The 144,179-nt window shown below is 48.6% G+C and overlaps 1 protein-coding gene across 1 annotated transcript; it reads right to left on the bottom strand.

Moving 5' to 3' along the window:
- Positions 1-29,368: 29,368 nt before the first annotated feature.
- On the bottom strand, positions 29,369-89,626 carry LOC134927079 (cytochrome P450 11B, mitochondrial). Its single transcript, XM_063921077.1, has 8 exons — positions 89,475-89,626; positions 79,047-79,246; positions 64,088-64,291; positions 46,748-46,902; positions 43,581-43,747; positions 33,471-33,549; positions 32,657-32,848; positions 29,369-32,139 (listed from the first exon to the last, which is right to left on the bottom strand). Exons 1-8 carry the CDS (start codon positions 89,594-89,596, stop codon positions 32,029-32,031), a joined length of 1,230 nt encoding a protein of 409 aa, XP_063777147.1. The 5' UTR covers positions 89,597-89,626; the 3' UTR covers positions 29,369-32,028.
- Positions 89,627-144,179: the final 54,553 nt, after the last annotated feature.

Raw genomic sequence — 144,179 nt, 5'->3', positions numbered from 1 at the left:
CGGCGGTGGTGGCCATCTTCCGGCTCCCTCTCCTACTTCCCAGGTATGCTCTGTCTAGCTCATCCCAGCCTCTTCACCTGGTGACCCCTCTGGATACTCACTGCAGAGGCTCACAGCATAGTTCCTCTGCGCTCTCTGATCACTACTACCACCAGCATTTCCCCCATCCAGCAGTCATTATATACAGTGAGCCTCCTGCTTTACTCTATCCCTTACATCAGTTCAGACCTGGCTTACTCTGGAAAAGTGGGACTCAGTCCGGCACCACAATATCGTGAATTTGGGGGTCCAAGACTGGAACTGCTGAGTTGCATACTCCGCTAAATCCCCCATTTTCTCTCATTTAAGCAGCCCCTGTGCTGTGTATTTTGGCTTCTGCTATATGCTACATTGCTCATCATTTTAACTATATAAAGTGCTTGGAGCTCCCTGTAGTGTCCTCTTTGATATATTGCATTCTCCCTTCTAAGATTCTTTGCCCTCTCCATCCACCGATAATGTGTTTGTTCTGATGCCTTTCCCCCCCGCCTCAGTCCTAACCCAGGATATGTGTTAACTGGTATCCATTTTTTTTTTTGTGTGGAATCTTCGCTCTCGACTCCAAACGAGAACTTCTCCCTTGCATACTTCAAGTTCTGTTATGCCTCCTAAACGCCATAAATCCTCCAAGCCAGTATCCCAAATTTCCTTTTTTAAATCATCTCCTCAACCTTCCAAAAGAATGGGAGATGAGCCTCAAGCGCGGAACATTGACCTCCGCCCTAACATTTCTGCTTCTGACTCCACACCAAAAGGTAAGGGACAAGGGGAGGGGAAAACTTCTGCACTAGTCAAAAGGTCAATAAGTATTCATTCTGATATATTGTAAACCCCATTAATACATATACTGTAATGTTGATTCACATTCATATGTTGGGGGTGCCTCCATAGACAATAGGTTAAGGATACAGGACAAGATAGAGAAGATTGTCTCTTGGTTGGCGCACAAAAGGAAAAAGAAATTGATCGATCTAAAATATAACTTTTAATGATAATTAATTAAAACGATGTGAAATATATATGGAGAAAAAATATTTTTTCAATAAAAGATACCATACCTATTAAAATTATATTCACTGTGTATTATTTATTGTGTTCCCATTTGTGGTAGTGTTATTATTTATGAATCTGGACCACTCGTGATAATCTGAACATTTCCAATACAGTTATGTGGATAGGGGTCCAATAAATTGCTACAATTTTCAATAGTCCCAGGGTTCTCTAAGATATGAATCTGAATTGATACTTGATTAAGGTGAAAAATTCCCTGTATCTCTATCTGACCCTAATGTCTAACAACATAATGGGTTAATCCGTTCAAATTCCCTATCCACATTCTTATTGTTTACAGAGAGAGCACCCTGTGATATATTAAGCTGTGTGTTTGTACAGTTCTATTGTCCAATACCAGGGCCTCGTAATATTCCTTTCAAAATCACCTATCTACATTATCAGAGGGATTTGTTGGAAAAGGACAACTGTAACATGTTGGATCATACAAAGTTGCGGTTCTCTTTTTGCCTACCGCAACATTGTAACTGGTTCGGTGTAGCTAAACCTTATCTATTGCAGAGAAAATCATACACAAAATAGAATATGCTGGCATATGCAGTGTTCTCAATTTCCACTTCACAAGTGTGTCACCGATGTTATTACGGATAGAACACCCCGTGATATATTGAGCTGTGCACTGATGCAGCTCTATGGATCTAATATCACAGCCCCGTGTTTATTCACATGGAATTGAGTCCTTACGAGATCTCCTGTCAACGTCACCTAGAGTGATTTGTTCATTGTAATATGTTACACCTTAATGTGTTGTGGTTCTTTTTACTAGCCCCACAACTCTGTGACTTATATGATGTGATTATAACTCATCTGTTACAAGAAGATTCATAAGAAGATTGGGACAGGTTGACATGCGCAGTGCTCTAACATTCTTTTTTGTATAATCTGTTTTTATTTAGGACAATGTAAGGATTACATCACATTTTGACAGAAAAAGAATGAAATCATCAGGACATACAATGAAGGTCTATTACATCATAGCCTTAAAGAGTAGGGTAGCGTATCGCCCCCAGCGCTGGGGATTGGTACAGGTACTGGCATTAGTAGGTGATTCTATAATATCCATTTGGTGTCCGTTCGCTATCTATCCATACAATAATGTAATCGTGGTATCTTAAGTAACATTGTGGAGAAGTTATAGAAAAGAGAGAAGAATGAAGTGAAAGAAATAGGAGGGAAAGAACATAGTGTGACCAAACTGGGGGGGGTGGGGGGCTTTCGAATTGGGGAGGAGGTGCGGTGCAATCTCTCTTTTCGATAAGCTGCGTGGTTAAGTCATTTGGTAGCATAGACGTAGTCTTTGTAGTCTTTGGAGGACATGTAATCTATCCAGGGCATCCATGTGGTCATGAACTCCGAGAGTTTGTCCTTGGAGACCAGGAGGATGTTTTCCATATTCATATAATAACTAATTCTAGTAAACCATAGTTTCCTTGTGGGTGGGAGTTGAGATCTCCATAGTGTGGGGATGACTGCCCGCACAGCGTTAGACAGGTGGCGGAGTAGTGATGTTTTATGCTGAGCCAGTGAGATTGAGGAGTGGGAAACCAACCAAAAGGCTGGGTCTGTGGGGACGGGAGCATGAAGTATGTTTTGAGAGATGGATACAACATCAGCCCAGAATGGTTTTAGTAGGGGACAGTTCCACCAGATGTGCATTAGGGAGCCTGTAGCGTTAAGACATCTCCAACATCTGTCCGTCACTTCAGGATACATGAAGTGGAGGAGAGAGGGGTGTTTGTACCATCTCATTAAGAGTTTATATTGAGTTTCCCTAACTTGTATACATACTGAGCTTTTATGGGATTTGAGGAATATCATCCGCCAGTCTTTGTCTGTTAGGGGAATCCCGAGATCCCTTTCCCAGGCCAGCTGGAAGGGTGTGGGCTTCTGAGCGCCTGGAGTCTGCAATAGTCTGTAAAGTGAGGAGATGGTGTGTTGAGGGGGACATGTAGCGACGCACAGTCTCTTTAACTGTGTTAATTCTCGTGAGGCCCGGAGATATCTACGCTCAGAGTGTAGGAAGTGTCTAAGCTGTAAGTATTTCCAGAAGTCATGTTGTGGGATTTCCCATTTTGATCGTATTTCCGAGAATTGTTTAACTCCTGAGGAAACTGCCAGCTGGCCTACCCTAAAGAGACCCTCGAGGGCCCAGTCACGAAAATGGGAGGGTATTAAGCCGGGTTGGAAGTCGGGGTTAACCAGAAAAGAAGTCAGTGGGCCAAAATCGGAAGAGAGGAAGGGCCAGCGGCGTGCTTTTTTCCAAAAGGAAAGGGTCGTGGTGATAGTTGGGTGAGGTGAGGGGAGGGGGGCTTGGGTAAGGAGTGGAGCCAGAGAAAGATCTCTGGGAATTGTTGCATGTATAGCCCCTCTATAGCCACCCATTGCTTTGTGTCTCGACTCCTCGTCCAATCCAGAACCCTATTGAGCAATATTGCCCAATAGTAGCCTCTGATATCAGGTAACTGGAAACCACCGCTTCGGGTGGAGCGGACCATAATGGATCGGCTGATTCTTGGCCGTCTCCGAGACCAGATAAATTGTTGTATCAAGAGTTGGATGGACCTGAACCGGGAGTCTGGGATCCGTATGGGGAGGGCCTGTAGTTTGTAGAGTAGTTTGGGGAGAGGATTCATCTTTACAACATTCACCCTCCCCAGCCAAGAGAGTGGTTTGAGGTACCATCTGCTATAATCAGCCCTGAGTGTTCGAAGGAGGGGGGCGAAATTTAAAGTGTACAAACAAGAAAGGTCGTTTGGCAGCTGTATTCCCAAGTAGGACAAGTGGGAGGCATTCCAGGTAAAGGGGAAGGATCGCTTAAGTTTGGCTATTGTGTTGGGGGGGGGGGGGGGGGGGGAGATGTTCAGGGCGCATGATTTGGACATGTTGATCTTAAAGTTGGAGAGTGTTCCGAAATGGGAAAGCTCCTGCATAAGGTGAGGAAGGAAACCGGGTGTGTTATTGTGGCTAGTAGATCGTCAGCAAACAGGGAAAGTTTGTGCTCTGTATCACCAATCCTCAGGCCCGTAATGCTATCATTGGCCCTAATAGCTCTAGCAAGAGCTTCGATACAGAGGACAAAGAGTAGAGGGGATAGTGGGCAGCCCTGTCGTGTCCCGTTTTTTATGGGAAAGGTGTCGGATAAAGATCCGTTTACTCGGACCCGAGCTGTGGGTGATCCATAAAGTCCCATTATTCTATCAAGCGTCCGGGGACCCAGTCCAATATGCTCCAGCACAGACCTCATAAAACCCCAACCTACCCTATCAAAAGCCTTTTCGGCGTCGGTGGATAGCAGCACTGTGGGTGGACCACCCTGGGATGCGATATGAATCAGGCTCAGTACCTTGGTGGTATTGTCCTTTGCCTCGCGGTTCGGGACAAAACCCACCTGGTCGTTATGGATTAGGGAAGGCAGGAATACGTTCAGTCTATTTGCCATTAGTTTTGCGAAAAGCTTGACATCGACGTTTAGGAGAGATATGGGCCTATAGCTGGAACACACCGAGGGGTCCTTACCGGGCTTGGGCAAGACAGAAATGTGTGCCTCCAGGGACTGGCTGGAGAAGTGGGTTTCTGCGGAAATTGAATTAAAGGCTTGAAGAAGATAGGGGGATGTGAGGCCTTTGAATTGTTTATAGTAGGTGAGGGTGAAGCCGTCCGGCCCTGGGCTCTTACCAGATGGTGTCATGGTCAGGGCAGTCTCCAGTTCTTGTTGGGTAAAAGGTAGTTCCAGAGCTTCCCTATCTGAAGGTGATAGGACGGGGTAGGACACTTTTTCTAGATATGTCTTCGCCTGTAAAAAGTCGTAAGGGGAGGCGGTGCCATCAGGTCGGTTCTCTAAGTTATATAAAAGGGAGTAATACTGTTTGAAGCATGCCGCAATTTCTGGGGTTTTGAATCGGAGGGTATTCCCGAGATCTTTTACATTGTTAATATGCAAGGAGGAGCGTTGGGCCTTGAGAGCCTGGGCCAGGAGGCGACCAGGTTTATTACCCCACTGGTAATATTTGGAGTTGCATTTACGGACTGAAAGTTGGATATTATCAGTAAGGGCTTTCTTTAGTTGGGCCCGTGTATCTAGTAGTTCTAAGTAATCAGTCTCCGACAGAGTCACTTTGTGCAGGGACTCAAGATGGTGGAGTCGGTCTGATAGTTTGGTGATTAGTGCTGACCTCTGCTTCTTCATAAATGTCCCCAACTGTATGAGCTTACCTCGTATGGTGCATTTATGCGCTTCCCACAGGGTAATCTTTGAGACATCGTCGGTGTCGTTTATGGAGAAGAATTCAGCCAGAGCTTTTTCTATTTCACCCTTGCAGTATTGGTCTTGCAGCAATGACTCATTAAGACGCCAGGTCCATTGACCCGGGGTAGTCTGGGGGGTCGAAAGCGTCATATGTACTGGAGCATGGTCAGACCAGGTTATCGAACCTATGGAGGAGTCTATTAATAAGGGGAGATGCCTATGACTCAGAAATAAATAATCGAGGCGAGAGTAAGCATTGTGTGGGGGGGAATAGAAGGAGTAGTCTCTATCCGAGGGATGAAGAATCCGCCAGGAGTCAGCCAGCTGGAGGTCGTGAAACAGTCGTCTAACCTGTCGGTATTGACGTTGGGAAGTCCGGGGAGCGTTAGGAGATGAATCTAAGGATGGGTCCATTATCCAGTTCAGTTCGCCTCCTAGAACAGTCACTCCTGAAAGGAATGGTTCTATTTTGGAGAGTGTGGTGCGGAAAAATGGAACCTGGTCCTTGTTTGGGGCGTAAAGTGCGATAAATGTGTATGGGCAAGTGCATATTTTACAATGAACCATCAGGAGTCGACCCGGGATCAGCTTATGGACTGATATATGTCAGTCCTGGAGAACACTATCGCTACACCCTTTGATTTAGAGTCTGGGTTATTATTATAAAAGGCCTGGGGGTAACGGTAGTTAGTCAGGGGAGGGTTTTTAGCTGAAATTTTCAAATGCGTCTCCTGGACCATTGCAACATCTACTCTATCAGCCCAAAGGGACCTCAAAAGGGATGATCTTTTCTCCGGTACATTGAGACCTTTCGCGTTGATCGATGCGACTTTAATTTTGCCGGTAGACGTCATAGGAGATATGTGTTATAATGGAGGGCGATGAGTCCAGAATGGTCAGTGAAAGGAAAGAAGGAGAAGTAGGGAGGAAAAAGAGAGGGACAGAACATGGAGAAAAAACAATAATAACATTCAAAAAACCCGCAATGGAGTAACCGATCCAACTAAGGATCGGGAACCCAAGAGGCCAAACAGCCAGGGGCGGGTGAGTGAGCCACCGCCAAAGGCATAATGATAATGAGAAAAAAGTAATGCATTAAACAGTATAGATTTAACTAATTGTAAGCAATAAACTGTGAACCTTAAACCTCATCAACATAGAGAAATCTTCGAATAGTAGGATGCAAGAAATCTCATAATAATAGAACAGGAAATAGCAATAATCAACGGCCCAAGACATATTGGGGGGGTGAGGACGGAGCCTCAGTAACAACATGGGTTCACTTGGAGGTTCTTCAGAAGTGTGAAATGGTATCACGTTGTAACCTGAGAATGGTGTCACGCTGCAACCTATAGAAACTTTTTAAGTAAAGCTAAAACAAACAAGAAATCTCAGGTAATCGGTCAGGTAACCCTTGAATCCTTATTGGAGGGGGATCCATTGGTGCTCTTCCCCCCAGCCTTTCGCACCACTTGCCAAGGTGATCCTGTATTCAGGGGTTGGAGAGGTGGTAGCTCTGGGATAGGGAAGTCCCAATCGTGTAAGTCAGGTTTTGGTACGCCAAGTCCCATACAGAACTCTGAGAGATCCGAGTAGGAGTTGAGGGTGTGGTTTTCCCGGATAAGGAGACCTGGAGATTAAAGGGAAAGCCCCACCGGTATTTCAATTGGCGTTTGCGGAGTTCATCCGTTAGGGGCTTGAGGGCCTTCCGCTGTTGTAGTGTATGCCAGGACAAGTCTTGGTAGATTTGGATCGCGGAACCGTTGAAGTCCACTCCATCAAGTTGGCGGACTTTGCGCATGATATCCTCTTTTTGGGAGAAATAATGCAACCTGCATATGACATCACGTGGTCTGTCTGCGGAGAGACCTCTTGGTTTCAGGGCGCGATGAGCCCTATCGAAAGTGATGGTATCATTGGGGTCGTTGCCTAGGATCTCGTTGAAGATCTTTGTAAGAGCGTCGATCAGGCCTGTTTGAGGGACTTCCTCCGGTAGACCTCGCACACGGATATTGTTTCTCCTCCCCGTTATCCAAATCTGTTAACCGCGTTTGGAGGGAGCGGATCTCCGATGATTGGGTTTCGATGACAGTCGTTAATGATTTTAGCAAAGTGTCAGAGGAAGTTTGGTGGTCCTCCAAGCTCGACACCCGATCAGAGATGTGAGAAATATCCTGTCTCATAGCAGCCAGTTCACGTCTCACTGTGTCTTGCAGGTCTTGTTTAGTGGGAAGATTTTTCATATAGGCTAATATGTCTTGCAGATCCTTGCCTCCCGGGGAGCGAGCATGTGGTGTATCTGCGCTTGGGGAAGACGGGTGAGGGGCCTGCGGGAGAGTGGGGGAGGTTGCTGCAGGAGGGTTGTCTGTTGGAGCAGGCGAGGTAGGTTGTAAAAAGGGCCTCATTGCAGATTGCGACATGTTCCCCCGAGGAGTTGGTTTGCCGGTCTTCTGGGAAGATTTCTTGTTCTTGGGCATCACTCAATCAGCATCGAGAAGCTTAATTTCCTTGAGATCAAGTTGACGAGGTGGAGTACGGTTACATGATTTGCACAAGAGTGCCTTCAGCGGCGTGGCTCCCTATGGGTTGGCATCAGCAGCACATTACGGCATCGGTGGCCACGGCAGCCGGTTTAGGTGCATATCTTATAGCGTTATAGACTCTGAGAGACTGAGAAGCTGTTATATAATTTCTCTTGTGTAAGCAGAGGTATACTTCTCCAGTAAATTACCCCAAAGTAATCACTAGGGGGAGCCTTCTGAGTGAGCTATAGCTTGGGACCTGTGGTTTGGTGTGTCACAATGCCTGCCGGATGTTGTGTGGAAATGGTGTCCCCGGCTTCAAGGGGGGAACTAGGCCGCAACCTGCAGGGGGGTATTAAGGCCCCCTTCAGCTCTGTGGATCCAACTCTCATGGCAGAGAAGCAGCTGAGCCCCACTGGCATATATGTGTGAGCACTGTGGTGAGGAAGGAGTGCGCCTCTATGCAAGAGACGGTATGTCAGGTAAGGCAGTGATCCCTGGTCACCTCGTGGTCTTCCAGGGCTGCGCGTCCAAGGGTAGGGGGAGCCCTGGGGTCTGTAGAGCGTGGAAGGTGAGGGGTGAATGTGTCGCCTCCGAGGCGGCCGGGCGGTTCGGGCGGAGGGATTCACCGCGCCTCGGGGCTGCAGGAGAGAGGCGGCCGGCTCGTGGGCGTCCCAGCAGCTCCGTACGGGCAGCTGGCGCGGCGGTCGCGGGCTAAGCTCCGTCTATGGAGCAAACTCACCGCTGCATAGAGGTCCGTCCCTCCCCTTCTCTGGTGAGTCTCGTTGGGTGCAGGGAGAGCGGCAAGGTCTCACTAAAAAGCCCGTGTGCAGCGGGAGGTCATCTTCGGATGCTGCACCTACTCCAGGCCCCGGCTTCCATCTGGGGAGGAAGGCCGCAGTCTGCAGGAGCGCTTAAAAGCGCTCCCCGACTCCGCGGGTTCCTCAGGCACCTGTAGCAAGATAAGGGGGATCTCTGGGGTGCCTTCTGACCGTTTGAGGGTGCGGATAAAGAGGGTTAAGAGGCCTTATATGTGCCAGTTCAGGGAGAGCTGGGGAAAGGCACATCCACTTCACTTGCCAGCCAAGCCACGCCCCCCGTGCTCTCACATTCAACTGCACAAGTGTGTCACTGATGTAGTTAAATTCAACTTTTCACCATCGCATATTGTCTGTTATATTATGTGTTTATATGGCATGTCACTGCTGCGATTAACTCTATAGCCTAATCCTGCTATACCAGTTTTTGGGGAGAAACCACTAATACGTGTTGTAAGCTACAAACTGTTTGTCACAGCATTTTCATACGTGTTATGAGCCACAAGTCGATTATCACAGCATTTTCATGCCGAACATCTTATCATGTGCAGTTGAATGTGAGAGCACTGCGCATGTCAACCTGTCCCAATCTTCTTATGAATCTTCTTGTAACAGATGAGTTATAATCACATCATATAAGTCACAGAGCTGTGGGGCTAGTAAAAGAACCACAACACATTAAGGTGTAACATATTACAATGAACAAATCACTCTAGGTGACGTTGACAGTAGAGATGAGCGGGTTCGGTTCCTCGGAATCCGAACCCGCCCGAACTTCAGCTTTTTTTACACGGATCCGAGCGACTCGGATCTTCCCGCCTTGCTCGGTTAACCCGAGCGCGCCCAAACGTCATCATGACGCTGTCGGATTCTCGCGAGGCTCGGATTCTATCGCGAGACTCGGATTCTATATAAGGAGCCGCGCGTCGCCGCCATTTTACACGTGCATTGAGATTGATAGTGAGAGGACGTGGCTGGCGTCCTCTCCGTTTAGAGAAGAAATAGATAGGAGAGTGAGAGTGAGACAGTGACACTTCATTTACTGGAGCTTAGGAGGAGTACTCAGACAGAGAGTGCAGAATTTTGCTGATAGTATTAGTTATACTAGTGACAGAGTGAGACAGTGACACTTCATTTACTGGAGCTTAGGAGGAGTACTCAGACAGAGAGTGCAGAATTTTGCTGATAGTATTAGTTAGTTATACTAGTGACAGAGTGAGACAGTGACACTTCATTTACTGGAGCTTAGGAGGAGTACTCAGACAGAGAGTGCAGAATTTTGCTGATAGTATTAGTTAGTTATACTAGTGACTGACCAGTGACCACCAGTGCAGTTTTATATTATTTAATATAATCCGTTCTCTGCCTGAAAAAACGATACACAGTGACTCAGTCACATACCATATCTGTGCTCAGCCCAGTGTGCTGCTGCATCATCTATGTATAATATCTGACTGTGCTCACACAGCTTAATTGTGGGGGAGACTGGGGAGCAGTTAGGTTATAGCAGGAGCCAGGAGTACATATTAAAAAATTAAACAGTGCACACTTTTTTTCTGCAGGAGTGCCACTGCCAGTGTGACTGACCAGTGACCTGACCACCAGTATATAGTATACTATATTGTATTGTGAATGTCTGCCTGTAAAAGTTAAACACACGTCGTGTGACTTGTGTGGTGTTTTTTTATTCTATAAAATAAAAAACTCATTCTGCTGACAGACAGTGTCCAGCAGGTCCGTCATTATATAATATATACCTGTCCGGCTGCAGTAGTGATATATATATATTTTTTATATTTATTTATCATCCAGTCGCAGCAGACACAGTACGGTAGTTCACGGCTGTAGCTACCTCTGTGTCGGCACTCGGCAGTCCATCCATAATTGTATACCACCTACCCGTGTTTTTTCTTTTCTTTCTTCTTTATACATACTACATCTCATTATCATCCAGTCTATATTAGCAGCAGACACAGTACAGTACGGTAGTCCACGGCTGTAGCTACCTCTGTGTCGGCACTCGGCAGTCCGTCCATAATTGTATACCACCTACCCGTGGTTTTTTTTTCTTTCTTCTTTATACATACTACATCTCATTATCAACCAGTCTATATTAGCAGCAGACACAGTACGGTAGTCCACGGCTGTAGCTACCTCTGTGTCAGCACTCGGCAGTCCGTCCATAATTGTATACCACCTACCCGTGGTTTTTTTTTCTTTCTTCTTTATACATACTACATCTCATTATCATCCAGTCTATATTAGCAGCAGACACAGTACAGTACGGTAGTCCACGGCTGTAGCTACCTCTGTGTCGGCACTCGGCAGTCCGTCCATAATTGTATACCACCTACCCGTGGTTTTTTTTTTCTTTCTTCTTTATACATACTACATCTCATTATCAACCAGTCTATATTAGCAGCAGACACAGTACGGTAGTCCACGGCTGTAGCTACCTCTGTGTCGGCACTCGGCAGTCCATCCATAATTGTATACCACCTACCCGTGGTTTTTTTTCTTTCTTCTTTATACATACATACTACATCTCATTATCATCCAGTCTATATTAGCAGCAGACACAGTACAGTACAATAGTCCACGGCTGTAGCAACCTCTGTGTCGGCACTTGGCAGTCCATCCATAATTGTATACTAGTATCCATCCATCTCCATTGTTTACCTGAGGTGCCTTTTAGTTGTGCCTATTAAAATATGGAGAACAAAAATGTTGAGGTTCCAAAATTAGGGAAAGATCAAGATCCACTTCCACCTCGTGCTGAAGCTGCTGCCACTAGTCATGGCCGAGACGATGAAATGCCAGCAACGTCGTCTGCCAAGGCCGATGCCCAATGTCATAGTACAGAGCATGTCAAATCCAAAACACCAAATATCAGTAAAAAAAGGACTCCAAAACCTAAAATAAAATTGTCGGAGGAGAAGCGTAAACTTGCCAATATGCCATTTACCACACGGAGTGGCAAGGAACGGCTGAGGCCCTGGCCTATGTTCATGGCTAGTGGTTCAGCTTCACATGAGGATGGAAGCACTCAGCCTCTCGCTAGAAAACTGAAAAGACTCAAGCTGGCAAAAGCACCGCAAAGAACTGTGCGTTCTTCAAAATCCCAAATCCACAAGGAGAGTCCAATTGTGTCGGTTGCGATGCCTGACCTTCCCAACACTGGACGTGAAGAGCATGCGCCTTCCACCATTTGCACGCCCCCTGCAAGTGCTGGAAGGAGCACCCGCAGTCCAGTTCCTGATAGTCAGATTGAAGATGAAGATGTTGAAGTACACCAGGATGAGGAGGATATGGGTGTTGCTGGCGCTGGGGAGGAAATTGACCAGGAGGATTCTGATGGTGAGGTGGTTTGTTTAAGTCAGGCACCCGGGGAGACACCTGTTGTCCGTGGGAGGAATATGGCCGTTGACATGCCTGGTGAAAATACCAAAAAAATCAGCTCTTCAGTGTGGAGGTATTTCAACAGAAAAGCGGACAACAGGTGTCAAGCCGTGTGTTGCCTTTGTCAAGCTGTAATAAGTAGGGGTAAGGACGTTAACCACCTCGGAACATCCTCCCTTATACGTCACCTGCAGCGCATTCATAATAAGTCAGTGACAAGTTCAAAAACTTTGGGCGACAGCGGAAACAGTCCACTGACCAGTAAATCCCTTCCTCTTGTAACCAAGCTCCTGCAAACCACACCACCAACTCCCTCAGTGTCAATTTCCTCCTTACCCAGGAAAGCCAATAGTCCTGCAGGCCATGTCACTGGCAAGTCTGACGAGTCCTCTCCTGCCTGGGATTCCTCCGATGCATCCTTGCGTGTAACGCCTACTGCTGCTGGCGCTGCTGTTGTTGCTGCTGGGAGTCGATGGTCATCCCAGAGGGGAAGTCGTAAGACCACTTGTACTACTTCCAGTAAGCAATTGACTGTCCAGCAGTCCTTTGCGAGGAAGATGAAATATCACAGCAGTCATCCTGCTGCAAAGCGGATAACTGAGGCCTTGACAACTATGTTGGTGTTAGACGTGCGTCCGGTATCCGCCGTTAGTTCACAGGGAACTAGACAATTTATTGAGGCAGTGTGCCCCCGTTACCAAATACCATCTAGGTTCCACTTCTCTAGGCAGGCGATACCGAGAATGTACACGGACGTCAGAAAAAGACTCACCAGTGTCCTAAAAAATGCAGTTGTACCCAATGTCCACTTAACCACGGACATGTGGACAAGTGGAGCAGGGCAGGGTCAGGACTATATGACTGTGACAGCCCACTGGGTAGATGTATGGACTCCCGCCGCAAGAACAGCAGCGGCGGCACCAGTAGCAGCATCTCGCAAACGCCAACTCTTTCCTAGGCAGGCTACGCTTTGTATCACCGCTTTCCAGAATACGCACACAGCTGAAAACCTCTTACGGCAACTGAGGAAGATCATCGCGGAATGGCTTACCCCAATTGGACTCTCCTGTGGATTTGTGGCATCGGACAACGCCAGCAATATTGTGTGTGCATTAAATATGGGCAAATTCCAGCACGTCCCATGTTTTGCACATACCTTGAATTTGGTGGTGCAGAATTTTTTAAAAAACGACAGGGGCGTGCAAGAGATGCTGTCGGTGGCCAGAAGAATTGCGGGACACTTTCGGCGTACAGGCACCACGTACAGAAGACTGGAGCACCACCAAAAACTACTGAACCTGCCCTGCCATCATCTGAAGCAAGAAGTGGTAACGAGGTGGAATTCAACCCTCTATATGCTTCAGAGGTTGGAGGAGCAGCAAAAGGCCATTCAAGCCTATACAATTGAGCACGATATAGGAGGTGGAATGCACCTGTCTCAAGCGCAGTGGAGAATGATTTCAACGTTGTGCAAGGTTCTGATGCCCTTTGAACTTGCCACACGTGAAGTCAGTTCAGACACTGCCAGCCTGAGTCAGGTCATTCCCCTCATCAGGCTTTTGCAGAAGAAGCTGGAGACATTGAAGGAGGAGCTAACACGGAGCGATTCCGCTAGGCATGTGGGACTTGTGGATGGAGCCCTTAATTCGCTTAACAAGGATTCACGGGTGGTCAATCTGTTGAAATCAGAGCACTACATTTTGGCCACCGTGCTCGATCCTAGATTTAAAGCCTACCTTGGATCTCTCTTTCCGGCAGACACAAGTCTGCTGGGGTTGAAAGACCTGCTGGTGAGAAAATTGTCTAGTCAAGCGGAACGCGACCTGTCAACATCTCCTCCTTCACATTCTCCCGCAACTGGGGGTGCGAGGAAAAGGCTCAGAATTCCGAGCCCACCCACTGGCGGTGATGCAGGGCAGTCTGGAGCGACTGCTGATGCTGACATCTGGTCCGGACTGAAGGACCTGACAACGATTACGGACATGTCGTCTACTGTCACTGCATATGATTCTCTCACCATTGAAAGAATGGTGGAGGATTATATGAGTGACCGCATCCAAGTAGGCACGTCACACAGTCCGTACTTATACTGGCAGGAAAAAGAGGCAATTTGGAGGCCCTTGCACAAACTGGCTTTATTCTACCTAAGTTGCCCTCCCACAAGTGTGTACTCCGAAAGAGTGTTTAGTGCCGCCACTCACCTTGTCAGCAATCGGCGTACGAGGTTACATCCAGAAAATGTGGAGAAGATGATGTTCATTAAAATGAATTATAATCAATTCCTCCGTGGAGACATTGACCAGCAGCAATTGCCTCCACAAAGTACACAGGGAGCTGAGATGGTGGATTCCAGTGGGGACGAATTGATAATCTGTGAGGAGGGGGATGTACACGGTGATATATCGGAGGATGATGATGAGGTGGACATCTTGCCTCTGTAGAGCCAGTTTGTGCAAGGAGAGATTAATTGCTTCTTTTTTGGTGGGGGTCCAAACCAACCCGTCATTTCAGTCACAGTCGTGTGGCAGACCCTGTCACTGAAATGATGGGTTGGTTAAAGTGTGCATGTCCTGTTTATACAACATAAGGGTGGGTGGGAGGGCCCAAGGACAATTCCATCTTGCACCTCTTTTTTCTTTAATTTTTCTTTGCGTCATGTGCTGTTTGGGGAGGGTTTTTTGGAAGGGACATCCTGCGTGACACTGCAGTGCCACTCCTAGATGGGCCCGGTGTTTGTGTCGGCCACTAGGGTCGCTTATCTTACTCACACAGTCAGCTACCTCATTGCGCCTCTTTTTTTCTTTGCGTCATGTGCTGTTTGGGGAGGGTTTTTTGGAAGGGCCATCCTGCGTGACACTGCAGTGACACTCCTAGATGGGCCCGGTGTTTGTGTCGGCCACTAGGGTCGCTTATCTTACTCACACAGTCAGCTACCTCATTGCGCCTCTTTTTTTCTTTGCGTCATGTGCTGGTTGGGGAGGGTTTTTTGGAAGGGCCATCCTGCGTGACACTGCAGTGCCACTCCTAGATGGGCCCGGTGTTTGTGTCGGCCACTAGGGTCGCTTATCTTACTCACACAGTCAGCTACCTCATTGCGCCTCTTTTTTTCTTTGCGTCATGTGCTGTTTGGGGAGGGTTTTTTGGAAGGGCCATCCTGCGTGACACTGCAGTGACACTCCTAGATGGGCCCGGTGTTTGTGTCGGCCACTAGGGTCGCTTATCTTACTCACACAGCGACCTCGGTGCAAATTTTAGGACTAAAAATAATATTGTGAGGTGTGAGGTATTCAGAATAGACTGAAAATGAGTGTAAATTATGGTTTTTGAGGTTAATAATACTTTGGGATCAAAATGACCCCCAAATTCTATGATTTAAGCTGTTTTTTAGGGTTTTTTGAAAAAAACACCCGAATCCAAAACACACCCGAATCCGACAAAAAAAATTCGGTGAGGTTTTGCCAAAACGCGGTCGAACCCAAAACACGGCCGCGGAACCGAACCCAAAACCAAAACACAAAACCCGAAAAATTTCCGGCGCTCATCTCTAGTTGACAGGAGATCTCGTAAGGACTCAATTCCATGTGAATAAACACGGGGCTGTGATATTAGATCCATAGAGCTGCATCAGTGCACAGCTCAATATATCACGGGGTGTTCTATCCGTAATAACATCGGTGACACACTTGTGAAGTGGAAATTGAGAACACTGCATATGCCAGCATATTCTATTTTGTGTATGATTTTCTCTGCAATAGATAAGGTTTAGCTACACCGAACCAGTTACAATGTTGCGGTAGGCAAAAAGAGAACCGCAACTTTGTATGATCCAACATGTTACAGTTGTCCTTTTCCAACAAATCCCTCTGATAATGTAGATAGGTGATTTTGAAAGGAATATTACGAGGCCCTGGTATTGGACAATAGAACTGTACAAACACACAGCTTAATATATCACAGGGTGCTCTCTCTGTAAACAATAAGAATGTGGATAGGGAATTTGAACGGATTAACCCATTATGTTGTTAGACATTAGGGTCAGATAGAGATACAGGGAATTTTTCACCTTAATCAAGTATCAATTCAGATTCATATCTTAGAGAACCCTGGGACTATTGAAAATTGTAGCAATTTATTGGACCCCTATCCACATAACTGTATTGGAAATGTTCAGATTATCACGAGTGGTCCAGATTCATAAATAATAACACTACCACAAATGGGAACACAATAAATAATACACAGTGAATATAATTTTAATAGGTATGGTATCTTTTATTGAAAAAATATTTTTTCTCCATATATATTTCACATCATTTTAATTAATTATCATTAAAAGTTATATTTTAGATCGATCAATTTCTTTTTCCTTTTGTGCGCCAACCAAGAGACAATCTTCTCTATCTTGTCCTGTATCTGACTCCACACCTCAGGCACCGTCCTCTCCCTCCACAGACTTGGTCAGTGGCTCTGACGCATTAACTGTGGGTACGATGAAACTACTTATGTCTCAGTTCAAAACAGAAATAGCGGTGGAATTCCGCTCCGCTCTCCAGGCGTGCCAACAATCCATCGACAAGATTGGAGATCGTACCAAGCATTTGGAAACAAAAATGGAGGAAGTAGTGGGGTCTCATAACCAGTTAATTGACTCTCATGATGCTCTTGAGGCTGAAGTGCATAAACTCAGGGATAAGGTCACAGACCTAGAAGACAGATCTAGACGAAGTAACCTTAAATTGCGCGGAGTTCCAGAAGCTGTGTCGAACAGTAGCCTCCATGACTTCGCTATCAATTTGTTTAAAAAACTTTTGCCATGAGCATCCTCAGCGGATCTCCTTGTCGACAGAATTCACAGATCCCTAAAGTCAAGGCGGCTCCAGATAATGCCGCTAGGGATGTTCTTATGAAAATGCATTATTTTCATATTAAAGAAGCAATCCTGAAGGCGTCCCGACCCTCATCGGATACGTCAGCGGCTCTTGGGGATCTGCAGTTATTCGGAGATTTGTCCCAAGCTACCCTCTTCAAGAGACTCTCGTTTCAGACCATTACGTCAGCCTTGAGAAAGGCTAATATATCTTACCGCTGGGGATTCCCTACTAAGCTTCTCATTGCGCACGAAGGTTCCATGATCGTGATCAACAACGCTGAAGAAGGATCGAAGCTCCTAGATTCATGGAACATTGCAGGTTCATCTGGTGGCCCATCTCCTCTTCATCTCCTCCAGCAGGACTGGTCCACAGTAGAGTAGATGGCTGATTTAGGCTGTAACTGTGCCTTTTCGTTGATACCTATTGGTCTATCCAGGACCTTATCCTACTGCTATATTCATTATATTGTGTTCTGAGGTCCGTATTACTATGGTACCTCCATTTGTTTATTTCTAAAAAAAAAATCCATTTTTTTTTTAGAAAGCCCTGGAGGACAGTTGAAATTGTAAGCGGCTACATAGTTCTTTCATTGATGACCTGCCGCCTCAGTTATAAAATCCTTCTTTATTCTTATGTTTGCCAATATTGACGTTCTTATACGATGTTTATCTGATGCTGTTGTGTCGTTGCTCCGGCCTCTCTCCAGGTGAACTCCACTCCCACTTTGTTATAATATGCAGCTTGTTGGAAATAGGTGGTTGAGGGAGTATGCTGGGGAGCTGCTCGGGAGGCGACTGGACTGACGGACAATCTGTTTTGTCTCAGGGGCTGGGATGGTGGGTGGGAGAACAGCCACTACCCCCTCCCCCCCCCGCCCCGCCTGTTGCACACAGATGCAGAGACAAGGTGTCTGGATGTGGTCTCAAGGGAGACCAGTTAAGTGGTTTAATGTGTTTTGTTTTGTTTTCTTTTTTTCCTTATTCTGTGTTTTTACTTCCCCTTTTGTGAGCCTTATAATGCTTCCATTACTGACGGGTACACTGTTCCTAGGTCCCCAAACTCCTCCGCATCCAGCAGATTGCCTATTTGATCCATGGTGAATGTTATTTCAATTAATGCTAAGGGGATGAACTCCCCCCATAGGAGAAAAATAGCCCGTAACTACTTTTTTAAGCAGTGCAAGAAAAGCAGTTCCCGAATCAAAACCCCCCGAGTTTTACTAATGCTAAATATCCCCAGTGCTTTACGGCTGATGGCCCTGTTAAAAAGGCTGGAGTAGCCATACTTATCGCTCAGGCCTGCCCATCTGTATTGTCGTCCCAACATTCCAACCCTGAGGGTAGATATTAAATATTAATAGGTCATTTGGAAAACGTTGAGGTTACCGTTGCCTGCTGCTATGCGCCCAATACCAAGCAGGCCCCTTTCTGCAGAAAGTTCTTTCGTGTCCTTCAGGAACAGTCTAAAGGTGGTATTCTACTCCTAGGCGACTTTAATTTGGCTCCTGACCCTAGATAGGTAGGTCTAACCCGCCTATAATTCCCCATGCGGTAAAACTGCATATATCTTCAGGTCCTTTTAGAAACCTATTAGCTGAATATGGCTGGTATGATGCTTGGCGGGTCAAACGCCCATCAATGCGAGATTACACTTTGTACTCTCATGTGCATAGATCATACTCCCGGATAGATTTGGTCATTGTAGATAGATGGACTTTATAATACCAGGGGTAATCTGCGCACTGTGGTGATGAATCTGTACTGTTAGGGATGTGCTGCTTGGTAACGGGTGTCCTTACCCTCTTACTACTATACAAAGTGGCTGCTAAGCCTAACAGCGCTCAACCCCTACAGTGGTGTCTGCTTATGAAAATATTGTGCAACACGAATATTGATGAATAAAAAAGAGAATATTTATTGAATGGTAATAACCCTAAGCAAGTATTTTGATGCTACTGTGGGCAAAATAAGGAAATAAAGATCATTGATGTAGGGAAAATAGAAGAAATCTTTGAAAAACAAAACTTGAAAGGTGCAAGTCTGCACTATATCAATTAAACAGTGAAAATGAGGGAAAATGCAGATATGACCATGAGTTATAAGTCATAAATGTTGTCACTTTGATGGATTCTTCACAGGTGCTCTGTCTGTATACCACTACAGCTGGTAATGAGTCTTTAAGTCTTATCAACTGATGCTGACTCTAAAATGAGGCATAAATTGATGAATGGGTTAAAGAAAATTAAATCAAAAGGTCCTAGTCCTAACCGGACTGTGATTGTCCTTGTAAGTCTCTTCACAGATAGAGGACGGCGTCCCGTACCTCTTACGTTTGGGGGCAAGTGATGGTGCACTGTCGTTGCGGCCGTGAGATAAGGGGCACAGGTGCGGGTGGGCTGCGGGATCTCCGGGCTGCTCCGGACTGACTTACCCCTCTGCGTCCGTGCCTTCCCGCGGTTCATCCTTTTACGGATCTCCTTGTGAGTTGGCTCCGTGCGCCGGGTTAGTCGTTGTCGGGGGAGAGGGAGCTCTGCCTGCAGGGTCTGAACGGAACCTGCGGCTGGGACACACTTCTCCACTACGGAGACTCACCTGCGGGATCCTCTTTCTGCCAGTCCGTCTGTGCGGCTTACCGGTGACTTGTCAGCGCCGTTGCTCTCGATCTTTTCTTGCACTTTGCCGCTGTCTGTTGATGTGGATTGGGTGTCCTATATTCTCCAACGCGTTACAACCGATTTGGTCTTCCTCTGGGAGTCTTTGCAGTGATCGGGCTGTGTCTGGAGTTAAATAGCAGGATGGCGGGATTCTCTGCTATTCGTCCATTGTTCCAAGAATTCTATTGGATGATGGACTTTAGCCTCGTTAAGGAAGATTGATATCTTGCCAATGACGTGGTCAGATCATACCCCCCTATTTATTTGCTGGGATGTATCTTCTTATAAAGCCACCCCTGGGCCCTGGAGATTGGGCCCTCACCTTTTGAAAAATCCACAAGGCCTCCAGGCGTTGCAGAACTCTTTAGAGCTATATTTAGACACTAATCGACCATCGAATACCTCTACTTTCACCCATTGGTGCGCACTGAAAGCAGTTGTTCGAGGCTCAGCGAAACAAATCGCGGCCAAATTAAAACGTGATTTTGCACAACAACTTGCCTCCGCTGAGTGGGAAGTTGCTTTTTTGGAGAGGGCCCATAAAGTGAAATAAGGCTACTTTTACTAAACTCCTAGCAGCCCTAGACAAAGTTAACTCCTTTGCACTGGCTGAAGTTCACCGTAACATTCAGCGGCTTAATCAAAGTTATTATTCTTTAGGCAATAGGGCCGGTCGACTTTTGGCCCGTAAACTGTGTGGACGCAGGGCTAGGGAACGAATACAAGCAGTGTATAATTCCAAGGGAGCCAAAGTTATGGATCCTTCCGTCATAGCCAATGCATTCGCGGAATACTATTCCCAACTATACAATTTAAAAGACGACTCTAATACCCCCCCAACCTAATCCTCTGGAGATCTCTGAGTTTCTTCGAAATCTCCCCCTAAAAACACTATCGGCTCGAGACGCCAATCTTATTAACTCTTGAGGAGGTGGTAGCGGCCATTGGCTCTCTCCCTCTAGACAAAGCCCCTGGCCCTGACGGCTATTCTTCTAATTTTTATAAGCAATTTAAAAGTACACTAGCTCCCATTTTATTGAATGTTTTTCATGAAGCCTCTAATACTTCTTGTTTCCCTAAAGATATGCTGGAGTCCCAAATTATAACGATTCCGAAACCTGGTTAATCGCCTACATCGTTCCAAAATTATCGCCTTACTTAATGTTGACGTCAAATTGTTCGCGAAATTAATAGCAAACAGACTGGCCCCTCTTTTACCCACTCTATTTGACCCAGATCAGGTTGGCTTTGTAACAGGTAGGCCAGCTTCTGACAACACGAGGAGAGTGCTTGATATCATCGAACACTGCCAGCGGTCTGACCGGCCTTTGTTGCTTTTATCCCTCGATGCTGAGAAAGCATTCGACAGGCTTCATTAGAATTATATGCAGCAGACGCTGCAGAGGTTTGGTATTGATGGTAACTTCCTTAGCTCTATTTTAGCCTTGTACTCTTGTCCGTCGGCTAAGGTGTTCACTAATGGGTGCCTCTCTACAGGATTTGATGTGACCAATGGGACCCGACAGGGCTGTCCCTTATCCCCACTGATATTTGCACTAGCGATAGAGCCATTGGTGGAACGTATTAGGATACTACGATTGTGGGCCCCCTTAATGGTGGGAAAAAACATAAGAGATGCCTGTTTGCGGACGACATCTTATTGTGTCTTCTGCAACTAGAATCTTCCCTCCCCCACTTACATGACGTGCTTGATCTTTACTCCAAATTATCATACTATAAACGTAACACCACTAAAACTGAGGCTCTCCCCCTGAATATAAGCAACAGTGAGGTTCGTTTCTTGAAATCCTTATATAAATATGCCTGGCAGTCACAGTCTCTTAGATACCTAGGAGTTAACCTCTCCAGAGAAGCAGACCTTTTGTCTTGCAATTTTGTCCTACTTCTGAAAGCGTTTGGAATACTCACTAAGGACTGGATGTTGCAGGATGTTTCGTGGATTGGGCGCATAGCGGCAGCTAAAATGGTGCTTTTACTTAAATTAATGTTTCTCTTTAGAACTAAACCTCGCCCCTTCCCTAAGAAGACTTGTAATGACTTTAATAGGATCTTAGCAAACTACATTTGGGGAGGAAGGAAACCAAAAATCGCTAGATCTACTCTTACTGCTTCAAAAATTAGGGGAGGCGTAGATTACCCAGCTCTAGAAAAATATGACATGGCACGCATTCTAAGTCATATCAGAGATTGGGTCGACTTGGATTCAGTGAAGCCTTGGGTAGCTATAGAACAAAATGGAAAGAGAAAAGAAGACTCTTGTGTGGGCGCACTCGTTAGTATGAAGATAGTGAAAATGTATAATGACTGGTGATTAAAACCAAATTTTATTAAGTACATAAAATGATGCTTCCTTTTTTACAGCTTCCATTGAGGGCAATAGCTCTTCAGATCCCCACTCTAAACGTGAACACGTGGTATGAATGTGGTCTCCAGACCCTTCAAGACATCCATTTGCCGGATAAGTTAGTCTCGTTTACGCATCTACAAACGCACTTCCCCATACCAAAACAAGACTTTTATAAGTATCTCCAAATTAGGAACTGGCTTTTTAAGTACCGCCCCAATTCCTCAGTACCCACCTGCCTTCCTAAAATGCTCCCTCTCCTCATTCACTCTAAACATAGTCAGGGTGATATCTGGAGGTGGTACAGGTATCTACTTTCAGAGAAGATGAATTCTACCTTTGTCTCCCAGGATAGATGGGAAGAAGATTTGCCCAATTCATGTACTGAGGAGGTGTGGACAAGTATTTATCGCTCATGCTTTAAAATCTCACGGTGTGTTAGTCATTCGGAAATGTTTTTTAAATAGTTGTATAGGGCATATCTCACCCCAGATCGTCTTCATAAAATATGACCGAACGTCTCTCCCTATTGGAGAGGATGTGGACAGATAGGGAGCATTGTGCATGTTTTTTGGTCATGCCCGATCTTACAGCCCCTCTGGAGAGAGATCTTCGGTTTGATCTCTGTAGTATTGGATCCCCTCCCAGCTTTATTTCACTACTCCGGAGTACATGTGGTCGCCTCAGACAACTAATTGTTAGGACATATTCTGATAGCCTCGAAGGCGTCCACAGCCCAGCTCTGGAAGTCGGTGAAGATTCCAGACATTATATATAACCATTAAAACTAAAATCCACAAACATCATATCTTTGAGACGACTGGAAATGTATTTTCTCCGCCCGGCTCTCCTACGTCTTATAAATGGTCTGACTATGTAAAGAGGTGCGATTTGTCCGGGGCACATACACAGTGTGATATTGTTGGCGATCTTGCCTCACCTCCTTTAAGCTCCTAGCTTCTGGTTTTATAGCCAGTGATGGAGTTCCCCAACCTTGGCTTTTCTACTGGAAACCTTCACTTTGTCAATGTTCTATATGCGATATACATAACTTAGATTATACGTACTTATGCTGGAATGTTGTACCTGAATACGCTATGATATATGATGTACATGTCGACGTGTATGGCTCCCCCCCACCTTTTTATTTTTTTTGTGTTTGCACAATGCTACTGCAGATGTTATATCTACTGTATTGTTGTCTTTTTATGTTCTTTCGTTATAGATGTTCTTCATAAAATGTAATAAACATATTATTAAATAAACAGATCCCCTGCTACAGTAACTCCTTGTAATGACCCTTTACATATCTGAAGATATTAATAATGTCTCCTCTTAGTCTCCTCTTTTCTAGTGTATACATATGTAACCTAGTAAGCCTTTCCTCATACTCCAGTACCTCTAACCCTGTAATCAGTTTAGTAGCTCACCTATGAACTCTTTCTATTTCCCCGATATATTTTTTATAATATGGTGCCCAGAACTGAACGCAATATTCCAGGAGCGGACGTAGCAATGATTTGTACAGCGGCAGAATTACATCCTCGTCCCTGATCTCAATGCCCCGTTTTATGTACGCTAGCACTTTACTTGCCTTCTTTACTGCAATTTGACATTGTATATTGTTATTAAGCTTATTATCTATGAGCATTATCTATATACTATAACGTGTGTGTGTGTGTGTGTGTGTGTATAATATAACATACAGTATGTGTCTGTGTATAATATAAGGTGTGTGTGTGTGTATACTATACTATATACTATAACGTGTGTGTGTATAATATATACTATATGGTGTGTGTATAATATATATACTATACGGTGTGTGTATAATATATATACTATATGGTGTGTGTGTATAATATATACAATAACGTGTGTGTATAATATACTATATGGTGTGTGTATAGTATATACTATATGGTGTGTGTATAGTATATACTATATGGTGTGTGTAGAATATATACTACACGGTGTGCGTATAATATATACTATATGGTGTGTGTATAATATATACAATAACGTGTGTGTGTAATATACTATATGGTATGTGTATGGTATATACTATATGGTGTGTGTATAGTATATACTATATGGTGTGTGTAGAATATATACTATACGGTGTGCGTATAATATATACTATATGGTGTATGTGTATAATATATACTATAACGCGTGTGTGTATAATATATACTATAATGTGTGTGTATAATATATACTATATGGTGTGTGTACAATATATAATATAACGTGTGTATAATATATACTATAACGTGTCTGTATAACATATACTACTGTATAATGTGTGTATAATATATACTATATGGTATGTGTATAATATATACTATATGGTGTGTGTATAATATATACTATATGGTGTGTGTACAATATATAATATAACGTGTGTATAATATGTACTATAACGTGTGTCTATAATATATACTATATGGTGTGTGTATAATATATACTATAACGTGTCTGTATAACATATACTACTGTATAATGTGTGTATAATATATACTATATGGTATGTGTATAATATATACTATAAGGTGTGTGTATAATATATACTATATGGTGTGTGTATAATATATACTATATGGTGTGTGTATAATATATACTATATGGTGTGTGTATAATATATACTATATGGTGTGTGTGTGTGTATAATATATACTATATGGTGTGTGTGTATAATATATACTATATGGTGTGTGTGTATAATATATACTATATGGTGTGTGTATAATATATACTATATGGTGTGTGTACAATATATAATATAACGTGTGTATAATATGTACTATAACGTGTGTCTATAATATATACTATATGGTGTGTGTATAATATATACTATAACGTGTCTGTATAACATATACTACTGTATAATGTGTGTATAATATATACTATATGGTATGTGTATAATATATACTATAAGGTGTGTGTATAATATATACTATATGGTGTGTGTATAATATATACTATATGGTGTGTGTATAATATATACTATATGGTGTGTGTATAATATATACTATATGGTGTGTGTGTGTGTGTATAATATATACTATATGGTGTGTGTGTGTATAATATATACTATATGGTGTGTGTGTATAATATATACTATATGGTGTGTGTGTGTGTGTGTGTGTGTGTGTGTGTGTGTGTGTGTGTGTAATATATACTATATGGTGTGTGTATAATATATACTATATGGTGTGTGTATAATATATACTATATGGTGTGTGTAGAATATATACTATACGGTGTGCGTATAATATATACTATATGGTGTTTGCGTATAATATATACTATAACGCGTGTGTATAACATATACTATATGGTGTGTGTATAATATATACTATATGGTGTGTGTATAATATATACTATATGGTGTGTGTGTGTATAATATATACTATATGGTGTGTGTGTATAATATATACTATATGGTGTGTGTGTATAATATATACTATATGGTGTGTGTGTGTGTGTGTGTGTGTGTGTGTGTGAGTGTGTGTGTGTGTGTGTGTGTGTGTGTGTAATATATACTATATGGTGTGTGTATAATATATACTATATGGTGTGTGTATAATATATACTATATGGTGTGTGTAGAATATATACTATATGGTGTGTGTAGAATATATACTATACGGTGTGCGTATAATATATACTATATGGTGTATGCGTATAATATATACTATAACGCGTGTGTATAACATATACTATATGGTGTGTGTATAATATATACTATAATGTGTGTGTATAATATATACTATATGGTGTGTGTATAATATATACTATATGGTGTGTGTACAATATATAATATAACGTGTGTATAATATATACTATAACGTGTGTGTGTGTATAATATATACTATATGGTGTGTGTATAATATATACTATAACGTGTCTGTATAACATATACTACTGTATAATGTGTGTATAATATATACTATATGGTATGTGTATAATATATACTATATGGTGTGTGTATAATATATACTATATGGTGTGTGTACAATATATAATATAACGTGTGTATAATATGTACTATAACGTGTGTCTATAATATATACTATATGGTGTGTGTATAATATATACTATAACGTGTCTGTATAACATATACTACTGTATAATGTGTGTATAATATATACTATATGGTATGTGTATAATATATACTATAAGGTGTGTGTATAATATATACTATATGGTGTGTGTATAATATATACTATATGGTGTGTGTATAATATATACTATATGGTGTGTGTATAATATATACTATATGGTGTGTGTGTGTATAATATATACTATATGGTGTGTGTGTATAATATATACTATATGGTGTGTGTGTATAATATATACTATATGGTGTGTGTGTGTGTGTGTGTGTGTGTGTGTGTGTGTGTGTGTAATATATACTATATGGTGTGTGTATAATATATACTATATGGTGTGTGTATAATATATACTATATGGTGTGTGTATAATATATACTATATGGTGTGTGTATAATATATACTATATGGTGTGTGTATAATATATACTATATGGTGTGTGTAGAATATATACTATACGGTGTGCGTATAATATATACTATATGGTGTATGCGTATAATATATACTATAACGCGTGTGTATAACATATACTATATGGTGTGTGTATAATATATACTATAATGTGTGTGTATAATATATACTATATGGTGTGTGTATAATATATACTATATGGTGTGTGTACAATATATAATATAACGTGTGTATAATATATACTATAACGTGTGTGTGTGTATAATATATACTATATGGTGTGTGTATAATATATACTATAACGTGTCTGTATAACATATACTACTGTATAATGTGTGTATAATATATACTATATGGTATGTGTATAATATATACTATATGGTGTGTGTATAATATATACTATATGGTGTGTGTACAATATATAATATAACGTGTGTATAATATGTACTATAACGTGTGTCTATAATATATACTATATGGTGTGTGTATAATATATACTATAACGTGTCTGTATAACATATACTACTGTATAATGTGTGTATAATATATACTATATGGTATGTGTATAATATATACTATAAGGTGTGTGTATAATATATACTATACGGTGTGTGTATAATATATACTATATGGTGTGTGTATAATATATACTATATGGTGTGTGTATAATATATACTATATGGTGTGTGTGTATAATATATACTATATGGTGTGTGTGTGTGTATAATATATACTATATGGTGTGTGTATAATATATATATGGTGTGTGTATAATATATACTATATGGTGTGTGTATAATATATACTATATGGTGTGTGTATAATATAAACTAGATGGCGTGTGTATAATATATACTAGATGGTGTGTGTCTAATATATACTAGATGGTGTGTGTATAATATATACTATATGGTGTGTGTATAATATATACTATATGGTGTGTGTATAATATATACTAGATGGTGTGTGTATAATATATACTAGATGGTGTGTGTATAATATATACTAGATGGTGTGTGTATAATATATACTATATGGTGTGTGTGTGTGTGTGTGTATAATATATACTATATGGTGTGTGTATAATATATACTATATGGTGTGTGTATAATATATACTATATGGTGTGTGTATAATATATACTAGATGGTGTGTGTATAATATATACTAGATGGTGTGTGTATAATATATACTAGATGGTGTGTGTATAATATATACTAGATGGTGTGTGTGTATAATATATACTATATGGTGTGTGTATAATATATACTAGATGGTGTGTGTATAATATATACTAGATGGTGTGTGTATAATATATACTATATGGTGTGTGTATAATATATACTAGATGGTGTGTGTATAATATATACTATATGGTGTGTGTATAATATATACTATATGGTGTGTGTATAATATATACTAGATGGTGTGTGTATAATATATACTAGATGGTGTGTGTATAATATATACTAGATGGTGTGTGTATAATATATACTAGATGGTGTGTGTATAATATATACTAGATGGTGTGTGTATAATATATACTAGATGGTGTGTGTATAATATATAGTAGATGGTGTGTGTATAATATATACTAGATGGTGTGTGTATAATATATACTAGATGGTGTGTGTATAATATATACTAGATGGTGTGTGTATAATATATACTAGATGGTGTGTGTATAATATATACTAGATGGTGTGTGTATAATATATACTAGATGGTGTGTGTATAATATATACTAGATGGTGTGTGTATAATATATACTATATGGTGTGTGTATAATATATACTAGATGGTGTGTGTATAATATATACTAGATGGTGTGTGTATAATATATACTAGATGGTGTGTGTATAATATATACTAGATGGTGTGTGTATAATATATACTAGATGGTGTGTGTATAATATATACTAGATGGTGTGTGTATAATATATAGTAGATGGTGTGTGTATAATATATACTAGATGGTGTGTGTATAATATATACTAGATGGTGTGTGTATAATATATACTATATATGGTATTGGAGCATGTGAGATAGTCTCTATAGCGGATGTCATATCTGAGCTCTGACGAGCAGGGCCCTCTTCTCTCATGTGCTTATCCTTTTTCCTACTTTAATAATCTTCAACTGCACCACATCCAGCAGTCTTCTGCCAGCTGATACCTATCTCAGTGTCATCTGCTGATGTAGCTATGTGTATTTGCCCTGTACTTGTCCTATACTGTCTTCAGCTGTAAGTCGCTGTTTTCCTGTTTTGATTATTTATGTACTCTGTAATTGGGTGCTGCGGAACCCTTGTGGCACCATATAAATAAAGGATAATAATAATAATAATAATAATAATAATAATAAATGGTTGTTGATAACTGGATTAGACAACTCAGTCCCCCCTGCCACTTGGTGTATACAGATGGAGCAGACTTTGTTGCTCACTTGTCAAAACTACTGGCAGCAAAGTGATAGCCCCTGTCAGTATCGTCCTATTACCCTGTGCAGAAGAATGCACTAAGTTCTGCTGCATCTGTAGCAGAGGGAGAGCTGTTTCCCTCAGTGTGGGGTGAGATGGGTGGGTGTGCGGGTAGAGGGTCTCTGCACAGCGATGAGTCCAGGCTTGTGGACGGTGTTCAGGATCACAGTGACCGGGGAGAGTCAGGGCTACGTTGCAGCAGATGCCGGTGTGTAATTAGTACAGCTAATGAGCGTAGTTACAGGCGGAGCAGCTGTCTCCCTCTAATTAGTGAGCGCTGTGCGAGGGGTCAGAGCTCACACTATTCCCGACTGTGACAGAGGCAGGAAGCTGCAGACACTCCACTTATTTGTATGAAAAAGAATTTATTCAAAGGCAACTCAGATACATGATCAATGAAATAATTAAAATGAAACCCCCTATGATACAGAGAGACCCTCCCACTGCAGGGTGACACTGACAGGCACTATGATACAGAGAGACCCTCCCACTGCAGGGTGACACTGACAGGCACTATGATACAGAGAGACCCTCTCACTGCAGGGTGACACTGACAGGCACTATGATACAAAGAGACCCTCCCACTGCAGGGTGACACTGACAGACACTATGATACAGAGAGACCCTCCCACTGCAGGGTGACACTGACAGGCACTATGATACAAAGAGACCCTCCCACTGCAGGGTGACACTGACAGGCACTATGATATAGAGAGACCCTCCCACTGCAGGGTGACCCTGACAGACACTATGATACAGAGAGACCCTCCCACTGCAGGGTGACACTGACAGGCACTATGATACAAAGAGACCCTCCCACTGCAGGGTGACACTGACAGGCACTATGATACAGAGAGACCCTCCCACTGCAGGGTGACCCTGACAGACACTATGATACAGAGAGACCCCCCACTGCAGGGTGACACTGACAGGCACTATGATACAGAGAGACCCTCCCACTGCAGGGTGACACTGACAGGCACTATGGTACAGAGACCCTCCCACTGCAGGGTGACACTGACAGGCACTATGATACAGAGAGACCCTCCCACTGCAGGGTGACACTGACAGGCACTATGGTACAGAGACCCTCCCACTGCAGGGTGACACTGACAGGCACTATGATACAGAGAGACCCTCCCACTGCAGGGTGACATGCACTATTATACAGAGGATCCCTCCCACTGCAGGGTGACACTGACAGGCACTATGATACAGAGAGACCCTCCCACTGCAGGGTGACGCTGACTGGCACTATGATACAGAGAGACCCTCCCACTGCAGGGTGACATGCACTATTATACAGAGAGACCCCCCACTGCAGGGTGACACTGACAGGCACTATGATACAAAGAGACCCGCCCACTGCAGGGTGACACTGACAGGCACTATGATACAAAGAGACCCGCCCACAGCAGGGTGACACTGACAGGCACTATGATACAGAGAGACCCTCCCACTGCAGGGTGACATGCACTATTATACAGAGAGACCCTCCCACTGCAGGGTGACACTGACAGGCACTATGATACAGAGAGACCCTCCCACTGCAGGGTGACACTGACGGGCACTATAATACAGAGAGACCCTCCCACTGCAGGGTGAGACCAATTGGCACTATGATAGAGAGAGACCCCCCCCCACAGCAGGGTGACACTGACAGGCACTATGATACAGAGAGACCCTCCCACTGCAGGGTGACACTGACAGGGACTATGATACAGAGAGACCCTCCCACTGCAGGGTGAGACCAATTGGCACTATGATACAGAGAGACCCCCCCACAGCAGGGTGACACTGACAGGCACTATGATAGAGAGAGACCCTCCCACTGCAGGGTGACAAGCACTATTATACAGAGAGACCCTCCCACTGCAGGGTGACACTGACAGGCACTATGATACAGAGAGACCCTCCCACTGCAGGGTGACACTGACAGGCACAATGATACAAAGAGACCCGCCCACTGCAGGGTGACACTGACAGGCACTATGATACAAAGAGACCCCCCCACAGCAGGGTGACACTGACTGGCACTATGATATAGAGAGACCCTCCCACTGAAGGGTGACATGCACTATGATACAGAGAGACCCTCCCACTGCAGGGTGACACTGACAGGCACTATGATACAGAGAGACCCTCCCACTGCAGGGTGACACTGACAGGCACTATGATACAGAGAGACCCTCCCACTGCAGGGTGACACTGACAGGCACTATGATACAGAGAGACCCTCCCACTGCAGGGTGACACTGACTGGCACTATGATACAGAGAGACCCTCCCACTGCAGGGTGACATGCACTATTATACAGAGAGACCCTCCCACTGCAGGGTGACACTGACTGGCACTATTATACAGAGAGACCCTCCCACAGCAGGGTGACACTGACAGGCACTATGATACAGAGAGACCCTCCCACTGCAGGGTGACACTGACTGGCACTATTATACAGAGAGACCCTCCCACAGCAGGGTGACACTGACTGGCACTATTATACAGAGAGACCCTCCCACTGCAGGGTGACACTGACTGGCACTATTATACAGAGAGACCCTCCCACAGCAGGGTGACACTGACAGGCACTATGATACAGAGAGACCCTCCCACAGCAGGGTGACACTGACAGGCACTATGATACAGAGAGACGCTCCCACTGCAGGGTGACATGCACTATTATACAGAGAGACCCTCCCACTGCAGGGTGACACTGACTGGCACTATTATACAGAGAGACCCTCCCACAGCAGGGTGACACTGACGGGCACTATGATACAGAGAGACCCTCCCACAGCAGGGTGACATGCATTGCTAGACATCGCCCCGTACAGACGGGCGGTGGGGTGACAGAACAGTACATGTGACATGTTGGTGAGCGGTGTTTTGTACATACATGTAGCGTGTGCCGTGTCTCGTCCTCTGTATGTGTATGTAACATCACTCCATTATCCTGCCCACAAGAGCTTACAATCTAGAATGCTGCTGGTTGCTAAGCTCTGTGGGGAATGGGGGTCTGCGGCCGGTCCCAGCGTCGCGTCACATGGGTCTGAAGGTGAGGAGCGGCGGCTTCTCCGGCCTCAGGATGAACCCGAACACCGTCCTGATGTCGTCCTTACACACCGTGTCAATCTGGAAGTTCTTCAGCATCTGGGGGGAGAGGAGCGACATATACTGTGTGCAGACCACGCCCACAGCGGCCTCACCCACCGGCCAGTCACCCAATCCCAGGCTGGGGCTCACTTTCCGGTACTGTGAATAAATTGACAGCTACCGTGTGATTGGCTGTCCTGCATTAGAGCGCACTGAGGGCTGATTCAGAGGTTGGCGCTATAGTGCCGCCGCCTCTTTGTACGCAGCTCCGGTGTGAATTTGTGCTACAGCTAGAGGCGGCTTCTCTCTGTGTCCGAGAACGCAGCGTCGGGTCATCTGCGTGACCCAGAAAACAGGACTGACGCCCCATTTTCCCGTACATTTCCAGTCACCGCCCCTAAATGCCAGCAGCATGTCAGTCGCCGGCGTGTGTGGCACTGCGAGCGACATCGCAGCCCCAGATCAGCCAATGGCGCATTCACGGATATAGCGCCCCTTGTGAATCAGCCCCTCAGTCTCCCCTGCGCCGGCCGTGTCCGAGCCGCCTCTTTCCTCACTCATTCCTCAGACTCACGTGCATCAGGAACAGCATCATCTCCGTCTCGGCGATCCTGCGGCCAATACACTGGCGCGAGCCGAAGCCAAATGCCAGCGCCTTAAAGTTTGTGTCGTCTCTGCGCATCCAGCGCCTGGGATCATAGCGCAGGGGATCTTGGAATACCTGAGAGCTTCGTCCCATGGGATACAGCCCCACCTGGACCAGCGTCTGCGGGAAACAGAGCGCCGGTTACATGCAGAATATGGCGCTGCACCAGCGACTGTGGTGACCACCAGTGTGTACATGTGTTTATATGTGTGTGTGTATATGTGTGTGTGTGTATATATGTGTGTGTATATATGTCTGTGTGTGTGTGATATGTGTGTGTGTATATATATGTCTGTGTGTGTGTATATGTCTGTGTGTGTGTGTATATATGTCTGTGTGTGTGTGTATATGTGTGTGTGTATATATATGTCTGTGTGTGTGTGTGTGTGTGTGTGTGTGTGTGTATGTGTGTGTGTGTATATATGTCTGTGTGTGTGTGTTTATATGTGTGTGTGTGTGTATATATGTCTGTGTATATGTCTGTGTGTGTTTATATGTGTGTGTATATGTGTGTGTGTATATATGTCTGTGTGTGTGTGTATATGTGTGTGTGTAGCTATGGAACCCCTGTGGCGCAATGAAAAGCTAATAGTGACATAGTCTGGAGTCGGTGTGTGAGTGATGGGCAGCAGCGGTGACTGTCTCCCCGGTATACCCCGTTATACCACAGTATTTCCCGGCCGCCCCTCAGTCACAGGTTACAGCCCGTACGCGGTGCAGCGATGACAGGAAAACATCTCACCCCGTTTGGAATGTGGTAGTTGTGCAGCGTGGTGTCCTTTGTCAGATGTCTCTGCACCGTGATCCCCACAGGATACAGCCTGCAGAACACAGGGACCATAGGTAACACATATACATAGATAACATATATACATAGATGTACATAGATAAAATATATACATAGATGTACATAGGTAACACATACATAGATAACATATATACATAGATGTACATAGATAACATATATACAGAGATAACATATATACATAGATGTACATAGGTAACACATATACATAGATAACATATATACATGATGTACATGGGTAACATAAACACAGAACACATATACATAGATGTACATAGGTAACACATAAACATAAATGTACATAGATAACATATATACATAGATGTACATAGGTAACACATATACATAGAACACATATACATAGATGTACATAGATAACATATATACATAGATGTACACAGGTAACATATACACAGAACACACATACACAGATGTACATAGATAACATATATACATAGATGTACATAGGTAACATATACACAGAACACATATACATAGATGAACATAGGTAACATATATACATAGATGTACACAGGTAACACATATCCACAGAACACACATACACAGATGTACATAGATAATATATATACATAGATGTACATAGGTAACATATATACAGAACACATATACATAGATGTACATAGATAACATATATACATAGATGTACACAGGTAACACACATACACAGAACACATATACATAGATGTACACAGGTAACACATATACACAGAACACATATACGTAGATGTACATAGATAACATATAAATATAGCTGTACATAAATAACATATATACATAGATGTACATAGGTAACACATACATAGATAACATATATACATAGATGTACATAGGTAACACATATACATAGATACATATATACATAGATGTACATAGGTAACACATGTACATAGATAACATATATACATAGATGTACACAGGTAACACATATACACAGAACACACATACACAGATGTACATAGATAACATATACATAGATGTAAATAGGTAACATATACACAGAGCACATATACATAGATGAACATAGATAAAATATATACATAGATGTACATAGGTAACAAATGTACATAGATAACATATATACATAGATGTACACAGGTAACACATATACACAGAACACACATACACAGATGTACATAGATAACATATATACATAGATGTAAATAGGTAACATACACAGAGCACATATACATAGATGAACATAGATAAAATATATACATAGATAACATATATACATAGATGTACATAGGTAACACATATACATAGATAACATATATACATAGATGTACATAGGTAACACATAAACACAGAACACATATACATAGATGTACATAGGTAACACATACACATAGATAACATATATACATAGATGTGCATAGGTAACATATATACCTAAATGTACATAGATAACATATATACATAGATGTACATAGGTAACACATATACATAGAACACATATACGTAGATGTGCATAGATAACATATATACATAGCTGTACATAAATACCATATATACATAGATGTACATAGGTAACACATATACATAGGTAACATATATACATATATGTACATAGGTAACACATATACACAGATGTACATAGGTCATACACAGAACACTTAGATAACATATATACATAGGTACACATATACAGTACATAGATGTGCATAGATAACATATACATAGATGTACATAGGTAACACATATACACAGAACACAGATACATAGATGTACATAGATAATATATATACATAGATGTACACAGGTAACACATATACATAGATGTACATAGATAATAATATACTTTGCGTAGCCAGAGACCCGGCACATATAATGTACTCGTGGCGTATTGGACATTTTTTTCAATGGACACATCGGCACCAGACGCCATGTACTGTAAATGAGTAGATGTATGTTTAACATGTTATATTCCGTGCGCTGTGCGCAGTTTGAGAATTATGGGAACGCGTGAACGATGCACTTATGAGGAATGTATAAGGCATTTTGGTTTTAAAATGCATTGACATTTGGAAACCGTTCATGGGACATTCTCACAGGAAGATATATGTTATATGATGAGCCTTGGTTACAGTCAGGCGGGTAATCTTGTGTCTCTATGTAAAATGTACAGAGGCACACAGGGGAAAAGAGTTTGGTGCTTTTTCAGGATTCCTTGTTGTGTGGAACTTTCTATAAGAGGAGGAATGCAAATGTAAGTTATATTTACATCCTGAGATTCAGTATATGCTAAATCACATTGTGCTTGTGACAGCAAATGGGTTTGGAATATTTATGTAAGGGAAGGAGTAATATCCAGTTGTTTAATGCTTGTGAAATGTAACCTATATTTATTACATTTTGTGAGATAGCCTGATTGGTTAAAAAGACCAGAGGGCGGAACTACCCCCTTTAGTATTGTGTGTAAGAACAGGATAAAAACAGGGCATGTGAGCCCCGAAGTGACTATACCTTCTGTGACAACAAAAGGATTGTACTGCTGTAACATCTGTATGCTGGACCCCCTTACAAAGGGGAAGAGTCTTTCTTTAAGACTATTTGAGCAATAAACATCTTGCCATAAGATGACTACAGTTGAATTCTTGCGACCAACAGGAGTGTGAGAAAAGCAATCCTGGTCTCCGGCTATTCTGGGTTCAGCCAGCACCTCCAAGCTCCACCCCCTGTCAGCTGCCGTGCAAGGCTTGGACCTTGTGAGGGACCAGTGGGAATCCGCCGACACCAATTTAGGAGGTGTGGCAGCAGCGTATCTACGCATACCCAGAAGTAATGCTGTTCCAGGGCTGATGGCAGGACCTGCGCAGTGGATGGAGTCAGTAACAGGCACTTACTGATGGTAAGAGGGAATCCTATATTGGCCCAGGTCCTGTGAAACTCAAACAAGTCTGGGATCGCTAGGCAGAGGCAGCGAGGTGCATCCGGTCACTCTCTGATTATCATCTCTCTGTATATATACTCAGCAGAGTGTATATACCCCCCCGGCATCCGTGTCCTCAGGGGTGGCCTTCTGGTATTATGTTATGCTATATTTCTCTAACGTCCTAGTGGATGCTGGGGACTCCGTAAGGACCATGGGGAATAGACGGGCTCCGCAGGAGACTGGGCACTCTAAGAAAGATTTAGTACTACTGGTGTGCACTGGCTCCTCCCTCTATGCCCCTCCTCCAGACCTCAGTTAGAATCTGTGCCCGGACAGAGCTGGGTGCTTTTAGTGGGCTCTCCTGAGCTTGCTAATAAGAAAGTATTTAGTTAGGTTTTTTATTTTCAGAGAGCTTCTGCTGGCAACAGACTCACTGCTACGTGGGACTGAGGGGAGAGAAGCAAACCTACTAACTGCGGCTAGGTTGCGCTTCTTAGGCTACTGGACACCATTAGCTCCAGAGGGATCGAACACAGGAACCTAACCTTGGTCGTCCGTTCCCGGAGCCGCGCCGCCGTCCCCCTCGCAGAGCCAGAAGACAGAAGCCGGCGGGTTGAAGCAAGAAGACGTCAAAATCGGCGGCAGAAGACACCTGTCTTCATATGAGGTAGCGCACAGCACTGCAGCTGTGCGCCATTGCGCCCACACTAACCCACACACTCCGGTCACTGTAGGGTGCAGGGCGCAGGGGGGGGGGCGCCCCCTGGGCAGCAATTGATTACCTCCTGGCAAAAAGCAGCATATATACAGTTGGACACTGTTATATGCATGAGCCCCCGCCATTAATTTTACACAAAATCGCGGGAGAAGCCCGCCGCTGAGGGGGCGGAGCCTTCTTCCTCAGCACTCACCAGCGCCATTTTCTCTCCACAGCTCAGCTGAGAGGAAGCTCCCCAGGCTCTCCCCTGCACGATAGAGAGGGTGAAAAAGAGAGGGGGGGCACATAAATTTGTTGTAAAAACAATATATACAGCAGCTACTGGGTTAACACTAAGTTACTGTGTGATTCCTGGGTCATATAGCGCTGGGGTGTGTGCTGGCATACTCTCTCTCTGTCTCTCCAAAGGGCCTTGTGGGGGAACTGTCTTCAAATAGAGCATCCCCTGTGTGTGTGGTGTGTCGGTACGCGTGTGTCGACATGTCTGAGGTAAAAGGCTCCTCTAAGGAGGAGATAGAGCAAATATGTGTGTGAGAGGGTGTCTCCGTCGACAACGCCGACACCTGTTTGGATATGTGTAAGTGCTGAGGTGAATTTATTGCACAAAAGATTAGAGAACAGACAGGAAATCTACCCATGTCTGTCCCTATGTCACAGAGACCTTCAGAGTCTCACAATGCTCACTATCCAAAATAATAAACACTGATATCGACATGGAGTTTGACTCCAGTGTCGACTACGATAATGCAAAGTTACAGCCAAAATGGCTGAAAGGTATTCAATATATGATTATTGTAATAAAAGATGATTTGCATATCACTGATGACTCATCTGTCCCTGACACACGGTACACATGTTTAAGGGGAAGAAAGCTGAGGTAAATTTCCCTCCTCTCATGAGGAAAAAGAGCGGGAATCTCCAGACAAGAGACTGCAGTTTCCCACAAAGAATTATCAGGCAGTATCCTTTCCCCACTAGGGCCAGGATGTGATGGGAATCTTCCCCTAGGGTGTCACGTTTGCACAGAAGGTAGCACTAGCTATTCTCAGGGATCCTGCAGATAGCATGCACATTCTAGTACACTACTCAGACCGGCGATTGTGTCGGCATGGGTTTATAGCGCTGCATACCCTCCAACATTTTACACATAAAAATCGGTACAAATCCAAAAGGGGGCGTGGCCACGGGTAAAAGGGGCGTGGTCACGCCCCTTTTCCTATACTTTCAATGGAAGTTTGCAGAGCCAAAAATCGGTACAGACCATAAAAAAAGGTACTGTACCTATTAAAAAGGTACAGTTGGAGGGTATGGCGCTGTGGCAGCATGGACAGGTACCTTATCAGCAGAGATTGAGACCCTAGTATGCATATAGATATATATATATATGTATATATAGAGATATATATATATTAAAGATGCTGTCTTAAGAGATAGGTGTATATATATATATATATATATATATATAAAACATGCCCAAAGAGACATGAGTATACTGGGTCCTAGAGTCAAAGCTATGTCGATTTCTGCTTGACGTGTCCTGTAGAATATGCAATGGACAGATGATGCTGACTTAAGAGGCATATGGAAGGCTGAGGATTGTGTGGAGAAGGGTTCTCGGACCTGGTCTCCACAGCTATAGCTGGTAATTCTGATATTTTGCCTTATATTCCTGCACATCCTAGGAAAGCACGACATTATCAAATGCAGCCTTTCGAATAAAGAAACAAGAAAGTCCGAGGTGCGTCCTTTCTTGCCAGAGGCGGGGGCAGAGGAAAGAAGCTGTACAACACAGCTAGTTCCCAGGAACAGAAGTCCTCCCCGGCCTCTACAAAAATCCACCGCATGTTGCTGGGGCTCCACAGGCGGAGCTAGGCCCGGTGGGGGCACACCTTCGTGAGTTCAGCCACAAGTGGGTTCACTCCCTGTTAGATCCCTGGCATAGGCGTGCGCAGCACATTTTATTAGGGGGTGCACTTTTGGAGGGGTGTGTCTAGCACCGCCTTTTGGGTGTGTCTAGCACCATCTATTGACGGTCAACGCAATATAAAATATCCACCCTTGTACCAATCCTAATAATGCAGATGCATTGTCAGATGTTGTGGTGTGCACCAAACAAACACCCCTGATGGCACTCACTGCAATTATACTGCTCCTCCTCAGCCTGGTCTGGCTCCCTCTCACTTTCCCCTGCGAGCTGCAGCAGCTTACTTACAAGTCAGTCACTCACTGACACTGACAGACGCAGACTAGTACTGCTGTTGCTGGAAAAACAAGTGACGTGTCAATGCTGCTGCCGACCGCCTGCCGGTATTGAATTTGTTTTCCTAACGGGAACGCTGGCTGCATGCTGATCCTCATCAGTGGCTGGCGTTGACATAGCATAGAAGGAGAGAGGTGGGTGTGTGGCGGGTGTGACGGGTGGGCGTGCGAGCAGCATGATGTCATCATGTCACATCACGCTGTTTTTGTACAATGAGGTGGAGCCGGGAGTTTGAAAGCCGGTGGCAGTGGCTCCCTTGCTAACCCAGGCGTCCGGTCAGTAATGCAATCCTGACAGGGTGCAGCGCAGAGGGAACAGTAATCAGTCTGCTCGGCGAACGCTGCATCAGGCATGTGAGATCGGGTTGCCGGACATTAGGGGGTGCCTGTGCGCACCAGGCACCCCCCCTGAGCACGCCTATGATCCCTGGGCAATAGATATTGTGTCTCAGGGATACAAGCTGGATTTTGAGAAGATGCCCCCTCACCGACGGCCCTGCCGGCTTCCCCCCACGAGAGGGAAACAGTGTTAACTGCAATTCACAAATTGTATCTTCAACAGGTGGTGGTCAAGGTTCCCCTCCTTCAACAAGGAGGGGGTTATTATTCGACCATGTTGTAGTCCCGAAACCAGACGGTTCGGTCGGACCCATATTGAATTTAAAATCCCTGAACATATACCTGAAAAGGTTCAAGTTCAAGATGGAATCGCTAAGAGCGGTTATTGCAAGCCTGAAAGGGGGAGATTTTATGGTGACTCGGGACATAAAGGATGCATACCTTCATGTCCTCATTTATCCACCTCATCAGGCGTACCTCAGAATTGCGGTACGGGATTGTCATTACCAATTTCAGACGTTGCCGTTTGGTCTCTCCACGGCCTTGAGATTATTCACCAAGGCAATGGCGGAAATGATGGTGCTCCTGCGGAAACAAGGTGTCACTATTATCACGTACTTGGACGATCTCCTCATAAAAGCGAGATCAAGAGAGCATTTGCTGAACAGCGTATAACTTTCTCTGGAAGTGTAACGGCAACACGGCTGGATTCTATATATTCCAAAGTCGCAGTTGGTTCTTACAGCTCATCTGCCTCTCCTAGGCATGATCCTAGACACAGACCAGAAAAGGGTTTATCTCCCGATAGAGAGAGCTCAGGAGCTCGTGACACTGGTCAGGAATCTATTAAAACCAAAACAGGTGTCAGTGCATCACTACACTCGAGTCCTGGGAAGGAGGGTGGCATCATACGAGGCCATTCCCTTCGGCAGGTTCCATACGAGGACCTTCCAATGGGACTTACTGGACAAGTGGTCCGGATCACATCTTCAGATGCATCGGTTAATCACCCTATCCCCCAGAGCCAGGGTGTCTCTCCTGTGGTGGCTGCAGAGTGCTCACCTTCTCAAAGGTCGCAGATTCGGCATTCAGGACTGGGTCCTGGTGACCACGGATGCAAGCCTCCGAGGGTGGGGGGCAGTCACACAGGGAAGAAATTTCCAAGGGCTGTGGTCAAGGCAGGAGACTTGCCTTCACATCAATATCCTGGAACTAAGGGCCATATACAACGCCCTAAGTCAAGCGGAGACCCTGCTTCGTGACCAACCGGTTCTGATTCAGTCAGACAATATCACCGCAGTGGCTCATGTAAACCGCCAAGGCGGCACAAGGAGCAGGGTGGCGATGGTAGAAGCCACCAGAATTCTTTGCTGGGCGGAGAATCACGTAAGCGCACTGTCAGCAGTGTTCATTCCGGGAGTGGACAACTGGGAAGCAGACTTCCTCAGCAGGCACGACCTCCACCCGGGAGAGTGGGGACTTCATCAAGAAGTCTTCGCGCAGATTGTAGGTCGGTGGGAACTGCCACAGGTGGACACGATGGCATCCCGCCTCAACAAAAAGCTACAGAGGTATTGCGCCAGGTCAAGAGACTCTCAGGCGATAGCTGTAGACGCACTGGTGACACCGTGGATGTTCCAGTCGGTTTATGTGTTTCCTCCTTTTCCTCTCTTCCCAAGGTGCTGAGAATCATAAGGAAAAGAGGAGTGAGAACAATACTCATTGTTCCGGATTGGCCAAGAAGGACTTGGTATCCAGAGCTGCAAGAAATGCTCACAGAGGACCCATGGCCTCTGCCTCTAGGGCAGGATCTGTTGCAGCAGGGACCTTGTATGTTCCAAGACTTACCGCAGCTGCGTTTGACGGCATGGCGGTTGGACGCCGGATCCTAGTAGAAAAGAGGGATTCCGGATGAGGTTATTCCTACGCTGATAAGGGCTAGGAAGGACGTGACGGCTAAACATTATCACCGTATACGGCGAAAATATGTTGCTGGGTGTGAGGCCAGGAATGCCTCTACAGAGGAAGTCCAGCTGGGCCGTTTCCTTCACTTCCTACAGTCGGGAGTGACTTTAGGCCTAGAATTGGGGTCCATTAAGGTCCAGATTTCGGCCCGATCCATTTTCTTTCATACAAAAACTAGCTTCTCTACCTGAAGTTCAGACGTTTGTAAAGGGAGCGCTGCATATTCAGCCCCCTTTTTTGTGCCACCAGTTGCACCTTGGGATCTTAACGTGGTGTTGAGTTTCCTGAAATCTCACTGGTTTGAGCCGCTTAAGACCGTGGAGTTATAATATCTCACGTGGAAAGTGGTCAAAAATTGGCGGCTTTGTCATGTAAAAGCCCCTATCTGGTTTTCCATATGGACAGGGCAGAATTACGGACTCGTCCGCAATTTCTGCCAAAGGTGGTGTCATCTTTTCATGTGAACCAACCTATTGTGGTGCCTGCGGCTACTCGTGACTTGGAGGATTCCAAGTTACTAGATGTAGTCAGGGCTTTGAAGATTTATGTAGCCAGATCGGCTGGAGTCAGGAAACCTGACTCGCTGTTTATCCTGTATGCATCCAACAAGCTGGGTGCTCCTGCTTCAAAGCAAACTATTGCTCGCTGGATCTGTAACACGATTCAGCAGGCTCATTCTGCGGCTGGCTTGCCGCCTCCAAAATCAGTAAAAGCCCATTCCACAAGGAAGGTGGGCTCTTCTTGGGCGGCTGCCCGAGGGGTCTCGGCATTACAGCTTTGCCGAGCAGTTACTTGGTCGGGTTCAAACACTTTTGCAAAGTTCTACAAGTTTGATACCCTGGCTGAGGAGGACCTTGTGTTTGCTCATTCGGTGCTGCAGAGTCATCCGCACTCTCCCGCCCATTTGGGAGCTTTGGTATAATCCCCATGGTCCTTACGGAGTCCCCAGCATCCACTAGGACGTTAGAGAAAATAAGATTTTACTCACCGGTAAATCTATTTCTCGTAGTCCGTAGTGGATGCTGGGCGCCCGTCCCAAGTGCGGACTTCTTCTGCAATACTTGTATATAGTTATTGCTTAAATAAGGGTTATGTTATAGTTGCATCAGGTTTGTCTGATGCTCTGTTGTTGTTCATACTGTTGACTGGGTAAGTTATCACAAGTTATACGGTGTGATTGGTGTGGCTGGTATGAGTCTTACCCTGGATTCCAAAATCCTTTCCTTGTAATGTCAGCTCTTCCGGGCACAGTTTCCTTAACTGAGGTCTGGAGGAGGGGCATAGAGGGAGGAGCCAGTGCACACCAGTAGTACTAAATCTTTCTTAGAGTGCCCAGTCTCCTGCGGAGCCCGTCTATTCCCCATGGTCCTTACGGAGTCCCCAGCATCCACTACGGACTACGAGAAATAGATTTACCGGTGAGTAAAATCTTATTTATTCCTACATATTTTAGGCCTTTTAGTAGAATTCGTAAAAAAAAAAATTTTCAGGCGCAGATTTATTATTTTTGCTCGTAGTCACTTTCCTGTAAATTCACTTAAAAACAAAACACAACTCTTTTATTTTTGCCTATTCTGGGTATATTGTTTTTGCCAAATGAGGATATTTCCTGACGGTACAATGGGTGTGGACACTGCATAAGGAAATGACCGGGTGGTGGAATGTGAAGAGCCCACCTAAATAGGTTCAGCATGGGGGTAAGAGCAAACCCACCAGCAAAGGGGCGAAGAGCGTTTTCTGTCTGGAATCGGCCAAATCTTCTGGATTTCTATCGGAGAGCTCACTGATTGAAAAACATCAATTCTGCGATAGTATCAGGTGATCATTATATATGTGTGAGTAGGAAGTCATATGGTGAAAATCCAGCACTTACCGCAGCGTCTCTTTAATGGCTCCCTTCAGCAGAGGCATGGCGTTCAGTAACTGGTTCAGGTCAGGAGGATTCTGGCTTTCTGCTTTCCGAATCTCCTCCCTCAGGTCTCTCTGTACAGACGGGTTACGGGCCAGCTCGAAGAGAGTGAACAGCAGCGGCATGGCGGTCTGGGCGCAGCGGGGGTGCAGGAGGGTGAGACGTTAGGAGACAAGAACATTGAGGTGTAGACAGGGAAATACATTGTGTCTCCCGTTGCTGTCACTGTGCGTGAGAACTGCTGGAGCTCTCACAAATACTCTGCATTATTCCTATACACTGTATCTACATTTTATTGTCTGTGTAGCAGATGCCGTGCTACCTACGGATATTTCCCTGAAAGGAGAGTTCCTGGGGTCAGCACGCAGCAATTTTTACATCTGGCAATTAAGAGAGACACGTTGTGATGCGCTTAGGTAGTTTACCTGACATTACACGTCCTGTGGTGGGCGGGCCTGGGGGTAGTTTACCTGACATTACACATCCTGTGGTGGGCGGGTCTGGGGGTAGTTTACCTGACATTACACATCCTGTGGTGGGCGGGCCTGGGGGTAGTTTACCTGTCATTACACGCCCTGTGGTGGGTGGGCCTGGGGGTAGTTTACCTGTCATTACACGTCCTGTGGTGGGTGGGCGGGCCTGGGGGTAGTTTACCTGTCATTACACGCCCTGTGGTGGGCGGGCCTGGGGGTAGTTTACCTGTCATTACACGCCCTGTGGTGGGCGGGCCTGGGGGTAGTTTACCTGTCATTACACGTCCTGTGGTGGGCGGGCCTGGGGGTAGTTTACCTGGGCAGGCCTGGGGGTAGTTTACCTGTCATTACACGTCCTGTGGTGGGCGGGCCTGGGGGTAGTTTACCTGTCATTACACATCCTGTGGCGGGCGGGCCTGGGGGTAGTTTACCTGTCATTACACGCCCTGTGGTGGGCGGGCCTGGGGGTAGTTTACCTGTCATTACACGCCCTGTGGTGGGCGGGCCCCGGGGTAGTTTACCTGTCATTACACGCCCTGTGGTGGGCGGGCCCCGGGGTAGTTTACCTGTCATTATACACCCTGTGGTGGGCGTGCCCCGGGGTAGTTTACCTGTCATTATACACCCTGTGGTGGGCGGGCCCCGGGGTAGTTTACCTGTCATTATACACCCTGTGGTGGGCATGTCCCGGGGTAGTTTACCTGTCATTATACACCCTGTGGTGGGCGTGCCCCGGGGTAGTTTACCTGTCATTATACACCCTGTGGTGGGCGTGCCTCGGGGTAGTTTACCTGTCATTATACACCCTGTGGTGGGCGTGTCCCGGGGTAGTTTACCTGTCATTATACACCCTGTGGTGGGCGTGCCCCGGGGGTAGTTTACCTGTCATTATACACCCTGTGGTGGGCGTGCCTCGGGGTAGTTTACCTGTCATTATACACCCTGTGGTGGGCGTGCCTCGGGGTAGTTTACCTGTCATTATACACCCTGTGGTGGGCGTGTCCCGGGGTAGTTTACCTGTCATTATACACCCTGTGGTGGGCGTGCCCCGGGGTAGTTTACCTGTCATTATACACCCTGTGGTGGGCGTGCCTCGGGGTAGTTTACCTGTCATTATACACCCTGTGGTGGGCGTGTCCCGGGGTAGTTTACCTGTTAGGGTATTACTCTGCTCTCTTGCTAGCACAAGGATATAAGATATTACTCCCAGCAAGGTGCATGTCCCCAGGAACCCCTTTTATTTGGAGTCCAGGACTGCAGACGTGTCCTCGGGACCCATGTTACATGCTCACGTGTGGGTGTAGTATGTGGGCGTTTTGCTGTTTCTCTTATATTAGGACAGAAAAACTCAGGAGCATTTGTTCTAGAAATCTTCAATGTCTCCTGTTTACATCCACCCTGCACACACATCTCCTCGTATATTTCCCCTTTCCTCACTCTCCCATCCTCCTGACCCCAGGGCAGCATCACTGGGTGACCTTATCATACATCCACCCTGCACACACATCTCCTCATATATTCCCCTTTCCTCACTCTCCATCCTCCTGACCCCAGGGCAGCATCACTGGGTGACCTTATCATACAGTCACCCTGCACACACATCTCCTCATACATTCCCCTTTCCTCACTCTCCATCCTCCTGACCCCAGGGCAGCATCACTGGGTGACCTTATCATACATCCACCCTGTACACACATCTCCTCATATATTCCCCTTTCCTCACTCTCCATCCTCCTGACCCCAGGGCAGCATCACTGGGTGACCTTATCATACATCCACCCTGTACACACATCTCCTCATATATTCCCCTTTCCTCACTCTCCATCCTCCTGACCCCAGGGCAGCATCACTGGGTGACCTTACCATACAGCCACCGAGACCCTCTGCCATCTGGCAGGACCATTACGTAATATGTAGCACCTATCCCTATGTATCACAGGCCTATTTCCCTATAGGCCCTCCTGCCTCTATGTCTGTTTGTTATTACCCAGTCTTGTCTTATCATTGGCCTTCATTCCGAGTTGATCACTAGCTGCCGTTGGTCGCACCGCAATGCACACACATGGCGTACAGGTACAACGAGCATTGTGGTTTTGCTCAGGTTCTAGCGACGCTTTCAGTCGCACTGGCAGACGCAAGGAGATTGACAGGAAGTGGGAGTTTCTGGGTGGCAACTGACCGTTTTTTGGGAGTGTTTGGAAAAGCGAAGGCGTGGCCGGGCGTTCGCTGGGCGGGTATCTGACGTAATTCGTCGCAGCAATCATCGCACAGGATAAGTAACTACAGGGCTGGTCTTGTTCTGCACAAAATGTGTTTGCAGGCGCTCTGCTGCACAGGCGTTCACACTCCTGCAAAGTGAAAATACCCTCCCCGGTGGGCAGCGACTATGCGTTTGCACGGCTGCTAAAAACTGCTAGCGAGCGATCAACTCGGAATGAGGGCCATTGTCTCCAGTTGTAAAGTGTAACAGAATATGCTGCGCCATATAAGACACTGCTACTAAATAATACATAAATAGAAAGGAAGGTAGGAAGCAATAGCGTGGCAGGGGTGGGAGAGGGGCACTGGGGTAACAGAATAGGTGCAGGAAGGACACGTGGGGCACAGAAGGGTGATTCCGGGAGGGTAAAGGTGACCCAATTGCTGAGCCGCTCTCACCGTGTCCACTCCCCCCGCCATCAGCTCGGTCACATTGGCCTTTATGGAGTCCAGCGGGAGCTCTGCCTGTAGTAGCAGCTCTGCCATTATTCCCGAGTATCCTCTCTCCTGACCCAGGCAGAACTCCTGGTAAATGTTCTGGATGCAGCGGTCGGCTGTAGGAGGTAATACACAGTTACAGCCAGCGCAGGCACGGAGACATTCCAGCACTGCGTATACCAACAGGAGTGGGGTGATCGACAACAGAAGATAGAGGAGGAGGGTACACAGTACAGAGGATGGGTAGGTGAGGAGGGTACACAGTACAGAGGATGGGTAGGTGAGGAGGTACACAGTACAGAGGATGGGTAGGTGAGGAGGTACACAGTACAGAGGATGGATAGGTGAGGAAGGGTACACAGTACAAAGGATGGGAAGGGGAGGAGGGTACACAGTACACAGGATGGATAGGTGAGGAGGGTACACAGTACAGAGGATGGATAGAGGAGGAGGGTACACAGTACAGAGGATGGATAGGTGAGGAAGGGTACACAGTACAAAGGATGGGAAGGGGAGGAGGGTACACAGTACACAGGATGGGTAGGTGAGGAGGGTACACAGTACACAGGATGGGTAGGTGAGGAGGGTACACAGTACACAGGATGGGTAGGTGAGGTGGGTACACAGTACACAGGATGGGTAGGTGAGGAGGGTACACAGTACACAGGATGGGTAGGTGAGGTGGGTACACAGTACACAGGATGGGTAGGTGAGGAGGGTACACAGTACACAGGATGGGTAGATGAGGAGGGTACACAGGATGGGTAGGTGAGGAGGGTACACAGTACACAGGATGGATAGGTGAGGAGGGTACAGAGTACACAGGATGGGTAGGTGAGGAGGATACACAGTACACAGAATGCGTAGGGGAGGTGGGTACACAGTACACAGGATGGGTACGTGAGGAGGGTACACAGGATGGGTAGGTGAGGAGGGTACACAGGATGGGTAAGGGAGGAAGGTACACAGTACACAGGATGGGTAGGTGAGGTGGGTACACAGTACACAGGATGGGTAGGTGAGGAGGGTACACAGTACACAGGATGGGTAGGTGAGGAAGGGTACACAGTATACAGGATGGATAGGTGAGGAGAGTACACAGTACAGAGGATGGGTAGGGGAGGTGGGTACACAGTACACAGGATGGGTACGTGAGGAGGGTACACAGGATGGGTAGGTGAGGAGGGTACACAGTACACAGGATGGGTAAGGGAGGAGGGTACACAGTACACAGGATGGGTAGGTGAGGAGGGTACACAGTACACAGGATGGGAAGGAGAGGAGGGTACACAGTACACAGGATGGATAGGTGAGGAGGGTACAGAGTACACAGGATGGGTAGGTGAGGAGGTACACAGTACAGAGGATGGGTAGGTGAGGAGGGTACACAGTACAGAGGATGGGTAGGTGAGGTGGGTACACAGTGCACAGGATGGATAGGTGAGGAGGGTACAGAGTACACAGGATGGATAGGTGAGGAGTGTACACAGTACAGAGGATGGATAGGTGAGGAGGATACACAGTACACAGAATGGGTAGGGGAGGTGGGTACACAGTACACAGGATGGGTAGGTGAGGAGGGTACACAGGATGGGTAGGTGAGGAGTACACAGGATGGGTAAGGGAGGAGGGTACACAGTACACAGGATGGGTAGGGGAGAAATGTACACAGTACACAGGATGGGTAGGTGAGGAGGGTACACAGGATGGGTAGGTGAGGAGTACACAGGATGGGTAAGGGAGGAGGGTACACAGTACACAGAATGGGTAGGGAAGGAGGATACACCATACACAGGATGGATAGGTGAGGAGGGTACACAGGATGGATAGGTGAGGAGTGTACACAGGATGGATAGGGGAGGTGGGTACACAGTACACAGGATGGATAGGTGAGGAGGGTACACAGTACAGAGGATGGGTAGGTGAGGAGGGTACACAGTACACAGGATGGATAGGTGAGGAGAGTACACAGTACAGAGGATGGGTAGGTGAGGAGGGTACACAGTACACAGGATGGGTAGGTGAGGAGGGTACATAGGATGGGTAGGTGAGGAGGGTACATAGGATGGGTAGGTGAGGAGGGTACATAGTACACAGGATGGGTAGATGAGGAGGGTACCCAGTACACAGGATGGGTAGGGGAGGAGGATACACAGTACACAGGATGGGTAGATGAGGAGGGTACCCAGTACACAGGATGGGTAGGTGAGGAGGGTACACAGTACACAGGATGGGTAGGTGAGGAGGGTACCCAGGACACAGGATGGATAGGGGAGGTGGGTACACAGTACAGAGGATGGGTAGGTGAGGAGGGTACACAGGATGGGTAGGTGAGGAGGGTACATAGGATGGGTAAGGGAGGAGGGTACACAGTACACAGGATGGGTAGGGGAGGAGGGTACACAGTACACAGGATGGGTAGGTGAGGAGGGTACCCAGGACACAGGATGGATAGGGGAGGTGGGTACACAGTACAGAGGATGGGTAGGTGAGGAGGTACACAGGACACAGGATGGATAGGGGAGGTGGGTACACAGTACACAGGATGGATAGGGGAGGAGGGTACACAGTACACAGGATGCGTAGGTGAGGAGAGTGCACAGTACACAGGATGAGTAGGTGAGGAGGGTACACTGTACACAGGATGGGTAGGTGAGGAATGTACACAGTACAGAGGATGGGTAGGTGAGGAGGGTACACTGTACACAGGATGAGTAGGTGAGGAGGGTACACAGTACACAGGATGGGTAGGTGAGGAATGTACACAGTACACAGGATGGATAGGTGAGGAGAGTACACAGTACAGAGGATGGGTAGGTGAGGAGGGTACACAGTACACAGGATGGGTAGGTGAGGAATGTACACAGTACAGAGGATGGGTAGGTGAGGAGGGTACACTGTACACAGGATGAGTAGGTGAGGAGGGTACACTGTACACAGGATGGGTAGGTGAGGAATGTACACAGTACACAGGATGGATAGGTGAGGAGAGTACACAGTACAGAGGATGGGTAGGTGAGGAGGGTACACAGTACACAGGATGGGTAGGTGAGGAGGGTACACAGGATGGGTAGGGGAGAAGGGTACACAGGATGGATAGGGGAGGAGGATACACAGTACACAGGATGGGTAGGTGAGGAGGGTACACAGTACACAGGATGGATAGGGGAGGTGGGTACACAGTACACAGGATGGATAGGTGAGGAGGTACACAGGACACAGGATGGATAGGGGAGGTGGGTACACAGTACACAGGATGCGTAGGTGAGGAGGGTGCACAGTACACAGGATGAGTAGGTGAGGAGGGTACACAGTACAGAGGATGGGTAGGTGAGGAATGTACACAGTACAGAGGATGGGTAGGTGAGGAGGGTACACAGTACAGAGGATGGGTAGGTGAGGAGGGTACACAGTACACAGGATGGGTAGGTGAGGAGGGTACACAGTACACAGGATGGATAGGTGAGGAGAGTACACAGTACAGAGGATGAGTAGGTGAGGAGGGTACACAGTACAGAGGATGAGTAGGTGAGGAGGGTACACAGTACACAGGATGGGTAGGTGAGGAGGTACACAGTACAGAGGATGGGTAGGTGAGGAGGGTACACAGTACACAGGATGGGTAGGTGAGGAGGTACACAGTACAGAGGATGAGTAGGTGAGGAGGGTACACTGTACACAGGATGGGTAGGTGAGGAATGTACACAGTACAGAGGATGGGTAGGTGAGGAGGGTACACAGTACAGAGGATGGGTAGGTGAGGAGGGTACACTGTACACAGGATGGGTAGGTGAGGAATGTACACAGTACAGAGGATGGGTAGGTGAGGAGGGTACACAGTACAGAGGATGGGTAGGTGAGGAGGGTACACAGTACAGAGGATGGGTAGGTGAGGAGGGTACACAGTACACAGGATGGATAGGTGAGGAGAGTACACAGTACAGAGGATGGGTAGGTGAGGAGGGTACACAGTACAGAGGATGGGTAGGTGAGGAGTGTACACAGTACAGAGGATGGGTAGGTGAGGAGGGTACACAGGATGGGTAGGTGAGGGGGATGCAGTCAGTTTACCTCCAATCAAAATACCGACGTTCAAAATCCCGACACCAATTGACCGATGGTCAAAATCCCGACAAGGTCAAAATACCGACACGGACAAAATACCGACATTTAAAATACCGACAAGGTCAAAATACCGACATGTAAAATGCCGACAGGTCAAAATACCGACATGAGTTTTTCATGATTTTTTTCATTGAAACCGACTTGTTCATACTTTACCATCCCAGTGGACCTGGAGGGGGAATATAATAGTGTGCCGAGCGCAGCGAGCCATGCGAGGGGACGCGGTACACTTTATATGGTGTCCATGTTGATTTATGTCGACATACACACAAAAAAACATCAAAAAATGCATGTCGGTATTTTGACCTGTCGGCATTTTACATGTCGGTATTTTGACCTTGTCGGTATTTTGTCCGTGTCTGTATTTTGACCTTGTCGGGATTTTGACCATCGGTCAATTGGTGTCGGGATTTTGAACGTCGGTATTTTGATTGGAGGTATTTCATACCGATCCCAGGTGAGGAAGGTACACAGGATGGATAGGTGAGGAGAGTACACAGTACAGAGGATGGGTAGGTGAGGAGGGTACACAGTACACAGGATGGGTAGGGGAGGTGGGTACACAGGATGGGTAGGTGAGGAGGGTACACAGTACACAGGATGGGTAGGGGAGGAGGATACACAGTACACAGGATGGGTAGGTGAGGAGAGTACACAGGATGGGTAGGGGAGGAGGATACACAGTACACAGGATGGGTAGGTGAGGAGAGTACACAGGATGGATAGGTGAGGAGGGTACACAGTACACAGGATGGATAGGTGAGGAGGGTACACAGTACACAGGATGGGTAGGTGAGAAGGGTACACAGTACACAGGATGGGTAGGGGAGGTGGGTACACAGGATGGGTAGGGGAGGAGGATACACAGTACACAGGATGGGTAGGTGAGGAGAGTACACAGGATGGATAGGTGAGGAGGGTACACAGTACACAGGATGGATAGGTGAGGAGGGTACACAGTACACAGGATGGGTAGGTGAGAAGGGTACACAGTACACAGGATGGGTAGGTGAGGAGGGTACACAGTACAGAGGATGGGTAGATGAGGAGGGTACACAGTACACAGGATGGGTAGGTGAGAAGGGTACACAGTACACAGGATGGGTAGGTGAGGAGGGTACACAGTACACAGGATGGATAGGTGAGGAGGGTACCCAGGACACAGGATGGATAGGGGAGGTGGGTACACAGTACAGAGGATGGATAGGTGAGGAGGGTACACAGTACACAGGATGGGTAGGTGAGGAGGGTACACAGGATGGATAGGTGAGGAGGGTACACAGTACAGAGGATGGATAGAGGCAGGGGGATACACATGGTACACAGCATGGTAAGGGGGAGGGGAAACAGCGGCACACAGGTGTAGAAGAAGAGGAGATTAGAGCCGCGCCTCCACCCCCCTGCCTCATGCCGTAAACATCTCAGCTTTGCTTGCATACTGCCATCAGGCTACCTCCCACTTGCCTGCACCTCTTGTCATCTGTCTGTCGCCCCTCCCCAATAGATTGTTAGCTCTTCAGAGTTGGGCCCTCTCTCCTCTTGTTATCTAAGCCCTCGTCTCAACACATTTCACTCACAGCTCTCCCCTACTCAACGACCATCTTTATCCTGCTAGTAAAGGCTCATCTCCATCTATGGCCACCAGCCTCTAGTAGTACGATGATCACTCCCTCGCTACTTACATCTTAGCTGTATTATGTATGAGAATGTGTGGTGCTCTATGTTACCTGTACTCTATTTCTGTTATTTATTTACTGTAATGCAATGTTTTGTCCCCTGTACTGTCCTTTGTACGGCGCTGCGAAACACATGTGGCGCCTTATAAATAAAATGTAATAATAATAAGAATTTACTTACCGATAATTCTATTTCTCGGAGTCCGTAGTGGATGCTGGGGTTCCTGAAAGGACCATGGGGAATAGCGGCTCCGCAGGAGACAGGGCACAAAAAGTAAAGCTTTAGGATCAGGTGGTGTGCACTGGCTCCTCCCCCTATGACCCTCCTCCAAGCCTCAGTTAGGATACTGTGCCCGGACGAGCGTACACAATAAGGAAGGATTTATGAATCCCGGGTAAGACTCATACCAGCCACACCAATCACACTGTACAACCTGTGATCTGAACCCAGTTAACAGTATGATAACAGCGGAGCCTCTGAAAGATGGCTCACAACAATAATAACCCGATTTTTGTAACTATGTACAAGTATTGCAGATAATCCGCACTTGGGATGGGCGCCCAGCATCCACTACGGACTCCGAGAAATAGAATTATCGGTAAGTAAATTCTTATTTTCTCTATCGTCCTAGTGGATGCTGGGGTTCCTGAAAGGACCATGGGGATTATACCAAAGCTCCCAAACGGGCGGGAGAGTGCGGATGACTCTGCAGCACCGAATGAGAGAACTCCAGGTCCTCCTTAGCCAGGTTATCAAATTTGTAGGATTTTACAAACGTGTTTGCCCCTGACTAAATAGCCGCTCGGCAAAGTTGTAAAGCCGAGACCCCTCGGGCAGCCGCCCAAGATGAGCCCACCTTCCTTGTGGAATGGGCATTTACATATTTTGGCTGTGGCAGGCCTGCCACAGAATGTGCAAGCTGAATTGTATTACACATCCAACTAGCAAAAGTCTGCTTAGAAGCAAGAGCACCCAGTTTGTTGGGTGCATACAGGATAACAGCAAGTCAGTTTTCCTGACTCCAGCCGTCCTGGAACCTATATTTTCAGGGCCCTGACCACATCTAGCAACTTGGAGTCCTCCAAGTCCCTAGTAGGCGCAAGACACCACAATAAGCTGGTTCAGGTGAAACACTGACACCACCTTAGGGAGAGAACTGGGGACGAGTCCGCAGCTCTGCCCTGTCCGAATGGACAAACAGATATGGGCTTTTTTGAGAAAAAAACCACCAATTTGACACTCGCCTGGTCCAGGCCAGGTCCAAGAGCATGTTCACTTTTCATGTGAGATGCTTCAAATCCACAGATTTGACTGGTTTTAAACCAATGTGTTTTGAGGAATCCCAGAACTACGTTGAGATCCCACAGTGCCACTGGAGGCACAAAAGGGGGTTGTATATGCAATACTCCCTTGACAAACTTCTGGACTTCAGGAACTGAAGCCAATTCTTTCTGGAAGAAAAATCGACAGGGCCGAAATTTGAACCTTAATGGACCCCAATTTGAGGCCCATAGACACTCCTGTTTGCAGGAAATGCAGGAATCGACCGAGTTGAAATTTCTTCGTGGGGCCTTCCTGGCCTCACACCACGCAACATATTTTCGCCACATGTGGTGATAATGTTGTGCGGTCACCTCCTTTCTGGCTTTGACCAGGGTAGGAATGACCTCTTCCTGAATGCCTTTTCCCTTAGGATCCGGCGTTCCACCGCCATGCCGTCAAACGCAGCTGCGGTAAGTCTTGGAACAGACATGGTACTTGCTGAAACAAGTCCCTTCTTAGCGGCAGAGGCCATAAGTCCTCTGTGAGCATCTCTTGAAGTTCCGGGTACCAAGTCCTTCTTGGCCAATCCGGAGCCATGAGTATAGTTCTTACTCCTCTACGTCTTATAATTCTCAGTACCTTAGGTATGAAAAGCAGAGGATGGAACACATACACCGACTGGTACACCCACGGTGTTACCAGAACGTCCACAGCTATTGCCTGAGGGTCTCTTAACCTGGCGCAATACCTGTCCCGTTTTTTGTTCAGACGGGACGCCATCATGTCCACCTTTGGTAATTCCCAACGGTTTACAATCATGTGGAAAACTTCCCCATGAAGTTCCCACTCTGCCGGGTGGAGGTCGTGCCTACTGAGGAAGTCTGCTTCCCAGTTTCCATTCCCGGAATGAAACACTGCTGACAGTGCTATCACATGATTTTCCGCCCAGCGAAAAGTCCTTGCAGTTTTTGCCACTGCCCTCCTGCTTCTTGTGCCGCCCTGTCTATTTACGTGGGCGACTGCCGTGATGTTTTATCCCACTGGATCAATACCGGCTGACCTTGAAGCAGAGGTCTTGCTAAGCTTAGAGCATTATAAATTTACCCTTAGCTATATTTATGTGGAGAAAAGTCTCCAGACTTGATCACACTCCCTGGAAATTTTTTCCTTGTGTGACTGCTCCCCAGCCTCTCGGGCTGGCCTCCGTGGTCACCAACATCCAAAACTGAATGCCGAATCTGCGGCCCTCTAGAAGATGAGCACTCTGTAACCACCACAGGAGAGACACCCTTGTCCTTGGATATAGGGTTATCCGCTGATGCATCTGAAGATGCGATCCGGACCATTTGTCCAGCAGATCCCACTGAAAAGTTCTTGCATGAAATCTGCCGACTGGAATTGCTTCGAAGGAAGTCACCATTTTTTTACCATGGCCCTTGTGCAATGATGCACTGATTTTAGGAGGTTCCTGACTAGCTCGGATAACTCCCTGGCTTTCTCTTCCGGGAGAAACACCTTTTTCTGGACTGTGTCCAGAATCATCCCTAAGCACAGGAGACTTGTTGTCGGGATCAGCTGCGATTTTGGAATATTTAGAATCCACCCCTGCTGTTGTAACAGTATCCGAGATAGTGCTACTCCGACCTCCAACTGTTCCCTGGACTTTGCCCTTATCAGGAGATCGTCCAAGTAAGGGATAATTAAGACGCCTTTTCTTCGAAGAAGAACCATCATTTCGGCCATTACCTTGGTAAAGACCCGGGGTGCCGTGGACAATCCAAACGGCAGCGTCTGAAACTGATAGTGACAGTTCTGTACCACGAACCTGAGGTACCCTTAGTGATAAGGGCAAATTTGGGACATGGAGGTAAGCATCCCTGATGTCTCGGGACACCATATAGTCCCCTTCTTCCCGGTTCGGTATCACTGCTCTGAGTGACTCCATCTTGATTTGAACCTTTGTAAGTGTTCAAATTTTTTTAGATTTAGAATAGGTCTCACCTAGCCTTCTGGCTTCAGTACCACAATATAGTGTGGAATAATACCCCTTTTCTTGTTGTAGGAGGGGTAATTTAATTATCACCTGCTGGGAATACAGCTTGTGAATTTTTTCCCATACTGCCTCCCTGTCGGAGGGAGACCTTGGTAAAGCAGACTTCAGGAGCCTGCGAGGGGGAAACGTTTCGACATTCCAATCTGTACCCCTGGGATACTACTTGTAGGATCCAAGGGTCCTGTACGGTCCCAGCGTCATGCTGAGAGCTTGGCAGAAGCGGTGGAAGGCTTCTGTTCCTGGGAATGGGCTGCCTGCTGCAGTCTTCTTCCCTTTCCTCTATCCCTGGGCAAATATGACTCTTATAGGGACGAAAGGACTGAGGCTGAAAAGACGGTGTCTTTTTCTGCAGAGATGTGACTTAGGGTAAAAACGGTGGATTTTCCAGCAGTTGCCGTGGCCACCAGGTCCGATGGACCGACCCCAAATAACTCCTCTTCCTTTATACGGCAATACACCTTTGTGCCGTTTGGAATCTGCATCACCTGACCACTGTCGTGTCCATAAACATCTTCTGGCAGATATGGACATCGCACTTACTCTTGATACCAGAGTGCAAATATCCCTCTGTGCATCTCGCATATATAGAAATGCATCCTTTAAATGCTCTATAGTCAATAAAATACTGTCCCTGTCAAGGGTATCAATATTTTTAGTCAGGGAATCCGACCAAGCCACCCCAGCTCTGCACATCCAGGCTGAGGCGATCGCTGGTCGCAGTATAACACCAGTATGTGTGTATATACTTTTTATGATATTTTCCAGCCTCCTGTCAGCTGGCTCCTTGAGGACGGCCCTATCTATAGACGGTACCGCCACTTGTTCTGATAAGCGTGTGAGCGCCTTATCCACCCTAAGGGGTGTTTCCCAACGCGCCCTAACTTCTGGCGGGAAAGGGTATACCGCCCATATTTTCTATCGGGGGGAACCCACGCATCATCACACACTTCATTTAATTTATCTGATTCAGGAAAAACTACGGTAGTTTTTTCACATCCCACATAATACCCTCTTTTGTGGTACTTGTAGTATCAGAAATATGTAACACCTCCTTCATTGCCCTTAACGTGTGGCCCTAATAAGGAATACGTTTGTTTATTCACCGTCGACACTGGATTCAGTGTCCCTGTCTGTGTCTGTGTCGACCGACTAAAGTAAACGGGCGTTTTAAAACCCCTGACGGTGTTTTTGAGACGTCTGGACCGGTACTAATTGTTTGTCGGCCGTCTCATGTCGTCAACCGACCTTGCCGCGTGTTGACATTATCACGTAATTCCCTAGATAAGCCATCCATTCCGGTGTCGACTCCCTAGAGAGTGACATCACCATTACAGGCAATTGCTCCGCCTCCTCACCAACATCGTCCTCATACATGTCGACACACACGTACCGACACACAGCACACACACAGGGAATGCTCTGATAGAGGACAGGACCTACTAGCCCTTTGGAGAGACAGAGGGAGAGTTTGCCAGCACACACCAAAAACGCTATAATTATATAGGGACAACCTTATATAAGTGTTTTCCCTTATAGCATCTTTTTTATATATTTTTAACGCCAAATTAGTGCCCCCCCCTCTCTGTTTTAACCCTGTTTCTGTAGTGCAGTGCAGGGGAGAGCCTGGGAGCCTTCCCTCCAGCCTTTCTGTGAGGGAAAATGGCGCTGTGTGCTGAGGAGATAGGCCCCGCCCCTTTTTCGGCGGCCTCGTCTCCCGCTCTTAACGGATTCTGGCAGGGGTTAAATATCTCCATATAGCCCCCGGAGGCTATATGTGAGGTATTTTTAGCCAAAAATAGGTTTTCATTGCCTCCCAGGGCGCCCCCCTCCCAGCGCCCTGCACCCTCAGTGACTGCCGTGTGAAGTGTGCTGAGAGGAAATGGCGCACAGCTGCAGTGCTGTGCGCTACCTTAAGAAGACTGAGGAGTCTTCATGCCGCCGATTCTGGACCTTCTTCTTGTTTCAGCATCTGCAAGGGGGCCGGCGGCGAGGCTCCGGTGACCATCCAGGCTGTACCTGTGATCGTCCCTCTGGAGCTAATGTCCAGTAGCCAAAGAAGCCAATCCATCCTGCACGCAGGTGAGTTCACTTCTTCTCCCCTAAGTCCCTCGTTGCAGTGATCCTGTTGCCAGCAGGACTCACTGTAAAATAAAAAACCTAAGCTAAACTTTTCTAAGCAGCTCTTTAGGAGAGCCACCTAGATTGCACCCTTCTCGGCCGGGCACAAAAATCTAACTGAGGCTTGGAGGAGGGTCATAGGGGGAGGAGCCAGTGCACACCACCTGATCCTAAAGCTTTACTTTTTGTGCCCTGTCTCCTGCGGAGCCGCTATTCCCCATGGTCCTTTCAGGAACCCCAGCATCCACTAGGACGATAGAGAAAATAATAATAGAGGGTATGTGTGGGAGAAGAGTGCAGTGGATTAGAGGGAAGAGTGCAGGGGATTAGAGGGTAGGTGGGGGATTAGAGGGTAGGTGTGGAGGAAGAGGGGATTAGAGGGTAGGTGTGGAGGAAGAGTGCACGGGATCAGAGGGTAGGTGTGGAGGAAGAGTGCAGGGGATTAGAGGGTAGGCGTGGAGGAAGAGTGCAGGGGATTAGAGGGTAGGTGTTGGAGAAGAGTGCAGGACATCAGAGGGTAGGTGTGGGAGAAGAGTGCAGGACATCAGAGGGTAGGTGTGGGAGAAGAGTGCAGGACATCAGAGGGTAGGTGTGGGAGAAGAGTGCAGGGGATCAGAGGGTAGGTGTGGAGGAAGAGTGCAGGACATCAGAGGGTAGGTGTGGAGGAAGAGTGCAGGACATCAGAGGGTAGGTGTGGAGGAAGAGTGCAGGACATCAGAGGGTAGGTGTGGGAGAAGAGTGCAGGACATCAGAGGGTAGGTGTGGGAGAAGAGTGCAGGACATCAGAGGGTAGGTGTGGGAGAAGAGTGCAGGGGATCAGAGGGTAGGTGTGGAGGAAGAGTGCAGGACATCAGAGGGTAGGTGTGGAGGAAGAGTGCAGGACATCAGAGGGTAGGTGTGGAGGAAGAGTGCAGGACATCAGAGGGTAGGTGTGAAGGAAGAGTGCAGGGGATTAGAGGGTAGGTGTGGGAGAAGAGTGCAGGGGATTAGAGGGTAGGTGTGGAGGAAGAGTGCAGGACATCAGAGGGTAGGTGTGGAGGAAGAGTGCAGGACATCAGAGGGTAGGTGTGGAGGAAGAGTGCAGGACATCAGAGGGTAGGTGTGGAGGAAGAGTGCAGGACATCAGAGGGTAGGTGTGGGAGAAGAGTGCAGGACATCAGAGGGTAGGTGTGGGAGAAGAGTGCAGGACATCAGAGGGTAGGTGTGGGAGAAGAGTGCAGGGGATCAGAGGGTAGGTGTGGAGGAAGAGTGCAGGACATCAGAGGGTAGGTGTGGAGGAAGAGTGCAGGACATCAGAGGGTAGGTGTGGAGGAAGAGTGCAGGACATCAGAGGGTAGGTGTGAAGGAAGAGTGCAGGGGATTAGAGGGTAGGTGGGGAGAAGAGTGCAGGAGATTAGAGGGTAGGTGGGGAGAAGAGTGCAGGGAATCAGAGGGTATGTTTGGTGGAAGAGTGCAGGGGATTAGAGGGTAGGTGTGGAGGAAGAGTGCAGGGGATCAGAGGGTAGGTGTGAAGGAAGAGTGTAGGGGATCAGAGAGTAGGTGGGGGAGAAGAGTGCAGGGGATTAGAGGGTAGGTGTGAAGGAAGAGTGCAGGGGATTAGAGGGTAGGTGTGAAGGAAGAGTGCAGGGAATCAGGGGGTAGGTGTGGAGGAAGAGTGCAGGGGATCAGAGGGTAGGTGGGGGAGAAGAGTGCAGGGGATTAGTGGGGAGAAGAGTGCAGGGGATCAGAGGGTAGGTGCGGAGGTAGAGTGCAGGGGATTAGAGGGTAGGTGTGGAGGAAGAGTGTAGGGGATCAGAGGGTAGGTGTGGAGGAAGAGTGCAGGGGATCAGAGGGTAGGTGTGGAGGAAGAGTGCAGGGGATTAGAGGGTAGGTGCGGAGGTAGAGTGCAGGGGATTAGAGGGTAGGTGTGGGAGAAGAGTGCAGGTGGTAAAAGGGTAGGTGTGGAGGAAGAGTGCAGGGGATCAGAGGGTAGGTGTGGAGGAAGAGTGCAGGGGATTAGAGGGTAGGTGTGGAGGAAGAGTGCAGGGGATCAGAGGGTAGGTGTGGAGGAAGAGTGCAGGGGATCAGAGGGTAGGTGTGAAGGAAGAGTGTAGGGGATCAGAGAGTAGGTGGGGGAGAAGAGTGCAGGGGATTAGTGGGGAGAAGAGTGCAGGGGATCAGAGGGTAGGTGTGAAGGAAGAGTGTAGGGGATCAGAGGGTAGGTGGGGGAGAAGAGTGCAGGGGATTAGAGGGTAGGTGTGGAGGAAGAGTGGAGGGGATTAGAGGGTAGGTGGGGGAGAAGAGTGCAGGGGATCAGAGGGTAGGTGTGAAGGAAGAGTGTAGGGGATCAGAGGGTAGGTGGGGGAGAAGAGTGCAGGGGGTAAAAGGGTAGGTGTGGAGGAAGAGTGCAGGGGATCAGAGGGTAGGTGTGAAGGAAGAGTGTAGGGGATCAGAGAGTAGGTGGGGGAGAAGAGTGCAGGGGATTAGTGGGGAGAAGAGTGCAGGGGATCAGAGGGTAGGTGTGAAGGAAGAGTGTAGGGGATCAGAGGGTAGGTGTGAAGGAAGAGTGTAGGGGATCAGAGGGTAGGTGTGAAGGAAGAGTGTAGGGGATCAGAGAGTAGGTGGGGGAGAAGAGTGCAGGGGATTAGTGGGGGAGAAGAGTGCAGGGGGTAAGAGGGTAGGTGTGGAGGAAGAGTGCAGGGGATCAGAGGGTAGGTGTGAAGGAAGAGTGGAGGGGATTAGAGGGTAGGTGGGGGAGAAGAGTGCAGGGGATTAGAGGGTAGGTGGGGGAGAAGAGTGCAGGGGATTAGAGGGTAGGTGTGAAGGAAGAGTGTAGGGGATCAGAGGGTAGGTGGGGGAGAAGAGTGCAGGGGATTAGAGGGTAGGTGGGGGAGAAGAGTGCAGGGGATTAGAGGGTAGGTGGGGGAGAAGAGTGCAGGGGATTAGAGGGTAGGTGTGAAGGAAGAGTGTAGGGGATCACAGGGTAGGTGGGGGAGAAGAGTGCAAGGGATTAGAGGGTAGGTGTGGGAGAAGAGTGCAGGTGGTAAAAGGGTAGGTGTGGAGGAAGAGTGCAGGGGATCAGAGGGTAGGTGTGGAGGAAGAGTGCAGGGGATCAGAGGGTAGGTGGGGGAGAAGAGTGCAGGGGATTAGTGGGTAGGTGGGGAGAAGGGTGCAGGGGATCAGAGGGTAGGTGTGGAGGAAGAGTGGAGGGGATTAGAGGGTAGGTGGGGGAGAAGAGTGCAGGGGATTAGAGGGTAGGTGGGGGAGAAGAGTGCAGGGGATTAGAGGGTAGGTGGGGGAGAAGAGTGCAGGGGATTAGAGGGTAGGTGGGGGAGAAGAGTGCAGGGGATTAGACTGTAGGTGTGGGAGAAGAGTGGAGGGGATTAGAGGGTAGGTGGGGAAGAAGAGTGCAGGGGATCAGAGGGTAGGTTTGGAGGAAGAGTGCAGGGGATTAGAGGGTAGGTGTGGAGGTAGAGTGCAGGGGATCAGAGGGTAGGTGTGGAGGAAGAGTGCAGGGGATCAGAGGGTAGGTGTGGAGGAAGAGTGCAGGGGATCAGAGGGTAGGCGTGGGAGAAGAGTGCAGGGAATCAGGGGGTTGGTGGGGAGAAGAGTGCAGGGGATTAGAGGGTAGGTGCGGAGGTAGAGTGCAGGGGATTAGAGGGTAGGTGTGGGAGAAGAGTGCAGGTGGTAAAAGGGTAGGTGTGGAGGAAGAGTGCAGGGGATCAGAGGGTAGGTGTGGAGGAAGAGTGCAGGGGATCAGAGGGTAGGTGTGGAGGAAGAGTGCAGGGGATCAGAGGGTAGGTGTGGAGGAAGAGTTCAGGGGATTAGAGGGTAGGTGGGGAGGAAGAGTTCAGGGGATTAGAGGGTAGGTGTGGAGGAAGAGTTCAGGGGATTAGAGGGTAGGTGGGGAGAAGAGTGCAGGGGATTAGAGGGTAGGTGTGGGAGAAGAGTGCAGGGGATTAGAGGGTAGGTGTGGAGGAAGAGTGCAGGGGATCAGAGGGTAGGTGTGGAGGAAGAGTTCAGGGGATTAGAGGGTAGGTGTGGAGGAAGAGTTCAGGGGATTAGAGGGTAGGTGGGGAGAAGAGTGCAGGGGATTAGAGGGTAGGTGTGGGAGAAGAGTGCAGGGGATTAGAGGGTAGGTGTGGAGGAAGAGTGCAGGGGATCAGAGGGTAGGTGTGGGAGAAGAGTGCAGGGGATCAGAGGGTAGGTGTGGAGGAAGAGTTCAGGGGATTAGAGGGTAGGTGGGGAGAAGAGTGCAGGGGATTAGAGGGTAGGTGTGGGAGAAGAGTGCAGGGGATCAGAGGGTAGGTGTGGAGGAAGAGTTCAGGGGATTAGAGGGTAGGTGTGGAGGAAGAGTGCAGGGGATCAGAGGGTAGGTGTGGAGGAAGAGTTCAGGGGATTAGAGGGTAGGTGGGGAGAAGAGTGCAGGGGATTAGAGGGTAGGTGTGGGAGAAGAGTGCAGGGGATCAGAGGGTAGGTGTGGAGGAAGAGTTCAGGGGATTAGAGGGTAGGTGTGGAGGAAGAGTGCAGGGGATCAGAGGGTAGGTGTGGAGGAAGAGTTCAGGGGATTAGAGGGTAGGTGGGGAGAAGAGTGCAGGGGATTAGAGGGTAGGTGTGGGAGAAGAGTGCAGGGGATTAGAGGGTAGGTGTGGAGGAAGAGTGCAGGGGATCAGAGGGTAGGTGTGGAGGAAGAGTTCAGGGGATTAGAGGGTAGGTGTGGAGGAAGAGTTCAGGGGATTAGAGGGTAGGTGGGGAGAAGAGTGCAGGGGATTAGAGGGTAGGTGTGGGAGAAGAGTGCAGGGGATTAGAGGGTAGGTGTGGAGGAAGAGTGCAGGGGATCAGAGGGTAGGTGTGGGAGAAGAGTGCAGGGGATCAGAGGGTAGGTGTGGAGGAAGAGTTCAGGGGATTAGAGGGTAGGTGTGGGAGAAGAGTGCAGGTGGTAAAAGGGTAGGTGTGGGAGAAGAGTGCAGGGGATCAGAGGGTAGGTGTGGAGGAAGAGTTCAGGGGATTAGAGGGTAGGTGGGGAGAAGAGTGCAGGGGATTAGAGGGTAGGTGTGGGAGAAGAGTGGAGGGGATCAGAGGGTAGGTGGGGAGAAGAGTGCAGGGGATTAGAGGGTAGGTGGGGAGAAGAGTGCAGGGGATTAGAGGGTAGGTGGGGAGAAGAGTGCAGGGGATTAGAGGGTAGGTGTGGGAGAAGAGTGCAGGGGATCAGAGGGTAGGTGTGGAGGAAGAGTTCAGGGGATTAGAGGGTAGGTGGGGAGAAGAGTGCAGGGGATTAGAGGGTAGGTGTGGAGGAAGAGTTCAGGGGATTAGAGGGTAGGTGTGGAGGAAGAGTGCAGGGGATTAGAGGGTAGGTGTGGAGGAAGAGTGCAGGGGATCAGAGGGTAGGTGTGGGAGAAGAGTGCAGGTGATTAGAGGGTAGGTGGGGAGAAGAGTGCAGGGGATCAAAGGGTAGTTGTGGGAGAAGAGTGCAGGGGATCAGAGGGTAGGTGGGGAGAAGAGTGCAGGGGATTAGAGGGTAGGTGGGGAGAAGAGTGCAGGACATCAGAGGGTAGGTGTGGAGGAAGAGTGCAGGGGATTAGAGGGTAGGTGTGGGAGAAGAGTGCAGGTGATCAGAGGGTAGGTGGGGAGAAGAGTGCAGGGGATCAGAGGGTAGGTGGGGAGAAGAGTGCAGGGGATTAGAGGGTAGGTGTGGAGGAAGAGTGCAGGGGATCAGAGGGTAGGTGTGGAGGAAGAGTGCAGGGGATCAGAGGGTAGGTGTGGAGGAAGAGTGCAGGGGATCAGAGGGTAGGTGGGGAGAAGAGTGCAGGTGATCAGAGGGTAGGTGTGGAGGAAGAGTTCAGGGGATTAGAGGGTAGGTGGGGAGAAGAGTGCAGGGGATCAGAGGGTAGGTGTGGAGGGGATTAGAGGGTAGGTGTGGGAGTAGCGTGCAGGGGGCAGGTGGGGAGAAGAGTGCAGGGGTCAGGGGGTAGGTGGGGAGAAGAGTGCAGGGGGTAGGTGGGGAGAAGAGTGCAGGGGTCAGGGGGTAGGTGTGGGAGAAGCATGCAGGGGTCAGGGGGTAGAAAAGGGGAGTCCTATTTTCTTACCCTGTTCGAAAATGACATCCCAGGCTTTCATGTGCTCCTTCCATATGCGGCTGTCAGAGAGCCGCATCAGCTGGTGGGGGAAGTACAGAAGCGGCAGTGTGGTCTTTATCATGGTCTCCACTGCTCCAATAAAGCGCAGAGACTCAGCGTTTGGATGCTCCTCTAGCAGCCCGAGACGCTGTCCATACAAGACGTAGCTGCTGGCTGTGGAGAGAGGCCGTGGTATTTACACTAGAAAATGTCCAGAATGTGTCTTGTATTATAGGAGGAGGCGCACAGTGTGAGAGAGTCACCCACCGGCCCCCAAATCTTCCATGACTGAAACAACGCACAACCTAAATAACCCCCAGGACGCACAGGCAGCTCCTGATGTAAATTACATACTCTGTGTGTCCTAGCGACTGTATCGCCATACCTGATTATATTACAGCGTTTGCCTGGAAGACACTGTAGCGTAACATCTTGTATGCAGATACAGCCGCTATCACACACAGAATACAGGCATGCCGCATATCGTTATAACCAACAGAAGCTGCTTCTAAAATTAAACAATGCAATAGGAAGCACAGGACTGCACACCCTAACAACACGTAATGAGATGTGCGACCTTGCTGAAACTTATAGTGCCACACACAGAGAAGAAACGTGCAGGTGCACTACTCACACACTTCTATTAGAATAAAAATACATTTTGCAATAAATAAGAGTTTTTTACAATAATTATGGCCAAGGTTATGGGTTTACCCACCACATCCAGATAACCTCATTGGGTATGTCAGGTGACTTCCTGACAGAGCAGTGATCTCCCTAACTCCTTGACAGAGCAGCAATCTCCCCGGCTCCCTGACAGAGCAGCGATCTCCCTGACTCCCTGACATAGCAGTGATCTCCCTGACAGAGCAGCGATCTCCCATACTCCCTGACAGGGCAGCGATCTCCCCGACTCTCTGACAGAGTAGCGATCTCCCTGACAGAGCAGCGATCTCCCCCGACTCCATGACAGAGCAGCGATCTCCCCGACTCCCTGACAGAGCAGCGATCCCACATACTCCCTGACAGAGCAGCGATCTCCTTGACTCCCTGACAGAGCAGCGATCTCCCCAACTCCCTGACAGAGCAGCGATCCCACATACTCCCTGACAGAGCAGCGATCTCCCTGACTCCCTGACAGAGCAGCGATCTCCCATACTCCTTGACAGAGCAGCAATCTCCCCGGCTCCCTGACAGAGCAGCGATCTCCCTGACTCCCTGACATAGCAGTGATCTCCCTGACAGAGCAGCGATCCCACATACTCCCTGACAGAGCAGCGATCTCCCTGACTCCCTGACAGAGCAGCGATCTCCCATACTCCTTGACAGAGCAGCAATCTCCCTGACTCCCTGACAGAGCAGCGATCTCCCCTGACTCCCTGACAGAGCAGCGATCTCCCTGACTCTCTGACAGAGCAGCAATCTCCTTGACTCCCTGACAGAGCAGCGATCTCCCTGACAGAGCAGCGTTCTCCCTGACTCCCTGACAGAACAGCAATCTCCCCGGCTCCCTGACAGAGCAGCGATCTCCCTAACTCATTGACAGAGCAGCAATCTCCCTGACAGAGCAGCGATCTCCCTGACAGAGCAGCGATCTCCCTGACTCCCTGACAGAGCAGCGATCTCCCCTGACTCCCTGACAGAGCAGCGATCTCCCTGACTCTCTGACAGAGCAGCAATCTCCTTGACTCCCTGACAGAGCAGCGATCTCCCTGACAGAGCAGCGGTCTCCCTGACTCCCTGACAGAACAGCAATCTCCCCGGCTCCCTGACAGAGCAGCGATCTCCCTAACTCCTTGACAGAGCAGCGATCTCCCTGACTCCCTGACAGAGCAGTGTTTTCCCTGACTCCCTGACAGAGCAGCGATCTCCCCTACTCCCTGACAGAGCAGCGATCTCCCTGACTCCCTGACAGAGCAGCGATCTCCCATACTCCCTGACAGAGCAGCGATCTCCCTGACTCCCTGACAGAGCAGAGATCTCCCTGACAGAGCCGCGATCTCCCCGACTCCCTGACAGAGCAGCGATCTCCCCGACTCCCTGACAGAGCAGCGATCTCCCATACTCCCTGACAGAGCAGCGATCTCCCTGACAGAGCAGCAATCTCCCCTGACTCCCAGACAGAGCAGCAATCTCCCCTGACTCCCTGACAGAGCAGCGATCTCCCCGACTCTCTGAAAGAGCAGCGATCTCCCCAACTCTCTGACAGAGCAGCGATCTCCCCAACTCTCTGACAGAGCAGCGATCTCCCCAACTCCCTGATAGAGCAGCGATCTCCCCAACTCTCTGACAGAGCAGCGATCTCCCCAACTCCCTGACAGAGCAGCGATCTCCCTGACTCAGCAGCGATCTCCTTGACTCCCTGACAGAGCAGCGATCTCTCTGACAGAGCAGCGTTCTCCCCCGACTCCCTGACAGAGCAGCGATCTCCCTGACAAAGCAGCGATCTCCCCGACTCCCTTACAGAGCAGCGATCTCCCTGACAGAGCAGTGATCTCCCATACTCCCTGACAGAGTAGCGATCTCCCCGACTCCCTGACAGAGCAGCGATCTCCCCGACTCCCTGACAGAGCAGCGATCTCCCATACTCCCTGACAGAGCAGCGATCTCCCATACTCCCTGATAGAGCAGCGATCTCCCATACTCCCTGATAGAGCAGCGATCTCCTTGACTCCCTAACAGAGCAGCGATCTCCTTGACTCCCTAACAGAGCAGCGATCTCCTTGACTCCCTGACAGAGCAGCGATCTCTCTGACAGAGCAGCGTTCTCCCCCGACTCCCTGACAGAGCAGCGATCTCCCTGACAGAGCAGCGATCTCCCCGATTCCCTTACAGAGCAGCGATCTCCCTGACAGAGCAGCCATCTCCCCGACTCCCTGACAGAGCAGCGATCTCCCCAACTCCCTGACAGAGCAGCGATCTCCCCAACTCCCTGACAGAGCAGCGATCTCCCCAACTCTCTGACAGAGCAGCGATCTCCCCAACTCTCTGACAGAGCAGCGATCTCCCCGACTACCTGACAGAGCAACGATCTCCCCAACTCTCTGACAGAGCAGCGATCTCCCCGACTCCCTGACAGAGCAGCGATCTCCCCGACTCCCTGACAGAGCAGTGATCTCCCCGACTCCCTGACAGAGCAGCGATCTCCCCAACTCTCTGACAGAGCAGCGATCTCCCCAACTCTTTGACAGAGCAGCGATCTCCCCAACTCTCTGACAGAGCAGCGTTCTCCCCGACTCTCTGACAGAGCAGCGATCTCCCCAACTCTCTGACAGAGCAGCGATCTCCCCAACTCTCTGACAGAGCAGCGATCTCCCCAACTCTCTGACAGAGCAGCGATCTCCCCAACTCTCTGACAGAGTAGCGATCTCCCATACTCCCTGACAGAGCAGCGATCTCCCTGACTCCCTGACAGAGCAGCGATCTCCCATACTCCCTGACAGAGCAGCGATCTCCCTGACTTAGCAGCGATCTCCTTGACTCCCTGACAGAGCAGCGATCTCTCTGACAGAGCAGCGATCTCCCTGACTCCCTGACAGAGCAGCGATCTCCCCGACTCCCTGACAGAGCAGCGATCTCCCCGACTCCCTGACAGAGCAGCGATCTCCCATACTCCCTGACAGAGCAGCAATCTCCCATACTCCCTGACAGAGCAGTGATTTTCCAGACTCCCTGACAGAGCAGCGATCTCCCTAACTCCTTGACAGAGCAGCGATCTCCCTGACAGAGCAGCGATCTCCCTGACTCCCTGACAGAGCAGCGGTCTCCCTAACTCCTTGACAGAGCAGCAATCTCCCTGACAGAGCAGCGATCTCCCTGACTCCCTGACAGAGCAGCGATCTCCCTGACTCCCTGACAGAGCAGCGATCTCCCCTGACTCCCTGACAGAGCAGCGATCTCCCTGACTCTCTGACAGAGCAGCAATCTCCTTGACTCCCTGACAGAGCAGCGATCTCCCTGACAGAGCAGCGGTCTCCCTGACTCCCTGACAGAACAGCAATCTCCCCGGCTCCCTGACAGAGCAGTGATCTCCCTAACTCCTTGACAGAGCAGCGTTCTCCCTGACTCCCTGACAGAGCAGCGATCTCCCCTACTCCCTGACAGAGCAGCGATCTCCCTGACTCCCTGACAGAGCAGCGATCTCCCATACTCCCTGACAGAGCAGCGATCTCCCTGACTCCCTGACAGAGCAGAGATCTCCCTGACTCCCTGACAGAGCAGCGATCTCCCCGACTCCCTGACAGAGCAGCGATCTCCCATACTCCCTGACAGAGCAGCAATCTCCCCTGACTCCCTGACAGAGCAGCGATCTCCCCGACTCTCTGACAGAGCAGCGATCTCCCCAACTCTCTGACAGAGCAGCGATCTCCCCAACTCTCTGACAGAGCAGCGATCTCCCCAACTCCCTGATAGAGCAGCGATCTCCCCAACTCTCTGACAGAGCAGCGATCTCCCCAACTCCCTGACAGAGCAGCGATCTCCCTGACTCCCTGACAGAGCAGCGATCTCCCATACTCCCTGATAGAGCAGCGATCTCCCTGACTCAGCAGCGATCTCCTTGACTCCCTGACAGAGCAGCGATCTCTCTGACAGAGCAGCGTTCTCCCCCGACTCCCTGACAGAGCAGCGATCTCCCTGACAAAGCAGCGATCTCCCCGACTCCCTTACAGAGCAGCGATCTCCCTGACAGAGCAGCGATCTCCCATACTCCCTGACAGAGCAGCGATCTCCCCGACTCCCTGACAGAGCAGCGATCTCCCCGACTCCCTGACAGAGCAGCGATCTCCCATACTCCCTGACAGAGCAGCGATCTCCCATACTCCCTGATAGGGAGTCAAGGAGATCGCTGCTCTGTCAGGGAGATCGCTGCTCTGTCAGGGAGTCGGGGGAGAACGCTGCTCTGTCAGAGAGATCGCTGCTCTGTCAGGGAGTCAAGGAGATCGCTGCTCTGTTAGGGAGTCAAGGAGATCGCTGCTCTAACAGAGCAGCGATCTCCTTGACTCCCTGACAGAGCAGCGATCTCTCTGACAGAGCAGCGTTCTCCCCCGACTCCCTGACAGAGCAGCGATCTCCCTGACAGAGCAGCGATCTCCCCGATTCCCTTACAGAGCAGCGATCTCCCTGACAGAGCAGCCATCTCCCCGACTCCCTGACAGAGCAGTGATCTCCCCAACTCCCTGACAGAGCAGCGATCTCCCCAACTCCCTGACAGAGCAGCGATCTCCCCAACTCTCTGACAGAGCAGCGATCTCCCCAACTCTCTGACAGAGCAGCGATCTCCCCGACTCCCTGACAGAGCAACGATCTCCCCAACTCTCTGACAGAGCAGCGATCTCCCCGACTCCCTGACAGAGCAGCGATCTCCCCGACTGTCTGACAGAGCAGCGATCTCCCCGATTCCCTGACAGAGCAGCGATCTCCCCAACTCTCTGACAGAGCAGCGATCTCCCCAACTCTTTGACAGAGCAGCGATCTCCCCAACTCTCTGACAGAGCAGCGTTCTCCCCGACTCTCTGACAGAGCAGCGATCTCCCCAACTCTGACAGAGCAGCGATCTCCCCAACTCTCTGACAGAGCAGCGATCTCCTCAACTCTCTGACAGAGCAGCGATCTCCCCAACTCTCTGACAGAGTAGCGATCTCCCATACTCCCTGACAGAGCAGCGATCTCCCTGACAGAGCAGCGATCTCCCTGACTCCCTGACAGAGCAGCGATCTCCCATACTCCCTGACAGAGCAGCGATCTCCCTGACTTAGCAGCGATCTCCTTGACTCCCTGACAGAGCAGCGATCTCTCTGACAGAGCAGCGTTCTCCCCCAACTCCCTGACAGAGCAGCGATCTCCCTGACAAAGCAGCGATCTCCCCGAATCCCTTACAGAGCAGCAATCTCCCTGACAGAGCAGCGATCTCCCTGACTCCCTGACAGAGCAGCGATCTCCCCGACTCCCTGACAGAGCAGCAATCTCCCCGACTCCCTGACAGAGCAGCGATCTCCCATACTCCCTGACAGAGCAGCAATCTCCCATACTCCCTGACAGAGCAGCGATTTTCCAGACTCCCTGACAGAGCAGCGATCTCCCTAACTCCTTGACAGAGCAGCGATCTCCCTAACTCCTTGACAGAGCAGCGATCTCCCTAACTCCTGGACAGAGCAGCGATCTCCCTGACTCCCTGGCAGAGCAGCGATCTCCCTGACAGAGCAGCGATCTCCCCAACTCTCTGACAGAGCAGCGATCTCCCCGACTCCCTGACAGAGCAGCGATCTCCCTGACTCCCTGACAGAGCAGCGATCTCCCCAACTCTCTGACAGAGCAGCGTTCTCCCCCGACTCCCTGACAAAGCAGCGATCTCCCCGACTCCCTGACAGAGCAGGGATCTCCCTGACAGAGCAGCGATTTTCCCGACTCCCTGACAGAGCAGCGATCTCCCTGACTCAGCAGCGATCTCCCTGACTCCCTGACAGAGCAGCGATCTCCCTGACCACCTGACATAGCAGCGATCTCCCATACTCCCTGACAGAGCAGCGATTTTCCCGACTCCCTGACAGAGCAGCAATCTCCCATACTCCCTGACTGTTACGATTCCTGTACTCCAGACTGGAGAAGATCTTATGGCAGAGATCTGAGTACAGGAATGAAATACAGGTTGTTGGAGCTGGAGAGCCTAGTAACCCCTGGCGCCCTAACTCCGTTGTCTCGCCCGTGTTATCAGAAATCCCCTGCGAGACTATGGTTGCTTGAGCCCATGGCAGCCGCGTTCGAAGGGCGGATTATGTCTGCCCAACCCCGATGCCCCCGCAGGTCTTAATGGGAGACAAGGGGAAGTCCGAGACAGGGTGATAACAAGGGGCCCTCTGACTAAGCAACCAAGCCAGGGGTTACAAGCTAACTTAACTAAATCAAAAGGTATGTGCGGACTAGCCGCCAGGGAAAAGGACAACCAAGGATCCACGGATCCGACACTCCTATCCGGCACCGCTGGACACCAGAGTGGATCTTGTGGAAGCGGAAACCTCCGCAAAGCTCCAGAACTCAAAATAAACACAATAATAAATAGTAGCGGACAAGCCGCAACACACGGCTGCGCCGCGACTCACGAACACCACCAGATGTTAAAGGTGCTCGGTCAGACTCCAGGAACAGATGGTAACTTCCGAGTACTGGATCACTGAGAACAGGAACAAACGAACAGACCGGGACTGGGAACTCTCTCTGCAGCAGAATCAGGCAAACAGGAAGCTATCACCGGCGTCTGTGAGGAGTCCTGGGAGTGCTTTTAACAGAGAGTCTTCCAATCAGCTGTTTGGAGGCTGATTGGATTAAATGCCATGCAGCTGACAAGCTGCATGGCCAGGGAAACAGATGAGTGATAATTACAACATGCCGTGCAGCTGCATGCTACACAGCCAGGAAACCAGTGATGATATAAACTTAGACCCAGCAACGGGGAACACGATCCGACAGTGGCGTCCCTGTTGCTAGGCGCCGGCCGCACTGACGAGCGGACCCTCGGCGCCTAACAGTACCCCCCCCTTGAGGAGGGGTCAAGGAACCCCTAAATCCGGGTTTCTGAGGAAATTCTTGAAAAAATGCCCTTTTGAGCCTTGGGGCATGAAGGTCCTCATCTAGGACCCACGACCTTTCCTCAGGACCATAACCTTTCCAATGCACCAAAAAATAAAGCCGACCCCGGGACAGCTTGGAATCGAGAACCTTCTCAACCACGAACTCCTGCTGACCCTGTACATTAACTGGTGATCTCCCCTGAGGTTTTTTACGAGGAAATCTGCTAGATGAAACATATGGTTTGAGCAAAGAGCAATGGAAGGTATTTCCGATTCGTAACGTTTTTGGTAGCTGTAACCGGAAAGCAACTGGATTGACTTTTTTGATAATGAGAAATGGTCCAATAAATCTAGGACCCAATCTGGCTGAGGTTTGTCGAAGTTTGATATTGCGAGTCGACAGCCACACCCTGTCTCCTACTCTAAAAGTGCACGGCCGCCGGAACCTGTCCGAAAAATCTTTTTCCTTGAAAGCTGCTTTTCTGAGAGCTATGTGCACTTTTTTCCAAATAAGTTTAAGATGAGAGGTCAGGGCCAGAGAGGAGACAGAGGAATGTTGGAAAAATGAATTAGCTCTGGGGTGGAAACCAAAAACTGCAAAAAATGGAGACACATTGGTGGAGGAATGACAGGCATTATTATAAGCAAACTCTGCCAATGGAAGAAACTCAGACCAGTCATTTTGGAGTTTGGCCGAGTACAAACGCAAATATTGTTTTAAGGATTGGTTCACTCGCTCAGTCTGTCCATTTGATTGTGGATGATAACCGGAGGTTAATGATAATTTCATTTTTAACGAAGCACAAAAAGACTTCCAAAACTGTGCAATGAATTGTGGACCCCTGTCAGAAACAATATCAGTGGGTAACCCATGGAGTCTGAAAACATGACGGAGGAACAAGACTGCCAATCCCTGGGCAGATGGCAATCGGGGAAGACCAATAAAATGAGCCATCTTACTAAAACGGTCCACTACCACCCATATGACTGTGCATCCAGCTGACAGAGGGAGATCCACCACAAAATCCATGGAGATATGCGACCATGGTCTAAGAGGAACATTCAATGGCATAAGTTGACCAATAGGCAAAGAACGGGGAACTTTATGCTGTGCACAGACCTGACACGAAAAAACAAACTCTTTAATGTCTTTAGAAAGACCAGGCCACCACACTGAGCGGGATACCAATTCAAAAGTTTTAGCGACTCCCAGATGCCCTGCAACTTTGCTATCATGAAATTCCTCCAAAACAGTTGCTCTCAAAAACTCAGGAACAAAAAGACGACCAGCAGGAGTATTTCCCGGAGCTTGATGTTGAAGCAGCTTCAATTGAGAAAAAACATCCTGTGTGAGACCTGCCTGAATGACTGAAGGCGGAAGTATGAGAGTAACAGGACTGTTGTCTTGAGTGGGAAGAAAACTGCGTGAGAGGGCATCTGCCTTGGTATTCTTGGAACCAGGTCTGAAGGTGATAATGAATTTGAAACGAGTGAAAAATAAAGCCCAACGAGCCTGTCGGGCATTCAGTCGCTTAGCTGATTCAATGTATTGAAGATTTTTGTGATCTGTCAAAACAGAAATGGTATGGGTCGCTCCTTCAAGCCAATGTCTCCACTCCTCAAAAGCCCATTTAATAGCCAGCAACTCCCGATTACCAACATCGTAGTTGGATTCAGCAGATGAGAATTTCCTGGACATAAAGGCACAAGGATGTAACTCAAGGGAATCTGGATCCTTCTGAGAAAGGATAGCCCCTACACCAACCTCCGAGGCATCTACCTCAACGATGAAAGGCAATTCTGGGTTGGGATGTCTAAGGACAGGGGCTGAGACAAAGGCTTGTTTCAAGGCCTGAAAAGATACTTTAGCTTCACATGACCAATTGGTAGGATCTGCTCCCTTCTTAGTGAGTGCCACAATGGGAGCAACTATGTCAGAGAAAGAGTGAATAAACCTTCTGTAGTAGTTCGCAAACCCTAAAAAGCGCTGAATTGCTTTTAAGTTGGTGGGTTGCGCCCAACTCAGGATGGCTTGGAGCTTCTTAGGTTCCATTCGGAATCCCCGAGGGGAAATAATGTACCCTAAAAAGGATACCTCCGTGACGTGAAATTCACACTTCTCCGGTTTGGCATACAAGTGATTTTCACGTAATTTCTTAAGTACCTGACGCACCTGGGTAACATGTTGTTCTATAGAGTCAGAATAAATCAAAATGTCGTCTAAATAGACCACAACGAATCTTCCCAGAAACTCACGGAGCACATCATTAATGAGATCCTGAAAGACTGCCGGAGCGTTAGATAGGCCGAAAGGCATGACCAGATACTCATAGTGACCTGATTGAGTACTGAATGCCGTTTTCCACTCATCCCCCGATCTGATTCTAATGAGATTATATGCTCCTCTCAGGTCAATCTTAGAAAAAATAACAGCCGAACGTAGCTGATCAAAGAGGACAGAGATCAGAGGCAGAGGGTAAGTATTCTTTACTGAGATTTTATTCAGGGCTCGAAAGTCAATGCAGGGTCTGAGGGAACCATCCTTCTTCTCTACGAAGAAAAAACCTGCACTTAAAGGGGATTTAGATGGCCTGATAAACCCTTTCTCAAGACTTTCTTTCACATACTCATTCATGGCCACAGTTTCAGGACCAGACAATGCATATAACCTTCCTTTAGGCAACGTGGCACCAGGAATTAACTCAATGGTACAATCATAAGGCCTATGGGGAGGCAAAATATCCGCATTGCCCTTGGAAAACACATCCAAAAAATCTTGGTACTCTCCAGGAATATGTGCGGACCTGGCAGCAGCTACTTGGATAGGAAGTGTAATACATTCTTTATCACAGATGGTACTCCATTGTAGAATCTCCCCAGACTGCCAATCTATGATGGGATTATGAAAGGCCAGCCAAGGGTGACCCAGAACCACAGGAACTGCTGGACAATGGGTAAGAAAAAACTCAATCTTTTCAGAATGTAGAGCTCCCACCGAGAGCAAAACAGGAGGTGTACATAGAGAAATAACCCCATTGGATAAGGGACTCCCATCTAAACCATGCATGGTGATACACCTACTTAAGGTTAACTGAGGAATACCTAAGGCCTTGGCCCATGTTAAGTCCATAAAGTTTCCTGCAGCTCCACTGTCCACAAAAGCAGAGACCGAGGAACAGAGGCTGTCATAAGAAACTTTAGCAGGAACCAATAGTGAATTATTTGAGGAGATGAGCTGTAGACCAAAGTGAACCCCCTCACTATTCACTTGGTCAGGAAGTTTCCCGACTTGTTTGGGCAACTACGGGCAAAATGTCCCTTACCTCCGCAGTACAAACACAGACCAGAATTTTGCCTCCTGGTTCTTTCTTCCGGAGACAATTTGGAGAGACCAATCTGCATAGGCTCCTCCATGTCTATCGGAACGGAAGAAACACAGGGAAAAGAAACTACAGATGCCCCTTTCTCAGTCCTCCGCTCTCTGAGCCGACGATCTATTTTAATAGAGAGCTCCATGAGTTTATCAAGGTTCTCAGGAGCGGGATACTGAAGGAGGCTGTCTTTTATAGATTCAGATAAGCCGAGGCGAAACTGACTGCGCAGGGCAGGATCATTCCAGCCACAGTCGTTCGACCAACGGCGAAACTCCGTACAATAATTCTCTGCAGGATTCCTACCCTGTCTTAGAGCACGCAACTGACTTTCTGCGGATGCCTCTCTATCAGGGTCGTCATACAATAGCCCTAAAGATTTCAAAAAAGCGTCTACAGACGATAAGGCCGGATCGTCTGTCTTTAAACCAAAAGCCCAGGTCTGAGGATCCCCCTGAAGCAGAGAAATTATAATTCCAACCCGCTGAGCCTCCGTACCTGAGGAAACTGGTCTTAAACGAAAATACAGTTTACAAGACTCTTTAAAATTAAAAAACTGTTTTCTATCCCCAGAAAAACGGTCAGGCAGATGCATTTTTGGTTCAGGGATGACCCTCGGGGAAGTCCGTAACAGATCTTCCTGTGAGCTCACCCGGAGGGACAGATCCTGAACCATCTGGGTAAGTTCCTGAATCTGACTAACCAAAAACTGGCCAGGATTTGGCCCAACACCGGTGGGATTCATGAGGCCGACAAAATTCTCCCTACTGGATAAGTGAAAAAATTAACTCCTGTTGAAATTTTTTCTTTTGTCTGGCCGGTGATAATGTTACGATTCCTGTACTCCAGACTGGAGAAGATCTTATGGCAGAGATCTGAGTACAGGAATGAAATACAGGTTGTGGGAGCTGGAGAGCCTAGTAACCCCTGGCGCCCTAACTCCGTTGTCTCGCCCGTGTTATCAGAAATCCCCTGCGAGACTATGGTTGCTTGAGCCCATGGCAGCCGCGTTCGAAGGGCGGATTATGTCTGCCCAACCCCGATGCCCCCGCAGGTCTTAATGGGAGACAAGGGGAAGTCCGAGACAGGGTGATAACAAGGGGCCCTCTGACTAAGCAACCAAGCCAGGGGTTACAAGCTAACTTAACTAAATCAAAAGGTATGTGCGGACTAGCCGCCAGGGAAAAGGACAACCAAGGATCCACGGATCCGACACTCCTATCCGGCACCGCTGGACACCAGAGTGGATCTTGTGGAAGCGGAAACCTCCGCAAAGCTCCAGAACTCAAAATAAACACAATAATAAATAGTAGCGGACAAGCCGCAACACACGGCTGCGCCGCGACTCACGAACACCACCAGATGTTAAAGGTGCTCGGTCAGACTCCAGGAACAGATGGTAACTTCCGAGTACTGGATCACTGAGAACAGGAACAAACGAACAGACCGGGACTGGGAACTCTCTCTGCAGCAGAATCAGGCAAACAGGAAGCTATCACCGGCGTCTGTGAGGAGTCCTGGGAGTGCTTTTAACAGAGAGTCTTCCAATCAGCTGTTTGGAGGCTGATTGGATTAAATGCCATGCAGCTGACAAGCTGCATGGCCAGGGAAACAGATGAGTGATAATTACAACATGCCGTGCAGCTGCATGCTACACAGCCAGGAAACCAGTGATGATATAAACTTAGACCCAGCAACGGGGAACACGATCCGACAGTGGCGTCCCCGTTGCTAGGCGCCGGCCGCACTGACGAGCGGACCCTCGGCGCCTAACACTGACAGAGTAGCGATTTTCCCGACTCCCTGACAGAGCAGCAATCTACCCGACTCCCTGACAGAGCAGCGATCTCCCCGACTCTCTGACAAAGCAGCGATCTCCCCCACTCCCTGACAGAGCAGCGATCTCCCCTACATAGTAATGCTAAGTTTTGTATCCCTGTACTGTCCTTTTTACGGCGCTGCGAAACACAGAGCAGCGATCTCCCCAACTCTCTGACAGAGCAGCGATCTCCCCAACTCCCTGACAGAGCAGCGTTCTCCCCAACTCTCTGACAGAGCAGCGATCTCCCCAACTCTCTGACAGAGCAGCGATCTCCCCAACTCCCTGACAGAGCAGCGATCTCCCCAACTCTCTGACAGAGCAGCGATCTCCCCGTACAACTGGTCGACATGCTCAAATGGTCTAAGAACATATTGTACAACTGCACAGGAGCTGCAGAACCCACATATCACTGCACAGGAGCTGCAGAACCCACATATCGCTGCACAGGAGCTGCAGAACCCACATATCACTGAACAGGAGTTGCAGAGCCCATATATCACTGCACAGGAGCTGCAGAACCCACATATCACTGCACAGGAGCTGCAGAGCCCATATATCGCTGCCCAGGAGATGCAGAACCCACATATCACTGCAAAGGAGCTGCAGAACCCACATATCGCTGCACAGGAGCTGCAGAACCCACATATCGCTGCACAGGAGCTGCAGAACCCACATATCGCTGCACAGGAGCTGCAGAACCCACATATCGCTGCACAGGATCTGCAGAACACACATATCGCTGCACAGGAGCTGCAGAGCCTACATATCACTGCACAGGACCTGCAGAACCCACATATCGCTGCACAGGAGCTGCAGAACCCACATATCGCTGCACAGGACCTGCAGAACCCACATATCGCTGCGCAGGAGCTGAAGAACCCACATATCACTGCACAGGAGCTGCAGAACCTACATATCGCTGCACAGGACCTGCAGAACCCATATATCCCTGTACAGGAATTGCAGAACCCATATATCACTGTACAGGGCCTGCAGAACCCACATATGACTGCACAGGACATGCAGAACCCACATATCACTGCACATGAGCTGCAGAACCCACATATCGCTGCACAGGAGCTGCAGAACCCACATATCACTGCACAGGAGCTGCAGAACCCACATATCGCTGTACAGGTCCTGCAGAACCCACATATCGCTGTACAGGAGCTGCAGAACCCACATATCGCTGTACAGGTCCTGCTGCACAGGAGCTGCAGAACCCACATATCGCTGTACAGGTCCTGCAGAACCCACATATCGCTGTACAGGATCTGCAGAACCCACATATCGCTGTACAGGTCCTGCAGAACCCACATATCACTGCACAGGAGCTGCAGAACCCACTTATCGCTGCACAGGAGCTGCAGAACCCACATATCGCTGCACAGGAGCTGCAGAACCCACATATCGCTGCACAGGACCTGCAGAACCTACATATCGCTGCACAGGACCTGCAGAACCCACATAACACTGCACAGGAGCTGCAGAACCCACATATCGTTGCACAGGACCTGCAGAACCCACATATCGCTGCACAGGACCTGCAGAACCCACAAATCGCTGCACAGGAGCTGCAGAATCCACATATCGCTGCACAGGACCTGCAGAACCCACATATCGCTGCACAGGTTTTGCAGAACCCACATATCACTGCACAGGAGCTGCAGAACCCACATATCACTGCACAGGAGCTGCAGAACCCACATATCACTGCACAGGAGCTGCAGAACTCACATATCACTGCACAGGAGCTGCAGAACCCACATATCACTGCACAGGACCTGCAGAACCCACTTATCGCTGCACAGGACCTGCAGAACCCACATATCACTGCACAGGAGCTGCAGAACCCACATATCACTGCACAGGAGCTGCAGAACCCACATATCGCTGCGCAGGAGCTGCAGAACCCACATATCACTGCACAGGAGCTGCAGAACCCACATATAGCTGCACAGGAGCTGCAGAACCCACATATCACTGCACAGGACCTGCAGAACCCACATATCACTGTACAGGGGCTGCAGAACCCACATATCACTGCACAGGACCTGCAGAACCCACATATCGCTGTACAGGAGCTGCAGAACCCACATATGGCAGAATACGACCTGCACAACTATCCAGGGACACCGAATGACAGATATTACTAATACAATGTTACTGACCTTCAAGTGTAAATCGGAAGAGGTCTGCATACAGGTCCACCGTCAGAGCGCCTCTTGTGTTTTTGTTCATACGTCTCCGCATGAAGGACACAAAGTCTCCGGCCACCTCGTCCAGGAAGGGAAGAAACTTCCTCACCCCAGCCAGACTTAGAACCTCTTTATTCAGTATCAAGCGGTCAGATCGCCAGGGCTCCCCATTGCTGCGTCGGGAAGGAAACAATGTATCAGTATCCAGAACATGGGTTGTGTGAAGTGGAAGGTTCCGCTGTCATACTGCAGCTTGTTATTAGTGGGGTGTGATGACTTATGCATGGACACAAAATCATAAGGGCAGGTTCTCCTCAGGGCAGGTTCTCCTCAGGGCAGGTTCTCCTCAGGGCAGTACACACAGCAAGGATCAGTGGGGTAACCGCAGGAATGGGGGACCATGGATTGGAGAATGTGGCCAGCTTGGATTAGGTATGTACCTCATCAAGATCTATCAATCTATCTATATAGCAGCAGGGATGCAGTTAGTTCACCGACTGCCGGATCCCGACACCCGGTGATAAACCAACAGCCGGAATCCCAACACCCGGTGATAAACCAACAGCCGGAATCCCGACACCCAGGGCCGGTGCTAGGGTGTTCGGCGCCCCCCTGCAAACTATAAATTTGCGCCCTCCCATATTCCTTTGGCGCGCGCCGGGAAAAGGGGTGTGGTCTCACAAGTAAGGGGCATGGCCACACAGTAGTACCCCCATTTAAAATTACGCCACAATGTAGCACAATCTTATTAATCTTATACGTAATGCCCCACCCGTAGTAGTAGCGTCCTTATACGTAATGCCCCACCTGTAGTAGTAGTAGCGTCCTTATATGTAATGCACCCCAGTAGTAGTAGCGTCCTTATACATAATGCCCCTCCAGTAGTAGTAGCATCCTTATACATAATGCCCCCCGAGTAGTAGTAGCATTCTTATACATAATGCACCCACAGTAGTAGTAGCTTCCTTATACGTAGTGCACCCCCAGTAGTAGACGCGTCCTTATATGTAATACCCCCCAATAGTAGTAGCGTCCTTATACGTAGTGCACCCCCAGTAGTATTAGCGTCCTCACACGTAATGGCCCCCCCAGTAGTAGCATTGTTACACGTAATGCATCCCTGTAGTAATAGCGTCCTTATATGTAATGCCCCCCCAGTAGTATTAGCGTCCTCACACGTAATGGCCCCCCCAGTAGTAGCATTGTTACACGTAATGCATCCCTGTAGTAATAGCGTCCTTATATGTAATGCCCCCCCAGTAGTATTAGCGTCCTTACACGTAATGCCCCACCCGTAGTAGTAGCGTCCTTATACGTAATGCCCCACCTGTAGTAGTAGTAGCGTCCTTATATGTAATGCACCCCAGTAGTAGTAGCGTCCTTATACATAATGCCCCTCCAGTAGTAGTAGCATCCTTATACATAATGCCCCCCGAGTAGTAGTAGCATTCTTATACATAATGCACCCACAGTAGTAGTAGCTTCCTTATACGTAGTGCACCCCCAGTAGTAGACGCGTCCTTATATGTAATACCCCCCAATAGTAGTAGCGTCCTTATACGTAGTGCACCCCCAGTAGTATTAGCGTCCTCACACGTAATGGCCCCCCCAGTAGTAGCATTGTTACACGTAATGCATCCCTGTAGTAATAGCGTCCTTATATGTAATGCCCCCCCAGTAGTATTAGCGTCCTTACACGTAATGGCCCCCCCAGTAGTAGCATTGTTACACGTAATGCCCCCCTGTAGTAATAGCGTCCTTATACGTAATGCCCCCCCAGTAGTGGCGTCCATAGAGCGCGCGCACAGACATACCTCACACACACACACACACACACACAATTCACACAATTCACACATATATACACACACATACACACCCACCACACACATACACACACACACACATACACACCCACCACACACACACGCACACACACTTCTCTCTCACCCTCCACTTACCTAATCCAGTCTCCCTCTGTACAGCAGCCAGGTCCGTGTAGCTCCGCCCCCTTATGGACCGTTTAGCCACGCCCCCTACCGTCCCATGTAGCTCCGCCCCCTTCTGTCCCGTACTCGGCGCTCTCACAGTCACACAGATGAGATGAGGTGAGGGGAGGGAGGAGGCGTATCATGCTGCAGGTGCCCGCTGCCAGTGCCTGTCATACAGTGACAGACACAGCAGTGGCAGCAGCAGCAGTGGGGACAGGACGGCGCAGCAGGGAAGGGATGCAGAGCAGTGGAAGCGCCTATCCGTCCCAGCGCCTCCCTGCACTGCATCCCTTCGCTGAGCGGGTAGCGCCGGGCCTGCCGACACCCGGTGATAAACCAACAGCCGGAATCCCGACACCCGGTGATAAACCAACAGCCGGAATCCCGACACCCGGTGATAAACCAACAGCCGGAATCCCGACACCCGGTGATAAACCAACAGCCGGAATCCCGACACCCGGTGATAAACCAACAGCCGGAATCCCGACACCCGGTGATAAACCAACAGCCGGAATCCCGACACCCGGTGATAAACCAACAGCCGGAATCCCGACACCCGGTGATAAACCAACAGCCGGAATCCCGACACCCGGTGATAAACCAACAGCCGGAATCCCGACACCCGGTGATAAACCAACAGCCGGAATCCCGACACCCGGTGATAAACCAACAGCCGGAATCCCGACACCCGGTGATAAACCAACAGCCGGAATCCCGACACCCGGTGATAAACCAACAGCCGGAATCCCGACACCCGGTGATAAACCAACAGCCGGAATCCCGACACCCGGTGATAAACCAACAGCCGGATCCCGACACCCGGTGATAAACCAACAGCCGGAATCCCGACACCCGGTGATAAACCAACAGCCGGAATCCCGACACCCGGTGATAAACCAACAGCCGGAATCCCGACACCCGGTAATAAACCAACAGCCGGAATCCCGATCCGGGTAATAAACCAACAGCTGGAATCCTGACACCCGGTGATAAACCAACAGCCGGAATCCCGACACCTGGTGATAAACCAACAGCCGGAATCCCGACACCCGGTGATAAACCAACAGCCGGAATCCTGACACCCGGTGATAAACCAACAGCCGGAATCCCGACACCCGGTAATAAACCAACAGCCGGAATCCCGACACCCGGCAATAAACCAACAGCCGGAATCCCGACACCCGGTGATAAACCAACAGCCGGAATCCCAACACCCGGTGATAAACCAACAGCCGGAATCCCGACACCCGGTGATAAACCAACAGCCGGAATCCCGACACCCGGTGATAAACCAACAGCCGGAATCCCGACACCCGGTGATAAACCAACAGCCGGAATCCTGACACCCGGTGATAAACCAACAGCCGGAATCCCGACACCCGGTAATAAACCAACAGCCGGAATCCCGACACCCGGCAATAAACCAACAGCCGGAATCCCGATCCCGGTAATAAACCAACAGCCGGAATCCTGACACCCGGTCATAAACCAACAGCCAGAATCCTGACACCCGGTAATAAACCAACAGCCGGAATCGCGGAATCCCGACACTTGGTGATGAACCAACAGCCGGAATACCGACACCCGGTAATAAACCAACAGCCGGAATCCCGACACCTGGTGATAAACCAACAGCCGGAATCCCAACACCTGGTGATAAACCAACAGCCGGAATCCCGACACCCGGTGATAAACTAACAGCCGGAATCCCGACACCCGGTGATAAACCAACAGCCGGAATCCCGACACCCGGTGATAAACCAACAGCCGGAATCCCGACACCTGGTGATAGATGAACAGCCGGAATCCCGACACCCGGTAATAAACCAACAGCCGGAATCCCGACACCCGGTAATAAACCAACAGCCGGAATCCCGACACCCGGTGATAAACCAACAGCCGGAATCCCTACACCCGCCCTGTATTCCCACTTGGTTGGTGGGTCCACGCCACTAACCGAGTTGGGAATAGATCCTGCGGCAAGAACAGTGAGCCACCGCGCCAGATGTGTAGTGAGCGCAGCAAGCTCGCGAGTGGACTCACTGCTGGGATTCCGGCGGATGGGATGTCTACAGTGACAACCAGCGTCCCGCCAGCTGGTATATCACATGTATCCCTAGCAGCAGCATCTGCCGCCTCCACCTGTGCTCACTCCAGCGTCCCGCCAGCTGGTATATCACATGTATCCCTAGCAGCAGCATCTGCCGCCTCCACCTGTGCTCCCTCCAGCGTCCCGCCAGCTGGTATATCACATGTATCCCTAGCAGCAGCATCTGCCGCCTCCACCTGTGCTCCCTCCAGCGTCCCGCCAGCTGGTATATCACATGTATCCCTAGCAGCAGCATCTGCCGCCTCCACCTGTGCTCCCTCCAGCGTCCCGCCAGCTGGTATATCACATGTATCCCTAGCAGCAGCATCTGCCGCCTCCACCTGTGCTCCCTCCAGCGTCCCGCCAGCTGGTATATCACATGTATCCCTAGCAGCAGCATCTGCCGCCTCCACCTGTGCTCCCTCCAGCGTCCCGCCAGCTGGTATATCACATGTATCCCTAGCAGCAGCATCTGCCGCCTCCACCTGTGCTCCCTCCAGCGTCCCGCCAGCTGGTATATCACATGTATCCCTAGTAGCAGCATCTGCCGCCTCCACCTGTGCTCCCTCCAGCGTCCCACCAGCTGATATATCACATGTATCCCTAGCAGCAGCATCTGCCGCCTCCACCTGTGCTCCCTCCAGCGTCCCGCCAGCTGGTATATCACATGTATCCCTAGCAGCAGCATCTGCCGCCTCCACCTGTGCTCCCTCCAGCGTCCCGCCAGCTGGTATATCACATGTATCCCTAGCAGCAGCATCTGCCGCCTCCACCTGTGCTCCCTCCAGCGTCCCGCCAGCTGGTATATCACATGTATCCCTAGCAGCAGCATCTGCCGCCTCCACCTGTGCTCCCTCCAGCGTCCCGCCAGCTGGTATATCACATGTATCCCTAGCAGCAGCATCTGCCGCCTCCACCTGTGCTCCCTCCAGCGTCCCGCCAGCTGGTATATCACATGTATCCCTAGCAGCAGCATCTGCCGCCTCCACCTGTGCTCCCTCCAGCGTCCCGCCAGCTGGTATATCACATGTATCCCTAGCAGCAGCATCTGCCGCCTCCACCTGTGCTCCCTCCAGCGTCCCGCCAGCTGGTATATCACATGTATCCCTAGCAGCAGCATCTGCCGCCTCCACCTGTGCTCCCTCCAGCGTCCCGCCAGCTGGTATATCACATGTATCCCTAGCAGCAGCATCTGCCGCCTCCACCTGTGCTCCCTCCAGCGTCCCGCCAGCTGGTATATCACATGTATCCCTAGCAGCAGCATCTGCCGCCTCCACCTGTGCTCCCTCCAGCGTCCCGCCAGCTGGTATATCACATGTATCCCTAGCAGCAGCATCTGCCGCCTCCACCTGTGCTCCCTCCAGCGTCCCGCCAGCTGGTATATCACATGTATCCCTAGCAGCAGCATCTGCCGCCTCCACCTGTGCTCCCTCCAGCGTCCCGCCAGCTGGTATATCACATGTATCCCTAGCAGCAGCATCTGCCACCTCCACCTGTGCTCCCTCCAGCGTCCCGCCGGCTGGAATATCACATGTATCCCTAGCAGCAGCATCTGCCGCCTCCACCTGTGCTCCCTCCAGCGTCCCGCCGGCTGGTATATCACATGTATCCCTAGCAGCAGCATCTGCCGCCTCCACCTGTGCTCCCTCCAGCGTCCCGCCGGCTGGTATATCACATGTATCCCTAGCAGCAGCATCTGCCGCCTCCACCTGTGCTCCCTCCAGCGTCCCGCCAGCTGGTATATCACATGTATCCCTAGCAGTAGCATCTGCCGCCTCCACCTGTGCTCCCTCCAGCGTCCCGCCAGCTGGTATATCTCCTGTATCCCTAGCAGCAGCATCTGCCGCCTCCACCTGTGCTCCCTCCAGCGTCCCGCCAGCTGGTATATCACATGTATCCCTAGCAGCAGCATCTGCCGCCTCCACCTGTGCTCCCTCCAGCGTCCCGCCAGCTGGTATATCACATGTATCCCTAGCAGCAGCATCTGCCGCCTCCACCTGTGCTCCCTCCAGCGTCCCGCCAGCTGGTATATCACACGTATCCCTAGCAGCAGCATCTGCCGCCTCCACCTGTGCTCCCTCCAGCTGGTATATCACATGTATCCCTAGCAGCAGCATCTGCCGCCTCCACCTGTGCTCCCTCCAGCGTCCCGCCAGCTGGTATATCACATGTATCCCTAGCAGCAGCATCTGCCGCCTCCACCTGTGCTCCCTCCAGCGTCCCGCCAGCTGGTATATCACATGTATCCCTAGCAGCAGCATCTGCCGCCTCCACCTGTGCTCCCTCCAGCGTCCCGCCAGCTGGTATATCACACGTATCCCTAGCAGCAGCATCTGCCGCCTCCACCTGTGCTCCCTCCAGCGTCCCGCCAGCTGGTATATCACATGTATCCCTAGCAGCAGCATCTGCCGCCTCCACCTGTGCTCCCTCCAGCGTCCCGCCAGCTGGTATATCACATGTATCCCTAGCAGCAGCATCTGCCGCCTCCACCTGTGCTCCCTCCAGCGTCCCGCCAGCTGGTATATCACATGTATCCCTAGCAGCAGCATCTGCCGCCTCCACCTGTGCTCCCTCCAGCGTCCCGCCAGCTGGTATATCACATGTATCCCTAGCAGCAGCATCTGCCGCCTCCACCTGTGCTCCCTCCAGCGTCCCGCCAGCTGGTATATCACATGTATCCCTAGCAGCAGCATCTGCCGCCTCCACCTGTGCTCCCTCCAGCGTCCCGCCAGCTGGTATATCACATGTATCCCTAGCAGCAGCATCTGCCGCCTCCACCTGTGCTCCCTCCAGCGTCCCGCCAGCTGGTATATCACACGTATCCCTAGCAGCAGCATCTGCCGCCTCCACCTGTGCTCCCTCCAGCGTCCTGCCAGCTGGTATATCACATGTATCCCTAGCAGCAGCATCTGCCGCCTCCACCTGTGCTCCCTCCAGCGTCCCGCCAGCTGGTATATCACATGTATCCCTAGCAGCAGCATCTGCCGCCTCCACCTGTGCTCCCTCCAGCGTCCCGCCAGCTGGTATATCACACCTATCCCTAGCAGCAGCATCTGCCGCCTCCACCTGTGCTCCCTCCAGCTGGTATATCACACCTATCCCTAGCAGCAGCATCTGCCGCCTCCACCTGTGCTCCCTCCAGCGTCCCGCCAGCTGGTATATCACATGTATCCCTAGCAGCAGCATCTGCCGCCTCCACCTGTGCTCCCTCCAGCGTCCCGCCAGCTGGTATATCACATGTATCCCTAGCAGCAGCATCTGCCACCTCCACCTGTGCTCCCTCCAGCGTCCCGCCAGCTGGTATATCACATTTATCCCTAGCAGCAGCATCTGCCGCCTCCACCTGTGCTCCCTCCAGCGTCCCGCCAGCTGGTATATCACATGTATCCCTAGCAGCAACATCTGCCGCCTCCACCTGTGCTCCCTCCAGCGTCCCGCCAGCTGGTATATCACATGTATCCCTAGCAGCAGCATCTGCCGCCTCCACCTGTGCTCCCTCCAGGGTCCCACCAGCTGGTATATCACATGTATCCCTAGCAGCAGCATCTGCCGCCTCCACCTGTGCTCCCTCCAGTGTCCCGCCAGCTGGTATATCACATGTATCCCTAGCAGCAGCATCTGCCGCCTCCACCTGTGCTCCCTCCAGTGTCCCGCCAGCTGGTATATCACATGTATCCCTAGCAGCAGCATCTGCCGCCTCCACCTGTGCTCTCTCCAGCGTCCCGCCAGCTGGTATATCTCATGTATCCCTAGCAGCAGCATCTGCCGCCTCCACCTGTGCTCCCTCCAGCGTCCCGCCAGCTGGTATATCACATGTATCCCTAGCAGCAGCATCTGCCGCCTCCACCTGTGCTCTCTCCAGCGTCCCGCCAGCTGGTATATCTCATGTATCCCTAGCAGCAGCATCTGCCGCCTCCACCTGTGCTCCCTCCAGCGTCCCGCCAGCTGGTATATCACATGTATCCCTAGCAGCAGCATCTGCCGCCTCCACCTGTGCTCCCTCCAGTATCCCGCCAGCTGGTATATCACATGTATCCCTAGCAGCAGCATCTGCCGCCTCCACCTGTGCTCCCTCCAGTGTCCCGCCAGCTGGTATATCACATGTATTCCTAGCAGCAGCATCTGCCGCCTCCACCTGTGCTCTCTCCAGCGTCCCGCCAGCTGGTATATCTCATGTATCCCTAGCAGCAGCATCTGCCGCCTCCACCTGTGCTCCCTCCAGCGTCCCGCCAGCTGGTATATCACATGTATCCCTAGCAGCAGCATCTGCCACCTCCACCTGTGCTCCCTCCAGCATCCCGCCAGCTGGTATATCACATGTATCCCTAGCAGTAGCATCTGCCGCCTCCACCTGTGCTCCCTTCAGCGTCCCGCCAGCTGGTATATCACATGTATCCCTAGCAGCAGCATCTGCCGCCTCCACCTGTGCTCCCTCCAGCGTCCCGCCGGCTGGTATATCACATGTATCCCTAGCAGCAGCATCTGCCGCCTCCACCTGTGCTCCCTCCAGCGTCCCGCCAGCTGGTATATCACATGTATCCCTAGCAGCAGCATCTGCCGCCTCCACCTGTGCTCCCTCCAGCATCCCGCCAGCTGGTATATCACATGTATCCCTAGCAGCAGCATCTGCCGCCTCCACCTGTGCTCCCTCCAGCGTCCCGCCAGCTGGTAAATCACACCTATCCCTAGCAGCAGCATCTGCCGCCTCCACCTGTGCTCCCTCCAGCGTCCCGCCAGCTGGTATATCACATGTATCCCTAGCAGCAGCATCTGCCACCTCCACCTGTGCTCCCTCCAGTGTCCCGCCAGCTGGTATATCACACGTATCCCTAGCAGCAGCATCTGCCACCTCCACCTGTGCTCCCTCCAGTGTCCCGCCAGCTGGTATATCACATGTATCCCTAGCAGCAGCATCTGCCGCCTCCACCTGTGCTCCCTCCAGCGTCCCGCCAGCTGGTATATCACATGTATCCCTAGCAGCAGCATCTGCCGCCTCCACCTGTGCTCCCTCCAGCGTCCCGCCGGCTGGTATATCACATGTATCCCTAGCAGCAGCATCTGCCGCCTCCACCTGTGCTCCCTCCAGCGTCCCGCCAGCTGGTATATCACATGTATCCCTAGCAGTAGCATCTGCCGCCTCCACCTGTGCTCCCTCCAGCGTCCCGCCAGCTGGTATATCTCCTGTATCCCTAGCAGCAGCATCTGCCGCCTCCACCTGTGCTCCCTCCAGTGTCCCGCCAGCTGGTAAATCACACCTATCCCTAGCAGCAGCATCTGCCGCCTCCACCTGTGCTCCCTCCAACGTCCCGCCAGCTGGTATATCACATGTATCCCTAGCAGCAGCATCTGCCGCCTCCACCTGTGCTCCCTCCAGCGTCCCGCCAGCTGGTATATCACATGTATCCCTAGCAGCAGCATCTGCCGCCTCCACCTGTGCTCCCTCCAGCGTCCCGCCAGCTGGTATATCACACGTATCCCTAGCAGCAGCATCTGCCGCCTCCACCTGTGCTCCCTCCAGCGTCCCGCCAGCTGGTATATCACATGTATCCCTAGCAGCAGCATCTGCCGCCTCCACCTGTGCTCCCTCCAGCGTCCCGCCAGCTGGTATATCACATGTATCCCTAGCAGCAGCATCTGCCGCCTCCACCTGTGCTCCCTCCAGCGTCCCGCCAGCTGGTATATCACACCTATCCCTAGCCACAGCATCTGCCGCCTCCACCTGTGCTCCCTCCAGCGTCCCGCCAGCTGGTATATCACACCTATCCCTAGCCACAGCATCTGCCGCCTCCACCTGTGCTCCCTCCAGCGTCCCGCCAGCTGGTATATCACACCTATCCCTAGCAGCAGCATCTGCCACCTCCACCTGTGCTCCCTCCAGCGTCCCGCCAGCTGGTATATCACATGTATCCCTAGCAGCAGCATCTGCCGCCTCCACCTGTGCTCCCTCCAGCGTCCCGCCAGCTGGTATATCACATGTATCCCTAGCAGCAGCATCTGCCGCCTCCACCTGTGCTCCCTCCAGCGTCCCGCCAGCTGGTATATCTCCTGTATACCTAGCAGCAGCATCTGCCGCCTCCACCTGTGCTCCCTCCAGCGTCCCGCCAGCTGGTATATCACATGTATCCCTAGCAGCAGCATCTGCCGCCTCCACCTGTGCTCCCTCCAGCGTCCCGCCAGCTGGTATATCACACCTATCCCTAGCAGCAGCATCTGCCGCCTCCACCTGTGCTCCCTCCCTGCTCCTGGGCACGGTAAAAGGGACTGGTGACATGTATAGTAGGTTGGGAAATGTGTTACGGACAGAGAGAGGAAATCACTTACAGCAGGAAGACTCCGCACTTGTGGTTCCGCAGGTCCCTATGTGTTGCCCAGGCCTCAATTGTCATCCTGCGGGGGAAGACCCCTTCAGACTGGAAGAGCCGGGCGACGTCCTGAGGAAGCATTATATTCACACTGGTGTGTGTGCCGACACTCTCCCTGCAGAGGAACACAGACACTGAGTCACACTGAACTGCACATTTCAGGCTTTTGGTGATTTACCCCTTACTTCCTTCCCTTCAGAGCGCTGAGCATTATGGGAAAGCAGTGGGGGGGTGGGGGCGATTCAATCCTACTAAAGAGGTGAGGTTGCCAAAGCAACAAGTCAGCACTTACCATTTTATAGACTGAACTTGATGAATGATAAGTAGCTGACTGGTTGCTATGGACAACCTCTCCTTTAGAGGGTTTGATACATCTCCCCCTTAGGGGTCTGTGTACTAAGCCTTGGAGAGAGATAAAGTGGATGGAGGTAAAGAACCAGCCAACCAGCTCCTAACTGTCATTATTCAAACACAGCCTGTAACATGGCAGTTAGGAGCTGATTGGCTGTTACTTTACCTCTGGCCACTTTATCTCTCTCCAAGCCATAGTACATAGACCCATTATCTCTCTCCAAGCCAGGATTAGTATATAGACCCCTTAGTCTTGAATTGTATCTATGTTTTAAAGGAAAAGGCAATTTTGTGTCCCGTTGTCAGTCAAAAGAGGAGGCACGGGAAAAGTGTGTATACCGAGGTGTCACCGGGTGAGTGTCTTCTACTGGGAGCCGGATGCAGAACATTCCTAAGTGTAAGGTATCAATGTGATAGGCCTCCTACCTTCATCAGGTCTCTCACACCTGCCTGCAGAGCAACCAGACATATTGTGTAGCCGTTTAGAGGCAATGGGCCTAATTCAGACCTGATCGCTCGCTAGGGGTTTTTGTGCAGCGCTGCGATCAGATAGACGCCGCCTATAGGGGAGTGTATATTCACTTTGCAAGTGTGCGATCGCATGTGCAGCCGAACGGTACAAAAAAGCTTTGTGCAGTTTCTGAGTAGCTCTGACCTTACTCAGCCGCTGCGATTATATCAGCCTGTCCGGGGCTGGAATTGACGTCAGACTCCCGCCCTGCAAACGCTTGGACACGCCTGCGTTTTTCCAACCACTCCCTGAAAACGGTCAGTTGCCACCCACAAACGCCCTCTTCCTGTCAATCTCCTTGCGATCGGCTGTGCGAATGGATTCTTCGTACAATCCATCACTGGGCAACGATCTGCTTTGTACTTGTATGATGCGCCTGCGCATTGCGGTGCATACGCATGCGCAGTTCTGACCTGATCGCAGCGCAGCGAAAAAACCTAGCATGCGATCAGGTCTGAATGAACCCAATATACCTTAATTTACAATCAGAGCATTAGAAAACTCAAAGGACCAGACCAACCTGCAACCAATCAGAGCATCAGAGAACTCAAAGGACCAGACCAACCTGCAGCCAATCAGAGCATCAGAAAAGTCAAAGGATTAAACCAACCTGCAGCCAATCAGAGCATCAGAGAACTCAAAGAAATAGACCAGCCTGCAGCCAATCAGAGCATCAGAGAACTTAAAGTACCAGACCAACCTGCAGCCAATCAGAGCATCAGAAAAGTCAAAGGATTAAACCAACCTGCAGCCAATCAGAGCATCAGAGAACTCAAAGGACTAGACCTGCCTGCAGCCAATCAGAGCATCAGAGAACTTAAAGAATTAGACCAACCTGCAGCCAATCAGAGCATCAGAGAACTAAAAAAATTAGACACCTACAGCGAATCAGAGCATTAGAGAACACAAAGGACTAGAGCAACCTGCAGCCAATCAGAGCATTAGATGACTCAAATGATTAGACCAACCTGCAGCCAATCAGAACATTACAGTACTCAAAAGGAGTAGATTAACCTGCAACCAATAAAAGCATTAGAGAACTCAAAGGACAACATCAACCTGCAGCCAATCAGAGTATTAGAGAACTCAAAGGACTAGAGCAACCTGCAGCCAATCAGAGCATTAGAGAACTCAAAGGACTAGAGCAACCTGCAGCCAATCAGAACATTACAGTACTCAAAAGGAGTAGATTAACCTGCAACCAATAAAAGCATTAGAGAACTCAAAGGACAACATCAACCTGCAGCCAATCAGAGTATTAGAGAACTCAAAGGACTAGAGCAACCTGCAGCCAATCAGAGCATTAGAGAACTCAAAGGACTAGAGCAACCTGCAGCCAATCAGAGCATTAGAGAACTCTAAGGACTAGATCAACCTGCAGCCAATCACAGCATTAGAAAACTCAAGGGACTAGACCAACATGCAGCCAATCAGAGCATTGGATAACTCAGTGGATTAGAGAAATTTGCAGCCAATCAGAGCTTTGGAGATCTCAGAAGACTGGTTCAACTTGCTGCCAATCAGTGCATTAGAGAACTGAAAGGATTAGATCAACCTGCAACCAATCAGAGCATTACAGAACTCAAAGTACTAGACCACAGGTTCTCAAACTCGGTCCTCATTACCCCCACACAGTGCATGTTTTGCAGGTCTCCTCACTGAATCGCAAGTGAAATAATTAACTCCACCTGCGGATCTTTTAAAATGTGTCTGTGAGTAATTAATACACCTGTGCACCTGCTGGGTTACCTGCAAAACATGCACTGTGTGGGGTCCTGAGGACCGACTTTGAGAACCACTGAACTAGACCATCCTGCAGCCAATCAGAGCATTGGCGAACTCAAAAGACTAAATCAACCTGTAACCAATCAGAGCATTGTAGAATTTACAGTAGATCACCTATCACATATTAGCTACCTGTGTGAGTGACCTATAGTAACACACTTCCTCATTGGCTAATTCCCTCAGTCATATCTGACCCGTTGCTGGTCGGAGCTTTCTGGCTCTGCTTCTCCAGGACCTATGGACCTTGCAGACAGATACATGCATGTAGAGCCTGAGGAATAGGACACAAGCCTGGGCCTTCTAATAACAGGGAGCAGATATGTGGGCGATGCAAAGTCCTAGATGCAGAGATGGACCTGCACCATATATATTACAGGACGTGGGTAGCACGGATGGTGTAGTGGTTAGCATTACTGCCTCACAGCACTGAGGTCATAGGTTCAATTCCCACCATGGCCCTAACTGTGTGGAGTTTGTATGTTCTCCCCGTACTTGCATGGGTTTCCTCTGGGTAATCCAGTTTCCTCCCATAATCCAAAAATATACTGGTAGGTTAATTGGCTCCCAACAAAAAAATTAACCCTAGCGTGAATGTGTGTGGTGTACATGTGGTAGGGAATATAGAGTGTAAGCTCCACTGGGGACTGATGTGAATGGGCAAATATTCTCTGCACAGCGCTGTGGAATATGTGTGCGCTATATAAATAACTGGTAATAATAATAATAACTAATCCCAGCATGCCCATATAAGCAGTGCAGCCCCCGAGTCTCAGGCGTATAGGCGCTAGGCGTTGGTGCATTGTGTGTAATGAGGAGCGTTGCGTGGATCTGTCACTACAAACATGATAACAACATAGTGGGATTTTTATGGGAAAAGGCATGAACGTGGTTTTAGCCCAATTTTACCCGGATCCCCTATAAAATGGCCATAGCATATATAAATACAATTCCAGAGCTTTAATTACTGAATGATCTGTTTTACTTTAGTTTCCATAAGAATGTACAACAGTCAAAACATGAAACAATTACAGCACAAAACTTATATACAGAGAAGGTTCCGCCGCACCCCCGCGCTCCCCCCTCGTTACTCCAGCATCAATAGAGAATATATAAACGACCAATCTCATTATCTCTCATACAGGACCACAATGGTGACATAGAGACCCAGCTCAGGCGTATGGGCCGACACCAACTGGAATATGACTGTGGCACCACCGCATCAGAGCGTTCTACCCCAGCGTAGGAGGAGGGGCTAGAGCATTCCACCCCAGCGTAGGAGGAGGGGCTAGAGCGTTTCACCCCAGCGTAGGAGGAGGGGCTAGAGCGTTCCACCCCAGCGTAGGAGGAGGGGCTAGAGCATTCCACCCCAGCATAGGAGGAGGGGCTAGAACGTTCCACCCCAGCGTAGGAGGAGGGGCTAGAGCGTTCCACCCCAGCGTAGGAGGATGGGCTGAAGCAGGTCTGGGACGAGGCAGCATTATGGTGTATTAATGGTGTAATCCCACTCACAGATATACTTTATCCTCCACTGAAATCTGGCTAATGTCAGACAGAAGATAGGTACCAGACCTGTATATGGGCCCCAGGCGCTGGAAGTTCTCCTCCATGACATGGTGCATGCGCTGGAAGCTGTTTCTTCTCCAGAACTGGAAGAGGTTGTACCAGGGGTTGCGGCCGGTAGTGGGGATGGCCTGGAATGGCAGAGTCTGGCTGCTGGCAGCGATATCTGAGGTGGCTTCCTGGATGAGGGGGACTGTGGACAACTGGGACACCCCCATCAAGGAAAGACTTGTAGGTTTCCAGGGTTGGTGTCTCCCAAAACAAGAGCCAACTTGTTGCAGAACTGTCTTCTCCAACATGGCTGCTGGACCTGCGTTATATCTGTGCTCTAATCTGTCTCTCACGTTATGCCTGGATCACTTCATGCAAATGCTGTCTAATTCCGTCACATGCAGCCTGCTGTCTCCCCCTGACCCTGCTGTGCCTCCCTCACACCCTGCTGTGCCTCCCTAACACCCAGCTGTGCCTCCCTCTCACCCTGCTATCTCCCTCTCACGCTGCTGTGCCTCCCTCACACCCTGCTGTGCCTCCCTCACACCTTGCTCTCTCTCACCCTGCTGTGCCTCCCTCACACCCTGCTGTGCCTCCCTCACACCCTGCTGTGCCTCCCTCACACCTTGCTCTCTCTCACCCTGCTGTGCCTCCCTCACACCCTGCTCTCTCTCACCCTGCTGTGCCTCCCTCTCACGCTGCTGTGCTTCCCTAACACCCAGCTGTGCCTCCCTCTCACCCTGCTATCTCCCTCTCACGCTGCTGTGCCTCCCTCACACCCTGCTCTCTCTCACCCTGCTGTGCCTCCCTCACACCTTGCTCTCTCTACGCTGCTGTGCCTCCCTCACACCCTGCTCTTTCACCCTGCTGTGCCTCCCTCACACCCTGCTCTCTCACCCTGCTGTGCCTCCCTCACACCCTGCTCTCTCTCACCCTGCTGTGCCTCCCTCACACCCTGCTCTCTCTCACCCTGCTGTGCCTCCCTCTCACCCTGCTCTCTCTCACCCTGCTGTGCCTCTCTCTCACCCTGCTGTGCCTCCCTCTCACCCTATCTCCCTCTCACGCTGCTGTGCCTCCCTAACACCCAGCTGTGCCTCCCTCTCACCCTGCTATCTCCCTCTCACCCTGCTGTGTCTATAGATTCCTCTCGCAGTCTCAGTCACCCCGATGTTCTGTATCATTCTCATATACACCAGTTATCACCAGATCTTTCCATGACACAGAGTCTCCCCCGCCCTCGGACCACCCTGTCTCCCCTCTCTGACCTCCTGCTGTCATCTCTCCGCCATGTAACCGTCTGATGATTGAAGTGATATTTAAAGGATCATTATCAGCTTAAACAACATTGTGTTAATTAGATGCATCCAGACATCACAAAGATAATAGGCATTAGGGCAACATGAAGGTCATTAGACTGGGATGGTGCAGACCGTTGGGCACGTTTGCTGGTGTTAGTACCTGCGTCTTGTGTGTAAGCATGACCCCAGTTCTGCTGACCAGAGTGTATTCCATAGGTGCAACTATACTGTACCCGTACTCTTCTCATACCTCTCACTTCCCTAACCAGCCCACCCCATGTGCCCATACACAATGACAGGGACCCACTGACTCGGCTTCCAAAATTCTGTTATTCAGCTCAGTCACTGGACGTATAGTCACATGCAGCCCTGTCTTCACTAACACATCATTCATCTCCTGACATACTCTGTGCTGCTGGGTACCCTGCTCCTCTCACTATATAACTCAGCCTGTGACCTGCTGCCTCCATTCCCCTCCTCACATCATGTCACTGCCCCTGTCACATGCAGCCCTGTCCTATCACATCACTCATCTCCTGATATACTCTGTGCTGCTGGGGACCCTGCTCCTCCCACTATATAACTCTCAGTCTGTGGCTTCCTGCTGCCTCCATTCCCCTCCTCACATCATGTCACTGCCCCTGTCACATGCAGCCCTGTCCTCACTGGCACATCACTCATCTCCTGATATACTCTGTGCTGCTGGGGACCCTGCTCCTCCCACTATATAACTCTCAGTCTGTGGCTTCCTGCTGCCTCCATTCCCCTCCTCACATCATGTCACTGCCCCTGTCACATGCAGCCCTGTCCTCACTGGCACATCACTCATCTCCTGATATACTCTGTGCTGCTGGGGACCCTGCTCCTCCCACTATATAACTCTCAGTCTGTGGCTTCCTGCTGCCTCCATTCCCCTCCTCACATCATGTCACTGCCCCTGTCACATGCAGCCCTGTCCTCACTGACACATCACTCATCTCCTGACATACTCTGTGCTGCTGGGTACCCTGCTCCTCTCACTATATAACTCAGCCTGTGTCCTCCTGCTGCCTCCATTCCCCTCCTCACATCATGTCACTGCCCCTGTCCCATGCAGCCCTGTCCTCACTGACACATCCCTCGTCTCCTGATATACTCTGTGCTGCTGGGGACCCTGCTCCTCCCACTATATAACTCAGCCTGTGACCTCCTGCTGCCTCCATTCCCCTCCTCACATCATGTTACTACCCCTGTCACATGCAGCCCTGTCCTCACTGATACATCACTCATTTCCTGACATACTCTGTGCTGCTGGGGACCCTGCTCCTCCCACTATATAACTCTCAGTCTGGCTTCTTGCTGCCTCCATTTCCCTCCTCACATCCTGTCACTGTCCCTGTCACATGCAGCCCTGTCCTCACTGACACATCACTCATCTCCTGATATACTCTGTGCTGCTGGGGACCCTGCTCCTCCCACTATATAACTCTCAGTCTGTGGCTTCCTGCTGCCTCCATTCCCCTCCTCACATCATGTCACTGCCCCTGTCACATGCAGTCCTGTCCTCACTGACACATCACTCATCTCCTGATATACTCTGTGCTGCTGGGGACCCTGCTCCTCCCACTATATAACTCTCAGTCTGTGGCTTCCTGCTGCCTCCATTCCCCTCCTCACATCATGTCACTGCCTCTGTCACATGCAGTCCTGTCCTCACTGACACATCACTCATCTCCTGATATACTCTGTGCTGCTGGGGACCCTGCTCCTCCCACTATATAACTCTGTCTGTGGCTTCCTGCTGCCTCTATTCCCCTCCTCACATCATGTCACTGCCCCTGTCACATGCTGCCTTGTCCTCACTGACACATCACTCATCTCCTGATATACTCTGTGCTGCTGGGGACCCTGCTCCTCCCACTATATAACTCTGTCTGTGGCTTCCTGCTGCCTCTATTCCCCTCCTCACATCATGTCACATGCAGCCCTGTCCTCACTGACACATCATTCATCTCCTGACATACTCTGTGCTGCTGGGGACCCTGCTCCTCCCACTAAATAACTCTCAGTCTGTGGCTTCCTAATGCCTTCATATCCCTCCTCACATCATGTCACTGCCCCTGTCACATGCTGCCCTGTCCTCACTGGCACATCATTCATCTCCTGACATACTCTGTGCTGCTGGGGACCCTGCTCCTCCCACTATATAACTCTCAGTCTGTGGCTTCCTGCTGCCTCCATTCCCCTCCTCACATCATGTCACTGCCCCTGTCACATACAGCCCTGTCCTCACTGACACATCACTCATCTCCTGATATATGGCGGGATGTACTAATGTACATCGCCGCCCTGCGCCACGATGCTGATCGCATATGTACTAACATATGCGATCAGCATTGCGGAGGACAGCTCTTCCGATAAGAGCTGTCCTCCGCGATGCGCAGCGGCAGCCTGACTTCCGGGATTCGGCCCCAGGAGTCAGTCTGCGCATGCGCGGGGAGACGGGGGCGGCCGGAGGGCATGCTGGGAGGGATCCGGTCGGATCCCTCACACAGCGCCGCGGAGAGAAGCCCATAGGCTTCTATGGACGTACGCCAGCTAAAGCTGGCATACCCCGCCGCGGCGCTGTCCTGCCGGCCGGGGGTTAGTACATCAGAAAAATGCGGTAAACAGGGAGTTTACCGCATTTTCCGCTTAGTACATCCCGTCCATATTCTGTGCTGCTGGGGACCCTGCTCCTCCCACTATATATCTCTTAGTCTGTGGCTTCCTGCTGCCTCCATTCCCCTCCTCACATCATGTCACTGCCCCTGTCACATGCTGCCCTGTCCTCACTGATACATCATTCATCTCCTGACATACTCTGTGCTGCTGGGGACCCTGCTCCTCCCACCATATAACTCTCAGTCTGTGGCTTCCTGCTGCCTCCATTCCCCTCCTCACATCATGTCACTGCCCTTGTCACATGCTGCCCTGTCCTCACTGATACATCATTCATCTCCTGACATACTCTGTGCTGCTGGGGACCCTGCTCCTCCCACCATATAACTCTCAGTCTGTGGCTTCCTGCTGCCTCCATTCCTCTCCTCACATCCTGTCACCGCCCCTTTGTGCTTCTGTGTGCTGTGAGCAGGTGTGTGCAGGAGAGCTCCATCAGTGGTAGCTGTGATATCGTGCTGCAGGGGGTTTCCCTGCTGGCTTCCCCAGGGGGATGGATCCTCCTGGGGGAGAGAGCTTCCAGAGTGCAGGCCATGGCTCGGGCCCTAAACCAGCAGCCAGACTAAAGACTTCCGGTGCCCTGACAGATTGTGCGGCTGGCCAGTCAGGGACATCAAGAAGAGGCAGCAGTGGCAGTGCTAATGGAGTGGCTTCAGCGAGGCAACTGGAGTCGCAGTCAGTTCCCCATAACATACCGGAGGGTGCTGCTCTCCTGTGTGAGGAAACACAGGATCGAGCGGTGGCGGCTGCTACCTGCCCTGTCGGTGCGGCTCCAGTGAAGAAACTAGAGCCGTCAAATCCCCCCAAACTGTCCGAGGGTGCTCCCCCATGTGCCGTAACAAGGGGTGGAGTGGCAGCAGCCGCTGTCTGCCCTATGGACAGTGAAGTAGTGGGGGAGGGGATGAAGCCCTTTGATGCCAAAGAGAATGTGCCTGAGTCTCCTGGAAGTACTGACGATGAGGAAGAGACTTTTGACAGCCTCAGTGTGGAGGAGCTGCAGAAAGAATCAAAAAGAACAAGTGCAAGAATCGCTGATAAGAAAAGGAGAAGAAACTCTTGCTTTAAATGGGAAAGACCTGTGCTAAGAGAGGCCATCAAGTCACTTTCTAAAGACCTGGAAAAGGTAAAAAGCAAGCTGCATGAAAAGCGGCAAGAGAGAAAAGACAAAGAAATGGCAGCACAAGCAGCAGTGCAAGAGTTACCTGATCAAGCAGCAGTGCAAGAGTTACCTGACCAAGTAGCAGCTCATGTGTTGCAAGTATCCATGCAGATGAGTTCTCAGGAAGCAGAAGGGTGTGGTGTCCAGAGCATGATTACAGAGGCTCCAGTGAGGACGGAAAGCAGTGCACACCCCGGCCTACTGACTAATCTGGAGACTGACAGTGATGTGCAGGAGAATGCAGGTGTGCCGGTCCATGCGGGGTCAGAGGTGCCTACCACATCAGCAGCAGCTCAGCTTGGTTCCGCTCCCCCAGCAGTGGTGCCTCCTTCTGTAGTGATGGCTGCAATGGATGAGCTTGAGGATGAGGAAAAGCGCACAGATTTCCAGTTGCGCATGGAGGTAATTAAAGCAGAACTAATGTTGGCCAAAAGTGCAGAGAAAATAAAGTTAAAGGCCGGTGTACAAAGTAAATCAGTGAATGTCAGTAATGTGCCAGTGACTGGGGAGGATCTGGGGGGTAATGCTGGTGGGGACACTGTGCAATCCTGCAGTACAGCACAGGGTATGCCAGCACTAGACAAAAGAACTCTGTCAGGCGGTGGTAAAGACATTGGTGGTCATTCCGAGTTTTTAGCTCATTATTTTTTCTCTCGCAACGGAGCGATTAGTCGCTAATGCGCATGCGCAATGTCCGCAGTGCGACTGCGCCAAGTAAATTTGCTATGCAGTTAGGTATTTTACTCACGGCATTACAAGGTTTTTTCTTCATTCTGGTGATCGTAATGTGATTGACAGGAAGTGGGTGTTTCTGGGCGGAAACTGGACGTTTTATGGGAGTGTGTGAAAAAACGCTACCGTTTCTGGGAAAAACGCAGGAGTGGCCGGAGAAACGGAGGAGTGTCTGGGTGAACGCTGGGTGTGTTTGTGACGTCAAACCAGGAACGACAAGCACTGAACTGATCGCACTGGAAGAGTAAGTCTGAAGCTACTCAGAAACTGCACAGAGAAGTATTTTCCCAATATTGCGAATCTTTTGTTCGCAATTTTGATAAGCTAAGATTCACTCCCAGTAGGCGGCGGCTTAGCGTGTGCAATGCTGCTAAAAGCAGCTTGCGAGCGAACAACTCGGAATGAGGGCCATTATTCAGTCTGTATATGGACAGATGGCTGCCCCAGCCAGGGTCAAGGCTGCTGTTGAATTGATTAGCCAGGAACAAAAGAGGCGCGAAGGGTTAAGCAATATAAATGTGGTTAATGCAAATGCTATTGGAAATGTGAATGAGCAGCCTGTTCCCGGTACAATGTCTTATGCTAACGTGGCTGCAAGGCCAAATGTTATTAATAATGTGTCACCTGTAATGGTCGGGCCTGGTCAGGTCAGTAAAAGAAGAAATCTTTTACAGTTTAAATGGGCAGGAACAGGTGAAGTTCCCACTAAAGAAGTGTTCCTACAAATGATTTTCAGCCTTGGGTTCCATGCCTCGGATCTGTATGCCTGCATCCATCCAGTTAAGACGCCAGATTTTGATGTGAGCTTCCTGTCCTATCAGGGACTGCAGACGTTTTGGACGAAGTGGCAGGCATGCAGATCCGTGGCACCATACAGCAGCTATAGAACAAACTTGGTTACTAAACTAGATAAAGTTAAAATGACAATCTTGGTCAGGAACGAGTCAATTCCTGCCCAGGATATATTGTTCTGGTTATCCAGATTCTGTACTGTACAGTCCAATTTGATCAAGGTTGGTTTTACAATGGGAGTTTAGGGGGGAGCGTGGTCAGCCATGGTTTAGTTAAAAAGTACGGACAGAGGTTTTATACATGTGCCTTCTGCTGCGTATATAGGCCGAGACCGTGTTCAATGTTTTTATCCAGGGCAACCCCGCACCTGCTTCAAGTGCGGGAATTTTCGACACATGAGCAGTGATTGTAATGTTACCAAATGTACATTATGTGGGAAAATCGGACATGTCTCCAGGGATTGCAGTAATGTCAAATGTAATTTGTGTGGTGAGGATGGCCATCCTTACAGCAGGTGCCCCTGGGCAAGTCACAATATGGAAAGTGAGAGAAGCAGAGGGAGGAAGCAACTAGGAAAGAGAAAGGTCAGGGAAAAGAACAGGGACCAGTTAGTTCCTGTGGGAGTAAGGACAAGGAGTTCTGTAGGCAAGGAAGATGCCTTTCAAATGGTAAGAAACGGTAATAAAAAAAGAGGAAAGGTGATAATGAGCAGGTAATCCTTATCAACCGATTTGATGTCTTTTCCACTGATGAGGAAGAGGAGGGTGAGGTGGTAAGGGATGGTGGGGAACCAATTTTTGTACCAAGAGTGAGCAAAAGAAAAACAGAACAGAATAAAAAAAACATCTGAATGGGTAACTCTTGAAAAGGGTAAAGGTAAAAGAAGGAAAAAGAAAGAACAAGTACTGGCAGAAGATGGTAGTGGAGAAAGCAGAAGAAAGGAGGTACAGGAGGGTCTAGAATGGGACCCCATGGGCACAGAGTTGGTGGAAAAAGAGGTGGCCAGGGATTCAGAGGTTGGAAATGGGCATAGACCTGTTGTTAAAATGGTAATAGAGGAGGCTCAAGAGGTAGAGGATGAAGAAGAGATTAACATGGACTCTTCTGGTTCAATAATTCAACCAAGTGGGGCACCTGCAGGTGACTCACTGGGGGTTCCAGGCTTGGCACCTAGGTCTGAGCGCAAACCACCAGATCCTGGACCCTCACAGAGTAAGGGTGGCCTGTCCAAAGGGTTAGGCAAGGGGGATGGCATGTTGGGTGTCATTGGGGAGAGGGAAACCCTTCCCAAAGGGAAAGAGATACAAGGAACCAGGTATTCAAATATGGGGTCTGGGAAAGATGTAAAGGAAAAGTGAGCAAGGTTCTGCATCTATAACCAAAAGAAACATGGATCCCCATCCCATACGATGTGCCACCATTAATGTGGCTCCCATTATTTCCAAATGTGCTAATTTTCTGGCATTTTATTTTTTCAATATGATTGAGATTGACTACTTATATTTGCAAGAGACTAGAATTACTAAGTTGGACACCCTCCACAAGGTGAAGCATGAGTGGAGGCGTGGGCCTTTTTACTGGTCTCTTGCGGCCAAGCTGTATGGTACGGTGGTAGTACTTTTTACTTGTTTGGTAACCATGCACAAGGATATAGAATTACAGGCAGGTAGGTGTATGATGATGTCAACCTGAGGGGACATGACCTGAGACTCATAAACATTTATGGGCCACAGTCATCATGGGACAGGAAATGTCTCTTCAGGGAGATAAAACCGTTCCTTCTTACGGCCCAGCAGATTGTCTTTGGAGGTGATTTCAACACCTCTGTCTTTTGTTCAGGCCAAAAGACAGAGGAGGTTCAAGGACAACTCTGGGTCCTGATTCCAATTTTTTAGTTAGCATGGTTAGACAGGCCGGTCTGGTGGATGTGCATGTTCGCCATTTCCCAGCCTATTTTAGTGGTAGTCGTAGGTCTAGGATAAATAGGTTTTTTGTTAAGGGAACTTCGAAAACTTTGCCTCCAGAGGTAAAGCTAGTAGAGTTCTCTGATCACGCTTTTCTTTCTATTACTTTGAATGCTTCAAAAGCTACTCAGAAAGGACGGGGCCTATGGCACTTGAGCTCTGAGCTCCTAAAGGAAGAAAGGGTTAGACAATCCTATAGAGACTTCTTTCAATCCCAGGAAACACTTTTGGAGGCGGGTTGGAGTAGATCTGAGTGATGGAAAGAAACTAAAAAGAGAATTCAGAGACTCTTCTGTAGGCTGGTAGCAAAAAAAGAACTTGATAAGACAGAATATCTATCAGAACCTGAGAAGGAAATTAGATTTCTTAATCTCTGAGTGTGGAGATAGTGGGTAAAAATCTCCCGGGTGAAGGCTCAGATAAAGGAATATCAGTATAACCGGCTGGATTCCTTGGTTCTGGAGAGGAATTTTGGAAAAGTACCACTCGACTGATCCCTACCAGAGCTGTGGAAAATCAGTCGAGGTGAAGGAGGTGAGGGGTCTGTATGACAGACAGGGTGTCCTTCAAGAGGACAAGGAAGACATCCTGAATGTTATTGGCTCCTATTACTCTGATCTTTTGTCTGAGCAGCCACTTATCAGAGAAAGGATGGTATAATTTCTAAGGGAGACTCCTGGTCTTTGTAACCCAGATGCCTCTTTTGAAACTTTGGGAAATAATGTGACAGCAGAGGAAATCAGAAAGGCGATTTGATGGGTTAAATTTAAAAAAGTCTCCAGGCACAGATGGGTTAACAGATCTGAGTTGTATATAGCTTTTGCAGACCTCTTGATTCCCCGCTTTGTAGAAGTATATAATGAGTGCCTGGACGAGGGAATTCTCCCTGCTTCCATAAGGTTATCTGCTCTCATATTGTTGTCCAAAGGTAAGGATCCATCTCGCCCCATCGCCCTTCTCAATACAAATATAAAGATTTTGGCAAAAGTACTTTTCAATAGGTTGTTGGAATTTTCGGAACAACTGCTTTCTCCATCTCAGCACTGTACTGTGAAGGGCCGCAGCACATTTAGTGCAGTCCTTGGCATCCGGGAAGCCATAGAGCAGTGCCGTGCTGAGAAATGGGAAAAGTACTTGCTGGCATTAGATCAGTCTAAGGATTTTGACCGAGTAAATCATGAGTACCTGTGGGCCTTGCTTAAAAGGTATGCTTCCCACTTGTTAATGGTTGGGTGGGTCATACCTTTGGGGTGAGCTCTGGTGTTCGTCAGGGATGCCCCCTTCTATTAGTGATGAGCGGGTTCGGTTCCACGGGATCCGAACCCCCCCGAACTTCACCCTTTTTTGCACGGGTCCGAGCAGACTCAGATCCTCCCGCCTTGCCCGGTTAACCCGAGCGTGCCCGAACGTCATCATCCCGCGGTTGGATTCTCGCGAGATTCGTATTCTATATAAGGAGCCGCGCGTCGCCGACATTTTTCACTCGTGCATTGGAGATGATCGTGAGAGGACGTGGCTGGCGTCCTCTCAGTTTCTATGTTCAGTGGGCTGCAAATATCTGTGCTCAGTGTGCTGCAAATATCTGTGCTCAGTGTGCTGCAAATATCTGTGCTCAGTGTGCTGCAAATATCTACGTTCTCTGCCTGAAAAACGCTCCATATCTGTGCTCAGTGTGCTGCAAATATCTGTGCTCAGTGTGCTAATTGCTTTATTGTGGGGACTGGGGACCAGCAGTATTATATAGTAGGAGGACCGTGCAGAGTTTTGCTGACCAGTGACCAACAGTATTATACGTTCTCTGCCTGAAAAACGCTCCATATCTGTGCTGCATTGTAGTATATAGTAGGAGGACAGTGCAGAATTTTGCTGACCACCAGTATATATATTAGAGATGAGCGGGTTCGGTTTCTCTGAATCCGAACCCGCCCGAACTTCAAGGTTTTTTTCACGGGTCCGAGCAGACTCGGATCCTCCCGCCTTGCTCGGTTAACCCGAGCGCGCCCGAACGTCATCATGACGCTGTCGGATTCTCGCGAGACTCGGATTGTATATAAGGAGCCACGCGTCGCCGCCATTTTCACACGTGCATTGAGATTGATAGTGAGAGGACGTGGCTGGCGTCCTCTCCATTTAGATTATAAGAGAGAGAGATTTACTGGAGCTTAGGACTAGGAGGAGTACTGTAGAAGTGTAGAGAGTGCAGAGAGTTTACTAGTGAGTGACCACCAGACAGTGCAGTTTATTTAATATATCCGTTCTCTGCCTGAAAAAAGCGATACACACAGTGACTCAGTCACATACCATATCTGTGTGCACTGCTCAGGCTCAGCCCAGTGTGCTGCATCATCTATATATATTATATATCTGTCTGACTGCTCAGCTCACACAGCTTATAATTGTGGGGGAGACTGGGGAGCACTGCAGTGCCAGTTATAGGTTATAGCAGGAGCCAGGAGTACATAATATTATATAGTGAGTGACCACCAGACAGTGCAGTTTATTTAATATATCCGTTCTCTGCCTGAAAAAAGCGATACACACAGTGACTCAGTCACATACCATATCTGTGTGCACTGCTCAGGCTCAGCCCAGTGTGCTGCATCATCTATATATATTATATATCTGTCTGACTGCTCAGCTCACACAGCTTATAATTGTGGGGGAGACTGGGGAGCACTGCAGTGCCAGTTATAGGTTATAGCAGGAGCCAGGAGTACATAATATTATATAGTGAGTGACCACCAGACAGTGCAGTTTATTTAATATATCCGTTCTCTGCCTGAAAAAAGCGATACACACAGTGACTCAGTCACATACCATATCTGTGTGCACTGCTCAGGCTCAGCCCAGTGTGCTGCATCATCTATATATATTATATATCTGTCTGACTGCTCAGCTCACACAGCTTATAATTGTGGGGGAGACTGGGGAGCACTGCAGTGCCAGTTATAGGTTATAGCAGGAGCCAGGAGTACATAATATTATATTAAAATTAAACAGTGCACACTTTTGCTGCAGGAGTGCCACTGCCAGTGTGACTGACCAGTGACCTGACCACACTGACCACCAGTATAGTTAGTAGTATACTTATATTGTGATTGCCTGAAAAAGTTAAACACTCGTCGTGTGACTTCACTTGTGTGTTGTTGTTTTTTTTATTCTATAAAAATAAAACTCATTCTGCTGACAGACAGTGTCCAGCAGGTCCGTCATTATATAATATATAATATATACCTGTCCGGCTGCAGTAGTGATATATATATATTTTTTATATCATTTATCATCCAGTCGCAGCAGACACAGTACGGTAGTTCACGGCTGTGGCTACCTCTGTGTCTGCACTCGGCAGGCAGTCCGTCCATAATTGTATACCACCTAACCGTGGTTTTTTTTTCTTCTTTATACATACATACTACTACGACATCTCTTTATCAACCAGTCTATATTAGCAGCAGACACAGTACAGTACGGTAGTTCACGGCTGTGGCTACCTCTGTGTCTGCACTCGGCAGGCAGTCCGTCCATAATTGTATACCACCTAACCGTGGTTTTTTTTTCTTTCTTCTTTATACATACATAGTTACATAGACATCTCTTTATCAACCAGTCTATATTAGCAGCAGACACAGTACAGTACGGTAGTTCACGGCTGTGGCTACCTCTGTGTCTGCACTCGGCAGGCAGTCCGTCCATAATTGTATACCACCTAACCGTGGTTTTTTTTTCTTTCTTCTTTATACATACATAGTTACATAGACATCTCTTTATCAACCAGTCTATATTAGCAGCAGACACAGTACAGTACGGTAGTTCACGGCTGTGGCTACCTCTGTGTCTGCACTCGGCAGGCAGTCCGTCCATAATTGTATACCACCTAACCGTGGTTTTTTTTTCTTTCTTCTTTATACATACATAGTTACATAGACATCTCTTTATCAACCAGTCTATATTAGCAGCAGACACAGTACAGTACGGTAGTTCACGGCTGTGGCTACCTCTGTGTCTGCACTCGGCAGGCAGTCCGTCCATAATTGTATACCACCTAACCGTGGTTTTTTTTTCTTTCTTCTTTATACATACATAGTTACATAGACATCTCTTTATCAACCAGTCTATATTAGCAGCAGACACAGTACAGTACGGTAGTTCACGGCTGTGGCTACCTCTGTGTCTGCACTCAGCAGGCAGTCCATAATTGTATACTAGTATCCATCTCCATTGTTTACCTGAGGTGCCTTTTAGTTGTGCCTATTAAAATATGGAGAACAAAAATGTTGAGGTTCCAAAATTAGGGAAAGATCAAGATCCACTTCCACCTCGTGCTGAAGCTGCTGCCACTAGTCATGGCCGAGACGATGAAATGCCAGCAACGTCGTCTGCCAAGGCCGATGCCCAATGTCATAGTACAGAGCATGTCAAATCCAAAACACCAAATATCAGAAAAAAAAGGACTCCAAAACCTAAAATAAAATTGTCGGAGGAGAAGCGTAAACTTGCCAATATGCCATTTACGACACGGAGTGGCAAGGAACGGCTGAGGCCCTGGCCTATGTTCATGGCTAGTGGTTCAGCTTCACATGAGGATGGAAGCACTCAGCCTCTCGCTAGAAAAATGAAAAGACTCAAGCTGGCAAAAGCAGCACAGCAAAGAACTGTGCATTCTTCGAAATCCCAAATCCACAAGGAGAGTCCAATTGTGTCGGTTGCGATGCCTGACCTTCCCAACACTGGACGTGAAGAGCATGCGCCTTCCACCATTTGCACGCCCCCTGCAAGTGCTGGAAGGAGCACCCGCAGTCCAGTTCCTGATAGTCAGATTGAAGATGTCAGTGTTGAAGTACACCAGGATGAGGAGGATATGGGTGTTGCTGGCGCTGGGGAGGAAATTGACCAGGAGGATTCTGATGGTGAGGTGGTTTGTTTAAGTCAGGCACCCGGGGAGACACCTGTTGTCCGTGGGAGGAATATGGCCGTTGACATGCCAGGTGAAAATACCAAAAAAATCAGCTCTTCGGTGTGGAGGTATTTCACCAGAAATGCGGACAACAGGTGTCAAGCCGTGTGTTCCCTTTGTCAAGCTGTAATAAGTAGGGGTAAGGACGTTAACCACCTCGGAACATCCTCCCTTATACGTCACCTGCAGCGCATTCATAATAAGTCAGTGACAAGTTCAAAAACTTTGGGTGACAGCGGAAGCAGTCCACTGACCAGTAAATCCCTTCCTCTTGTAACCAAGCTCACGCAAACCACCCCACCAACTCCCTCAGTGTCAATTTCCTCCTTCCCCAGGAATGCCAATAGTCCTGCAGGCCATGTCACTGGCAATTCTGACGAGTCCTCTCCTGCCTGGGATTCCTCCGATGCATCCTTGCGTGTAACGCCTACTGCTGCTGGCGCTGCTGTTGTTGCCGCTGGGAGTCGATGGTCATCCCAGAGGGGAAGTCGTAAGCCCACTTGTACTACTTCCAGTAAGCAATTGACTGTTCAACAGTCCTTTGCGAGGAAGATGAAATATCACAGCAGTCATCCTACTGCAAAGCGGATAACTGAGGCCTTGGCATCCTGGGTGGTGAGAAACGTGGTTCCGGTATCCATCATTACTGCAGAGCCAACTAGAGACTTGTTGGAGGTACTGTGTCCCCGGTACCAAATACCATCTAGGTTCCATTTCTCTAGGCAGGCGATACCGAAAATGTACACAAACCTCAGAAAAAGAGTCACCAGTGTCCTAAAAAATGCAGCTGTACCCAATGTCCACTTAACCACGGACATGTGGACAAGTGGAGCAGGGCAGGGTCAGGACTATATGACTGTGACAGCCCACTGGGTAGATGTATGGACTCCCGCCGCAAGAACAGCAGCGGCGGCACCAGTAGCAGCATCTCGCAAACGCCAACTCTTTCCTAGGCAGGCTACGCTTTGTATCACCGCTTTCCAGAATACGCACACAGCTGAAAACCTCTTACGGCAACTGAGGAAGATCATCGCGGAATGGCTTACCCCAATTGGACTCTCCTGTGGATTTGTGGCATCGGACAACGCCAGCAATATTGTGTGTGCATTAAATATGGGCAAATTCCAGCACGTCCCATGTTTTGCACATACCTTGAATTTGGTGGTGCAGAATTTTTAAAAAACGACAGGGGCGTGCAAGAGATGCTGTCGGTGGCCAGAAGAATTGCGGGACACTTTCGGCGTACAGGCACCACGTACAGAAGACTGGAGCACCACCAAAAACTACTGAACCTGCCCTGCCATCATCTGAAGCAAGAAGTGGTAACGAGGTGGAATTCAACCCTCTATATGCTTCAGAGGTTGGAGGAGCAGCAAAAGGCCATTCAAGCCTATACAATTGAGCACGATATAGTAGGTGGAATGCACCTGTCTCAAGCGCAGTGGAGAATGATTTCAACGTTGTGCAAGGTTCTGATGCCCTTTGAACTTGCCACACGTGAAGTCAGTTCAGACACTGCCAGCCTGAGTCAGGTCATTCCCCTCATCAGGCTTTTGCAGAAGAAGCTGGAGACATTGAAGGAGGAGCTAACACGGAGCGATTCCGCTAGGCATGTGGGACTTGTGGATGGAGCCCTTAATTCGCTTAACAAGGATTCACGGGTGGTCAATCTGTTGAAATCAGAGCACTACATTTTGGCCACCGTGCTCGATCCTAGATTTAAAGCCTACCTTGGATCTCTCTTTCCGGCAGACACAAGTCTGCTGGGGTTGAAAGACCTGCTGGTGACAAAATTGTCAAGTCAAGCGGAACGCGACCTGTCAACATCTCCTCCTTCACATTCTCCCGCAACTGGGGGTGCGAGGAAAAGGCTCAGAATTCCGAGCCCACCCGCTGGCGGTGATGCAGGGCAGTCTGGAGCGACTGCTGATGCTGACATCTGGTCCGGACTGAAGGACCTGACAACGATTACGGACATGTCGTCTACTGTCACTGCATATGATTCTCTCAACATTGATAGAATGGTGGAGGATTATATGAGTGACCGCATCCAAGTAGGCACGTCACACAGTCCGTACTTATACTGGCAGGAAAAAGAGGCAATTTGGAGGCCCTTGCACAAACTGGCTTTATTCTACCTAAGTTGCCCTCCCACAAGTGTGTACTCCGAAAGAGTGTTTAGTGCCGCCGCTCACCTTGTCAGCAATCGGCGTACGAGGTTACATCCAGAAAATGTGGAGAAGATGATGTTCATTAAAATGAATTATAATCAATTCCTCCGCGGAGACATTGACCAGCAGCAATTGCCTCCACAAAGTACACAGGGAGCTGAGATGGTGGATTCCAGTGGGGACGAATTGATAATCTGTGAGGAGGGGGATGTACACGGTGATATATCGGAGGGTGATGATGAGGTGGACATCTTGCCTCTGTAGAGCCAGTTTGTGCAAGGAGAGATTAATTGCTTCTTTTTTGGGGGGGGTCCAAACCAACCCGTCATTTCAGTCACAGTCGTGTGGCAGACCCTGTCACTGAAATGATGGGTTGGTTAAAGTGTGCATGTCCTGTTTTGTTTATACAACATAAGGGTGGGTGGGAGGGCCCAAGGACAATTTCATCTTGCGCCTCTTTTTTCTTTTCTTTTTCTTTGCATCATGTGCTGATTGGGGAGGGTTTTTTGGAAGGGACATCCTGCGTGACACTGCAGTGCCACTCCTAAATGGGCCCGGTGTTTGTGTCGGCCACTAGGGTCGCTAATCTTACTCACACAGTCAGCTACCTCATTGCGCCTCTTTTTTTCTTTGCGTCATGTGCTGTTTGGGGAGGGTTTTTTGGAAGGGACATCCTGCGTGACACTGCAGTGCCACTCCTAGATGAGCCCGGTGTTTGTGTCGGCCACTAGGGTCGCTAATCTTACTCACACAGCTACCTCATTGCGCCTCTTTTTTTCTTTGCGTCATGTGCTGTTTGGGGAGGGTTTTTTGGAAGGGACATCCTGCGTGACACTGCAGTGCCACTCCTAGATGGGCCCGGTGTTTGTGTCGGCCACTAGGGTCGCTAATCTTACTCACACAGCTACCTCATTGCGCCTCTTTTTTTCTTTGCGTCATGTGGTTTGGGGAGGGTTTTTTGGAAGGGACATCCTGCGTGACACTGCAGTGCCACTCCTAGATGGGCCCGGTGTTTGTGTCGGCCACTAGGGTCGCTTATCTTACTCACACAGCGACCTCGGTGCAAATTTTAGGACTAAAAATAATATTGTGAGGTGTGAGGTATTCAGAATAGACTGAAAATGAGTGTAAATTATGGTTTTTGAGGTTAATAATACTTTGGGATCAAAATGACCCCCAAATTCTATGATTTAAGCTGTTTTTTAGTGTTTTTTGAAAAAAACACCCGAATCCAAAACACACCCGAATCCGACAAAAAAAATTCGGTGAGGTTTTGCCAAAACGCGTTCGAACCCAAAACACGGCCGCGGAACCGAACCCAAAACCAAAACACAAAACCCGAAAAATTTCAGGCGCTCATCTCTAATATATATATAGCAGTACGGTACAGTAGTCCACTGCTCTACCTCTGTGTCATCAAGTATACTATCCCCGATCCATACCCGAGGTGCATTTAAGTTTTGCACAGTATATATATAGTAGGAGGACAGTGCATAATTTTGCTGACCACCAGTATATAATATATAGCAGTACGATACAGTAGGCCACTGCTCTACCTACCTCTGTGTCGTCAAGTATACTATCCCATCCATACCTGTGGTGCATTTAAGTTTTGCACAGTATATATATAGTAGGAGGACAGTGCATAATTTTGCTGACCACCAGTATATAATATATAGCAGTACGGTACAGTAGGCCACTGCTCTACCTACCTCTGTGTCGTCAAGTATACTATCCCATCCATACCTGTGGTGCATTTCAGTTTTGCACAGTATATATATAGTAGGAGGACAGGGCATAATTTTGCTGACCACCAGTATATAATATATAGCAGTACGGTACAGTAGTCCACTGCTCTACCTACCTCTGTGTCGTCAAATATACTATCCATCCATACCTGTGGTGCATTTAAGTTTTGCACAGTATATATATAGTAAGAGGACAGTGCATAATTTTGCTGACCACCAGTATATAATATATAGCAGTACGGTACAGTAGGCCACTGCTCTACCTACCTCTGTATCGTCAAGTATACTATCCCATCCATACCTGTGGTGCATTTCAGTTTTGCACAGTATATATATAGTAGGAGGACAGTGCATAATTTTGCTGACCACCAGTAAATAATATATAGCAGTACGGTACAGTAGTCCACTGCTCTACCTACCTCTGTGTCGTCAAATATACTATCCATCCATACCTGTGGTGCATTTCAGTTTTGCACAGTATATATATATATAGTAGGAGGACAGTGCATAATTTTGCTGACCACCAGTATATAATATATAGCAGTACGGTACAGTAGTCCACTGCTCTACCTACCTCTGTGTCGTCAAGTATACTATCCATCCATACCTGTGGTGCATTTAAGTTTTGCACAGTATATATATAGTAGGAGGAGTGCATAATTTTGCTGGCCACCAGTATATAATATATAGCAGTACGGTACAGTAGTCCACTGCTCTACCTACCTCTGTGTCGTCAAGTATACTATCCATCCATACCTGTGGTGCATTTAAGTTTTGCACAGTATATATATAGTAGGAGGACAGTGCATAATTTTGCTGACCACCAGTATATAATATATAGCAGTACGGTACAGTAGGCCACTGCTCTACCTACCTCTGTGTCGTCAAGTATACTATCCCATCCATACCTGTGGTGCATTTAAGTTTTGCACAGTATATATATAGTAGGAGGACAGTGCATAATTTTGCTGGCCACCAGTATATAATATATAGCAGTACGGTACAGTAGGCCACTGCTCTACCTACCTCTGTATCGTCAAGTATACTATCCATCCATACCTGTGGTGCATTTCAGTTGTGCGCAGTATATATAGTAGTAGGCCATTGCTATTGATATATTACTGGCATATAATTCCACACATTAAAAAATGGAGAACAAAAATGTGGAGGGTAAAATAGGGAAAGATCAAGATCCACTTCCACCTCGTGCTGAAGCTGCTGCCACTAGTCATGGCCGAGACGATGAAATGCCATCAATGTCGTCTGCCAAGGCCGATGCCCAATGTCATAGTAGAGAGCATGTAAAATCCAAAAAAATAAAGCTCAGTAAAATAACCCAAAAATCTAAATCAAAATCGTCTGAGGAGAAGCGTAAACTTGCCAATGTGCCATTTACGACACGGAGTGGCAAGGAACGGCTGAGGGCCTGGCCTATGTTCATGGCTAGTGGTTCAGCTTCACAAGAGGATGGAAGCACTCATCCTCCTGCTAGAAAACTTAAAAGAGTTAAGATGGCAAAAGCACAGCAAAGAACTGTGCGTTCTTCTAAATCACAAATCCCCAAGGAGAGTCCAATTGTGTCGGTTGCAATGCCTGACCTTCCCAACACCGGACGGGAAGAGGTGGCGCCTTCCGCCATTTGCACGCCCCTTGCAAGTGTTGGAAGGAGCACCTGCAGTCCAGTTCCTGATAGTCAGATTGAAGATGTCACTGTTGAAGTACACCAGGATGAGGATATGGGTGTTGCTGGCGCTGGGGAGGAAATTGACAAGGAGGATTCTGATGGTGAGGTGGTTTGTTTAAGTCAGGCACCCGGGGAGACACCTGTTGCCCGTGGGACGAATATGGCCATTGACATGCCTGCTCAAATTACAAAAAAAATCACCTCTTCGGTGTGGAATTATGGGTGACAGCGGAAGCAGTCCACTGCCAACTAAATCCCATCCTCTTGTAACCAAGCTCCTGCAAACCACACCACCAACTCCCTCAGTGTCAATTTCCTCCTTAAAAGCCAATAGTCCTGTAGGCCATGTCACTGTCAAGTCTGACGAGTCCTCTCCTGCCTGGATTCCTCCGATGCATCCTTGAGTGTCGATCGTCATTCCAGAGGGGTAGTCAGAAGACCACTTGTACTACTTCCAGTAAGCAATTGACTGTCCAACAGTCCTTTGCGAGGAAGATGAAATATCACAGCAGTCATCCTGCTGCAAAGCGGATAACTCAGGCCTTGGCAGCCTGGGTGGTTAGAAACGTGTTTCCGGTATCCACCGTTAATTCACAGGGAACTAGAGAATTGATTGAGGTACTGTGTCCCCGGTACCAAATACCATCTAGGTTCCATTTCTCTAGGCAGGCGATACCGAAAATGTACACAGACGTCAGAAAAAGAGTCACCAGTGTCCTAAAAAATGCAGTTGTACCCAATGTCCACTTAACCACGGACATGTGGACAAGTGGACCAGGACAGACTCAGGACTATATGACTGTGACAGCCCACTAAGTAGATGTATTGCCTCCCGCAGCAAGAACAGCAGCGGCGGCACCAGTAGCAGCATCTCGCAAACGCCAACTCATTCCTAGGCAGGCTATGCTTTGTATCACCGCTTTCCAGAAGAGGCACACAGCTGACAACCTCTTACGGAAACTGAGGAACATCATCGCAGAATGGCTTACCCCAATTGGACTCTCCTGTGGATTTGTGACATCGGACAACGCCACAATATTGTGCGTGCATTACATGTGGGCAAATTCCAGCACGTCCCATGTTTTGCACATACATTGAATTGGATGGTGCGGAATTATTTAAAAAACGACAGGGGCATGCAAGAGATGCTGTCGGTGGCCCGAAGAATTGCGGGCCACTTTCGCCATTCAGCCAACGCGTGCCGAAGACTGGAGCACCAGCAAACACTCCTGAACCTGCCCTGCCATCATCTGAAGCAAGAGGTGGTAACGAGGTGGAATTCAACCCTCTATATGCTTCAGAGGATGGAGGAGCAGCAAAAGGCCATTCAAGCCTATACAGCTACCTACGATATAGGCAAAGGAGGGGGAATGCACCTGACTCAAGCGCAGTGGAGAATGATTTCAACGTTGTGCAAGGTTCTGCAACCCTTTGAACTTGCCACACGTGAAGTCAGTTCAGACACTGCCAGCATGAGTCAGGTCATTCCTCTCATCAGGCTTTTGCAGAAGAAGCTGGAGAGATTGAAGGAGGAGCTAAAACAGAGCGATTCTGCTAGGCATGTTGGACTTGTGGATGGAGCATTTAATTTGCTTAACCAGGATTCACGGGTGGTCAATCTGTTGAAATCAGAGCACTACATTTCGGCCACCGTGCTCGATCCTAGATTTAAAACCTACGTTGTATCTCTATTTCCAGCAGACACAAGTCTGCAGAGGTTCAAAGACCTGCTGGTGAGAAAATTGTCAAGTCAAGCGGAACGTGAGCCGTCAACAGCTCCTCCTTCACATTCTCCCGCAACTGGGGCTGCGAGGCAAAGGCTAAGAATTCCGAGCCCACCCGCTGGCGGTGATGCAGGGCAGTCTGGAGCGAGTGCTGACATCTGGTCCGGACTGAAGGACCTGCCAACGATTACTGACATGTCGTCTACTGTCACTGCATATGATTCTGTCACCATTGAAGGAATGGTGGAGGATTATATGAGTGACCGCATCCAAGTAGGCACGTCAAACAGTCCGTACGTATACTGGCAGGAAAAAGAGGCAATTTGGAGGCCCTTGCACAAACTGGCTTTATTTTACCTAAGTTGCCCCCCCTCCAGTGTGTACTCCGAAAGAGTGTTTAGTGCAGCCGCTCACCTTGTCAGCAATCGGCGTACGAGGTTACTTCCACAAAATGTGGAGAAGATGATGTTCATCAAAATGAATTATAATCAATTCCTCCGTGGAGACATTCACCAGCAATTGCCTCCAGAAAGTACACAGGGACCTGAGATTGTGGATTCCAGTGGGGACGAATAAATAATCTGTGAGGAGGGGGATGTACACTGTGAAAGGGGTGAGGAATTGGACGATGAGGAGGAGGTGGACATCTTGCCTCTGTAGAGCAAGTTTGTGCAAGGAGAGATTGATTGCTTCATTTTTGGTGGGGGCCCAAACCAACCAGTCATTTCAGTCACAGTTGTGTGGCAGACCCTGTCGCTGAAATGATGGGTTTGTTAAAGTCTGCATGTCCTGTTTATACAACATAAGGGTGGGTGGGAGGGCCCAAGGACAATTCCATCTTGCACCTCCTTTTTTTCATTTTTCTTTGCATCATGTGCTGTTTGGGGACTATTTTTTGAAGTGCCATCCTGTCTGACACTGCAGTGCCACTCCTAGATGGGCCAGGTGTTTGTGTCGGCCACTTGGGTCGCTTAGCTTAGTCGCACAGCTACCTCATTGCGCCTCTTTTTTTCTTTGCATCATGTGCTGTTTGGGGACTATTTTTTTGAAGTGCCATCCTGTCTGACACTGCAGTGCCACTCCTAGATGGGCCAGGTGTTTGTGTCCGCCACTTGGGTCGCTTACCTGAGTCGCACAGCTACCTCATTGCGCCTCTTTTTTTCTTTGCATCATGTGCTGTTTGGGGACTATTTTTTTGAAGTGCCATCCTGTCTCACACTGCACTGCCACTCCTAGATGGGCCAGGTGTTTGTGTCGGCCACTTGGGTCGCTTAGCTTAGTCATCCAGCGACCTCGGTGCACATTTTAGGACTAAAATAATATTGTGAGGTGTGAGGTGTTCAGAATAGACTGGAAATGAGTGTAAATTATGGTTATTGAGGTTAATAATACTATGGGATCAAAATGACCCCCAAATTCTATGATTTAAGCTGTTTTTGAGGGTTTTTTGTAAAAAAACACCCGAATCCAAAACACACCCGAATCCGACAAAAAATTTTCAGGGAGGTTTTGCCAAAACGCGTCCGAATCCAAAACACGGCCGCGGAACCGAATCCAAAACCAAAACCCGAAACATTTCCGGTGCACATCACTACCTTCTATATGTATTCACAATCGATCCCTTCATCAGAAGGGTAGAGAACGGTGCAGTGGGAGGAGTGCAGCTGGGACCGGAGTTTCCTCTGAAGTTAGTGGCTTACGCAGATGATGTCACAGTGGTTCTGTCATCAGTGGCAGAGGCACGTGATATGAAGGATCTCATCTCTGAGTACTCTGAAGCTTAGTGCTCCAGAATAAACCATGAGAAGTGTGAAGTTTTCTGGATGGGGAGGAAGGCGAGGAATTTTGCCTTCCGTATAGCCTCCCCCGGCAAGTTCACAGATAAAGATTTTAGGCATCTGTTTCGACCATGGTGAATATGCCACTCTAAATTGGGAGAGAACACTGGAAAATGCTGCCCGGAATGTAGAGAGCTGGAAATTCTCTTACAGGGAAAAGGTTGACTTGTGCAAAACCTACCTGATCCCGATCTTTCTGTTAGTCAGCTATGTGTGCTTCTTGCCTCAATCTTTATGGACCAAATTGAACTCTCTGTTCTTCATGTTACCTTGGAGGAACAGAATAAATATAGTCAAGAGGGGCATCACTTATAAGTCGAGGAAAGACGGGGTTTGAGTATGGTCAACCCTGTGGTCTTTTTTGTAACAACCTTTGTAAAACTTAATTTTGGGAGCCTACTGTTAGAGACTCCCACTCAATGAGTAAGTGGCTTTGAGATCTGGGTGTCTCCCTTCTTCAGGTTTTGTTTAGAAGGAGGCCAAGTGAAGAGTACCCAAATTTGGCATGGGTATCTTCCGATCTATCTATCCAGTATTTAAAAGTGATAAAGCATTGGGGACTGGAAGTGGGAGAAGTCAAAAGTCTTTCTAGGAAGGAGTTGGAGGAGAGGATTTTGCGAACCCACATTCATGTTTTGCTGTCACTAATTGATTGCCCGAGCAATGTCGCTTCAGCATGGTTGGCTCTGATTAATTCGGAGAGAATACCGCTGAATTTCAGAGTTATTGCTTGGCTTTCTTTCCACGGGAAGCTTTACGTAAAGGGCAACATGATGTGGAGAAATGCAAGTGATCGTGGTTGTCCACGGGAGGAATGTCTAGGGGAGGTGGAGACCATGGACCATTTCTTTAGCAGGTGCCCCTTTAATGTAGAAATTTACAAGAGGTGTTGTGGTCAGACCATTGTCTGGTCACAGTGGATATAGAGAATCCCTATTACAGTAAACGCCCATTTACTTGGTACCTCGATGCTCTTAAACCACTATGTGCCAAGTGTGAGGTGCAGGAGATCTCTGACATGACCAAAGGCCTTAAGACTAATAAAGGTCCAGGCCCTGATGGCTTTACGGTCATTTACTATAAAACCTTTAAATCTGTTCTTAACCCTTATCTTGCTGAAGTGTTCAATGGTGTGATGACTGGTGGCTCTTTTTCTAAAGAAGCTCTTGAAGCCAGGATTGTTGTTATTCATAAACAGGGTGAAGATGCCTCCAATTGTGCTCATTATAGACCCATCTCACTATTGAACACCAATATCAAGGTTTATGCAAAGGTCCTTGCATCTCACCTAAATACTGTTCCATCCAGCTTGGTTCGTAATGATCCGGTTTGTTTTATCCCTGGTAGACAAACCCAGATACAAATATATTTTGTCTAGTTTATATGGAGATTTAAATCACCACACATTAGCTTTTTAACTCTCTGCCTTCCCACTACAAATGAGGGAATAGTTTTTGTGATATCCGCCTCTATTATTTTGCTACCCATTGCTGTTACCTGGTTTGCAACCTCACGGACCCCTCGTTAGGTTAATCGAGAAGCTATCTCCTGTAATGTATCCTCTTTGGCCCCAACTGTTAGTGTCTGAGCCCATGATAATCTGAATCTGTGCAATCCCACCCTATCAATGCATATTCGTATTTGATTTAGGAGTATTGCAAAACCCATTATGGGTCCACCTCAAACACTTCCCCCATCACTCCAGTCTTGTACAATACAGAGTTTCCACCAGGTTTCTGTTGAATTTATTTCTCCCAATAGACTAATAGAGGTGTCAAGATTGTGTCTGATCTCCTCGACTCAGGGTTCTTTACAGAACAAATTTGGGATGCCAAATACTAGTCCTTTTGCCCACCATTCTATGACTACAATTCAGACTCTATATCTAACTAGCCCTCTCCTGAAGGGGCTTATCTCTGTCCTCTATATTCTTTTGCTTCATGCTAAACTACTCCTCACGCCAAACCATGAACTTCAGTGGGAGAGAGACTTGGGGAGCCCACCTGATGATAACTCTTAGTACGTGGTGATAGAGATTAGAGAGTCTCTGGGTTTTCTCTGTCCCCTAAAGGAGAATGCATAGAAGGTCTATTATAGGTGGTATTTGGTACCCACTTGGAGGGGTTGCGGTGATGTAGGCTCTTATCTACATATTTGGTGGTCATGCCCAAAGATAGCCCAGTTCTGGGATGGAGTATGTCATCTCCTTTCTGAAGTTCTTAAAGTACCAGTATCCAAGTCTCCCTGCTCTTTTCAGGTTACAATGTTTATACGGACAATGTCTAGGTCAACAAGCAATAGATCAACATTGACAAAAGGTCAACACTGGAAAACCTCAACAGGCTCAAATGGCTATGGTCGAAACACATATGGTCGACACATGTTGACACAGCTTTTTAAGGTGTTTTTGCACCTTTTTCTTACATTACCACCCACGTGGACTACAATTGGGAATAGTAACCTGTGCCGAGCGCATCGGTAGCGGATCGAGGCCCTCTGCCTGCAGCATAGCAAGTGAAGCGAGCCATGCAAGGAGACGCGGTACACTAATTGGAGTTCCCTGTGCTCTGACGGCTAAAATTGCACAAAAACAGTTGTGTTGATCTTTTTTGTGTCGACCATCTTCTGTGTCAACTCTTTCATGTGTTACCCTTTGTCAGCGTTGACCTAATGCATGTTGACCATATGGAGTTGACCTAATGACGGTCGACCTAGACATTTTAGATCTTCTATGCCACACCCTTTTGTCTTCATCTTATTCTTCTTCATCTTCTTCGTCTTTGTCTTTTTTCCTACTCCCTCTACCTTTCCTTTATCCATCGGCTTCCCTCTCCTTTTCCTTTATCCATCGGCTTCCCTGTCCTTTTCCTTTATCCATCGGCCTCCCTCTCCCTTTCCTTTATCCATCGGCCTCCCTCTCCCCTTCCTTTATCCATCAGCCTCCCTCTCCCTTTCCTTTATCCATCGGCCTCCCTCTCCCTTATCCATCGGCCTCCCTTTCCTTTATCCATCAGCCTCCCTCTCCCCTTCCTTTATCCATCGTCCTCCCTCTCCTTTTCCTTTATCCATCGGCTTCCCTCTCCCTTTCCTTTATCCATCAGCCTCCCTCTCCTTTTCCTTTATCCATCGGCTTCCCTCTCCTTTCCCTTTATCCATCGGCTTCCCTCTCCTTTTCCTTTATCCATCGGCCTCCCTCTCCCTTTCCTTTATCCATCGGCTTCCCTCTCCTTTTCTTTTATCCATCGGCTTCCCTCTCCTTTTCCTTTATCCATCGGCCTCCCTCTCCCATTACTTCATCCATCGGCCTCCCTCTCCCCTTCCTTTATCCATCGGCCTCCCTCTCCCCTTCCTTTATCCATCGGCCTCCCTCTCCCTTTCCTTTATCCATTGGCCTCCCTCTCCCTTATCCATCGGCTTCCCTTTCCTTTATCCATCATCCTCCCTCTCCCCTTCCTTTATCCATCGTCCTCCCTCTCCCTTTCCTTTATCCATCAGCCTCCCTCTCCTATTCCTTTATCCATCGGCTTCCCTCTCCTTTCCCTTTATCCATCGGCTTCCCTCTCCTTTTCCTTTATCCATCGGCCTCCCTCTCCCTTTCCTTTATCCATCGGCCTCCCTCTCCCTTTCCTTTATTCATCAGCCTCCCTCTCCTTTCCCTTTATCCATCGGCCTCCCTCTCCCTTTCCTTTATCCATCGGCCTCCCTCTCCTTTTCCTTTATCCATCAGCCTCCCTCTCCTTTTCCTTTATCCATCAGCCTCCCTCTCCCTTTCCTTTATCCATCGGCCTCCCTCTCCTTTTCCTTTATCCATCGTCCTCGCTCTCCCTTTCCTTTATCCATCAGCCTCCCTCTCCTTTTCCTTTATCCATCGGCTTCCCTCTCCTTTCGCTTTATCCATCGGCCTCCCTCTCCCCTTCCTTTATCCATCGGCCTCCCTCTCCCCTTCCTTTATCCATCAGCCTCCCTCTCCTTTTCCTTTATCCATCGTCCTCCCTCTCCCTTTCCTTTATCAATCGGCCTCCCTCTCCCTTTCCTTTATCCATCAGCCTCCCTCTCCTTTTCATTTATCCATCGGCCTCCCTCTCCCTTTCCTTTATCCATCAGCCTCCCTCTCCTTTCCCTTTATCCATCAGCCTCCCTCTCCCTTTCCTTTATCCATCGGCCTCCCTCTCCTTTTCCTTTATCCATCAGCCTCCCTCTCCCTATCCTTTATCCATCGGCCTCCCTCTCCTTTTCCTTTATCCATCGTCCTCCCTCTCCCTTTCCTTTATCCATCAGCCTCCCTCTCCTTTTCCTTTATCCATCGGCTTCCCTCTCCTTTCGCTTTATCCATCGGCCTCCCTCTCCCCTTCCTTTATCCATCGGCCTCCCTCTCCCCTTCCTTTATCCATCGTCCTCCCTCTCCCTTTCCTTTATCAATCGGCCTCCCTCTCCCTTATCCATCAGCCTCCCTCTCCTTTTCCTTTATCCATCGGCCTCCCTCTCCCTTTCCTTTATCCATCGGCCTCCCTCTCCCTTTCCTTTATCCATCGGCCTCCCTCTCCCCTTCCTTTATCCATCAGCCTCCCTCTCCCTTTCCTTTATCCATCAGCCTCCCTCTCCTTTCCCTTTATCCATCAGCCTCCCTCTCCCTTTCCTTTATCCATCGGCCTCCCTCTCCTTTTCCTTTATCCATCAGCCTCCCTCTCCTTTTCCTTTATCCATCAGCCTCCCTCTCCCTTTCCTTTATCCATCGGCCTCCCTCTCCTTTTCCTTTATCCATCGTCCTCCCTCTCCCTTTCCTTTATCCATCAGACTCCCTCTCCTTTTCCTTTATCCATCGGCTTCCCTCTCCTTTCGCTTTATCCATCGGCCTCCCTCTCCCCTTCCTTTATCCATCGGCCTCCCTCTCCCCTTCCTTTATCCATCAGCCTCCCTCTCCCTTTCCTTTATCCATCGGCTTCCCTCTCCTTTCCCTTTATCCATTGGCCTCCCTCTCCCTTTCCTTTATCCATTGGCCTCCCTCTCCTTTTCCTTTATCCATCAGCCTCCCTCTCCCTTTCCTTTATCCATCAACCTCCCTCTCCTTTCCCTTTATCCATCAGCCTCCCTCTCCCTTTCCTTTATCCGTCGGCCTCCCTCTCCTTTTCCTTTATCCATCGGCCTCCCTCTCCTTTCCCTTTATCCATCGGCCTCCCTCTCCCCTTCCTTTATCCATCAGCCTCCCTCTCCCCTTCCTTTATCCATCAGCCTCCCTCTCCCTTTCCTTTATCCATCGGCTTCCCTCTCCTTTCCCTTTATCCATCGGCTTCCCTCTCCCTTTCCTTTATCCATCAGCCTCCCGCTCCTTTTCCTTTATCCATCGGCCTCCCTCTCCCTTTCCTTTATCCATCGGCCTCCCTCTCCCTTTCCTTTATCCATCGGCCTCCCTCTCCCCTTCCTTTATCCATCGGCCTCCCTCTCCCCTTCTTTTATCCATCAGCCTCCCTCTCCCTTTCCTTTATCCATCGGCTTCCCTCTCCTTTCCCTTTATCCATCGGCCTCCCTCTCCCTTTTCTTTATCCATCTGCCTCCCTCTCCCTTTCCTTTATCCATCAGCCTCCCTCTCCCTTTCCTTTATCCATCGGCCTCCCTCTCCCTTTCATTTATCCATCGGCCTCCCTCTCCCTTTCCTTTATCCATCTGCCTCCCTCTCCCTTTCCTTTATCCATCGGCTTCCCTCTCCTTTCCCTTTATCCATCGGCTTCCCTCTCCTTTTCCTTTATCCATCGGCCTCCCTTTCCCCTTCCTTTATTCATCGGCCTCCCTCTCCCTTTCCTTTATCCATCGTCCTCCCTCTCCCTTTCCTTTATCCATCAGCCTCCCTCTCCTTTTCCTTTATCCATTGGCTTCCCTCTCCTTTTCCCTTTTTTCCATCGGCTTCTTTCTCCTTTTCCTTTATCCATCGGCCTCCCTCTCCCTTTCCTTTATCCATCGGCTTCCCTCTCCTTTCCCTTTATCCATCGGCCTCCCTCTCCCTTTCCTTTTTCCATCGGCCTCCCTCTCCCCTTCCTTTATCCATCGGCCTCCCTCTCCCTAATCCATCGGCCTCCCTCTCCCTTTCCTTTATCCATCTGCCTTCCTCTCCCTTTCCTTTATCCATCGGCCTCCCTCTCCCTTTCCTGGTGTGGTCAGAGTATAACCCGCCGGCAGTTTTGTTTTCTTCTCTCTTGTACAATACAGTTTATGCGCATGGAATATTTGTCCACCTCCTTTAGGGGGAGATGTACTAAGTAATGAAAAGAGTGGAGAAGTGAGCCAGTGGAGACGTTGCCCTTGGCAACCAATCAGCTGCTACGTATAATTTTATAGTATGCAAATTATAAATGTTACTTCAATGCTGATTGGTTGCCATGGGCAACTTCTCCACTCTTTTCACTACTTAGTACATCACCCCCCCCCCCCCCCCCGTAGTCCATTATTGTCTCCTTTTGCATTTCATATTTTCTCTGTAGCTCTTTGTATAGTTTTGTCTGCTATAGATATGAGCAGTTACATTCTCTTGGCCTGATTCAGAGGTGGCGCAAATATCGCCAGCAGGTGTACAAAACACGCAAATGCCGCCGGAGGCATCTTATGTAAAAAGACGCCCACTGCCAGCTTCTGAGAACCACTGCTCAGTGCCATGGTGCAGCATTGGATCCACATCTCAGCCATCAGTCATATCAGACCTCTGAGCAACCACCAAGCTACTCAAGGAGACCAGCAAAACTACGCTGCCGATGCCAGCAAAACTGCGTCTGAGGTTGCAGCCTCCGGCCGACACGTCCCCGTTTTCTGGAATACCCCCCATTGCCACCCTGAAGCGCTGGCAGCCTGTCAATCAAGTTGCGGCTAACAGGGCACTATGACTGGAGCCACGGAACCATCGCGAGACATGCGCTCTGCGGCTCCGGCTCTGGTTTGTCCAGGTGCAGAGATACTGGCTGTTTCCTACACTACTCCCAAATCATAGTCCCTGGCTTAGCTTCCAGTGAAAAGCAGGCCACCCATCTCATTCTCGAGCAGAGACTCGGTGACGCAGAAGACTCCTTGGTCACTACCCAAAATGCCACCTCTCGCAATCCAAAACAATTACTTCTCTGGGCAACAAATTAGATGATCTCAAAAACCATAGTATTTCATCCCGTGGATATATGATAACACACAGGCCGGGGAACTTACCCAAGATCCTATGTGTTGTCAGCCACACGAAAGCGGGACCTTATTCACCAGAAAAAAGGGGCAATAACTGGAGAGCCCGATAATTACCATCGGTCATATATCACGTTATCAAGCGAAAAAGCATCAGGGTTAATTGGATACCCTTCTAAGTGAGTTCTAATGAACAAACACTTTATTATAAAAATAACAAACAACAAACGAGAGTAATACTCAACTTTTGTCTAAGTTATCAGACAACACCGGTTATTTATCTTCTTAACGTAAGACCTACATCATCTACCTTCTTCTCCTTCTTCTGAGGAGCCCCGTCAGGTCCTGTTAGAGGCTGTGGCCCTTTGCCTCAGTCTTGCATTATATACCATAAACTGGACGTTGCTGATGAACATGAACCCACTTCAAGATGTACCAGTCACTGGCTAACACCAGCGCTTATCTACTGCACATGCATAGTACATTGTAACATTTATCCAAGACACAATGGGCGGTATGTATTAAAATACATCGTCGCCCCTCGCTGCCTACCGCAGCGATGCTAATCGCTTATGTACTAATATATACGATTAACATTGCAATGCGGTGACGGAGGCCCCCCGTGATACCTGTGAGAAGGTGTGTGTGGGGTCTCCGTCACCTCCCTAGGCTCTCCCTCTCCTCCCTGGCTGAGAAGCAGCAGCAGGCTGTCCCCGGCGCCTCCTCCTCCTCCCTGCAACCGGAAGGACCTCCGGCTGTGTTGCTAGGGGGAGGAGGAGTTTACCTTCTGGAACCTGGGCTGCCTGGACGGAGGTATGCCGGGGGGAGGGGGCTTGGCGTCAGTGGGGTGGCAGCTGGAGGTAAAAAGCCTATAGGCTTCTATAGGGTATCGCCATCAAAAGATGGCGATACCCTCAGCGGTTAAAATGCAGCAGCCGGGGGTTAGTACATATGGAAATGCGGTAAAACCCATAATCCTTTTGCTTCTCTAATGGTCATTCTTAAAATGTAGCTCAAACCATGTAAGGCAGTGGTTCTCAAACTGTGTGCCATGGTTCTCAAACTGTGTGCCGTGGTTCTCAAACTGTGTGCCGTGGTTCTCAAACAACTGTGTGCCATGGTTCTCAAACTGTGTGCCGTGGTTCTCAAACTGTGTGCCGTGGTTCTCAAACTGTGTGCCGTGGTTCTCAAACTGTGTGCCGTGGTTCTTAAACTGTGTGCCGTGGTTCTTAAACTGGTTCTTAAACTGTGTGCCGTGGTTCTTAAACTGTGTGCCTCGGGACACTTGCAGGGGTGCCTCGGGACACTTGCAGGGGTGCCTTGGATTGGTGGTCCAGGACCAATTCACATTATTTATAGTCAATGTAATAAGCAAAACCAGTGATGGTAGCCAGTGCCAGATTAGGGTCCACATAAGCCTGGAGCTGAAATTTACAAAGGGCCTATTATATGTGGCCGCCAAGGGTTTGACTAGTGATGTGGAGGGGTATTACCAATAGCACCCATTACTACACACACACCGGAGCACCCCTTACTACAAACATACAGCTGCACCCATTACTACACTCACTCCGCAGCACCCAATTCTACACTGACACCACAAAACCCGTTACTGCACTCATACAGCAAAACCTGCTACGACACTCACACAGCAGCACCCCTTACTACACACACACCGGAGCACCCCTTACTACACACACCCAGGAGCACCCCTTACTACACACACACTGGAGCACCCCTTACTACACACACACCGAAGCACCCCTTACTACACACACACACCGGAGCACCCCTTACTACACACACCGGAGCACCCCTTACTACAAATATACAGCAGCACCCCTTACTACACACACACCGGAGCACCCCTTACTACACACACACCGGAGCACCCCTTACTATACACATACCGGAGCACCCCTTACTACACACACACCGGAGCACCCCTTACTACAAACATACAGCAGCATCCTTACTACACACACACCGGAGCACCCCTTACTACACACACACCGGAGCACCCCTTACTACACACACACCGGAGCACCCCTTACTACACACACACCGGAGCACCCCTTACTACACACAAACCGGAGCACCCCTTACTACACACACACCGGAGCACCCCTTACTACAAACATACAGCAGCACCCCTTACTACACACACACCGGAGTACCCTTACTAAACACACCGGAGCACCCCTTACTACAAACTTACAGCAGCACCCCTTACTACACACACACCGGAGCACCCCTTACTACACACACACCGGAGTACCCATTACTACACACACACCAGAGCACCCCTTACTACACACACACCGGAGCACCCCTTACAACACACACACCGGAGCACCCCATACTACACACACACCAGAGCACCCCTTACTACACACACCCGAGCACCCCTTACTACAAACATACAGCAGCACCCCTTACTACACACACATCGGAGCACCCCTTACTACACACACCGGAGCACCCCTTACTACAAACTTACAGCAGCACCCCTTACTACACACACACACACACACACACACACACACACACACACACACCGGAGCACCCCTTGCTACACACACACCGGGGCACCACTTACTACAAACATACAGCAGCACCCCTTACTACACACACACTGGAGCACCCCTTACTACACACACACACTGGAGCACCCCTTACTACACACACACACCGGAGCACCCCTTACTACACACACACACACACACACACACACACACACACACACACACACACACACACACACACACCGGAGCACCACTTACTACAAACATACTGCAGCAACCCTTACTACACACACACTGGAGCACCCCTTACTACACACACACACACACACCGGAGCACCCCTTACTACACACACACCGGAGCACCCCTTACTACAAACATACAGCACCACCCCTTACTACACATACACTGGAGCACTGCTTACTACACACACACTGGAGCACCCCTTACTACACACACACCGGAGCACCCCTTACTACACACACACCGGAGCACCCCTTACTACACACACACCGGAGCACCCCTTACTACACACATACAGCAGCATCCCTTACTACACATACACTGGAGCACCCCTTACTACACACACACACCGGAGCACCCCTTACTACACACACACACCGGAGCACCCCTTACTACACACACACCGGAGCACCACTTACAACAAAAATACAGCAGCACCCCTTACTACACATACACTGGAGCACCCCTTACTACACACACACACTGGAGCAACCCTTACTACACACACACCGGAGCACCCCTTACTACACATACCGGAGCACCCCTTACTACAAACTTACAGCAGCACCCCTTACTACACACACACCAGAGCACCCCTTACTACACACACACTGGAGTACCCATTACTACACACACACCAGAGTACCCCTTACTACACACACACCGGAGCACCACTTACTAGAAACATACAGCAGCACCCCTTACTACACACACACACTGGAGCACCTCTTACTACACACACACTGGAGCACCCCTTACTACACACACACCGGAGCACCCCTTACTACACACACACCGGAGCACCCCTTACTACACATACACCGGAGCACCGATTACTACAAACATACTGCAGCACCCCTTACTACACATACACTGGAGCACCCCTTACTACACACACACTGGAGCACCCCTTACTACACACACCGGAGCAACCCTTACTACACACACACACACACACACACACACACACACACACACCGGAGCACCACTTACTACAAACATACTGCAGCATCCCTTACTACACACACCAGAGCACCCCTTAGTACACACACACACCGGAGCACCCCTTAGTACACACACACCGGAGCACCCCTTACTACACACACACTGGAGCACCCCTTACTACACCCTGATGGTGTAGGAGCTTCCGCAGTATAGCAAATATATTGATTCACGCTTTTTCTTAAGTATTAAGATATTTACTGTTAATCACAAAATGTGTTCATGTATCCTTAAATATATTGCACAGATATTCAGAAAACTATATGCTCCGAATATCTTGTTACAAAGCATGAATTGTTCAAGGACAAGGCAACACCAGATGTATCCAAGGAAGAATGTTGAAGAATGTTTTGAGTTTATGTCCGAAAGACTGATAATCACAAAACAATAACCATTTTCAAGGATGTTCTAGTTGCCAATTGGAACATTGTATGACAATTGACATATTTCAGGTTCTGAGACATACACGGTGTATTCTGATTGGCTAAATGTATTGGCAAGCATGATTCTTTTTTAAGCTATAAAAATAAACCTGTGACGGCCCCTGGCAGGTCAATTATGATTTGATTAGGTTACACATGATCCTGTGTCATCTTTTCATTCACTGACCTCCAACCGGTTGCTAAAAGAACAGAATTCTGACTGATGACTGCAGAGAGTTTATAGACCAGACCAGAAGAGGTTAAATTACCCTAACATTTTGGGAGCATCGTCCGGGATATTCCAGCATCTCCTCCACTGGCAACAAATCCTCTGATCTTTCAGGAACCGCTGATAAAAAAAACGGTAAGTGAGATTTAATGTGTAGATTTCTACCTGCTCACTTGACTCAGCGCTTCTTGAATGGATCTGGGGAAGTCCAGTCGGGAAGATCAGAGAATATCTTAAAGAGCCCAGTGTCAGTCAGAAGAAATTTTTTTTAAGGTACCATACATGTATGTTATATTGTTAAATTGTGGGTAAATATCTTCAGCTAATTTGTCACAAGTGTAAAGGGGGGAATTAATCAAATATCCAAGAAACGTTTACATTTTTAAAAAGGTGGCGTATGGCCAAGGTGTATTCTAATGCTGATAAACAGTTTGAATTGATAAATAACCAAAGAGGTGTATGCAAATCTTGTACCTTTGTTGTTGTGTTAAGAAAATACAAAGGATCTGTAGCACCGAGATTGGTGGCAATTACAAGCACTGAAGTCTCATTTGGTTATGTGGAAAATGATGATGAATTTTATTGTACAATAGGTTAACATTTACAAAGGGAATTGTTGGAACATTACATTGAGTATGATTGGTCTAACATCATAACCTATTGGCCTAGAAACCACATAATCCCAGGTCTAAGACCCATTTGCCCGTACAGCCTCAAACAGCTGCCGTGCACACAGATAACAGACATAGCAGTAAGAGGGTATCCAGAAGACAGAGAAACCAGATATAAGAGGTGGTCGAGAGTCGTCTGTCAGATATAGCACTTATTGTCATCCTTGTTTTTGGATCCTTGCACTTTTGTATGTACTCTGTCAATATGCTTTTGAAAAGGTGGGGGGAGTCGGTGTCTGCTAAACAGTGAAACCAGTGCCAGTAACTAGATTCTCCTGCACACATTGTACTATATATATTGTATGTCCCTGTGCAAGACAGTTAAGGGGTAGGATTGGGTCAGTAATAAAGAACAGCTACTGTCTGAAAGGAAACACAAGGAACAACAGGGGTACTGGTACAAGCAGGAGTCTATATAAGGGGATAGACCCTTGGAGTGACTTAACAATAATATTAGGGACGCATCTCAGTGATCCAGAAGAAATAATCTATTATGCAGGTCTCACTTGGGGAGCAGTACTAATAGATTTTCCACCGATACAGGGAGGAAGGGGCAACACTACAACCCCAGTCATTTGTCCACAGACGGATTTCAGGAGCTCTTTAGGTACAAGGATAGAAGAGATTCTTCAGAGTCAGCGTCTCACAAGGAGATTTTAATTCCCTCATAAGGGGTTACTAAAATACCACATCAGGAGGGGATCTGCGCACACACACCCAGGCATGGGAGCGCAGTCTGTAAAGATGTCAGGGCCCGACAAACCCGTGGATATTGTTAGTAACAGGGAGGGGAAGGAAAGCTCTGAAAGGAGATTTTAAGTCCCTCATAAGGGGTTACTAAAATACCACATCAGGAGGGGTTCTGCGCACACACAACCAGGCATGGGAGCGCAGTCTGTAAAGATGTCAGGGCCCGACAAACCCGTGGATATTGTAAAGCTCTGAAAGGAATAAGTAAAATTTTCAAAAGAGCAGGTTTTCCGTCAGAAGGGACACTAGACTTAGAGAAATGGGAAAAATTTGCCTCCTGTAACAAGAGTAGGATAAGTAAGCATAATTGTAGAGATCAAGTATCCATCTGGATCACTGTAGCAAAAGAATTAGAAGCAGAAAATAGAAGAAGAGATGAGGAAAATGATTTCCCCATTGTACCAGAGTACCCAATAGCACCACAACCAGCGTTAAACTCACTGCCTGTGATTCCAGCAACAGCACCTCCACGCTATACCCCACCCCTATACTCAGACATGCATGCACACCCAGGTACCCCTAGTATGAACAGAATTGGATCATCTGCAAGCTCACTAACAGTGAAATTGAAAAGAGATGAACCAGGAAAAGAGTGGCGAATAATCAGCCCTATCTTGAAAGGATCTGTGGTTGAAAACCTGAATGATTTACCTGAGCTATGTGTACAGAGTATGCCCCAGTGTCCTGATACTTTATCACAAGAAACCCCAACAAGATCAAACTAAAGAAACTGGCCACCTGAAGCTCCCCTCATGTTTAAACGAGTGGTGGACACCTGGAATCAAGCTATGAGTCCAGTAAACAATAGTCCACAATCAGGAACTATAGACGAAAGGGTGCAAATCAGGCGGAGAGGAGAAGCAAGGGGTCAAGACACAGCCTCTACAGCTTTACATGCCCAGGTACATAATGTACAGAATAAAGTGATATATTTTCCAGAAAGATTGTGTCCGGTATGTCAGTTTTGCGTTACAGAAGGATATGAACATTGCCCAAATTGTGGAAACTGGATTTCACCCCATGAACCGCCATGCCAAGATCTATGCAACTAGAAATGCTGAAAGACGGTCATCATTGCCTGTTTCTCTGTATCCAGTACAAGTACAGAGAATACGCAACCCAGATGATGTAGCCAGGACGAACGAACCATACATCGTACAGAGCCAACACCACAAACCATGGTATGGCAACGACCTCGCAAATATAGTTGCAGAGTCCCCAGATCCTAGAAAAAACCCAGCAGCAGTTTATGCCTATATGGAAAGAATTCAAGCCATATGAACACCAGCATGGGTTGACTATCACCAGTTGTGTGAGGCTATACTAGGACCAGGAACAGCTCAAGCAGTGAGCACCATGGCAGTAGCAATTGCAGCAAACGATTGCCCAGCCATAGAGGCCGCCCCGGCAGAGGAAAATAGACCAGCAGCCCCAGACTTGAAACAGGAGAAGACTGAGTCCATCAGAACTTACTATGATAAAGTCACTATACGACACACTGATGAAGGATATGCAACAGATAACCCTCAACACAAAAGACTGTTAAAAACTAAATTCCTAAATGGGTTGTCAGAAGCCTATAAAACTCAGTTGTTCCAGGTTAGGCCAGAAACTTCTTATATGGAACTTGAAGCAATAGTTCAGGTGCTAGAAGGAATGGAGGAAAGGGAGAATAAAAAAATAAGAAAAGCCAAAGAAAAGAATGCCATACCGAAGGTAACAGTTCACGTTGTCCAGGAACAAAGCAAGTGGAAAATCAGAAGCCCATCACAAGGGGCCACAGGAAGGAACTCAAAAGAAGGAACCAAGCAAGATGACAGAAAGTGTTATTTCTGCAAGCAAGAAGGACATTTCAAGAAGAATTGCAGAAAATACAAGGAATGGTGTGAAAACCAGCAAGAAAAACCTAAAGCATGAAGAAGTGGCTTCCCGAGGTACCTCCCTGCCAAAACACCATCTGAACAAGAAAATGATCAAGTGACCCTTGTACTGCCAACAGGTCACCAATATCAATGCATTATAGACTCGGGAGCAAGCCGAACAATTTTACAGCAGCAGGAGGTACCAAGTGAATTAATGACCACTGAGACACTTCTAGCAACTGGTTTAGAAGGAACTACAGTGAAATTAAAGGAAAGTAAACCTATGGTATTAACCATTGAAGACGTTGAAACTCCCATTCCGGTCCAATTCCTCACCTCTAGTACTTGCCCAGTAAACTTATTAGGAGCAGATGTTCTAAAGTTGATTCAAGCCTGCATACAGTACACACCAAAAGGAATTAAATTTTCCAGTAAATTACCAGAGAAGGTTCATCAACAGATGGAAGCAGACATACAGATATATCATATAAGACAAGATTCCAACCCAGCACCAAAACAAGATTTGGCTGATGTACCTGACTGGTTAAAGGCAGTACCAGAAAAACTCTGGTCCAAAGGAAAGAATGATGTTGGACACATGCGGGTTCAGCCAGTACAGCTACAGCTGAAACCAGGAACGCAACCAGTATCAATCAGACAATATCCTCTTACAGAAGCACAATCAAAAGCCATAACCCAGCAAGTGGAACAATACAAGAAGGTGGGGGTCATTAAAGAATGCAGATCCCCTTTTAATTTTCCTTTGTTTCCCGTGAAAAAACGAACTAATACAAATGAAGTTCAATATAGGCTTGTGCATGATTTAAGAGAAATCAATAAAAGACTGATTGTCAATACTCCAATAGTACCCAATCCTCACACTTTACTTAATCAGATTCCGACTGAAGCTGCATGGTTTTCGACAATCGATCTCGCGAACGCATTTTTTTCTGTCCCCATTACAGAAAAAAGCCAGAAGTTCCTAACATTCACTCACGAAGGTAAACAATACTGTTGGACACGATTACCCCAGGGGGGAGCAACCAGTCCATCAGATTTCTCAGAGGCAATGGCATTAATCCTGCAGAAATGGAGACCGCACTTTACAGACACCCAGTTAGTTCAATATGTCGATGATCTGCTTATTGCTGCACAGACAGAAGAGAAGTGCAAAAAGGAAACAGTATCACTACTCATCTTTTTGGCAGAAGAAGATTGCAGAGTGTCAAAAAACAAACTACAGCTAGTACAGAAAAGAGTTATCTTTTTAGGACACTGCATATCCCAAGGAACAAGGCATCTTACTGATGAAAGAACAAAAGCAATAACTCAAGCAAAAACCCCAAGAACATTAAAAGAAATCAGAGCTTTCCTGGGCCTTATTGGTTATTGCAGAGAATGGATACCCTCCGCCTCATTACTGATGCATCCCCTATATGAATTACCAAAAAAGGAGGCGTCAGCAGAAAACAGGGACACCATTGAAGAAGCAGTAAGAAAACTAAAGCAAGCCATAATAACAGCCCCAGCATTGGGATTGCCTGACTATAAAAAAACCTTTTAACCTATTCTGCCATGAAAACAGAGGGCATTCTTTAGGGGTGCTCACCCAGAAATACGGACCAAAACAAAGACCAGTGGCATACTATTCAGCCCAGCTGGATCCGATTATCAGAGGAGCACCATCCTGTGTCCGAGCAGTGGCAGCAGCAGCGATACTCAAGGAAAAGGTGGCAGACATTGTGCTTGATCATCCACTATGTATACAAGTACCTCACGCTGTAACAGAAATACTAAAGGTCCATACACACTTAACGATATAATGAGCGACGTCGCTCATTTTCCCCCTCCTTGAGCGACGTCGCTCATTATATCGTTAAGTGCGTATGCCGCCAGCGACGACCGATGCGCGGCCCCGCGGGTCGGCAACGATCGTCGCTGTCGGTAGGGCATGCATGAAGGATGTGGACTGTCCTCCACGACCTTCATGCAGGGCTGGCGGGGGCGTGACGTCACTGAGCGATATGAGCGGTCATATCGCTCAGTGCGTACAGGCGGACACCGACCGTCCGGCCCGGGAGGGGGAAACGTTAGACGATGTCGCTCACAGAGCGACATCGTCTAATGTGTATGGGCCTTTAGTCAAGCAAAAACCAAGCATGTTTCTGCAGCCAGACTTACCAAATATGAAGTAGCGCTATTAAGCGTTTCCCATGTCACCATCATAAGATGCACTGTACTAAACCCAGCTACACTCCTTCCCATCAACGATTCAAAAGAGGGGAGGAGAGGGGGAAATGGTAATGATGGTGAATCGTCAGATGAGGAGGAAAATGCTGCTACAGACGCAGAAAATACAACACAATCATCTCTACATGATTGCCTAGCCCTCATGGAATTAGAGACTTTACCTCTTCCTAATGTCCAAGATACACCACTGGACAATCCAGACATGAACCTGTTCGTCGATGGATCAAGATATTATGATAATGGATCCCCAAGGACAGGATATGCAGTAACAACTGAAACTGAAGTCATAGATTCTAGACCATTGTCACCAAGCATGTCAGCACAAGAAGCAGAACTCATAGCAATGACCAAAGCCTGCATACATGCTGAAAACATGACAGCTAACATCTACACGGATTCACGCTATGCTTGGGGGGTGTCCCAGAATTACGCTGTTATTTGGAAAAGTAGGGACTTCAAAGGTGCAAACGGAAAACCCATCAAACATGCCAGTTTGATTATGGAACTCTTCAGAGCATTGGAACTACCTAAAAGGATTGGCATAATCAAGGTACAAGCACATACTAAGAGCCAAACCATGGAAGCTAAAGGAAATGCATTTGCAGATGCAGAAGCCAAGAGAATTGCCTTACAATCAAAAGAACCTGAGCAAGTCTTAGTAGCTCAAGATGTGAAGCAAATGCCCAGTGAAGAGGAGTTGATCAAAATTCAACAACAAGCATCACAAGGAGAAAAGGAGAAATGGACACGATTGGGGGCAGAAGAAGATGAACATGGACTTTGGAAGTCAAGAGAATTAAAGTACTGTCTACCAGCAGCTCTATTTCCACCTATGTTACAAGTAGCTCATGGACAAGTACATAATTGAAAGGAAGCCATGGTGAATAGAGTACAAGAGCATTGGATAGCTCCAGGCTTCAATAAAGCTGCAACAAACTATGTAGCAGGATGCTGGATCTGTGGAATCAGCAATCCAGGACAAAGTACCAAGACACCTCTAGGAACTATACCCAAAGCCTCTTATCCATTTCAAAGACTACAAATCGACTATATACAGTTGCCACGAAGCGGTCCATATGAATATGTACTAGTAGCAACGGACATGTTTAGTCACTGGGCCGAAGCCTGGCCAGTAAGCAAAGCCACAGCAAAAACCACTGCAAAGAAACTGAAGTAGTATGTAGATTTGGGGTACCTGAGGTTATAGAATCAGATAGAGGTACACATTTCACAGGAGAAGTCATGCAGCATATAATGAAAGATTTGGGGGTACAGCAGGCCTTCCACGTGCCTTACCGTCCCCAGGCGAGTGGGAGGGGGGGAACATCTGAACTTTGACCTTAAGCTAAAACTACAGAAAATGATGACAGAAACCAAAAGAACTTGGCCAGAATGCCTACCTATAGTCTTGTTCAATATTAGGACCACACCCATGAAACCTAGTAAACTGACTCCATATGAAATATTGTTTGGGTCAGCTCCAAGAACAGGTTGTTATTATCCACAACCGTTACAACATAATCATGGTGATTTAACAGGTTATGTACAGGAGGTCTGTAAAACATTGACTAACCTCCATTGCCGAGTGTTTTCTTCCATTCCAGACCCAGAAGGATCAGCTACGCATAAACTAAACCCAGGAGATTGGGTCTATTTAAAGAGACATGTGAGAAAGACCTTTGAACCAAGATATGATGGTCCATATCAAGTGCTGCTAACCATGCCTACCTCAAATTAAGGTGAAAGGTCGTGATACCTGATAACACGCCTCCCACTCAAAGAAGTTGACAGTGACTCTCCAGCCAGAAGAATTAAGTTGCTTATCCTTTGGTTGTTGTTAGGGGTAATCCCCAAGGTTTGGGCTATAAGTCCAGGGGACTGGTTTACTGAAAGGGGATAGTTCAGGCCTAGTGTAGGTAGAATAGGGAGAAAAAGTGGAATCAAAAAGAGGGGAAATGATGGTGTAGGAGCTTCCGCAGTATAGCAAATATATTGATTCACGCTTTTTCTTAAGTATTAAGATATTTACTGTTAATCACAAAATGTGTTCATGTATCCTTAAATATATTGCACAGATATTCAGAAAACTATATACTCCGAATATCTTGTTACAAAGCATGAATTGTTCAAGGACAAGGCAACACCAGATGTATCCAAGGAAGAATGTTGAAGAATGTTTTGAGTTTATGTCCGAAAGACTGATAATCACAAAACAATAACCATTTTCAAGGATGTTCTAGTTGCGAATTGGAACATTGTATGACAATTGACGTATTTCAGGTTCTGAGACATACATGGTGTATTCTGATTGGCTAAATGTATTGGCAAGCATGATTCTTTTTTAAGCTATAAAAATAAACCTATGACGGCCCCTGGCAGGTCAATTATGATTTGCTTAGGTTACACATGATCCTGTGTCATCTTTTCATTCACTGACTTCCAACCGGTTGCTAAAAGAACAGAATTCTGACTGATGACTGCAGAGAGTTTATAGACCAGACCAGAAGAGGTTAAATTACCCTAACACCCATTACTACACACACACCGGAGCACCCCTTACTACACACACACACCAGAGCACCCCTTACTACACACACACACACCGGAGCACCCCTTACTACAAACATACAGCAGCACTCATTACTACACATACACTGGAGCACCCCTTACTACACACACACCGGAGCACCCCTTACTACACACACACCGGAGCACCACTTACAACAAACTTACAGCAGCACCCCTTACTACACACACACCAGAGCACCCCTTACTACACACACACACCGGAGCACCCCTTACTACACACACACCAGAGTACCCCTTACTACACACACACCGGGGCACCCCTTACTAGAAACATACAGCAGCACCCCTTACCACACACACACTGGAGCACCCCTTAGTACACACACACACTGGAGCACCTCTTATTACACACACACTGGAGCACCCCTTAGTACACACACCGGAGCAACCCTTACTACACACACACACCGGAGCACCACTTACTACAAACATACTGCAGCACCCCTTACTACACACACTGGAGCACCCCTTACTACACACACACCGGAGCACCACTTACTACAAACATACTGCAGCTCCCCTTACTACACACACTGGAGCACCCCTTACTACACACACACCGGAGCACCCCTTACTACACACACACCGGAGCACCCCTTACTACAAACATACAGCAGCACCCCTTACTACACATACACTGGAGCACTAGTGATGTGCACCGGAAATTTTTCGGGTTTTGTGTTTTGGTTTTGGATTCGGTTCCGCGGCCGTGTTTTGGATTCGGACGCGTTTTGGCAAAACCTCCCTGAAATTTTTTTGTCGGATTCGGGTGTGTTTTGGATTCGGGTGTTTTTTTACAAAAAACCCTCAAAAACAGCTTAAATCATAGAATTTGGGGGTCATTTTGATCCCATAGTATTATTAAGCTCAATAACCAAAATGTCCACTCATTTTCAGTCTATTCTGAACACCTCACAATATTATTTTTAGTCCTAAACTTTGCACCGAGGTCGCTGGATGGCTAAGCTAAGCGACCCAAGTGGCCGACACAAACACCTGGCCCATCTAGGAGTGGCACTGCAGTGTCAGACAGGATGGCACTTCAAAAAAATAGTCCCCAAACAGCACATGATGCAAAGAAAAAAAGAGGCGCAATGAGGTAGCTGTGTGACTAAGCTAAGCGACCCAAGTGGCCGACACAAACACCTGGCCCATCTTGGAGTGGCACTGCAGTGTCAGACAGGATGGCACTTCAAAAAAATAGTCCCCAAACAGCACATGATGCAAAGAAAAAAAGAGGCGCAATGAGGTAGCTGTGTGACTAAGCTAAGCGACCCAAGTGGCCGACACAAACACCTGGCCCATTTAGGAGTGGCACTGCAGTGTCAGACAGGATGGCACTTCAAAAAAATAGTCCCCAAACAGCACATGATGCAAAGAAAAAAAGAGGCGCAATGAAGTAACTGTGTGACTAAGCTAAGTGACACAAGTGGCCGACACAAACACCTGGCCAATCTAGGAGTGGCACTGCAGTGTCAGACAGGATGGCAGATTTAAAAAATAGTCCCCAAACAGCACATGATGCAAAGAAAAAAAAATAGGTGCACCAAGGTCGCTGGATGGCTAAGCTAAGCGACACAAGTGGCCGACATAGAGGTAGGTAGAGCAGTGGCCTACTGTACCATACTGCTATATATTATATACTGGTGGTCAGCAAACTGTGCAAAACTGAAATGCACCACAGGTATGGATGGATAGTATACTTGACGACACAGAGGTAGGTAGAGCAGTGGCCTTCTGTACCGTACTGCTATATATTATATACTGGTGGTCATCAAACTGTGCAAAATGAAATACACCACAGGTATGGATGGATAGTATACTTGACGACACAGAGGTAGGTAGAGCAGTGGCCTACTGTACCGTACTGCTATATATTATATACTGGTGGTCAGCAAACTGTGCAAAACTGAAATGCCCCACAGGTATGGATGGATAGTATACTTGACGACATAGAGGTAGGTAGAGCAGTGGACTACTGTACCGTACTGCTATATATATAGTTATACTGGTGGTCAGCAAAATTCTGCACTGTCCTCCTACTATATACTACAATGCAGCACAGATATGGAGCGTTTTTCAGGCAGAGAACGTATAATACTGGTGGTCACTGGTCAGCAAAACTCTGCACTGTCTTCCTACTATATAATGCTGCTGGTCCCCAGTCCCCACAATAAAGCAATTAGCACACTGAGCACAGATATTTGCAGCACACTGAGCACAGATATTTGCAGCACACTGAGCACAGATATTTGCAGCACACTGAACATAGAAACTGAGAGGACGCCAGCCACATCCTCTCACGATCATCTCCAATGCACGAGTGAAAAATGGCGGCGACGCGCGGCTCCTTATATAGAATACGAGTCTCGCGAGAATCCGACCGCGGGATGACGACGTTCGGGCGCGCTCGGGTTAACCGAGCAAGGCGGGAGGATCCGAGCAAAAAAAAGGTGACGTTCGGGCGGGTTCGGATCCCGAGGATCCGAACCCGCTCATCACTGTGGAGCACCCCTCACTACATACACACCGGAGCACCCCTTACCACACACACACCGGAGCACCACTTACTACAAACATACAGCAGCACCCCTTACTACACACACACTGGAGCACCCCTTACTACACACACACTGGAGCACCCCTTACTGCACATACACTGGAGCACCCCTTACTACACACACACCGGAGCACCACTTACTACACACACACTGGAGCACCCCTTACTACACACACACCGGAGCACCACTTACTACAAACATACAGCAGCACCCCTTACTACACACACACTGGAGCACCCCTTACTACACACACACTGGAGCACCCCTTACTGCACATACACTGGAGCACCCCTTACTACACATACACCGGGGCACCCCTTACTACACACACACCGGAGCACCCCTTACTACACACACACCGGAGCACCCCTTACTACACACACACCGGGGCACCCCTTACTACACACACACCGGAGCATCCCTTACTACACACACACCGGAGCACCCCTTACTACACACACACCGGAGCACCCCTTACTACACACACACCAGAGCACCCCTTACTACACACACACCGGAGCACCCCTTACTACACACACACCCAGGAGCACCCCTTACTACACACACACCGGAGCACCCCTTACTACACACACACACCGGAGCACCCCTTACTACACACACACCGGAGCACCCCTTACTACACACACACCGGAGCATCCCTTACTACACACACACCGGAGCACCCCTTACTACACACACACCGGAGCATCCCTTACTACACACACACCGGAGCACCCCTTACTACACACACACCGGGGCACCCTTACTACACACACACTGGAGCACCCCTTACTACACACACACCGGAGCATCCCTTACTACACACACACCGGAGCACCCCTTACTACACACACACCGGAGCACCCCTTACTACACACACACCGGTGCACCCCTTACTACACACACACACCGGAGCACCCCTTACTACACACACACTGGAGCACCCCTTACTACACACACACTGGAGCACCCCTTACTACACACACACCGGAGCACCCCTTACTACACACACTGGAGCACCCCTTACTACACACACACTGGAGCACCCCTTACTACACACACACCGGAGCATCCCTTACTACACACACACCGGAGCACCCCTTACTACACACACACACACACACACACACACACACACACACACACACACACACACACACACACCGGAGCACCACTTACTACAAACATACTGCAGCAACCCTTACTACACACACACTGGAGCACCCCTTACTACACACACACCGGAGCACCGCTTACTATACACACACCGGAGCACCCCTTACTACACACACACCGGAGCACCCCTTACTACACACACACCGGAGCATCCCTTACTACACACACACTGGAGCACCACTTAGCACCCCTTACTACACACACACCGGAGCACCACTTACTACACACACACCGGAGCACCCCTTACTACACACACACCGGAGCACCCCTTACTACACACACACTGGAGCACCACTTACTACACACACCGGAGCACCCCTTACTACACACACACTGGAGCACCCCTTACTACACACACACCGGAGCATCCCTTACTACACACACACTGGAGCACCCCTTACTACACACACACTGGAGCACCACTTACTACACACACACCGGAGCACCCCTTACTACACACACACACCGGAGCATCCCTTACTACACACACACCGGAGCACCCCTTACTACACACATACCGGAGCACCCCTTACTACACACACAAGGGAGCATCCCTTACTACACACACACTGGAGCACCCCTTACTACACACACACCGGAGCACCCCTTACTACACACACACACCGGAGCACCCCTTACTACACACACACCGGAGCATCCCTTACTACACACACACTGGAGCACCCCTTACTACACACACACCGGAGCATCCCTTACTACACACACACTGGAGCACCCCTTACTACACACACACTGGAGCACCACTTACTACACACACACCGAAGCACCCCTTACTACACACACACCGGAGCACCCCTTACTACACACACACCGGAGCATCCCTTACTACACACACACTGGAGCACCCCTTACTACACACACACCAGAGCAGCCCTTACTACACACACACCGGAGCACCGCTTACTTCACACACACCCAGGAGCACCCCTTACTACACACACACCCAGGAGCACCCCTTACTACACACACACCGGAGCACCCCTTACTACACACACACACCGGAGCACCCCTTACTACACACACACACCGGAGCACCCCTTACTACACACACACCGGAGCATCCCTTACTACACACACACTGGAGCACCCCTTACTACACACACACCGGAGCATCCCTTACTACACACACACCGGAGCACCCCTTACTACACACACACCGGAGCACCCCTTACTACACACACACCGGAGCATCCCTTACTACACACACACTGGAGCACCCCTTACTACACACACACCGGAGCATCCCTTACTACACACACACCGGAGCACCCCTTACTACACACACACCGGAGCATCCCTTACTACACACACACCGGAGCACCCCTTACTACACACACACCGGAGCACCCCTTACTACACACACACCGGAGCACCACTTACAACAAACATACAGCAGCACCCCTTACTACACACACACTGGAGCACCCCTTACTACACACACACTGGAGCACCCCTTACTACACACACACACTGGAGCACCCCTTAATACACACACACCGGAGCACCCCTTACTACACACACACCGGAGCACCACTTACTACAAATATACAGCAGCACCCCTTACTACAGGTACACACACACTGGAGCACCCCTTACTACACACACACCGGAGCACCCCTTACTACACACACACACCGGAGCACCCCTTACTACACACACACCGGAGCACCCCTTACTACACACACACCGGAGCACCCCTTACTACACACACACACACCGGAGCACCACTTACTGCAAACATACTGCAGCAACCCTTACTACACATACACTGGAGCACCCCTTACTACACACACACCGGAGCACCCCTTACTACACACACACCGGAGTACCACTTACTAATCCAAACCAATGCCGAGGGTTCCGCATTCGATGCGAGATCCAGTTTGAGCTTCAGTCAGCTAACTTTCCGTCTGACCGGACCAAAATCACATATACAGTATCATTTCACTTCTGACCGGACCAGCTCTGGATTGGGCTTCACCCTTATGGGAGAGAACTGATTCCATACTCTCGAAAAACCCGGAATTCGTGGCAACTTTTTGTAAAATCTTTGACGAGCCAGGCCGGACCACCTCTGCCTCTTTGGAGATTCTGCGTCTGCGTCAGGGAACCCGTTCCATCGGCCAGTATGTGATCCAATTCCGTACTCTGTCTTCCGAAGTGGGCTGGAATGAAGAGGCTCTCATTGCCGCCTTTGGAACGGTCTCTCCGACAAAATTAAAGATGGCCTGGTCACTCAGGATGTGCCAGTTAAGCTCGATCAGCTTATTTCTTTATGTAACAAGATTGATCTGAGATACAAGGAGCGCTGTCTTGAGAGAACAAGGTTCGAGCGACCCAAACCTTGGGCCTGTCCCATTCCTAGACCATCCTCACCGTCAACTGAAGAACCCATGCAGGTCAACCGCTCTCGTCTCACCAATGAGGAACGTCAAAGATGCAGACAGGGCAACCTCTGTATGTATTGTGGCGGCCGACCACTTTGTTAAGTCTTGTATTCAATGACCGGGAAACTCCCGCTCCTAGCTTACGCAGGAGAGGTTAAGCTAAGAGCATTCCCCAACCAATTTACCAGGAAGGAATCACTGGTGGCTGTATGTCTGGAACTTCCCTCTACCTCCTTTCATGTTACAGCACTTTTGGATTCTGGAGCTGCAGAAAGTTTCATTACTTCCACCTTAGTCCGACAGTCTGAAATACCAACCTTTCGTTTGGAGCGAGCTGTCTCCATCACCGCTGTTGACGGAAGTTATATCTCTGAAGGGATCATCACCCACCGTACAGTTCCTCTGAAGATGAAAGTTGGTATTCTCCATTCTGAAGTTATCTCTTTCCTGGTAATTCCCAAAGCCTCTCAAAAAATAATCCTAGCATTCCCATGGTTGCAGGAGCACAACCCCCACTTGGATTGGCAAACTATGGATGTACTCACCTAGGGGGAGTCGTGGTCTCAAAGCTGCTTATCCACCGTCAAGCCACTCTTTACTCTACACTCCACTGATCTCCCAGATGCCTATCAGCCCTTTCTGGACGTGTTCAGTAAGCAAGGGGCAGATACCTTGCCTCCCCACCAAAGTTGGGACTGCCCTATAGATTTACTGCCTGGTAAAACACCTCCCAGAGGCCGAACGTACCCTTTATCTCTCCCAGAAACCCAAGCGATGTCTGATTATATACAGGAGAATTTGGCCAAAGGGTTCCTTCGCCCTTCCTCTTCTCCAGCCGGGGCAGGGTTTTTTTTGATAAGAAGGAGGACGGGCGCCTACGGCCTTCATTTCTTAATTTCTTCAAAGTCCAAGTTCTTCAGCCTCATCTTTCAATCACAAACCACGTCTTCATTTCTTCAAAGTCCAAGTACTTCAGCCTCGTCTTTTAATCATAAAACACAGTCTTCCGTTCTTCTTTACCGGAGTTCTTCAGCTTCACTGTTCAAGTCATTTAACCACAGTTTCTTCTATTTCTTCAATATTCGTGTACAGCCTGATTATTTATTAAAATTACAGTTATCTTCCTACGAAGTCCTCCTTTTCTTTACGCCCTCCAGCCAACGTTAACACTTAGTTTGACTTCCACCCCATGAGGAGGAATTACATTCAGCCACCTCGTTTACTCTCCTCAGGTAGCTGTCCCTTCAGCCAAAACTTGGTTGTCGGAACCCCAACTTAAGCCGAGCATGACACACACACACACAGCAGCACCCCTTACTACACACACAGCAGCACCCCAATACTACACACACACCAGAGCACCCCTTACTACACACACAGCAGCACCCTTTACTACACACACGGCAGCACCCTTTACTACACACTCGGCAGCACCCTTTACTACACACACGGCAGTACCTCTTACTACACACATAGCAGCACCCCTTACTACACACACAGCAGCACCCCTTACTACACACACACACACACACACACACACACACACACACACACACACACACACACGACAAAACCCCTTACTACACACACGGCAGCACCCCTTACTACACACACACATGGCAGCACCCCTTACTACACACACAGCAGCACCCTTTACTACACATACAGCAGCACCCTTTACTACACACACAGCAGCACTCTCTACTATACACGCACACGGCAGAACCCCTTACTGCACTCACACAGCAGCACCCGATACTACACACACACATACACAGCAGCACCCCTTGCTACACACACACACACACACACACACACACACACACACACACACACACACACACACACACACCGTTAATTAACTACC

The sequence above is a fragment of the Pseudophryne corroboree genome, chromosome 5 (assembly GCF_028390025.1).
Source record: "Pseudophryne corroboree isolate aPseCor3 chromosome 5, aPseCor3.hap2, whole genome shotgun sequence".
NCBI classification, from domain to species: domain Eukaryota; kingdom Metazoa; phylum Chordata; class Amphibia; order Anura; family Myobatrachidae; genus Pseudophryne; species Pseudophryne corroboree.
Note: the sequence above shows the minus strand (reverse complement) of the source record. Positions and strands in the feature narration are given on the sequence as shown.

What these genes read in the sequence shown, in the direction of transcription:
- LOC134927079 (XM_063921077.1), bottom strand. Translation starts at nt 89,596, where the DNA reads ATGCTTCCTCAGGACGTCGCCCGGCTCTTCCAGTCTGAAGGGGTCTTC. An exon ending in TGGCGGGGGGAGTGGACACG is followed by an intron (nt 43,748 to 46,747) that starts GTGAGAGCGGCT and finishes CGCTGCGCCCAG; the next exon opens with ACCGCCATGCCGCTGCTGTT. An exon ending in GCCATTAAAGAGACGCTGCG is followed by an intron (nt 33,550 to 43,580) that starts GTAAGTGCTGGA and finishes TGTGTTCTGCAG; the next exon opens with GCTGTATCCTGTGGGGATCA.